The following is a 121,896-nucleotide window of genomic DNA, read 5'->3' as shown; positions in this document are numbered from 1 at the left end:
TGTCCACAGGCTCCTTCTCCCTCCCTCTGTGTACATTTGCACTTGGGAAGGAAGCATGTCCCATCTGTCTCACACGTTAGGCTCCTTTTGCTCCCTCTGGAGTGAAGGATGGAGAAGGGCAGGGGCATGTGCTTCGGCCTATCCTGAGTGCCCGCTGTGTAATTAGTGTATGTGATCTCATTTCTTTTTTCCCAGTAGCTCCAGGGGTGGGACTGAATGGCTGTACAGGTTGGATCAGAAGGCTAAGCCCCACACGAGTGAGAAGTCTTGTTTGACATCACCTGACCAGCTGGAGGCTGAGCTGGGGTTGATCCCAGATCTGCCTGGCCCTGCAATTTAGGCTATTTCTCCACCAACTACCCTGTTTCCTTCCTGGTCCTTCCTGATACAGGGTGGCCATTGGGGTTCTCAGTACGTGTCAACCTGGTGACACCAGATCCGTCACCTCAGTGAGGAGTGAAGGGAGTACCTGGGATCGGCTTACTAATTCAAGGGCCCGATGAATTATTCACACGGCCGTTTCCTTAGAGGCCCTCCACCCTCACCTCTCTCTCCCCTCACAGACCCTTGGATCCTGACCCCTGAATTCAGCCTTGGTGAGGGACCCCCAGTGAGGAGATGCTAGCTGAGCTGGGGGCCTATCTATCGCTGGCAATGGGACTGCTGTGCTCAGGTCCCGGGACCCAAGCCATGGAAGGTAGGTGATGCAGCAACCACAACAGGGAGGATGAGGGGGGTGCAGAGGAACCAGGGGCTCAAGAAGCCCAAGCCGGGGAGTCGAGTGTGTGCTTGCTCCTGAGAAGCAGAGGACAGCATTGAGTGAGCGCCTGCTGTTTGCTTCACATACATAAGAGCATTTCTTCTTTAGAACAAGGTCCGAGGTGAGGGCTGGCCCTTTCTTCCTGATGAAGGGCTGGGGGCTTAGGTACAGAGCTGTGCATGAAGGCAATGGCTCAGAAGTGTGAAGGCTCATGGTGGGAGGGTCCCTTTGTTCTGATGGCCTTCGGCACTTCCCACAGCAGCCCGTGGTGCCAAATCCCTCACTGTGCCATTCAGTGTCCCTGGTGTGCTGGCTCCAATGTGTCTGTGTTCTGCCTGGGAACCACACTCTTTCTGAGAATGCCTTGCCCTGGGGATCTTAAGCCCCTGCTGTCCCCCTGCCTGGGAAGAAGTTCTTCCTGGAATCTAGTAGAAGAGTCCTGTTTTCCGTCAAAATATATTTTTTTCAATGGCATGTGTTGTGTGTGTAGAGGGTGAGTTTTCGTGGGTGCGCCGTGTCACACGTGGAGGCCAGAGGACAGGCTGTGGGAATCGGTTCCCTCCTTTGTATTGGGATCACGTTCAGGTGGTCAGGGTTGGTGGCAAGTGCCCTTATCACCGAACCATGTAGCCCTTCTCCTTTTCTCTGGTGCTCACCGTTAAAGTTTAAGTCAGTCACTTCCTCCATGAAGCCCTCCTCATCCTCTGTTGGTCTCAGATGCCCCCTCCCCAGGCTCCCAGAACTCCTCCAGCCCAGGCTGCGGTCTAATAGATTTGGGTCACTCTGTCTCCCCAGTTGTTGTGTGTGTGTGTGTGTGTGAAGCTTGGTAACAATGTCACCATTCTGCAATGGGTGCACCCACTAGGGCTCCTCAAGCTCACCTAGGGACCAAGAGGGAAGGGGTGGCTTGTCAGTCACTTCATTGCTGGCAGAAATGGGCTGGGCACCTCAGGGTCTCAGCCCATGCCTGTGTGGTACAAGTGTGTTGCTATTTACTGACCTCTAGGGCTTGGACAGTCTCGGCGTAACCCTGAGGGTTGGTGTGCCTGGCTGGATCCTGATGGGCAAGATTTCCATTGAAGCTGGTACTGGGGGCCACCTAGGCCACAGGAGTTCCACTCTGACAGTCTTGTGGTTTTCTCAACACTGGGAGAAGGACAAGAGTTGACACAGGAAGAAAGGTCCCTCCATCTTATTGCCATAAGGCTATGAACCAGATACCACCTCCAGCACCAGCCTGCCCAGGCAGGGAGCAAATCATATGACCTGTACCTTGCATGGCCTTTGCAATGCCTCTGTCTCCCAAGAACTTGTAGCACTCAGTAAAGATGAGGGTAGCTCCCCACTTTGCAGGTGCATGGCTGAGGTCCACAGAGGCTGAGTGATGGAGTCCCTTATCTTCATCTGAACGTATCACCTCCTCTGTGGATCTCATCCGTCCCTTAATACTGCTATCCCATAACCCCGTGCGATGCAGGATACAGCATGCCACACAGAGTGGCTTCACCTGGTTTGCCCGACTCTCCTCAGCCCCATCCCCTCTGTGAGCTTCCCTGGGGGGGGGGGCTCAGTTCCAATCAGCAAAGACCCACAGTGTGGTATGTCCTTCTCTCAGGGACTTCATTCAAGTGTATACTTGAGGATTCCTGTGACTGCAAGGGACAGGACCCAAGCTGTATGCACATAGGCAAGAAGGCATCTTGGGCTCTATAACAGGGTGGCAGGGATGGAGCCTGCCAGCAGCCAGGGCCTTTTGGCTCAGGGCCATTTTTTTCGTATGGCTCTTGCTATCTGTGGACATGTTTCCATAACACCGAACATGGACCCCCAGGACTCCCATTCCCTATCCAAGGAGGAAGACACCACCCCCAGACATTCTGAGAAGAGCTGGATCTGCCTGGAACACTTACCCTCCCCACAGGTCAGGATTACCACAAGGAGCCAGAGCAGTGTCTGAACCAGGCGGCCCAGGTTCCACAAGTTGGAAGAGAGGGTGCTAAGAAATAGGTGTCAGTTACGGTAACTTCCCCTTCTGGGGCTCAGTCTTCTCGACTGCAAAGTGAAGTCAGTAACACAAACAGAATCAGAGAAAGATCCATGCCTTATGTTTGGCTGAGACTTGATTCCTAATACAACAATTGTGCCCCCTTGACACTCATTGTTGACGTTTATCTCATATAAGTTCTTCATCTTGGCTTGGCCAAATGGAGCCTTGTGGTTTTATTAAAATGTTCCTGGGACTGGCAAGAAGGCTCAGCACTTAAGAGCACTGGTTGCTCTCCCAAGGGAGTCAAGTTCTGTTCCCAGCACCCTTGTCACTGGGTGGTTCACAATGTATTACTGTAGTTCCAGGGAGATCTGTCACCTCTGGTCTCTGTGGGCACCTATGCTCATGCACATGCTTCCATACAGACACGTGAATACACATAATGTAAAACAAAAATAAATCTTAAAAAACAAGAAGAATATTCCTTTGTGGAGCTCAGCAAGTAAAAACATTTGTCTCTGAAGTCTGATGACCTGAGTTTGATCCCTAGGACCCATATAAAGTTGTCCTAAATTTCTACATGAATGCTATGGCATCTCCCCCAATCCTTATGATGCTCACACATGTACAAACACATAGTAATAAACAAAAATCTATATTTTGAAGATTGGCTTATTTTCATTTTATGTGTATGAGCATTTTGCCTGCATATTTGTCTGTGCACCCCTTGCAGGCCTGTGGAGGCCAGAAGAGGACATCAGATCTTCTGGAACTGGAGTTACAGACTGTTGTGAGTGGCCATGTAGGGGCTAGGAATCAAACCAAGGACCTCTGTAAGAGAAGCAAATGTTCTTAACCACTGAGCCACCTCTCCAGCCTCAAAACTTATTTTTTTAAAAATTTCATTAAAGAGTGTTCTTTTATAAGCTGGGACAATAGCTCAGTAGGTAAAGTGCTTGCCAGCCAGCAGGAGGACCTGAATGAGTTCAAGATCCAGAAGTTATGTTAGTAATCCCAGGACTGGGAAAGTGGGAGCCAGCAGATCCCCGGGCCACGGACCAGGCAGCCTAGCCTACTTAGTGAGCTCCAGGCCAACAAGAGAACTTGTCTCAAAACACAAGATGGATAGCATCTGATGGACAACATCTGAAGTTAAGCTCTGGTCTCCACATGCATACAAGTGCACAGAACTCCCCTCCCCTCCACATGTTCTTTGAGCTGCACGCAGGGGTACATGCTTGCAATCCTAACACTCAGGAGCCAATGCAAGAGGATCCAAGGAAGTTTGGGGCCAGACTGAACTACTAGTGAGTTCCAGGCCAGCCAGAGCCACATAGAAAGACCCTGGCAGGAAACAAACAAACAAACAGGTATAACGTGGGGTACATGCTACATGTCTATAGTCTGGACACTGGAGAGGACACTGAGGCAGAAGGATCACTTGAGTCCAGGAGTACACACACACACACACACACACACACACACACACACACACACACACACTTTTCATCTTAGCACCTGGAAGGCTGAGGCAAGATTTGCAATTCAAGACTAGCCTGGGCTATATAGCTAAGACCTTACCTTTAAAAAAAAAAAAAACAGCCGGGCGGTGGTGCCGCACGCCTCGGGAGGCAGAGGCAGGCGGATCTCTGTGAGTTCGAGGCCGGGCTAGACCAATAGCCTCAGAAACAATACAGAGAAAACCTGTCTTGTAAAAAACAAACAAAAAAACAAAACAAAAACACAACAAAAAAGACTCTAAGTGGCGGTATGTATGCATTTCAAAATGTGTAGCACTCTACTATGAAAGTTCCCTCCTGGCTTACTTTTTATTTATTAAATCTGTTCTTTGGCGTTTTCACACACTTTTACAGTATATCCTGATTACTCCCGCTTCCCCCCAGCCTCTGTCAACCCTCTTGCTGCTGCTGTAGTGGTGGGGTTGTCATTATTACTGAATCACGGTCTTGCTGTGTAGCCCAGGCTTGCCTGAAACTTACAACCCTCAGCCCCCAGAGCACTTCTCTTACAGGTGTGTGCTAGTATACCAGGTTGTGTCTTCTTATGCTTTTCAAACACTTGAATCAGACGTGCTGGCACTCATCTGTAATCTCAGCATTTGAGAGCCCGAGGCAACAGGATTACACGTTTGAGGCTGGGCTGAGGCTACCCTTACCTCCTCCTCCTCCTCGTCCTCCTCATCTTCCTCCTCCTCCTCCTCTTCGTCCTCCTCCTGGTCCTCGTCCTCCTCATCCCCCTCCTCTTCATCCCCCTCCTCCTCCTCCTTGTCCTCCTCATCCCCCTCCTCCTCATCCCCCTCCTCCCTGTCCTCCTCCTTCCCCTCCTCCTCCTCCCCCTCCTCCTCCCCTCCTCCTCCCCCTCCTCCTCCTCTTCGACGCCTCCTCCTTGTCCTCCTCCTCCTTTTTTCAAGAGCTTGGCAACACTGAACTTTGCCGAGAATGGCCTGTGTGGAAGACCACCTGGGTTTCCACTCTTATTAACCGTTTCCTTGGTGACTGCTCAGACATTACAGAAGCTTCCAGCCTGGTATTCCATTAAAGGTTGCCAAATTCTGGTTTTCTGATTTCCCATTGTTTCCTTTTAAATTATTTATAATTTTCTATTTATTTACCTTTTTAATTTTTTTTCAAGACAAGGTTTCTCTGTGTAGTCTTGACTGCCCTGAAATTTGCTTTGTAGATCAGGCTGGCCTCCAACTCACAGAGATCCATTGGTCTAACTGTCTGTGCCTCCTGAGTGCTGGGATTAAAGGTGTGCACCACCCCTGCCCAGCTCTATTTATTTATTTGCTTATTTATTTAATGTTTATATGTATTATCAAGACAGGGTCTCTCTATATAGCCCTGACTGGCCTGGAATTTACTGTGTAGACCAGTGTCTCAGTTAGGGTTTACTGTTGCTGTGAAGAGACACCATGACCTCGGCAATGCTTGTGAAGAAAACATGTAATTGGGTGGCTCACTTACAGCTCAGAGGTTTTGTGGCGGGGAGCATGGCGGCCTGCAGGCAGACGTGGCACTGGAGCTGAGAGTGCTGCATCTTGACCAGAAGGCAGCAGGAAGTCAACTGACTGTCACACCGAGTGAGCCTTGAGAAAAAGACCTTAAAGCCTGCCCCCAAAGTGACACAGCCCCAACAGAAAGTGTGACACAGCCTCCAGCCTCAAGGCCATCCAGCCTCCTCCAACAAAATCATACTTCCTCCAACAAAGCCGCATCTCCGAATGGTGCCGCGCCCTCAGAGTTTGTGGGGGCCAGTTGCATTCAAGCTACACAACCAGCTGTTCTTGAGCTGGAAGAGATCTGATTGCCTCGTCTTTCCTTTCTTTCTTTCTTTCTTTTTTTTTCAAGACAGGGTTTCTCTGTAGCTTTGGAGGCTGTCCTGGAACACACTCTGTAGACCACTGCCTCCCAAGTGCTGGGATTAAAGGCGTGCGCCACCATGCCTGGCTTCACTTGCTTTCTCGTTCTCCCCAGAGCTCACCACTCTCTTGTCTGTGCCACATTTCGTGTTTCTTGTCTTCCCACCAGAACATGTATGCCCTGGGAGCAAGATCAAACAGTATTTGATTGAGTGACTGGAAGAGTGCTTCCCCAGGATCTGAAAGAAGTGTGAATGCATGAGTGAGCTCAGGCACACATCTAGAGTGACTTCGGACCCTGTCCTGCTTTCTTTCCACCCTGGAGGCCCCAGACTTGCCTGTGTGTCCGAGACCCCAGAGCTGACTCTAACCCATCCTTTTCTCTTGCCTCAGGAGTCAAGTGCGGGGGAGTGCTCTCGGCACCAGCTGGGAACTTCTCCAGCCCAAACTTCCCAAGTCTGTATCCCTACGACACAGAGTGCAGCTGGCTGATCGTGGTGGCCGAGGGGTCCTCGGTGCTGCTCACCTTCTACACCTTCGACCTGGAGTACCACGACACCTGTGGCTTTGACTTCCTGGAGATCTACAACGGGGCCTCTGGAGACAAGGGCAATCTTCTGGGCAGGTTCTGTGGCCAGGTGCCCCCGCCCCCCTTCACCTCCTCCTGGCACGTGATGTCTGTTGTCTTCCACTCAGACAAGCATGTGGCCAGCCGAGGCTTTTCTGCAGGCTACCAAAAAGGTGAGGAGGACTTGGCAGGAAGGCTGGCCCTAGCTGCAGGAGGAGGGGGCAGGGCACAGGGAGGTGAGCAGGCAGTGTCTCAGTGTAGGGTGACCCGGCATTAGCGCCGCCTACAGGGACAAAGGCTTTTTCACACTCGTGATCTCCCTGGAAACCACCATCTGCTACCCTTGTGATACTTCCCTGCTTCCTCCGTGACTGCCGGGGTCCCTCAGACAGCTTGCTGTTCCCTGAAAGGAGGCCTGCAGCCCTCCTCTGACGACATCAGGCCGAGGGAGGATCCAGGCTGTTCCTGCTGTTGAAGTCCTGCGGCTCCTGCCTCCTTTCCCTGCCTGGGCCCAGGGTGTCAGGGGCCAGAGCTTTTAGAGCCTGTTTCCTCCTCTCTCGGGGCCTTCCCTGCATTCATCTCTTACCAGCGTATGCATGGGTGGGTGCGTGCGTACGTGCGTGCGTGAGTGGGTACGTGTGTGTGTAAGTCAGAAAACGACCTCACGTACTGTTCCTTCAGGAGCCACCTTGCTGAGACCTGGTGCTCTCCAATTGACTAGAATGCCTGTTGGCAGGTGAGCTCTAGAGATCCACCTGCCTCCACCTCCCCTGTCCTAAGATGACAAGTGTGAGCTACCATGTCCCACTTTTGTGGGAATGTTGAGGATAAAACTCAGTCCTTATGCTTGCTCGGCAAACACTTTCATAGCTGAGCCCTGGCCCCAAGCTCACATTTCTAGCATTGATTTGTGAAAAGCCAATCACTGAAAAACAGTGGCTATTGATGGACTCCACTGGGCTAAATTATGTATGTGTAACTTTGGGTCCTGTCTTTTGTTATACTAAAAGATACTAGGCTGGGGAGATTGCTCCGTGGGTAAGAGGACCCCCAGCATCCACATGAGATACCAGGCGTGGCTGTGTGCACCTGTGACCCTGGTGCTGGAGCGCGTTGACCATCCACCTAACCTAGCTGAAAATTAGCAAGCTTCTGGTTCAGAGACACTGTCTCCAAGAGACAGAGCCGAAAGTGACAGAGTAGGATATCTGTCATCCTCTGACATCCAAGCTTAACGCACCTGTATGGGCATGAACATCCACACATATATGCAAACACACACACACACACACACACACACACACACACTCGCCCATTGGAAATGCAGCATAAGAATGCGATTTGAAGCATCTGTCTGCTCAGGTTGTTGATATTAATTGATGGGATATCACAGACTATCTCTACCTACTGTCTCATTTCTCAGTAAAACTGATGGCCAGAGAGGGAATGCGACTGCCTAAGGTCATCCAGCTGAGAAGGCAGTCCTGGGACAGGAAGCCACGTCCTTAGCTGAGAAGGCAGTCCTGTGACAGGAAGCCACGTCCTTAGCTGAGAAGGCAGTCCTGGGACAGGAAGCCACGTCCTTAGCTGAGAAGGCAGTCCTGGGACAGAACCACGTCCTTAGCTGCCCAGTGCCATGCCCTGGCCACACAACTTCAGCTAACCCTGTGGGTTCTGGTTATGCTTGCTAGCTGGGGGACCTGCCCATACTCTTGGCTTGTCATTTTGGCGTTGTCCTGCCAGTCTTCACGTCTCTTTTTGAGGGCTTTGTTGGTGTCTGTGGTCTCCCACTGAGACTCTCCATAGTTTTCCTAGACACTTTCCTATTGCTGTGACAAACACCATGACCAAGACGACTTATAAGGAAGATGTTTATTTAGGACTCAGGGTTGCAGAGGGTGAGTCCATGACCGTCATGGGGGATCATGGCAGCAGGCAGCACACATGGCGCTGGAGCAGTAGCTGAGAGCTTACCTCTGAAGTCACCGAGTTAGTGGGAATGGCATGGGCTTTTGAAACCTCAAAGTGACACCCCCTCCAACAAGGCCACACCTCCTAATCCTTCCCAACAGTTCCGCCACCTGGAGACAGAGTATTCAAACATATGAGCCTACTGAGGGCATTCTCCTTTGAACCACCACACAGTGTATAGCTCCCTACCCCCCTCGCTCCTGGAATGACATAACTCAGGTGTATGTGTTACTAGAATTCCCTAGTGGGGTTCAGCAACTCCCTTTAGCACACTCACCATCTCATCTTGCTCTTATGCCCACCTGGGGATCCATGACCTCCAAATAAACCTCTTGCACACAGGCCTTTATCTCTGGGCCTACCTGGGTGAACTCAGGCCTAGACAGATTAAGTTACTTGACCTCACTGTAAAAGGTGGGTGCTACAAGAGTCTGAGTACAGATATGTGCCTGCCAAGCCTGGGTGTTGGTGGAGCAACATTTTGGGTGTCTGGTTCCCCAGAGAAGACGTCAGCTCAAATGGGCTCCCTTGCAGATGTGTGCGGTGGTGTCCTGACTGGCCTGTCGGGGGTCCTCAGCAGCCCCGAGTACCCCAACAACTATCCCAACAATGTGGAGTGCCACTGGCTGATCCGTGCCTCGGGGCCTGCTGCTGTCAAGCTGGTGTTCGTGGACTTCCAGGTGGAGGGCAGCGATGAATGCATGTACGACTACGTGGCTGTGCTTGGAGCCCCTGGCCCTGCCCGTGGGCATCACTACTGTGGCCGCACCAGGCCCCCCACCCTTGTCTCCCTGGGCCATGAGTTGCAGGTGATCTTCAAGTCTGACTTCAACATTGGAGGCCGGGGCTTCAAGGCCCACTACTTCTCAGGTAGGAGAGGCCAAGCCATGCCAGTGCCTGTGCCTGTGGACCGCCTTGTTTGGGAATTCAATTAAGGCTTGCTCTGTTCTTGGGGCTTGACTTTTCTACACTATCTAGAAGGGTCTAGCACACCCTTCTGGGCCAACACCAAGGCCCAACCTGATCACATCCTCTGGGAGACTTTCTACCTTGTTCAGATGTGGGGAGGGTCAGTCCCTTCTAAACTCCTTAGGGCCGTGGTTCTCAATCTGTGGGTTGTGACCCCCAATGGGGCTGAATGATGCTTTCATAGGAGTTGCATATCAGATATCCTACACATCAGATATTTCTATTACAATTCATAACAGAGCAAAATTGCAGTTATGAAGTAGCAATGAAAATAATGTTATGGTTGGGGTTCACCACAGCATGAGGGACTGTGCTAAAGGATCACAGCATTAGGAATTGCCATAGAGAATTCCTTCACACTCTTCTCCAGCGCCTGTCACTTTTGTCCACCTCCCTGCCTGACGGTGAGCTGCTCTTCTTGGGCCTGGCATGTACTACGTGCTCACGTAATGTGCTCACAGAAGAGCTGGTGTGCTCCAGAGAATGCAGAGTCCCCTGAAGGAATGGGCAGCACAATGACGAGCCACTCTCATGGGTGCTAGCAGAGCCTTGACAAAGTCACCAAGAGGCGTGAACAGTGTGTGTGCACAGGTGCAGGGGCCTGGCAGCTGACAGTACTGAGCAAGGCTGGTGTGTGGACAGGGTGTTAGCTTTCTGTGCCTGAGCTAGACAAGGCTGTGTGAGCCATAGAGGAAAGCTCGCTCTGACTCACACTCCCAGAGGCCTGTGGTGAGCAGGACATCGAGGCAGGGACAAAAGCCGCTTCTGTGTGGCAGCCAAAAGCAGAGCCAGAAAGAGGAAGGGGCCGGGGCTCCAGCGCCCACTTTGAGAGCCAAACTTCTTCCAGTAGGCCCACCTCCTGAAGGTTCTACGGCCTCCCAGTGGCACCTCAGGCCACAGACCCGGACTTCTTGCTATATGGCACTTTTTGTGTGAGAGTGAATCTTGCTTCCTCCTCCCCAGGAGAATGCCAGGAGGTGTTCACGGCTGTGCGTGGAAACTTCTCCAGCCCACAGTACCCTGGCTTCTACCCCAACAATATCCGGTGCCACTGGACCATCCGCCTGCCCCCCGGCTACCGGGTCAAGGTCTTCATCCTGGACCTGGGCTTGGAGGAACCCAACAGTCTGACCAGCACCTGTGACTTTGACCACCTGGCAGCCTTTGATGGGGCCAGCGAGGAGGCACAGCTGCTGGGAAAGTGGTGTGGTCATCACCTGCCACCACCCGTCACCTCCCGTCACAACCAGCTCCTGCTTCTGCTGCACACGGACCGCAGCACCTCTGGCAGGGGCTTCTCTGTGGCCTACATTGGAGGTCAGCTGAGTTGGGAGTGCGGGGACTGGGGAACTCTGCGGCCTCCTTCCTGTGTGTGCACTGTGACGAGCCCCTCTATGGTGTCCCCCAGGCCCTGCTCAGTTGCCTACTCTGAGGACCCTTGAGGGAGGCCACTCTGGTGCGGCCCTCACTTATTTCCTCTGCCACAGGACCCTCTTTTCATGGCTTCTGACTCTATGATTCCTAACTCTTCCCCCACTAGGCTCCTTTTCCTGTGGGTTAGATGTCTCTCAGATGTTTGATCCAGTTTCCGGGATTAGTACACAAAATATGTCGAGTTATCAATGGCAAGCACTAGGTCAAACACAGCGATGCCAGCCCTGCCTGCGTCATTCAGAACTGCTGACTAGACAAAGGGCGCGTGTGTGTCCTCACCCAGCAGTGTGCCAGCCAGTCAACTATTGCATGGGCCCAGGGACTCGGAATTTCCTAATGGTACCTCTGAGATTGTCACACTTGTGTTTGCAACATGACTACAGCAAAACTCAGGCATCATGTCTATCTTCACAGCTGGAAGAGGAGAGGTGCCAACCAGGAAAATCCCATTATCCAGAAAGCCAAGGCACTTGATGGGGAGGGGTAAAGGTTTCAAGACAAGATTTCTCTGTATAGCCTTGGCTGTCCTGGAATTCGTTCCATAGACCAGGCTGGCCTCAAGCTCAGAGATTTGCCTGCCTCTGCCTCCCAAGTGCTGGGGTTAAGGTGCCCACCACCGCTGCCTGGCTTGCCAAAGCATTTTCAAAGCTCTCTCAATGCTTTGTCTTAGGTCATTTTGTTTTCAAATCAGATGCGGGGCCATGCTTTTGCAGCAGAGGTAACTGAGCAAGCTGCTATCGAGGTGTCTATCTTTTCTAACCTTTGTAACGTGGACTTAGTTGTACAAGACAGGTGAGTTCCTGGGTCAGGTGACAAGTGAGGGCTACAGGGTATGCCTGGCTCTGAGGACATCTTTCCCTCACATGCCCCTCAGCAGTGAAAGGGTCCTTTTTTCTCACCCCCAACAGCAGAAGGGGTTGGGGGACGGATGGCAGCGGAGCAGGGAACAGCTGTTGTAGGCTGGTGGCCTGTAGTGACTTGCACAAAGCCACTCTTCTGGACCTACACAGGGCCCCATCCCCGTGGGAAGGACAGTTGTGACTCCTTTGATTCTTCATGGACAAGGAGAATACTGTGAGACCGTGCACCACCTAGGTTCTGTCCAGTGACTTGGAGCACCCCTTTTTTTGGTCTCCAGATCCTGGTTTTCCCACCTGTACAGCAGGGACCGCATTGAAGGGTCTTCAGGGTCCAGCTTGCCCCTGAGAACCTGACTCTCAGGCCCAGTTTGGGCAAGGATAAGTGATCATGACTGCCTCTTCTTGCAGCATCTCCGGGGAGGAGGGCGGGGTGGCTGTCATCCTGGTTCCTGTTCCAGGGCCTTCTGTGCTCCCCACACCGGTCCCTGTGGGAGCCTAGGGTCAGACAGGGTACTCACACTGGACCAGCACCAGATGGGGCCCAGGCTGTAGGCAGCCTCTCCGCAGGGAGGGCAGCCTCGGCATCAATCAGGGGTGACACACAGTTCAGCGCCACCGAGATCATCGTGGGAGACAGCGGACCCATAAATCCCCGCCTGCCCAGACACCCGAGGTTGAAATATGTTTGAGACATTTCCCGGAGAAGGATCCAGGCCTCTGCCTGCCAGGTCTCCTTTTTCTTCCAGCTAGCCACCGACCCCCACCTGCCTCTTCCTTGCACACACCCCTGCAAGCACTCTTGTCCCTGAAGTTCCAGACACTGAGAATCGCATTCTTGCCAGCACAGAGCATGCTGGGAGCTGACAGATAGTAAAGGACAGACTGATAACTAGGGAATCCTGTCCCCCAAGTCTGAAATCCCAACTCAGCCACAACACACAACACACAACACCGAAGTGGCTTGGGGTTATGCCCACCTTCTCGGGCCATCGCGGGGTAGGGACAACAGGGTGTCACCCCCTCCAGCCTTCTTCAGAGCTACCTGCTTCTTCTGTCTTTGCTTGATGGTCCTTTGTAGCACTCCCGTGCGTTTCACGCATTCATTGTCCTGCATAAGCAATGGCGTGGCTGCCGTTTTCATGTCCGTATCTGTGTGTGCACAGATCAGGCCATCAGTAATGTATTAACTGAACGATGGGATGGACTGCTGGGCATCTGGCTGTGATGAGCAATCACTTTTAATGTGGGGAAGAATTAGCCTCCACCCCCTTGCATGCTCATCCATTCATTCATTCATTTAGCATTGCCTTGGCCTGCCGAGCACTATGCCGGCCTCAGGGGACGCAGAGGCACAGGCACACCAGTGTCCTAAGAACGTGGCACAATGGAGCAATGTGCGTGCATATCCCAGCTCAGTCCTGTAGGATGTCACGAGCACCTTTGTTCCACGTCTGCTGTCCCTCAGGAAGGCTCAGGCATGATGGGTCTGACGCAGCCTGAGGTCTCAGGCTCCTTCCTCCTTGTTCCAGTGGTACCCATGAATGTGAGCTGTTCCCGCACGGACTTCCAGATCCTGATCTCTGCCCAGGCACTGGCCCCACTGGAGCGGACCAAGGTCTACCTGGGCAGCCGGAGCTGTGCTGCCCAGGAAGTTGGTAGCAACTTCCGGATCCAGGCCCGCTTTGACACCTGCGGTACCGAGTCTCAGGTAGGGAGGGGAGGGGAGGTCTGAGAGGTGGGCTCTGAGCCTTACTGAAGAGCACCTGCTGCCCTCAGTTTCTCTCCTGGCTTTGGTCGTGCACTCAGGTCTGCATGCAGACTTACTGGCACCCTTTCGAAAGACCCCAGAGGTGAACAACCCTAAATGTCCTCCCTGCTCCTCCCTTTGTCTGAGAGCTCCCCAGGAGAAAGGAAATCCTGATCCTTTAATATACACAGCCCATGCCCCACCCCTTCCTGCTCATCCTCCACAACCTGGTGACCCCATACAGCTCCGAGCCCCACAAACAAATGAGCCTTTCAAGTCAGGATCCACCTCCCTCCAAAGACTGTGCTTACAAATGAGATTTTCCACTAGCCTTAGATGCGGGAGGCTGTGAACCTAGGCCAGGGTGGGTGTGCAGATGGGAGGGGCCTGAGAGAGTCCCTGAATTGTGTCCTTAGGAGGTTGTATGAGGGGACTGCGGAGGGAAGGAATGGTGAGCTGCCCTGGAGGTTTGCTGTCTGGTTGACCAGATGCCTGTGCCCTGCTACTTGCTTCTGGCCCCTGCAGTCCTAGCTTCCCGGCAGCCACTGTCCTTTAAACACTAGAAGGAAGCTGAGGGCCATCTGGCTGCCAAGATAGTCGGTACTCACATCTGCTTCATACCCGGAGGCCCCTAGTGACTTTCTTGACAGAACCACACTCAGTGTCGTGGAATGAAGGAGAGAGTTCCAGAAGGTTGGGGAGATGGCTCAGTCAGTAATGTGCCAGCCAATGTAAGCGTGAGGACATGAGCTCCATCCCCATGTTTATGAAATAACAAACAAACAAGCAACAAAAACAGATGAGTGTGGTCACACACACACACACACACGCACACACACACACTTTTATTTATTTGTATACATTTTTTTAATGTATGAGTGCTCTGTATGAATGCCAGAAGAGGGCACCAGAGCTCATTACAGATGGTTGTGAGTTGCCATGTGCTAGCTGGGAATTGAACTCAGGACCTCCAGAAGAACATGCTCTTAACCACTGAGCCATCTTTCCAGCCTGGCATACACCTTTAACCCCAGTACTTTGGAGTTGGAGGCAGGTGGATCTCTGATTCTGAAGTCAGCTTGGTCTACATAGCGAGTTCTAGGCCAGGCCAAGCCGACCAGAGCATATAAGCTAGGTATGGTGGTGTGTACTGGGGAGGTAAAGGCAGGCTTATCTGTGGAGCTCACTGGTCAGTCAATCTAGCCTTAATCCCCAGATCCCAGGGAGAGACATTGTTTGAGAAAACAAGGTGGGTGGCCCTCAGGGAGTGTATCTAGAGTTATCCTGGGGCCTCCAAACACACAAACACACATATGTGTACATGCTCACACACACGCCCATCTTTACCTTCAAACAAAGAATCTCAGAAATTAAATCATGAAGTCCTAGAGCCAAGGACTCATGAATACTCAGTTTCAGAACTCCTCCGTGCCCCAAAACTCAGGGCCAGAGACCATAGAATCAATTTCTTGGAAGGTAAAGACAGAGTACTTTAATGCAAGCCTTGCAAATCTTCAGCCTCAAGGCCCAGCCCCTGCAAGGAGCTGCTGTTACCGAGGCGTGAGTGACCAAGAGCCAAGTAGCATCAAGGCCAGTCTTTCTGTGCCTCTCTGGAAACACTGGGTCTAACCTCCTAATTCTCAGCCTTCCGGTCTCCTGGGCTTTCCCTCCTCTCCAATCCCCCACGCCTCCCGCCTCTAACACATGCTTTCCTCCATTCCTCGTTACACAGACGACCACCCTATCTTTGGTCCTCCTCCACTCAGCCCCTGCTCACATCTGTGTGTCAGAAAGCAAGGCTACAAGCTCCCCTCAGAGAGTGGGGAGCAGGCCGGCCCAGTGCACAGGTGCAGGCGCTTACTTGGGGACATGGGAGCCAGGGCCTTTCAGAAGCCCAAGCTTGGAGGAGACCTAATGTCCCCTTGTCTGTGAAAGTGGCATGACACTCCTTCAGATCTTCCCAAGGGCGGCACTCAGTCCCAACTACTGGCACCTGTTTATTCCCTCAGTTTAGGCAGTTTCATGTTTCAGACACCAATCCCGGAAGTGTCAGCCCTGGGGAGGCAGTCTGGACAGCCGGAGGAATATAGTGTCTGCTATGGAGTGGGCATATGTGTGGCAAGCAGCCTCGGGTCACTGCACGCCCTATAAAAACTGGCTTCTCAGCGCTGTCTATAATGCCCAACCCGCTGAGGGCAACCTGACCTCTGATTCGTTCATCCCTCATGTGAAGAGCTGCAGGGTGCCAGGCCCCTCACACCATGTTTTCCAGGGGCTCTTCACAGACCTAGAGCAGACAGTGCCTCAACAGTAAGGACCCCTGCTTTATACATCACTTGGAGAAAGACTTCCAAGGAAGGTCACACAGTAGGGACATAGCTGACAGAGAGAGGCAGGGACTTGCTAACTGACCAGCTACTCTTTGGCTTGAGTTAAGTGTTGTGACTGATATCCTAGGTAAGAGTTGGGCAGATCAGGGTTGCTTGTGTGCTGTGTGGCCTCAGACAACAGATTTAACCTCTAAGCCCCAGTTTCCTTATCTGTGAAATGGGAATATTAATGACTCCAAGAAGATTATTGTGAGAATTAAATGAATTGATATACTTAACTGGATCCTAAATGGCCCCCGATTTTAGATAGTTTGCTGCTGTTGTTTTGCTTTGCTTTGCTTTTGAAACAGGGTTTCAGGTAGTCTAGGTTGGCTTACTATATAATTAGAAATGACTGTGAACTCTGGGTTCTCCTCTTCTTCTGAAATGCTGGGATTACAGACATGTGCCACCACACCTGGCTTAAATATTGCCAGTGCACTCTCAACTCCATGGTTGCTGGTTTTAGGTTTTTTTTTTTTATTGTTTGTTGGCTTTTGTTTTTGCTGGTCCTGGGGATTGAACCTGGAACCTCACACACACTAGTCAAGTAAGCTACATCTTCCAGCCTAGGTGTTCTCTGTTATGGTCTCTTATCCTCTTTCAGCCCCTTGAAACCTGAGCAAACATTGGTCCATCCAGTCTGATGCCCTTCAAAACAGTCCACTCTTACAGTGCCCCCTTCATAAGTATTTTAAATTGTGTGTGTGTGTGTGTGTGTTACTCAGAGGACAGCTTATGGGAGTTAGTTTTCTCCTTCCACTATTTGGGTTTCAGAGGTTGAATTCAGGTTTTCAGGCTTAGTAGCAAGTTCCTTTATCTGCTGAGCCAACTTGCTGGCCCATCTGCCCCTTTGATAGACGAGGACTCTGAGGCTGAGTGTCGAGGAATCTGTGTCTAAGCAATGGGCTCAGGCCTATGTCTAGTTAGAGGAGCCAGGAGTGCTGGAGCCTCCTTGGGAGTGAACAGGTACCTGTGACCCCACAGAGAAGAAACAACACCTCCATGATTGTCAGCGTGCTGTACATCGACTTCTCTGACGCCGGGCATGAGGACATCCATGAGTACGAGGTGCGCTGTGAGCCCAGGCGCAAGGAGGCGTCCGCCCACTTGCTGTCAGGTTCTCACTGGCTCGGGCCCTATGCTGCCACTGCTGAGCATCTGCAGGAAGCGCCATCCGGGGATGGGGCAGAGGTCCTGGAGGGCTCAGGGACTGCGGTGGCCCAGGACACCAGTGACATCGTCTTCCTGGGCCTTTGCATCCTGGCTGGAGTCCTTATGATCATTGCCATTGTGGTCCTGATGCTGCTGTAAGCAGGAAGAGAGCAGCTTGGGGACCTACAGCAGGGCAGGACGGGAGAGGGGGAAGGCTGTGGACATGTTCGTGACCATGGGCACATCACGTTCCTCTTTGAGCCCCTGTTTCCTATGGGTCACTGCTCTGCCCTGATCATCACAGGGCTCTGAGAAAAGTCTGTGTGGGCAAGGGCTCTGGAGACTGTCACAACTGCTGTTATGTTATTAATTTTGAGGGTATATTCTGCTACAGGAAAGCATGCTCCCATACGTGTTTCTTGTGAGCTTGGATAGTTGGTGCCACTAGTGGCAGTGTGACTACAACAGACTCATTCTGTTCTTCACCGACTCAGGGTACAAACGAGCAGCTCTCGGTTTCTCAGACAGGCCTTCATTAGCAGGGTGTCCAGTATCGGTTCAGGGCTTCATCCTCCTGAATCGACTTGTGAGATGACTCTATCTAAGGAACTCCAACTCAGCCTCTAGGAACCGGGAAGAGAGCAGAGGCTCCGGCTAGTACTGCTGTTTCAGCCCCTGCCACACCATGTGTGAAGACCGGTCTGTGCATCCTAGTGGATGCTTGCCCATAGAGGTGGAAATGCCTCCTGGGTCCGGTTCCTATAGACACCAGGTAGGCTGGGCAGCATGCCCTGAGGGGAAGCTCTAGATGAGGGGGTGTTGCTTTTATGTTGGGACTTTTACTTGAATGTCTTGGGCTCTTTGGCCACTGAAGTCCCACGTGTCTCCATCCTGGCTCTGATGTTCATGACAGCAGCTTTTCCTCACTCATCTGGTGAGCTCTCTCTGGAGCCCTCTGTACCTTTTCCTACTCTAGTCCCTTAGAGTTCCAGTCTCTCAGCTGCTCCAGTCACTCAGCTGCTCCAATCACTCAGCTGCTCCAGTCACTCAGCTGCTCCAGTCTCTCAGCTGCTCCAGTCTCTCAGCTACTCCAGTCACTCAGCTGCTCCAGTCACTCAGCTGCTCCACTTCCCCAGAACTGCTCCAGTCCACCCACAAGATGTTTCTATGTTTCCATCAGATTAAAGGTGACTTCCTGTCCTTCCCTGTGGGGACCTCTAGGATTATTATGGAAATTAGCACACCCTTCTCCCTTCTCCAGAGCTCTACTTGGTAGCAAGAAGTGGAATAATCTTGTTAATGAAAAATAAACAAACAATGCATTTATAGTCTACTCTTTGTCCCTGCTCACCTTTATACTGCATAACGATCACTCAAGGAGTTCTTGCACAATAACCAGGATCTCCAAGCTCATGCTGCTGACCACTGGGATCCTGTTAAGAAGATGGAAGCCCCCATTACAGCATGGTTCATTCGGCAACCTATCGAGCATGCACTTGGTCCGAGACTCCACTATCTGTGAGAGGCTGCGTACAGCAGCACACAGGCCAATGTGAGTCTTGCCCTTGAGATGAGTCTAGGGTGGCCAAGCAGAACTGGGGAGAAAGGGGCAGACTAGCTGGGACCTTGAAGAGAAGATGGAGAGTGAAGAACCCTTGAAGGAGGAAGTGAATTAAGCAGAGGACACAGAGTAGCCTGGGCACTGAGGGTCACATGAGGAGACCACACAGAAATATACAAGGATTGTCCTCTCACCTCAGGGACAAGGACAATCCAAGTGAGCAGATTCAACTTGCCTAAGTGCTCAAGGCGTTCAGAGGGAGGACTTGGGCTTCGAGGAGAGACCCTCAGGCACAGGAGAGGGAACAGCACATGCCAATGCGAGGAAGCTTGAGATCAATGTGTCGGGGAGCTGGGAAGAGGGCTGGGTGAAGAGCCTCAGAGGTATACTCAGTGATGTCAAAAGGGCAAAGGAAGCTGGAAGAAATGCTCCCTGGGTCATGGGCTTCCAAAGAAGGTGACTATGGACCAAGACGAATAACACAACCACCATGTTGGATGTTCTCCATTGGGTGGCCCCCACACATGCTTCTTTTGAGTAAATCAGTTGTCCCAGAGATCTGAGCCTCCCACAAGCTGCTTCAGTCACCATGTGACTTACCTTGGTTTATCCATCCACCCCCAAGAGGCCCTTTCTAGCACCCCCAGGAACTGGGCCGGGCTGGCTGGGCACAAGGATCCAGTCACAGGGATCTAGGCCAGAAGAGGCAAGCATTAGGAGGTGGCCCCGTAACTGGTCTGTGGCTCAGTATCTGAGGAAGCTCTCCCAGCCTCCACTTCCACATCTGAGAGTTGCAAACAATAGCAGGGACATTTGCTGAAATAAGCTGCACAGCAGACAGGTTCCTAGATACTTTTCCTTTCACTTACTCGTTTTAATTTTCTAACCAATAGCTATTCCTATTCTTTCTTTAAAAACAAATCCAGATAGGGCCAGGAAGGTGGTGGGTTAGTGAGAAAAGGCCGATGAGATGGATCAATGCTACCCAATCTGACAACGACCAATTTCATCTCCAGAACACACAGGGTGGAAGAAAAGAACCACCTCCCAAGAGTGGGCCTCTGACTTCCACACCTGTACTGTGACATGTGCATGCATGCCCGTATGCGCGTGAGCACACACACACACACACACACACACACACACAGAGAGAGAGAGAGAGAGAGAGAGAGAGAGAGAGAGAGAGAGAGAGAGAGAGAGAGAGAGAGAGAGAGATTAAAAACGGGTAGAAACATCCAGGTGGTAAGCCAGTCAGCAGAGCCCAGACCTCAGCAAGGGAGGAAGCCGAAGGGACAGTGAATCCGGGCTGTAACTCACACACACTTCATGCCTGGCACTCTCGGACTTGAAGGGTTCTCTACACATTAGTACAGTTTATTTACTCTTCTTGATAACACTGTGAGGTGAACTGAACACTGTGGCGTTCCATTTCTCCAGTGAGAAAACAAGACACTAAGTTGAGTAACTTGCTTCGGGTCACAGGTAACAGCTCCCACAGGTGAAGGTGAGCACTGAGACCCAGGGGCCTTCCGCACATCTCCCTGGTTTACTTTTTCTTTGAGACAGGGTTTCCCTATGTAGCCTTCCCTGACCTGGAGCTTGGAATATAGACCAGGCTGGCCTTGAACTCAGAGATCTGCCTGTCTCTGCCTCCCGAGTGCTGGCATTTAATGTGTGAACCACCATGCCCAGCTTAGGCACTTTGCATATATTAACTGGTTAAGCCTCGCTGCAGAGGGACTATGGGCCAGAGAGGTAGGGGCTCGCCCACATCAGAAGCAGGGGAGTATCTCGGCCTCCCTCATGCACATTTTGTGTCCAAGCCACATTAAGCCTTGCTCAGACTTGAAAGCTTTGTCTTGGCACAGCGCTCTGTGCAGACTGTAGTGTTGCCCTGTCTTTTACAGACCCACTCAGAGGCTGAGGGATGGATCTGGCTCCCAAGCTTCTAGGGGAGCCTTAACAAATGTCCCTGGTCACTTGTCAGAGCTCAAGGCTGTTTCCAAGAACTCAGGGTGCTCTGGGCTGCCTGGTTCCCATGCAGGCCACCCGAATACCTGGGCCTGCCAGGTCACCCGTGCCCTTTCCTCAGCCTGTGATGCTCGTGGGCCTCCCTCCTGGAAAACACCCCAGCAGGCTTCCTCCCCGGGTCTGGGGGTAGTGGCTCTATCTTCCCAGCACACTTCCCCACCGTGTCCCTGTGTCCCTGGCCACAGCTTCCCAGAGTGCATCAGCAAAATCCCTGAGTCGGACTGCTGACAGCCCTGGAGATGTCCTGCTGGTTCTACACTGGGACACACAAGCAGTTTACCCCTGAGTCCTCATAGCCACCATGCTATGAGATTTATAAGGTCAATGGAGACCACCCGGTTGATCATGGGGTTAATGGAGACCACCCGGTTGATCATGGGGTTAATGGAGACCACCGGGCTGATCATGGAAGGGAGGATGGGGCAGGGACTCAAGTCGGCATTCTTTTTTTTTTTTTAGATTTATCATATTTAATCTCATATAAAGCCAAGATATATTTGAAATAAAGAGTAAGAAGGAATGCTGAAGCCGGGCGTTGGTGGCGCACGCCTTTAATCCCAGCACTCGGGAGGCAGAGGCAGGTGGATCTCTGTGAGTTCGAGGCCAGCCTGGTCTACAGAGCGAGTTCCAGGACAGCCTCCAAAGCCACAAAGAAACCCTGTCTCGAAAAACAAAAACAAAAAAACAAAAAAACAAAAAAGAAGGAATGCTGAAATACCAAAAATCAAGCAGAGAAAAATTATAAAGTGATTGAAATACAAAGTTGTTTCTTCCATACGTGGTGGTGCAAGCCTTTAATTCCTGCACACAGAAGGCAGAGTCAGGCGGTTCTGTTTGAGTTTGAGACCAGTTTGGTCAACATAGAAAATTCTGGGACAACCAGGACTACATAGAGAAACCCTGACTCAAAAGAAATGTTGCTTGCGAATTCTCACACATTCATTCAGAAGCAGAAACTGTGGGTATGGGTTAAAATGTGTAGCCCAGGCTGGCCTGGAACTCGTGATCCTCCTGCCTCTGCCTTCTTCAGCAAATCCTACCGGCGCGTGCCACCACAACCGGCTCAAGTCGGCATTCTAATGGGGGCTCCATTGGAATCTCCTCACTGCCATCTCCCACTCACTGAAGGCTACGTCAGTGATATTACTCCTGCTTGGGGTGGGCCAGGCCCCGGACCCAGAGGAGATTCAGTAGGCAGTGACACGTGTAAGTGCTTTGGGGGGACCTACCTATAGCAGTGCCACAAAGAAAATAAGCAATGTGACCCCAAGAGGAGGGGATGCGTATGCGGGATCCTGGGAGAGAGGAGGAAGGAAAGGTATCCTAGGTAGGATGTGTAAGAGACTGGAGGCGGGAGACCGGAAAGTTCTGGAACTCCAAGTTTTGCTGGTGGCTCAGTGTAGGACAGGAGAGAACAGAGGCACTGATGCCAGAAAGGCTCATGGGGCAGGGATTGGCCGGAGGGAGACTTCCCTAAGAGACCTGGGGTGCTCCTGCCAGCCCTTGATCTCCATGTGACAACCCCTGAGACATAGGGACCCCTAAGTCATAGACCGTGGACCCAGGCTTACAGCGGTTGCCAGGAGGCGCTGGGCTCTTACTCAGGTCACCTGGCTGCCAGAGTCACCCTGTCCTTGAGGCAATGTCTACTTTCTCCTTGCTGGGAGTGAATGTGCACCTGAGCACTGTGGGGGGTGATCAGGCCCCCCAGCCCTTGGGATTCCCCTGGCAACTGTTGACTAGGCTCCGCCCACCTCACCTGGCCCAGGGAGTTTCCCTGCCTATGAAGTCAAACACAAACAAACCCCAAACAGAAACTGGCCCACCCCTGAGCCCGTGGGGCCTGTGTACCTTTTGGTTGGCCTCCAGGATGCAGAAGGAGGCTGTTTGAACAAGAGCCCCTCTAACTGGCAAATGTGCAAGGCCTGGAAGTTTGCGACTGACGAAAGTTTGCTTCACAGGTGTCCTCCCCTTTGGATCTCTCAGAGGCCTTGAGAAGGGGGCTGCGGAGACTGGAGAAGTGACGTCACGGGCTTGCGGTCACACAGCAGTCGGTTATGGATTTAGGGTCAGAAGCACGAGGCCTCAGGGGAGACCGGGCACTGGCTGTGCGTTGGTTAGACGTCTCCATCTGAGCAGTGTCGTGGTCAAAGCTGAAGAGCCACAGGTCTGAGTGAAGAAGGCGCTGGCGAAGGTGGCCTCAGAGGCAGACAGCAGACACAGGCAGGCAAGGGTGCCCTCTGGGCAGAGGAGCGGCGTACACAGAGGTCCGCAGGTGGACAGAGGTGTGCACAGAGGGCCGCAGGTGGACAGCCAGGGACAGGGAGGCTTCACTGGGGCTGGAACATCACCCTTCTTCACCTTCGTTTCATCTCCCAGCAGCCTCTGCTTCATTGTCAGTGCTCAGTTCCGTCTCCCCCATCACCTACGGAAAGCGAAGGGCCGTGTGAGTTCACGTCATGTCTTTAGGCCCCAGCACAGGGCTGGGAGACAGCACGTGAATGAATGGAGCCAGGGAGATGGCTCAGCTGGCAACGTGCCTGCCGCATAAGCTGAGTTTGATCCCCTAGAACCCATCTTAAAAAGCCGACTATGGCAGTGCGTTCCGGTAATCCCTGTGCTGAGAAGGCAGAGACAGGATGATCCCTGGGATTTGCTGGGGAGCTACTCTGGCTGAATGGGTGAGCTCTGGGTTCATCAGGAGCCCCTGTCTGGAAAAATGCAGGGGAGAGATTGAGAGAGATTGTCAACCTCTACACACACACACACACACACACACACACACACACACACACGCACACACGCACACACGCATGCATGCACATGCTCACACATACATAAAGATGAATGAGTGCATGAGGGTGTGGGGCCAATGGGATACACAGAACAACAGTTGAAGATCCATCAGGATACTCAGATGTCAGTGTCGGGAAGGGAGTTCTGAGTTAAAAGTGGCCTTCCCAGCATTCCCCTCACTGCCCCTGTGAAGCGGTAGGAGCAGGAGAAGCTAGCTTAGGGAGCAGACACAGCAAGGCTTGCCCTTGGACCCAGGGATGGGGTTTCAGCGGGTTCAAGAGCACACTCGCAGCCCTAGTGGAGCCTGGAGCTGCCGGGTGCCTGTGTGGCAGTTTGAGGGTCCCTACTTAGAACTGACCCTCCTCCCTAGCTTGGCCCACTGGGTGGCAGGTGTCCAGATCAGCCTCGTGGTCCTAAATAGACGTGTGGATATGTGCCTCTCTCCTGATGTTCACTAGCATGGCCAGGCAGTGTGGGCATAGGTGTCAGGGCCCAGTGTTTGTTAGGCTGTGTTTGCATGTGTTCATGTGTCCAATGTTATTCTCAATGCTCCCTCCTGCAGATTGAACTGTTTCTGTCTAGGAAAGTCCATCTCCCACATGCCTCGTTTGAGGCCCCCATGGAAGTGCAGCAGAAGCAGAGAGAAAGGGAGGTTACACAGGTGTGTGCATGTGTAGTTATATGTAAGGTTTAGCTATGCATGTGTGTGTGTTGTATGTGGAGTGTGCATGCATGTGTGTGTGCGTGTGTGTGTGTATTTGCTTTTTCTAGAAAGGGAGGTTGCACACAGGTGTGTGCATGTGTAGTTAGTTATATGTAGGGTTTAGCTGTGTGTGTGTGTGTGTGTGTGTGTGTATTTGCTTTTTCTAGAAAGGGAGGTTGCACACAGGTGTGTGCATGTGTAGTTAGTTATATGTAGGGTTTAGCTGTGTGTGTGTGTATGTGTACTTGCTTTTTCTAGAAAGGGAGGTTGCACACAGGTGGGTGCATGTGTAGTTATATGTAGAGTTTAGCTGTGTGTGTGTGTGTGTATGTGTACTTGCCTTTTCTAGAAAGGGAGGTTGCACACAGGTGTGTGCATGTGTAGTTATATGTAGAGTTTAGCTGTGCGTGTGTGTGTGTTGTATGTGGCGTGTGCGTGTACTTGCTTTTTCTAGATGGCCCCCTGGCCCCTCTAGCCCTGTCCAGCATGCTGTCGGGGCACCTGGGGTCTGGGAGGAAGGAGACTGGGTCTGAGAGAGAAAAGTCAAGCATGTCCTTAACTGGGTTCCTGTGCCCATGAGACAGACGGAGGGTCAAGCTCCAAAGACTGAACAGCACGCTCCAATCCCACCTGGCAGAGGCCTGGGCTAGGGGTGGGCACAGTGCCACCTTGTGGGCCACAAGGAGAGGTAAATAGCACCCCTGGGAAGCTGATGGCTGCCCTCTGGAGAAGGGATGGGAGGATGGTTCAAGGGACCCCAGAGTGCCAACCCTGCCACCCATGTGTCACTGTCTTTGCTCCTTTCCCTCCATCTCCGCTCCACAAGTGTGAGGACTGGAGAGTGGATCCCCAGAACGTGTGTAAAGCCAGGTGGGCGTGGCCCCTAGATCTAATTCTGGTGCTCTGAAGGTGGAGAAGGAATCTCCCCAGCAAGCTGGCTAGCCGGACTAGTGTATAGGCAAGCTCTGGCTTCAACCGAGAGACCCTGCATCAATGAACAAGATGGAGGATGGCTGAGAAACACTCCCCATGTCAACCTCAGGTCTCCACACACATGTGCACACACATGCAAACATACATGCACAAAACACACATGCATGGGAAAGAAAAAATTTAAAAGTCCTTGTTATGAATGAGTGATACTGATGTTCAGTAACGTGATGGGGTTGTATCCAGATAAATCAATGTCAGTTGAACACGCAGCACATCAGACACACCTGATTTACCAGACAGCAGAGCTGAGGTTTGCCCTTATGACTGTGGCTGTGTGGGAGCTGTGGCTTGCTGCTGCCACCCAGCATCATGAGACAGCACTGAACTGTATATTTGGCCTAGGAAAGACCAAATTCAAATATCAGAGGACAGTTTCTACTGAACACCACTTACTTTAAGGAGTTGGCGGCGGAGCTCGAGCACAACCACGAGTGGTAGGTACCAAGCAGAATGCTCTGTCCGAGTAACCGCTGAGCCACAGCCAGTGCACCACCTACTTTAAAAGAAAGACTCGATTTTATTTTTGGTTATGTATGCCTCTGGGTGTTTATGTGTGTGAGACTGTGATTGCCCTCGGAAGACAGGAGAGGGCTGCAGATCTCCTGGAGCTGGGGTTTACAGGTAGTTGTGGGTCACCCAGCATGGTCGGCTGGGAACAGACTTGGGTCTCGCACAAGCGCAGTGCTCACTCTTAACTGCTGAGCCATCTCTTGGAGCCCTAGTAGCACTTCTGTATTATTACAACACTGAAAAGCCGGAAGTCAAGCCACTGTTGGGACTATATGAATACATGCATGTGTGTATTGTGCATGTAGATTGCAAATTGCTTATCCATTCACCTAGTGATGAATGTCTGGGCTGTGCAGGCTCACTCTTGATCCCTCCCATGTCCCTGTAGTGGTATTTCATGTTATGGAGGCAAGGTCCTCTGTCAAGGGGTATAGTGGGTGATGGAGGGGCTGGAGCCTTGAGCCATACTGAGGAACTTGGACATGGGTGAGCTGACCAGAGCCAGTGTGGAGGCTGGAGACTGAGAGGCAGAGGTGTGGTACTAACATGCTGTCCCAGATGACTCTAAGAGGGTGGCTCAGGGATAGCAATTAAGTCTGACTCCTACTCCTGCATCCCCAACGTAAGTCTGGAACAGACTAGGAAGCACGGCTTGATATATTGGTCAGATACCCAGAATGGCACAACAGTGGGGTGATTCCAAGAGTGTTACAGAACAGCTCCATGTGAGGGAGAGAGCCGGAAGGCTTTTGAGCAGCTGGGCCGTGGTGGGAGGCCCAGGTACGGCGGTGGGGCTTTGCCTGAGCGCTCTCTCCTCTCCGGCATTTATTTGAGCAGCAGGCTTCTTGGAGGCTGCAACCTCCCCACTGCCCTGAACCGGTCCAGCCTCCTATTTGCTGCTGTGAGCCAGAGCCTGTGGGGTCTGCAGAGGGAAAGCTCCCACCTCAGGAAGTGCTGATGAGAAGCTCCCCCGTAAGTGCCTTTGGGAAGCAGGTAGGTGGACAAGGGATGACTAGGCGCTTCCAGCTGCTCTGCCAGAGCTGTTAGGATTCCAAAATAATTTTCTTTCCCTCTCCTAAGCTGAGATGATTTTTTTTCATAAGCCCCAGATACACCAGATGGGAGGGAGTAGACATGTGAGAGACACTGGAGAATGTGAAATCTAGGGCTGGCCCTGCATCCAGACGGTTCAAAGGATAGTTTGGGAGACATGAGAGAAGACTCGATTCCCACCTGGTCTTGGACCCAAACGCAAGAGATCAGACCTCCCCGCAGGCTCTGCTGAGCACAGAGCCCTGGCCGCGCCCTCAGAGCTTCTGACTTAGTGGGTCTCTGGTGGAAACTAAAGACCCTCTTCTCTGTAAGCACCAAGGGATGTCTTTGACATGGGAGAGACCCACTGGTCCGTTGCTTCTCTCTGGAGCCTGAATACCCTTGGCTCTCAAAGGGAGAAGCACACAGGCTCTGCCCCAGAGATATATGCTTCAAGGCTCAGGCAAAAAAGCCAGGATGTAAGGAACTTCCAACAGCCAGTTGGACTCCCTGCTTGCCAGGAGAGGAAAGTCACCAGAAGTGGCGCCGACCAAGGTCACATGGTCAGTGTGAAGGTAACAGTTTAGGTAGATCCCAAGCAGTCTCTGTACTACTCTATGTCCCTTGGTCCATAGAGATACTCCCAGAATCTCATCTTTCAGGTGACACAGCACTGTTTGGTATTTGGGCCAGAGGTTGGGAGTCCCTGCTGTATCCCTCAGGGTGTGCCATTTCTCAGCGTAGTTATCTGACAGCTTCCAAGTGCCAACACTGCCCCTCTCCCTGAAGACCTTCTAAGGTTCACAGAACACTGTGCACATAGGAAAGATACCAGTGAACTAACATCCATCCTCCTGCAGTAGACCATAAGCAATGACTGGTGGATGCATGGTCCAGCTTCTTCACCCCCTGACAAGGACAGCTTCGAGACACGTCCTGTGCTATGACCCAGAATTCCTCTGTTTTGCTAGCTTCTCACCTCCATGCAGACTCTTCTAGTCACCTCTCACACAAGCCGCTTGTCTCAAAGCCTCACACCACATCGTGGTAATTGCTGACACGGGTAGCTGTGTTCACCAAGCATCTACTATCTGCCATGCATTGTGTTCATATGACCTTGTTTGATCCCCTCGTGGTGGACATCATTACCTCCGCATCACTGTCACATAGGATGCCCCGATTCCGAGAGGGAAGGTGGCCTGACAGTGCTCACTGATAAATTAGGAGTCAGGGAACCCAGCCCAGCTCCCTGTGGCTCCTGGATAGTCCAGCCTGGGGAAGAGGTGGTTTGGGATCCCAGAATATGTCAGAGGTTATCCTGTGACTGGCATAATTGGCGGAGGTGGCAACATGGTGCCACCCACCAGTCTTGTTGAAGGAGGGTCTGGTGGGGATGCCTTAAGATGCCTGCAACTTCAAGGCTGTTTCGAGGCTCCCCTGGAGACTCTCGGGAGACCTCTGAGGAAAAGTTCCTACTTGGGGCAACAGCATGATTCCACTTTGTAATTGCAGACAGCTGAAGCTGTGACTCCGTGTTCAGGCTGTGCCAAAAACATTGCTAATATGTTTGTGGGACAGAGCATGGTCTTTGTCAGTGCAAATGCAGTATTTTATTTTCAACTTCAGTCCCAAAGCACGGTCCGAGGCAAACATTCTTGCCACATAAAGAAGCCTATGTTGGTAATAATCAAGTCATAACTCATGTCTTTGATGGCACAAAAGCCCACATTAGATGCCTGGCTGGGCTTGCTTTCCGGGCAGAGGCTCCAAAAGTGCCTCCCGTTTGACCTTAGTTTCCTCATGTGTGACAAGGAAGACAGCCTGAACCCAGAGTCACAGCCCTGTGGCCCTGTGCCCTCTGGGAGTCCCAGGTTTGACAGGACCTGTGGCTTTCCCTTGGGCCCACTTGGCAAGTCTTGGCAGGTCCCGGCTCCAGATTACAGGTCTGTAATTGAGCCTGCAGGGCTGGGGTGACAGGCTCAGCTGTAAATCCCAGTTGAGATAGATTATTCCGCAGCAGCAGGCTCTTCCTGAGAGATTGGGGACAGTCTGGCTAGAAGGCTCATGTGACAGCAAGGGGAGCTGACAAAGGCATTCCCTGGGGTTGAGACACTCAGCGGACGGCACAAGTGACAATGATTGTCAAGAGGGAGGCTGCATCCGTCCGATCAGCTTGCTGGGCCCAGTGCAGATGTGGGCCGCTGACCCACTGAACACAAGCTATGCCTATTGCATTCCATACTCTGGCTTAGTGTTCTCCATGCTGTTGATCCCTTCTTCTAGAAAGAACTCTCCAGAAAAGGCTGAGAAATACCTCTGCAGACATGTTAGGAAAGAAAATGGCAGAGCTGGGCATGGGGGTGTGCCTGTAACCCCAGCACTCTGGAGGCAGAGGCAGAGGATGGCAAGTTTGAGGTTGGTCTGGGCTACATAAAGGATTTCAGGTTAGCTTGTGGGAGGGACAGAAGTGACAGATGGGAGGAGAGAATGAGGCTAGCTGCTTTAGTAAGGGCTGTGTGATTTACTCTGGGCATTGAAAATAATGTGACACATGCCACCAGCCCTGGGCCTTGCTCACCTCACTCAGTGGGCCCAGAACCTGTTGAGTTAGGTGGAACCATTTCCCTCCACGCTCACACATCTTTGAACCCTTCTCTGCAGCCCCCTGCTGTGTCACCTTGGTCAAGTCACTCTGTTCTGAGCCATCAGGTTTTCTTTTCTCAAATGAAGACAATGCCACTTAATTGCTGGGCTTTGGCCTGGTGTGGGACAGCTGGATAGACAGCGTGTAAGCCGCTCTGGAGGTCAAGGTGGAGAAGAACCCTTCCCACCCTGCGCGGCGCTGTCTCTGCAGCTGCACCTAAGCTGAGAGCTAGGCTAACCAGCCACTGGAGGCTTGCGGATTGTGGCTGAGAGCAAAGTCGAGTGTAACTAAGGGAGCTTTGCCTTATCCACTTGCTCCAGGGTGCTTATGCTAATCCCATTCCCACCAAAGCCACTCAGACTAATGAAGCTTCTTCCACTTGGGCTCCACCATCTGTCAGTGGACCTGCTGGGTCCTGCAGGACTGGCTGTGTCAGCGTCGGGAGCCTCATGAGCCACCTGGAGGCAGGCTCAGCCACCAACGTTTCATCCAAATTTCACTTGGTGCAGTGGGGCCTGCTCAGGCCCGTGGGGCTATCACTGGTGATCTGGGGAAGAGAAATGCTAAAGGTCGCTTGTCTCTCTCTCTCTCTCTCTCTCTCTCTCTCTCTCTCACACACACATACACACACACACACACACGCGCGCGCGCGCACGCACGCACGCACACATGCACGCACGCACGCACACGCACATACCCATAAGTAAGAATAAATAAGTTACAATGAGGAGTTCAAACGGCTTTACAGTCTAGGACAGACAAGGAAGCCAGGGCTGAGGAAGGGTGTCGACAGCCGTACCTGCCTTCCTAATCCATGACATGTGTGTGGCACTCCTGACCTGTACCAGATTCTGCTGCAGTATAGGAGTGAATCAGACAGCCTTGCCTGGGAGAGCTTCACATGTGGGGAAGGCAGGTAAGGGACCCAGGTACTACAATCACCCTGTTTTTGTAGTCAGTCTCTGGTCAGTTACTAGGGGTTTCCTAATTATCTATCTGTCTGTCTGTCTGTCTGTCTGTCTGTCTATCTATCTATCATCTGTTAGTGTATGGATGGATACATGAACCATAAGTATGTGTATAGAGGTCAGAGAAAATCTCTGTGGAGTTGGTTTCACTTTGCCTGTGTCTGAGTCATCTTGTCAACCCAAATGCCATATTTTTTTAGATTTGTTTCATTTTTATGTATATGAGTGTTCTCTCTCTCTCTCTCTCTCTCTCTCTCTCTCTCTCTCTCTCTCTCTCTCTCACACACACACACACACACACACACACACACACACCAGGCAGGTGTCTGCAGAGGCAGAGGTCAGAAGAGAGCATCAGATCCCTTGGAACTGAAGTTACACATGTTTGTAAGCCAAGAATGGGTGCTGGGATTAAAGATATGTGCCAATGGCCTGAGTGCTGCCACCTACCAGCACTCAGGAGGCAGAGGCAGGAGGATCTCTGAGTTTGAGGCCAACCTGGTCTACAGAGTGAGTTCCAGGACAGCCAGGACTACACAGAGAAACAAAAGGGATCAGGGTGCTGGCAGGTCCTTCTCAGGCCTCTCTGCTCTGCGCCTTGCTGTTTCCACGGGGCCTCTGTGCAGTCTGTGTCTCACAGCTGCTTCCTCGCACAGCATCATGTGGGAGGAGGGCATTTGCATAAGACCTCAGTCAGCCTTAGTTATCCCTTCCCAGGCCTTCCTCAAATGCAGTCAGTTCTGAAGCGCAGAAGGTGGGATTTCAACATGTGAATTTAGGGGGACACACACTTCCGGTTTATAGAGGTGTGGTAAGCTAGGCAGTGAAAGGCCCAAGGAGGACACTGAGTAGGGCAGCAGGCACTTGGTCAAGAAAGGTTAGATTCCGCCGGGCGTTGGTGGCGCACGCCTTTAATCCCAGCACTCGGGAGGCAGAGGCAGGCGGATCTCTGTGAGTTCGAGGCTAGCCTGGTCTACAGAGTGAGTTCCAGGACAGCCTCCAAACAATACAGAGAAACCCTGTCTCGAAAAACCAAAAAAAGAAAAAAAAAAAAAAGAAAGGTTAGATTCCACTGGAGAAAAAGATGAGGAAGAAGAGGAAAGCTAACTCCTACTTGGAGAAGGTAGGAGATCAGGGAAGGAATGCTAGCTGAGGTTGTGAGATGAGAAATAAGAGTAGATTGTGTTCATAGGATGTCCTCAGTGGCTAGTAGCTTTAGGTAATTTTCCAGCATAAATAAGGAAGGTAGCCATTAAAGACAGAAGGTGTCTTACAGGCAATGGAAGGCCCAGATATTTAGAAACACATAAATTCCATCCCCTTCTTTACCTCTAGGACATTTCATGAAATTACCTCTTCAGTTGGGGAATCAAGGCCTGAGAGTTGAAATAGCTTGTGTGAGGTTTCTGGGAGAATAGTGGTGAGCTCATGAGCAGTCTTCTCAAGGGGAGTCCCAGGGAGCTGGAGAGAGGCCTGCACAGAACTCGATCTACATGGTTACTGAAGAATACACCGCTGGCTACAGCTAGCGAGCTCACTTGACTGTGAAAAACAAGTAGACTGGATTACAGCCCAGTGTGCAGCATACATAACCACGAGCCCATGCTGATATAAATAGATAAACGGGGGAAAGGGACACAGCTTCCTCAGAGGAGACCCGTTCATAACAAGCAGATGCAGCGCGCTCCAGCAGGTGGGGTTGCACTGGCCTCTGTCCTCCAGCTCAGGATGGCAGTGTGGCTTTAGTGACTTGTCTCTAAGTCAGAGAGGGAAACAGTCACCAGGCAGTGAAGCTCCCACCACCAGGGATATCACATGCTACTGTGTGCCCCCGATGGTCTGTGACAAAAAGGAACTTCATCGTGGTGGCATTCTTGTCCCAAATAATTCCAACCTAGAGAGGAGCAAATCCTCATACAAATGCAAACTGAGGAGCAGTCTGCAAAGTGCCCCACTAATGCTGCTCAAGCCTGCAAAGGCTGCAGGAACAGGAAAAGATGGAAACTGCCCCAGAGCAAAGGAGGCTGCAGAGGCACAAGGACTGAGTGCAGGGGACCCTGATCCAAATCCTGGATTAGAGAAGGAACATTAACAGCAAAGTGATGGCTTCAATTAATACTAATGTACCAACAGTGGACTTTTCATCTTGACAAACGCCACACCATGTAGGATGATGATCGGGAGATGCTCAGTGGGTAAAGGTGCTTGCTACCAAGCCCAATGTCCTGAGCTGATCCCTGGGATCCACATGGTGGAAGGAGAGGGCTGACTACTGAAAGTTGTACTGTGATCTACACACACACACACACACTGCAATTTTACCCATCATCTGTGTGCATTGGTGTTTTGCCTGCATGTTTGTCTTTGTGAGGGTGCCAGATCCACCGTGATTGGAATCACAGACAGTTGTGAGCTGCCATGTGGGTGCTGGGAATTGAACCTGGTCCTCTGGAAGAGCAGCTAGCTTTCTTAATCACTGAGTCATCTCTCCAGACCACAATACACACACACACACACACACACATATATATATATATATATACTTTTTAAAGTTAAATTTTAAGCTAGCATATGAAGTGATGGATTGCTTTTAGGACTTACTATTATTGGGGCTAGAGAGGTGACTCAGTGGTTAGGAGCACTTGCTGTTCTTGCAGAAGACCGGAGTTTGATTCCCAGCACCCACATGGTAGTTGACAACCATTCATAACTCCAGTGTCTTGAGATCCATTGCTCCCTCTGAGTTCTGTGGGCACCAGTCACACACATGTACAGAAACACATGCAAGCAAAACACCCAGAAAATAAAATAAATCTAAAGTAATAAAATTAAAAATAAGATTCATTATTTAAAGATTGTATTTGTTTCTATTTTATGTGTATGGATGTTTTTGCCGGAATGCATACAGTGCTTGTGGGAGTCAGGAGAGGGTGTCAGCTCTGGAATTATAATTTTGGAACTGGAATTACAGACAGTTGTGAACAGTCTGTTTCAAATGCTGGAAACCAAACTTTGGTCCTTTGGAGGAGCAGCTGGTACTGTTAACCACTGAGTCATCGCTCCAGCCCAGCAATGGGTATCTCATTATCAGCTGCATAGTATTCTAAGATTGGATGTTCTGTTACTTAGTCATGCTTTTTCTAGTATATATTCAGATTGCTCCTAACATTTTGCCATTACTGTCTTGCAGTTAAATTCTTTGTTGTTTGTTTGTTTGTTTGATATAGGGTTTTTCTGTGTAGCCCTGACTGTCCTAGAACTCGTTCTGTAGACCAGGCTAGCCTCAAACTCACAGAGATCTCCCAAATGCCACTACCACCCAGCTAAGTTCTTTACAGTGGCTTGTTTTATGCACATGGAGAAATACTTCCTAGAGCAGGGTTTGGCAGAGTAAGGCCTATTCCCCAAATGCAGCCCACCACTTGTTTCTGTAAATAAAGTTGTTGGAACACCACTGCGTACATTTACACATTTTCTATGGCTGTCTTGGTACCTAAGTCTCAGGATACAGTGGGTATGACAGAGTATAAAAGATTTACTATCCGTCCCTTAATAAAGGTTTTCTGAGCCTTTCTCTAGAGTCATTACTAGGTCCAGTTCTTGGGAGAGTGGACTCAGACAGAGGGTAGCATACAGGATTGGTGGAGGGGGGTCCTTGCTCTCAGGATTTGGGAAGGGCTGCTGTTGGGTAGCAATGCAGTAAGGGGGCTCTGGAGCGTGAGCTCTGAAGCGGCAGGGTCCTTCTAAGCCAACCTGAGGGAGGTAGTGGGGCAGGCTGCGCAGGCCTGAGTTACCTGTCTTAGGAAATGGGTGAATCTTTGGGTGAGGTAGCTCCCTGTGCAGAGGGTGTGCCCAGGACAGTTTGGCTGAGGGGGCATTGATGAGACCCTGCTGGTTAGTGACAGCTGTAGCCACATCCCGACTGTGGCGCTCTTGGGGTCAGGAGGGCATAGCAGATCTTGAGTCCTGACCCTCCCAGAGCTACTTGGGCGTGGTGTCTGTGCTGTGGCAGAGGTGTGACTCAGACACGAAGCAATTTTAGAATAAACTTTCTATTAAATGTTTCGAATCCAATCTTGCAAGAATCATCACAGAGCTCCCTGTTCTCTGCGGTGCACACTTGCGATGTCCTTGTGTTTTCCTCACCTGGCTCAGTCTGCTGATGCCTTCCGTCTCCTGGGCCAGCATGTGGTCTAGGTGGAACAGGTCATGAGAGGGCTGCGGCTAGCAACCCAGGGCAAGTTGGTGAATGCTGGCCTTAACTGTTGAGAGTGAATGTGAACCGTTTCTATCTTCCTTTCCAATAGAGGAGGATGAGAAAACCCAGCTCAGTGACTGCATACCTGGTACCCGAGAACACGTCAGTGTGCACATCTGGCCCAGATGCAGATGCAGACAGAACCACTTCTCAGTGGGTTTGTCTATCGTCATCTGGTTTGGGCAGGGGCTGTGGATTAAATAGCAGTGTGGTTACCTCCAGACCTTAGGCCTCTAAGAATGGCGTCCATCATTACTGCCCTGATTGAGGGCAAGGCTGAGCATCTTCTAAAACTTTTATTGCCTGGGTCATGTGAGATGGTTCACCAGGTAAAGGTGCTTGCTGTCAAGGCTGACAACTGAGTTCAACCCCCAGAGAGGGTAGAAGGAGAGAGCCAATTCCCTTAGGCTGTCCCCTGACCTCCGCATATGTGTCATGGCATGCGCACACCCACCCATAAAAACATTTATGTTGGCTAGTTTATTGGCTTTTCTTTTGAATTCCCATGAACTACAATCATTTGCCCTTGAAAGAAGTGGCCTGTTTAGGCCACGGAGACATCTCAGAGTACAGTAAGGGAAGTTGTCCCCAAGCTTGATGACCTGTTTCGTCACTAGTACCTACATAGTAAGAGAGAACCGACTCTTGCAAGTGGTCTTCTGGCCTCCACACACAAACCACACATGCACCACCTACACCCACCTGTAGTATGATACATAAAAGGCCCAGAGACAGATTTGGGGTTCAAACATCAAACTGCAGATCAGAAAAACAAAGCAGCCAGCCACTAGCTCTTACCTCTACCTCAGCTCAGACCAAAGGGGCCATCCTCAAACTGCTCCCGACTTCACTGCTCTTCGTGTTCACTTAGACTGCTATGTGCTCCTCAGTGTGGCTGGAGACTCCCAAGGCTGACTACTGAAGACCCTGCTCCTGTCTTTTATACCTCTCAAATCCTGGGATTAAAGGCGTGAGCTCTGATTCACTCTCCAGTAGCCCAGGGTGGTCTTAGACTCAGAGATTCATCTGCCTTTCTCCTGAGTCCTGGGATTAAAGCTGTGTACCACCACTGCCTGATCTCTATAGCTTGAGGCTGACTTTGCTTTCTGAATCCTCAGGCAAGCTTTAACAAATCATAATTAATATATCACCACACCCACCCACCTTTAACCACCTACACCTCACCTACACTCCACCTACACCCACCTACACCCCAGCTATACCCCAAATCAGTGCGATTTAAACAACTTTCAAAAGAAGGTCTGTTTATCGTCTATCTTCTCCATCAGACCCTGAGCTTGAGGCTAGAGACTGTTGTATTTACCCCATGACCTCTGCACCTGGCTCATAAGAACTCAGCAGCTATGACCAAATGAGTGATTTTTGTTTTGTTTTTGTTGTTTGAGGCAGGGTTTCTCAGTGTAGCTTTGGAGTCTGTCCTGGAACTAGCTTTTGTAGACCACCAGGCTGGTCTTGAACTCACAGACATCTGCCTCTTGAGTGCTGGGATTAAAGTTGTGCACCACCAACAACCGCCCAAATAAGTGATTTTTGACAACATGGAAAAGCAGCATCACTTGGATATCATGGTCCTCTTAGACCTACCCAGCCTATGGATAAGTCCAACCAGATCAACCTACCCAGCCTACGGATAAGTCCAACCCTGACAGCAACTACATGGTCTGGGGAAGTTTAAAAGGAAACACCATGTCACCCAATCAAGCTGTCTTTCTTCTGACACTAAGACTGTATCCCCCGCCCCAGTGGAAGCTCCCAGCCTTGTTCTCCTGGATAGACTGCTACCTTCTGATGGCAATAATGAGCAGTAACAGACTGAGCCCTTGTCCCTGGTGGCTGCAATAAACGCATCGGAAACACGTTGCCCATCTCAGAGTGAAGCTTAGAGGCCGGAGGCGGCCATGGAAGAAAACCAAGGTTGACAGCTCCCAGTTTAAGAACCTGATATTCTATAAATGAAAAAAGGCCAGCTGCCTGTCCCGTCACCACTGAACTCGGTAAATGAATTATCCTGGCCTTCTGTTATTTTTCAAACTGGGAACTCCTAATGATATCTGTTTGGGCAACTCTAAACTTCATTTGTCAAAAAAAAAAATAAGATCTCCAATTTGCTGAATCTGAAGTTTGTTTGTTTGTTTTTTTCTTCTTCTTCTCTAGGCCTTACATTGTTGAGCATTTTTCCAAAGCCTGTTTTCTCTTTATCTGTTTCCATAAGGGCCATTTTATTTTGACTAACTCCTTAAAACCATCTCAGGTCACCCACAGCTGAGGACCAACTGGCTGAGGCCTTCAGGACCCCAGATGCACTTTTGCATAGTTTCCCACGAATCTGATGCTGCCAGTGCCCTCCGCTCTGCCTGCACTGAAATGGGTCAAGCACTTCACACGGCTGGCTGGGCCTTCACACTCTCCAGCCTTGCTGGGAGACGAACTCTTCTGGGACCCTTTCCTTCTCTGAGCGAGTAGCTAATCACCCCCATTCCCACCTCCTCAATATTTCAAACAAATGCCTACGGTAAACAGCCCATATGCCACATTGTAACTATTTGTTTATGTGTCCTCACTGGATCAAGAGCCCCTCAAGTGGAAATTAACATTTCATTCATAGCTGTATCCCTAGTCCTTGGCATACAGAAGACACACATTTGCTTGTTGACTCAGTGAGTGAAAATAAGGAGACTTGGTCCCCACCCAAAGGGCCAGGACTTAAAACTTTGATTTAACCGCTGGGAAAGGATCAACACACCTCTGGAGTGGATCCTAATGGTTCCTCTAGCAACTGAACACATGGGTTAGACCAAGAACATTAGGTTCACAGGTAACTCAGAGGGCCAGGAACGTCCCCATCCATTCCGGGAGCAACCTTTTCATTTTTAACCATCTGGAGCCTGCAAGTGCTGCTCAGCAGGCGGGCGAGCCACCAGGCCTGAGCTCATAGTAGCAGCTCCATTAGTGTCCACCTCAAAGAGAAATCAGCCACCAGTAGCACAGCTGCTTCCCCAATCTGTGAGGCACATCTCTAAAACCATTTTCCTCTCCAGCTATCACCGCTGAAGCCTTTCGGGCAGAGAGCAATTTGTCCTCAACTTACTCTGGGCTCCTCAGTTAGCAGAACTGCTTCCGTGCTCCCCGCTACTCCACTGAGCCGGTTACCACCACCCTGACCAATCCAAGCACTTGAGCCCAGCCCTTGCCGCCTCCTCCCTAGCACGTCATCGCCAGGTCACCTGTCACCCACCAGTTGCTTCTACTTCTGGGACTTTCCATACTCTGCTTTCTCTGCAGGGAACGCGCCTCAACCACCGGGTTAATGACTCTGTCCTTCCGAGTCCCATGCAGGTATCCCTTCCTCCAGGAAGCATTCCCTGATTTCATTAGACGCTGCTCCTGTAGGCCCACCACTAGTCATTCAACTCTACAACCAACAGCTGTGGACACCCAGCTTACATCTGTTCCTAGTGCTGCCGACTCAGCAGGGAGGAAAGCAGAAACACTACTTCCAAGTTCTCCAAGTGGGGAGAGTCCATAAACAAATCAATAGGTAAAACTTAATTAGCAAGCCTTCCAGCATTTAAGGGGCTGGGGCAGGAGGAGCTCAAGTTTGAGGCCTGTGTGGGTGACATGGCGAGGTCACCTCACAGCAGACACATGAAGTAACCGCCGAAAAGTGGTCGGTGAAGAGGAGGCAAGGCGAAAGCTCTGTGTTTTGCTGGGATCAAACGAACTCAGGGCCTTGCACAAGCCAGGCAAGCACCCTACCACTGAGTTATGTCCTTGGCTAGGCTAAAGTATTAAAAAATATTTGAAAGAAAGAGCAATTGCACTTATGGGCATCAGTGAAGGCATTTCTAATAGAGAAACGGAGACTTGAGTCCATTGGGGTGGGAGCACTGAGGGTCAGAACGGTGCGTGCAAAGGCCCTGAGGCAGAGGCACACTTGCTATATGTATAGACAAAGTGGGACTGAGCCAGTGGAACCGGGCACACAGTATACACAGTAAGAGCTTGTGTATCATTCTAACCAGTGAAGTCTGAGAACAGGAACATGGGAAGCGAGGCCAAGGAGTCATCCAGGAGCAAGGTCCTGTAACAAACACAGGGGAGTGGGTTAGGATTTTACACCAAATAAAACGGAAGCCACTGGGTTTTGAGCATGGAGGAGAGACAATTTGCTTTACCTCTTTAAAGGTCTGTTCCGGCTGCTGGGGGACAACAGACTATAGGGGCATCTCGAAAGGCTGACATCTGAACATATATCTGTTCCACAAATATTGACTGAGGGCAAGTTTTGTTTTTTTTTTTTTTTTTTTGGTTTTTCGACAGGGTTTCTCTGTATTGTTTTGGAGGCTGTCCTGGAACTCGCTCTGTAGACCAGGCTGGCCTCGAACTCACAGAGATCCGCCTGCCTCTGCCTCCCGAGTGCTGGGATTAAAGGCGTGCACCACCAACGCCCGGCTTCGGCAAGTCTTATTCTAGGCGCTGCAGACACCTAGTAAAACAGGACCTCTAGCAGCAAGGAAGACTCAGTGCAGTGCGAGACAGAATCGTAGGCTTAACCACAGGACGCATGTCTAGGCCAGAACACAACACAGAAAGCCAGGAAAGGAAGCGGGCAGAGAAGCATCCCAGAAGGGAAGAGAGCCCGTGTGGGAGAGCAGGAGCTCACAAATGGACCACAGTCAGCCCTGCCAACAGTTCCAAGATGCTTGGGGTTTTTATCCTGCAGGTGACAGTGATCCTGATGGGCATCACTGGGGGATGGCTGCTGCGATTCCCAGATTTGATATATCCTTTTGTTTATAGCAGAAAGGCAAATTTGGAAAGGGTAAGACAGGAGGCTATATAGTAATCTGGGCAAAAAGAGGACAAGGTCTAAATACATTCAGGAAGTAAAACCATCAGGACTGCAGGAGGGAGCTGTGGGGACGGGCTCGTCCCCAGGTTTGTAGCTGGGATGGGTGGCTTGCCACAATGCCAACTGAGAGAAGGTGTGCTATATCATAGATGTCCATGGGTCATTGAGAGGTATCTGAAACTTGGGGAAGAGTTCAAGGTCAGCCTGGTCTACATAGCAAGTGGCTGAAGATACGATCTGGGAATGCCCCCAGCAGATAGGTGATGCTTGAAACTGACTTGATATAATCAAGACACCGTGCAGGTCAACAGGTGTGGGCTCTGCCTCAGAGCAGTCATTCCTATCTGCAATCCTGAGTAAGTCGGGGCACTTCTCTGAGTCTTTTCTCACCTTTTGTTGGCAATCTTTTTGTAAAATGTTGCCAGAGCTCTGGGCACATGGTACGCGCTTGGCTATTAAGTACCAGCAGCAGTCACTGGCTGTGGGGAAACTGAACAAGATGCTTCTGCTGTGTGAGCCCAGGTCTCACCTGGAGCCAGAGCTGGCTATCTCCTGGGACTCCTGGCCTAGTGCTCAGTGAATGTGTGTCAAACGTGACTAAATCTGGACCACTGAGCAAACAATACTTGACAGCATAGGCAAGAGGACTGAAGAATTCTAAGGCCCCAGCTATCATCTCAGACGGAGCAACATTTGCAAGGCAGACGCCATCAGCCCTTGCCTTCCGTCCAATCCCCTTTCCTTTGAAGGCTCACCTCTCCCTTCCCCTCATACTGCAAATGTAGTTTACAGCCTTCCTTGGGCCTTGTTACCTCCCTCAGATTCTACATATATGTGTATGTGTGTGTATTTATGTCTCATTATGTATTCCTGGCTGTCCTGGAACTCACTGTGTAGACCAGACTTGCCTGAATCACAGATCCTCCTGCCTCTGCCTCCAAAGTGCTGGAATGAAAGGTGTGCACTACCACACTCAGCCTGTCCCCCATTAACTTTACTCCCCTTTCCAACTCAGAGTGCCATTTGCTTTGCCCACCCTGCCTTCCTGCCTTTCTTCTTCTTCTTCTTTTTTTTTTTTTTGGAGACAGAGTCTTGCTATGTAGTCCTGGCTGGCTTGGTACTCACTACATAGCCCAAAGAGGCCTCAAAATAATGGCAATCCTTCTGCCTCAGACTCCTAGTGCTGGGATTACAGGCACCAGCCACTACACTCAGCTCTGTAGTGCTCTTGAATGAGGCAACTCTACTTGTTTTAGTATATCTGTTTATTATCACTTTTTAAAGAGCAAGTACAATTTACATAATCACCCAAGCAGGCTTGTATAGACATATTTCATTGAAAATCTTCACATATGCATCTTTTCATACTGCAGTAAGTCTGCAAGAGAAATTTCATTATGCATCTTCTACAGAGCCTGTATTCAAATAAACCCGGAGGTGCGGGAAGCTTCAGGCCAGCTCATTAGAAGCCTCAGCATGGGGGCTCAGGAGCCCATCCCCTAAGGTCTTCCAGGGAGAGCTGAAAGGCTCAGATAAGTGAGCGCTGGCAAGCAGGGCTGGTCTCAGGCTCCAGTGGGCTCACCCCTGGGGTTGAGCAAAGAGAACAGACAGGGGAGTTCTGAGAGGCTTCGGAGCTGTCTAAACTCAGGGGGATGGAACCGAGTGAGCAGCAGCGGTAATTGAGTTTCAGTTACCTGCAGGGTGGCGAAATAAAGTGGTAACTTCATCTGCCTGACATGGGGGAGTTTAGAGGTGTCCTTGGCAAGCTCACAGTGAAACCTGTCACCCTTCCATTGTGTTGGGTGATGGCAACTGGGTGGCGCTTCCTAGTGACAGCCGTGGTGTCCCGTCAGGCAGCGCCAGCGCAAGGCAGCTAATGAAGCCGCTCCCACAGGCCCGTCTCCCGGGGTTCCCCATATTCTGTCTGAAGGAATGGCACCATGGGAATATCCAGCACAGCAGACACGCGCATCACCCAAACTCAAAAGAGTCTTTGAATGGCGGAGTGGGGAGCGAGGCCCAGCGCTGGGCCCGTCCTCGGGTCACTTTTTGTGGGTCTGTACAAACGTGCCGACCGGCAGCGCCCCGCTCTTCACCTGCTCCCGGATCTCAGCTCGATGCTTTAATGTGAAAACCAGAGCTCGCACGGTCCTCCGGTACGGCCCGTTAATGAGCCGGGAGCAGAGATGAAACGTTTCCCGCTCAATATTTTCAACCAGTAGGTGATCCATCTGAAAAACAGCAAAATTATCAAATTAAGGGCTTGCGTTGCATAAGGATTAAAAGCAAGAGAGGCTGGCGCACTCTGCTCTGGGGCCTCCATTAATCAACTGAAATTCAAGGACATCTACTTCCTGTCACAAGAGAAACAGGAAGAGCAAATTAATTCCACCCTGGCAATTAAGGAACAAGGCCATGTGCTTTGTGACAGGGACCTCATTCACAACCCCTGCCGGGTGGTAATATTTGCCATTATAACAGGAAACCGGCCTGAACTAAGCAACGGGCACCAGGCCCTGTGCTTCACCAACCAGGAAGCGGGTTCCAAGGATAATAAATCAGAGAACCGGTGCGTACTTCTTTGTTTTAAAAGTGCCTTTCAACTTTGTGTAACATTTTAGGAATGCTGGTCTGGACCCTGAGATGCACACAGTGCAGTTTAAAATCATGGTCACATTTAATATTCATAACTGACTATCACGTTTTACACGGGATACGAGGTAAAAGGGGTCAAGGTCTCACAACTGAAGAGGCCGGCCCAGACCCAGACCCACTTTCAGAGCCATCCCCAGGCGGCTGAGTCAGGAGCTGGACAGGGTCCGTAGCAGTGCTGGGGTGATCTGCCTCAGACCTAAGCTAGACTGAGGCCCCAGGCTAATCAAAGCAGGACAGGGCTGTGTCCACATATGGATCCAGGACAGCCTGGCTGGCTGGTCAGGAACTTCGAGCAGTTACCTCTTTTCCAGGCCCACCTTCTAGTAGCAAGGATTGCTTTTCCCTAGGAATCACACTGTGCTGGCTGGTTTATGTGAACTTGACACAAACTAGTCACCTGAGAAGAAGGAACCTCTGCTGAGAAGAACGCCTCCATAAAACCAGGCTGCATGCAAACCTGTGGGCTCTGTCTCTCTCTCTTTTGTTTTCCAAAACAGGGTTTCTCTGTGTAGCCCTGGCTGGCCTCAAACTCAGAAACCCATCTGTTTCTGCCTCCCGAGTGCTGGGATTAAAGGCATGTGCCACTATGCTTGGCTGCAGGGCATTTTCTTATTTTGTGATTATTGTGGGAGGGCCCAGCTTACTGTGGGTGGTGCCATTCCTGTGCTGGTGGTCCTGGGTTCTATAAGACAGCAGGCTGAGCAAGTCATGAGGATCAAGCCAGTAAGCAGCACCCTCCATGGCCTCTGCATTAGCTCCTGCCTCAGTGTTCCTGCCCTGCTTACGTTCCTGCCTTGATTTCCCTCAATGACTATGACTCAGGATATATAAACCAAACAAGCCCTTTCCTCCCCAAGTTGCTTTTAGTCATGGTGTTTCACGACAGCAACAGTACCCTAAGACACACTGCTATGCTGGTATGTCAAGCTTAGGTACCCACTCCCAACCCCCACACATATGGAAAGAAAACCTTAGTGCAAAGGACTGAGAGTTCTTCAGGCTGCAACAATGTCCTCCGTCATAATATATGACAGTTCCCTTGGTAATACGTTCTTTAAAATAGGAATACTTTCTATTTGTTTACTTATCTAGCTTGGGGGGGGGGGGGGGCTGCTGGAAATATGCTCTAGCACCAAGCTATGTTCACAGCCTAGAACACATTTTTATTTCTCACTTCCTCTCCCCTCTTGAGCCCTTCCCAGCCACTACGCCCGGGTAGGTTAGGGTATCTACTGTTGTGATAAACACCATGAAACTGAAGCAACTGGAGGGGAGGAAAGGGCTTGTTTGGCTTACGCTTCCACATCAGCATCCAACATGGAAGGAGCTGGGGTCCTGGAGGCAGAAGCTGATCCAGAGACCGTGGAGGAGTGCTGTGTACTGGCTCGCTCAGCCAGCTTCCTTGTATCACTCAGGACCACAAGCCCAGGGCTGGAAGCAGCTTTAGTGAACCAGATCCCCCCCACATCAATGACTAATGAAGAAAATGCTCTACAGGCTTGTCCATACATCAATCAGGTGGGAGCATGTTAGCTAGCACAGATGGGCACTCTGCTACCTGAAACAAACGTCAAGCAGAGAATGGAGGTTCGTGTCTCCAATTTCAGCACTCAGGAGGCTGGAGCAGGAAGGCTGCTCGTTCAGGAGGCGGAGTTGGTAAGGTTGCAAGTTTGGGAGCAAAAAAAACCAACCAACCAACAAACCAACCAACCAACCAACCAAACAAACAAACAAACAAAACTCAATAAAAACATAAATACACAAGGCAGGGCAAGATATGTATTTGATCCTAGGACTTGGAAGTCAGAGGCAGGCAGATCTCGGAGGCTAGCCTGGTCTACATAACAAATTCTAAGCTAGCCAGGGCTACATAGTAGCAACCTGTCTCAAAAAAAAATAAAGATAAATAAATGGAAACACACTATGGGGTTGGAAAGATTCGTTAAGAACTGCAAGCCAGGTGGTGGCACATACTTTACTCCTATCACTCGGGAGACAAAAAGCAGGTGAATCTCTGTGAGTTCGAGACCAGCCTGGTCTACAGAGCTGCACAGAGAAACCCTGTCTTGAAAAGCCAAGGTGGGGGAGGCATGTGACACAGGGGCAGCAAGAGCCAGGCACTGTGGTCTATATCCTAACACTTAGGAGGCTGAGGCAGGAGGAGCTCAAGTTCGAGTCTAGCCTGAGCTTCATGGAAAGATCAGGTCAAAATATAAGCACACGGCAAAACAAACCCCAGACTACGCCAGGGGAATGATGGAAAACAGGGAGCATCTAGTAACCATCATGCCTCTTGCTAAATTCAGGCTAATCAGAGTGAAGAAGCAAAGACAAAAGTCCCTGCCATTTATGAAGCACACCCTGCTCAGTACAATTCACTGCAGGAAACGAGGGAGACTCTTGACTGGTCCAGACCCTCTGATGCTGACCTAGTCCAGTGGGTCCTAACTTGGTGCTTTGGGTGCAAGATGAGTGCTTCTGGGTGAATGATTCAGAGTCTCTCTAGGACTCCGAGAAAAAAGATTTTGCTGTGAGGCGTCTCTGCTGAATGGAACAGGATCAAGAACACTGGGGAAAATGAGGCAGTTACTGTATGTAGCTGCCAGATCTCGCTTTTTATTGTTCATGGTCTGTGTGCTGAGTCCAGGAAGAGGGAGCCGCAGCTGAGGGAGCACCTTCATCAAACTGACCTACAGGCAAATCTGGGGGGCATTTTCTTGATTAATGACTGATGTGGGAGGGTCCAGCCCACTGTGGGCAGGACCACTCTCGGGCAGACGGCCCTGGGTTGTGGAAGAAAGCAGGCAGAGGGAGCCAAGAAGCAGGGTTCCGCCAAGGTCTCTGCTTCAGTTCCTGCCCTGCTTCCTTTGGTATTGTCTCTTTCCTGCTGGACTCTGTGCCCTCCCCGCACCATGCCCACTACCAACTCTTACTGCTCGATCCTCTCAATTCCACGTATCTCTCTACACACAACTGCGCTTCTTTGTAACATCCCAAACCTAATCATCGTCTGGGAAGGGGATGGCCCTCAGCACAGACAGCAAGGGCAATGCGGCCAGATGTGGTGGTCACCCCATAACCACCCCCTCTGTCTAACACTTGTGCTGTCTTCTTGGTATTCCTGAGTTCCTGTTTCTCAGTGACAGAGAATCTGATTTGCTGCCCTTATCCATTTGTGCCCATGGGTGGAGTGTGTATTATTCAGTTGTTCAAGTCTGGATGAACTGGCTATAGCTGGGGAAAGATACAAAACAGCCAAGCAGTGCTCTCAGAGGAATGGGCTTGGCAAGCAATGTCATCATAATCAATTGCCATGTCTGTAAACTCTTTAGTTCAAGGTCCTGTTCCTGAGTTTACCCCCAGTGCCAAACCTTCACATGCTGCCGTAACTGTGTTTTTCCCCCAGCAGACTGTGACTGGGACTGACCTCATACACAGGATTCATTTCCTAATTTTCTGTGCCCAGCTCAGGTGTAAGCATGTAGTTAGTAAGAGCTCAACAAATACCCTTTCTCCCCACACACACCTCCCTCCTCTCCTGCTCTTTTAATAGTATCATTCCCATAGCAGATAAAACGTGGATTGGAGTTCTGTTTCATTTGCGTTTTCTAGTTTACAAAATTCTACCCCTCTTATAAGAGTGAGCTCACCTGCCACTTCTTCTGTGAACCGTCTCAAATTCCCAGATCATACTGTTATGTGTGTATACAACTGCTCCCAAGGATCACTACTGTTGTCTTCCTTACAGTTCTATTACTCACTCGCTGGCACTAAGCTAGGGGGAGTGAACTTTCTAGGTTAGGGATGCAATTCTTTCATGTGTGTGTTCTCCCTGGCACCTAACAGATCCCATATTTGTTGAACTGAATAATCAGTGAAGAAAAACCGTATGAGGGTTTTCCCTAGCACAACTGGATTTGTACACATGTTCACCACACTTCTTTTTGACCACTGGATACATTTGTGAGAGAGCTGGTCAAAGCCACGGGTGCAGTCTGAATCCATTAAACAAAGAAAAAAAAAACCCCACCAAAACCCCAACAGTCCTGTGTGAGAACATACCCCTGAGCTGGACCTCATTACCAACATCTGACGACCAACTGGGCCACCAGCCAGTGTCCCAGCTCTTAATGATACTGGCTCACTTTAGAACCACGTTCATTTTTTTTAATGACATAATAGGGAAATGATCAAGGCCGTGGGGTGGGAAGGAGAGTGGATAATGAGGAAGGGGAAGTGAGAGCGAGGCACTACGGGGGACGCTCCCGAGGAAAGATCTAAGGGACAGAAGAACAAAGACCTGGAAGGGAGAAAGGAAAGGGAATGGGGCCTGGGCTTCAACAACAGCCGTTTGATTCATCTGCTCCATTATTCCAGGAACAAGGAAGCAATCCATGAACATGGAACGCAAATTCTGCAGCGTGATAAAGAGGGAGCCTTTAGTGGTGCATATTCGTCACACATAACTTTCACTGTTAAAGCATGAACTGAAACAGAAACGCGGGAGTCTCGGGAGCTGCAAAAACACTTGCTAGGACACTGGAAAAAGTTTCAGTCATCGGGACAGGAACTTCGGTTTACTACTGTATGAGCAAGCACATTTACAGAGTCCTGATGTCTGATGTGGATGCAAACAACACTGTTACTTTCAAAGATTAGGATTAGGTGGGCCATGGATTTACCTCAATAAAGAAATGACACGTATAAGGTTAAATTATATAATTATGTTAAAGGATTTGTGTTTATTTTTTACAAAGATACCATCAAAGGCCGTTCATGCAAGGCAGTCAGGCTGTTTGCTTTTCTTTTTGGGGGCAAGGAAAACAGTAAGATACATACTTTAAATTTTAAAAATTTACTCTTGAGAACAAAACCATTCAGCTATACTGAATCTGCTATTCTTTCCAATTACATCGGAAAGCACTAACGAATGTATCACTTTTTAAACTTCGCTTTGTAACACTTGAGTGCTTACCACTTGATGTGCCATTTAAAGGATAATTAATGGATAAACTAAAAGGATAATTATTATGGAGTTTAATATAGCAGGCAAACTGCTCATTAATCCTTACAAGCATGGCTTCGTTATTATCATTTACTTAAAAAGATACCACAGGGAACTGGTATTTACCACCACATTAACTACGTATTATAGACCACACTGTATGTTTCGGCAGTAATCCTGGTTTATTTAAAAAATAAGCTTTATTTAAAATAGCAAATCTGTTGGCTAATCGATACTCTGGAAAATGACTTAAACTTTCACGTGTGCTCCCTTCGTTACTCACATAGAAGCTTCCTTTAGGAAGAGTTAAGCTGTCTCACAGCACAGCGAGCCTCCCCACTATCAGATAGACAGTAAAAGTCAGACGTGAAAAATAAAGATGTATAGAACGGGATACACTAGTGACACTAATTGAGATTGAGCAAGGTTCATGAGACAACACAAATGTAAATAATTATGTCATTTTCTGGGATGTTATTTAAATAATCAATAAAAATATGGACCATTTGGCAAATAATTTGCCCTAAATAAATCCTGGGAAACCATAGTTTGTCTGACCACATTTCTTTAAAAAACTGTAATAATTCACCATAAAAGGAAATGCATCAAAACATTAATAACATTATGTCTAGGTGGCATGTACAATGGTGATTTTTTTTCAGGGATACATAATTGATACAGAAAGGAAGTGCAGTAGTAAGCCAGGCGTTGGTGGCGCACACCTTTAATCCCAGCACTTGGGAGGCAGAGGCAGGTGGATCTCTGTGAGTTCGAGACCAGCCTGGTCTACAAGGGCTAGTTCCAGGACAGCCTCCAAAGCCACAGAGAAACCCTGTCTCAAAAAACCAAAAAAAAAAAAAAAAAAAAAAAAAAGTTGGTTTCTTCAAATTTCTTTCTCTTCCACTGAAATAAAAAATTTGAAATGTAAAATGTCAGTGGCAATGGCAATAAAGAGGAGAGACTCTCCTCACTCATTATTTGCCAAGACCTGTACTTTCAGATCTGAGGCATAAAATCACCTGATGGGCATATTCTGTTACCCCCACAGCCAGAAGCCCAGGTGATAGTAGTGGCTGGAGGTATACATGCTGGAAAAAAATTTTGCTCATTAATAATAATATTGATCATGGGCCAGGCATGGTTAAAGCTAGCATCCCTTTAATCCCAGCACTGGGGAGATAGAGGCAGGCAGATCTGTAGGTCCATGTGGGCTACATGAGACTCTGTCTTGAAAAATAAAAAGACACTAATATTATTAAAAACCAATGATATAGCCTCCAGATTTTTCCTATTGTAATTTATCCTTATTGAAATATCCTTAGAGATTAAATTAAGAAATACAGGAGTCTGGGGCTGGCAAGATGGCTCCCTGGGCGACAGCACTGGCAGCACAAGGCTGGCACCTGGAATTGGGTCCCTGAAATGGACTAAAAGGTGGAGGGAGACCTGACTGCATAGCATTGTTCCCTGACCTCGGCACGTGCCTGCCACGTGTCCACACCTCCCACACCCCCTCCATGCAGGCAAATGACAACAAGAAACCTTTAAAGGAAGGAATTGAGAAGTCAGATCCAAGTGCTAGATCTGTACTGCACTTCCTTTCTTTTCTTTTTTTCCTCTCTTTTGGTGATGCTCTTAACTGCTGACATCTCCAGCCCCAAGAACAACTTTGCAGAATACATCTGCAGGAAGATGGGGAGGGTTCATCGTGGGAATACAGACTCATTTAATCAGGGACCCCCACAATCACACTTCAAGCCTTACCTTCAATTCCAAGGCTTCTGAGAGTAATTTCTGGGCATTTTTTCTAAATGACTCCGTTTTTGGATCACTTCGTACTTCAATAGAAGGTCTATCCCAATGTTTTTCAAAGAAAGTCTTCCACTCGGTGTGAACTTCTTTGGCAAGACACGCCACCTCTGGGTCTGAGTGCCTGCGCATCTTGTTCACAATGTGACCTAGAGCAGGGAGAATCAGAAGGAAATGCAGTTCTGTCCTCCGGAAAGCACTGAGGGGCACTCACATATGTAACAATGCAAAGAGGTCTGTGCAAGCATCCGCCAGCCGGCCCGCCCGCCCGCCCGCCCGCCCGCGTGAAATGGATGTAGGCGGGTGAAAGGAGACAATCCTGGGGAGAACTGAACTGGCCGATGCAGCAAGCCGTAAAGTAGACTCAGAAAGAACAAAGAAGGCCGAGTGTAGTGGAACACACCTTTAATCCCAGCAGCACTCAGGAGGCAGAGACAGAGCAGACCTTGATGAGTTCAAGGCCAGCATGGTCTATAGCGAGTTTCAGGCCAGCCAAGACTACCCTGTCTCAAACAACAAAAACAAGGGGGGGGGGATTCCAAAGGTGCAATAAAAGAGAATGAATTAAGCATTCATTGGAATCTTACTATATTTTAAGTAAAAACTTAGTTGAATTTATTAAAAGGATATTCTTGAGTGGGTATGGGTGTCGCATCCATATGTGTATGTCTGTGTAGGTGCTTAATTGTATATTGGGCTGGAAGCTGACATGTTGGTGTCAGGATGTCTTTCTCAACTGCTTCTCGTCACTAATTTCTTTATATTATATGTATATATGTACCATGTACCATGTGGATATATGTACCATGTGTGTATCTGGTGCCTGTGACAGTCAGGAGAAGGAGTCCGGGCCTTTGGAACTGCAGTTACAGGTGGCTGTGAGCTGCTGTGTGGATGCTGGGAACCAAAGTGAGCTTCTTGAGGAGTGCATTCTTCTTTGGGGCTCCAGCAGCAAGCACAGGCTGGCGGAGACCTCAGGATCAGCCTTACACATTTGACTAAAGCACTTAACAGAGCCCCTAATAAAGGGGGCGACATCACACAACGAGATGGGAAGGTACACAAAAACTCCAGTAGAGAAACTGACTTGTAAACTGAATGTGCAGCACAAGCCTGTGATACTAACACTCAAGACTGGTGGCAGCACACCGGAAGTTCAAGGGATCCTCGGTTACATCTCAAGTCTGAGACCAGCCCGTGCTACAGCAGACCTTATCTAAAACAACAACAACAAATAAACCAACAAAAATGCCCAAACCAAAAAGAAGAGCCTATAGATTTAACAGGATCTAAATAAAAAAACAAACAAACAAACAAAAAAACTCAGTAGGTAGTTTTTATTAGAACACAACCAAAACTTTCTAGACTTAACTTTACAAGTTAAGTCTAGACTTAACTCTTGCTGCACAAGAGTATAAAATAGTATTTTGAAACAGAGGTGTTAACCTGCTACAAATAGCCTTCTAAGGTATCAGAACACATTATAAAGCAACATTACTTAAAATTACATAGACCAACACTAAAATGAATGGATGAATCTATGAAATAAAAATCAAGGCCCAGAAACATATACTTAAGAATCTAATATAAAGTTGGGTGCAGTGGCACATGCCTGTAGTACTAACTACTCGGGAAGCTGAGGCAGGGGGGTAATCACATAAGCCCATTGAGTCTGAGGTCTGCTTAGGTAACACAGTCAGATCCTATCTGAAAGAGAGAGAGAGGGAAGGATGGACTTACCATGTAATAAGAGTTATCGCTGAACAAAGTAAAACATTTAAATTAGGGAAACAGTCAAACCATTTCCCCAATTATGCCAAATGACAGCCCAACACTGCTGTACAAAGGCCATTTGTACTCAGTTCTAGGCTAGGCACTAGTCATGCAGGGCTCAAAAGAAACTCTCCTCACTTTAAAAGGCTCTCCTGGAGATGAAAATAAAGTGATGCCGGAGAGACAACAACCGCAACGTAACGGCGAGTCTAACTTCCCACTCTAACCAGTCTCTGTCTTCCTGCTGACCAGGGAGAAGGCAGCAGACCATCACTCATACGGGGAGAAGAACACATCCCCACTGGCCATGTCTGAAGGTGTTTTCCGGCTAACACACGCTCAGGAAGTGCTTTTGAAACTCATCACTTAAAAGCAGAGCTCACCCCCGGGGCACTTGCTTCCTACAGGCAGAATCGCGATGTCCCGGAGATTATCCTCTCAGCCCACAGTTCTTTCTGCTGCTGGTCAGGGTTGTGAGTGCTAAAGACACAAAGATGGTGACTAAGTGGGAGTCATGTGCCTAGAATATTCCAGACTATGGCTGTAATTTCCAGCACCAAAGTGAGAAATATATAAAAATGCAAAGAGAGAGAAGACATTGCAGGCCTCAGGCATCTTAACTGAAGGCACTGTGGCAGCTACAGAGCATCCTTATGTCCAGCCCCGGGGGCAGAGCTGAACAGGTGACAATCCTCGAGGTTAGCCTACACTCACCCTGTCAAAGTGAACAGCAACATTCACCTTAGTGCTGTTTGAAGCCAGGAAAAGCTAGGAACAATCTATGGGCTCATCATCAAGGGTCCAACTTACTAAACATTACAGTACATTCCAACAGAAACAAGTGTACAGCTACAAACTGGAATAAATAAACGGCACAAGCGAGTACACACTGCAACCCAGGAGGTGGAGGCAGGTCAGGGCTACACACTGAGACACTGTCTCAAAAAAAAAAAAAAAAAGCCACACTACAAACCTCCTAAACAAACACAAAGAGTAAACATGCAAGCCGAGCAGTGGTGGCGCACGCCTTTAATGCCAGCACTCGGGAGGCAGAGGCAGGCGGATCTGAGTTTGAGACCAGCCTGGTCTACAAGAGCGAGTTCCAAGACAGCATCCAAAACAATACAGAGAAACCCTGCCTCAAAAAGCCATAAAAAAAAAAGTAAACACACAGATAGCTCTGCATGTAGGGCCATGAAAGATGATCAATTCTCCCAATCAAGTGAAAATTGCCAAAGAGTATGTTCAGTTCGAGCCAATATTTTAAAAATTACTTATTCAGGTACATATAAACACCATATTGGTTTATTATTAACAGAGGCTTTCTTTTGAGTGACAGGTCTCTGTCTCTGCAGTTCAGCTCATGCACCAAGAGGCTGCACATCACAATCCTAACAGCAGCAGTGTGTGGGGACGGGCCCTTCCACCACCTGGTCCTCACTGTATTCTCTGTTCTCCAGCTATGAGAGAGAAGATGCGGTCCTGTGTCAAATCCAGGGGTTGTCTCTATCCTGGCACCGCTTAGCCACTCTGTGGCACCTGAGACTGGGACCTTCTCCTTCTGAACTATTTTCTCCCAGTCCTTCTCGGACACTACCTGTCTCGTGCGGGGCATGTGCTCCACCCCAGACACTGACTAACACTCACTTGAGGACCCCAGCCTTCTTTCCCTACCTGCCTGTCCCAGGTCCTCTCACCTGCAAGCAGATGTCTCCCAAGTGTGCGTCTCTAGCCAAAGGCCCCCGGGCACGGGACTGTATCTCCAGGGTCTTTCTGGACACCTCCTCACTTAAAGTACCCACAGACAGCACCCATCATCATTTATGCCCCCTTTCTCTCACTCCAAGACACGGGTCCACTGCTTTAACTCTTCATCCCCTCCTTTTCCTCCATGCCCCTCTCCACCCCTATTGCCCTGACTCACATTCCTATCACCTCTCCCTGGGTCCACGGAAACAGTTAAAATTAACATGTTTATAATTCAGAGGAGAAAGTAGCTGTTTAAATATTCCAGGCAGGGCTGGCGATGTAGCTCAGTGTGTGTAAGAACTGGGCAACTTCTGTCTCAAATCTGGCCCTTTACAATTCATCTTCTACCCTGAAGCCATAATACTGTTTTAAGGTAATTTGATGGGGATAGGGTGGAGCTAAGTGGTAACACACTTGCCCAGTAACAGGGAGAGAAAGACTTAGAGGGGAGGGAAAAAAGTGAGGGAGAGTACGAATCACAAAACACCTTCTATATATAGCATTAAAGCTCTGGACATCCGGGACCACTCTGGCCTTACTCTCCTCTGTGTCGCCCTCCCCTATTTCCATTCCCAGCTCTTCTACAGAAATTAAAACTGCATGTCTGCTTTGGGGTCATGCTGACTGCCCTTATCATACTTCTGAGTGAGTCTTAGCTCACATGGCTCCTTCTGCCCAAAATATTTCATCCATCCATCCATCCATCCATCCATCCATCCATCCATCATCGTTGTTGTTGTTGTTATTTGGTAGTGCTAGATATCAAACTCAGGTCCTAGCATTTGCTGGGCAAATGTTCTACCACAGACCTACATCCCCAGACCTGCCTACTATAACCAAACACCCACTTTCTCCTCTAAATTGTAAACATCATTACCTTACTCTAGTAATAGTCCCAGTCCTCAGCACAGGGCTACCGCAAGAGACAGTTAAGTGTTGGCTGAACAGAATCAAACCATAACCGTTTTTGTTCTGGCTGTCCTGGAACTCACTCAGTAGACCAGGCTGCCCTGGAACTCACACTCCTCCTGCCTCTTCCTCCTGAGTGCTGGGATTGCGGGTGGGAGCTTGCACACCTGGCTTCCAAATTAGTTTTGTGCTAACCCTTAGACATGGACGCAGCTGACTGAGAAAGGCACGCACTGCAGAGAAAAGCCCTGCTGTAATAAAGTGAATTCTAAGGTACTGAGAAGATGATGTTTTTGATTCTGCTCTGGCTCCTGCTCAGAATTTCTTCTACCCATCACACCAGGCTTTATGCGGATTAGTCCATTTACTTTACAATAAATCAGACCTCTCTACTGTATCCTTTTATAAATGGTAAGCTGAAGCTCAGTAGAATAATTTGTCAAGGTCTCCCAGCTAGAAAGTCCTGAGGCCAGGATTTGAACTGTGTAGGGACCAACTCTCCGAACCTCTAACGTCCTGTACTGCTCCTTCATTAGGGCCTGGCACAGTGCTCATCGAGCCTCTGCTGAGGTAATGCGATGCACCTTCTTAGTGTTCTCCAGCCAGAAGAGGACACACCCCGGGAAATAACTAACGGGCACCAGGCTTGATAATCATGCCAGGACAATGAAGTCACGGCCATTAGCCTTCAGGGGCCAGTATATCCTACAGAGCTCCCACAAAGGCCATGCTCAGAGAGGCAGGGAGGACCTGCAGGCATCCAGGACAACTGAGGGCGTGCAGGACTAAAAGGGAGGTTAGGGGAGGCCAAATGTTTCCCATGGCTCCCCAGCTGGTGGCACTTCTGGGAAGTGGTGGAAACTTTGGAAGGTGGGGCTGACAGGAAGATCACTGGTGATTCACCTCTGAGGGGACATGTTCCTCCTGGTGTCTGCTTTCACACCACATGAGGTGAACAGCTTCCCTCCACCATGATGCCCTGCCACACCATGGCTTGGAGACAATGGGGCCAAGGGAACATGGCTGAGACTGACCATGCCAGCATTAGTCTTTCCTCCTTCGAACTGACATTCTTAGGTATTGTCATGGCCATGGAGAGCTGACCAACCCAGTACCTAACTTAACTCCTGCAGCCCCAGAACAACCTTAAGTAGATGCTGGGCAACTCCCTATCTTACAGGAAAAGAGCCTGAGGTACTGAGGGCTAAGTATCTTAGGAAGAAGCAAGGGCAAAGCAGGGCTGGTCACCAAGACCATACATTCGCAGCCCAGCTTCTGCCCTAGTCTGGAGATCAAACAGTCCTACCTTCTCTAATTTCAATCAAACAGTCCTACCTTCTCTAATTTCAATCAAACAGTCCTACCTTCTCTAATTTCAATCAAACAGTCCTACCTTCTCTAATTTCAATCAAACAGTCCTACCTTCTCTAATTTCAATCAAACAGTCCTACCTTCTCTAATTTCAATCAAAAAGTCCTACCTTCTCTAATTTCAAACAGTCCTACCTTCTCTAATTTCAATCAAACAGTCCTACCTTCTCTAATTTCAATGAAACAATCCTACCTTCTCTAATTTCAATCAAACAGTCCTACCTTCTCTAATTTCAATCAAACAGTCCTACCTTCTCTAATTTCAAACAGTCCTACCTTCTCTAATTTCAATCAAACAGTCCTACCTTCTCTAATTTCAATGAAACAGTCCTACCTTCTCTAATTTCAATCAAACAGTCCTACCTTCTCTAATTTCAATCAAACAGTCCTACCTTCTCTAATTTCAAACAGTCCTACCTTCTCTAATTTCAATCAAACAGTCCTACCTTCTCTAATTTCAATGAAACAATCCTACCTTCTCTAATTTCAATCAAACAGTCCTACCTTCTCTAATTTCAATCAAACAGTCCTACCTTCTCTAATTTCAATCAAACAATCCTACCTTCTCTAATTTCAATCAAACAGTCCTACCTTCTCTAATTTCAATGAAACAGTCCTACCTTCTCTAATTTCAATCAAACAGTCCTACCTTCTCTAATTTCAATCAAACAGTCCTACCTTCTCTAATTTCAATGAAACAGTCCTACCTTCTCTAATTTCAATGAAACAGTCCTACCTTCTCTAATTTCAATCAAACAGTCCTACCTTCTCTAATTTCAATCAAACAGTCCTGCCTTCTCTAATTTCAATGAAACAGTCCTACCTTCTCTAATTTCAATCAAACAGTCCTACCTTCTCTAATTTCAATCAAACAGTCCTACCTTCTCTAATTTCAATCAAACAGTCCTACCTTCTCTAATTTCAATGAAACAGTCCTACCTTCTCTAATTTCAGTGAAACAGTCCTACCTTCTCTAATTTCAATGAAACAGTCCTACCTTCTCTAATTTCAATGAAACAGTCCTACCTTCTCTAATTTCAATGAAAAAAAAAGAAAGAAAAAGAGGTTCCACGACCTTTCCCCAAGGTTACAAGTTGGTCAGTAGCTACATCAAGGAAGTTAATGATCTGCAAAAAGTCATTATTTGCTCCATGAAGTTTATGTTTTAAAGTAAGCAGTGTCACTGCTGGTCTTATGACCTAGGTCAGGTCCTCTGGGCTTAAGGTTAAGGGTTTCTGCATCCTAACACATTGTTAAAACAAATTGCCTACAGGAAGCAACTGTTTGGTCATTTAGCAAACATTACCAAATACCAGGTATATCCCAGGCCCAGGCTGGGGCACTGGGCAGAATGTGGAGCAAGACACAGCTCTGCACTAAGAATCTCCAGGCAGAGCCAACACAGCGAACACACTGATGCATGATGCTATTCCAGGCCGTAGGCTATCACTGAAGAGCATCCCCAAGGGTCCTAAAGAACAACTGAGTCATTTCAACTAGCCAGGGACTCCAGAAAACAGGCAGTGTTTCTCCCAAGTCTCTGTAATTCCCTAAGGAGGTAGGACATATAAGAAGGAAGCAAAAACATGGAGGCCTGAGACAGTATGGTATAAATAAGGATGATGGGTAAACAAAATGAGGTCCCAAGAGATGCCACATCACCTCTGTGACTACACTACCTTACATGGCAAAAGGGACTTTACAGGTATGACTAAGGTTAGGGGCCATGAGATGAGATGAGCCTTGACTTTCCAGACTGGGTCCAATGGAATCACATGGGTTGCACAATCCCTTGAACTGGGAAAGGCGGGGTGTATGGAAGGGCGGAAGGGTGGGTCAGAGAGACAGCTGCGAGGAGAGCGATACGTCACAGTGCTAGTTTTGAAGATGGAGAAAGGGGACAAAAGCTAAGAAAGGCAGGTAGCTTTCAAAAGGGAACTGAACTGTCCTTTCCAGCCTTCAGAGGGAATGTGACCCGCCAACTTCTTCCCTTCACGGGAGTTCAGGTGACAGGAAGTGGCAGGACACGGTGTAAGAACATCTTACAACTGCTGCTCATCACATGGTGTCGACTGGCAGTGAGTTACTCTAAACCCACAAAGCTTCAATTTTCCCATTTTCAAAACGGAGAAAATAATTATAATGACTTTACAGGATTGTTACATGGGTCAAATGGGTCATGGATGTGACAGCACTTTATAAATATGAGGAGCTATTTACTGTAGTTAACCAACCATGAGTTAAGGCAGTGAGGCTTCTCTGGAATCAGGTCAGCAAACGGACAAAAACCTTCCCCTGCACTCTCATGCAGAGTCACAGTGACGCACCCCTGCACTCTCTCATGCAGAGTCACAGTGACGCACCCCTGCACTCTCACATGCAGAGTCACAGTGACGCACCCCTGCACTCTCACATGCAATGACACACCCCTGCACTCTCTCATGCAGAGTCACAGTGGCGCACCCCTGCACTCTCACATGCAGTCACAGTGACGCACCCCTGCACTCTCACATGCAATGACACACCCCTGCACTCTCTTATGCAGTCACAGTGAGGCACCCCTGCACTCTCACATGCAGAGTCACAGTGACCCACCCCTGCACTCTCACATGCAGTCAGTGACCCACCCCTGCACTCTCTCATGCAGTCACAGTGACGCACCCCTGCACTCTCACATGCAGAGTCACAGTGACGCACCCCTGCACTCTCACATGCAGTCACAGTGAGGCACCCCTGCACTCTCACATGCAGAGTCACAGTGACGTACCCCTGCATTCTCACATGCAGTCACAGTGAGGCACCCCTGAACTCTCACATACAGAGTCACAGTGACCCACCCCTGCACTCTCACATGCAGTCACAGTGACGCACCCCTGCACTCTCACATGCAGTCAGTGACCCACCCCTGCACTCTCTCATGCAGTCACAGTGACGCACCCCTGCACTCTCACATGCAGAGTCACAGTGACCCACCCCTGCACTCTCACATGCAGTCACAGTGATGCACCCCTGCACTCTCACATGCAGTCAGTGACCCACCCCTGCACTCTCTCATGCAGTCACAGTGATGCACCCCTGCACTCTCACATGCAGTCAGTGACCCACCCCTGCACTCTCTCATGCAGTCACAGTGACGCACCCCTGCACTCTCACATGCGGCTGCAGTGAGGCATGCCTGCTTGCTGGCCTTCATCATTGCCTTGTCTCCTGTATGCTCGACGACCTTTGCCCCTGGTTTACGAAAAAGGAATCCACTCACAGAGGCCCAATAACTGCAAGGCTCAAAGGTCTTCTCACAGCTGGCCTCGGCTTCCCCCACCACTTGAGCGCCTGAGGGCCACTCGTTTCCAATGCCTCTGAGGACACTCGTCCCTGGCCCGATGTCATTTACTGCCCTGGCTTTCTCCTTCTCCTTCCATTCCCTTAGCCTCCCCACTTCCTTATGAAGTTTCTTCCAGGTTCAATCCTTCTAGTATTCCTTTAGCTCAGAGAATTCATTCACTTATATGACTCTAAACAGATATTTTCTAGAAAATTACTTCCAAATATGTATTTCTAGTCTAACAGTCTCACTTGAGCTGGGCATTTCCATGAAAAGAGTTTATGTAATAATTCAAAATGCAGTCCTATGGTTGTGGTGCATGGCTTTAATCCCAGTACTTGGGAGGCAGAGACAGGAGGATCTCTGTGACTTCGAGGCCAATGTGGTCTACAGAGTGAGTTCTAGGACAGCCAGGGCAACACAGAGAAACAACTGTCTTGGAAAGAAAAAAATTCAAAATGTTAGTAAAACTGACTAAATAGAAATAGCAGCAGGAAGCTCCCACATGAGGCACAAAAGAAAACTCTCCACTCTGATTTTAAAAACCCTAAGTCTGAGAAGATGGCAGAACCCACAGAGAAGGGCCATGTGGCCAGCGTCCAGGGCGCAGTGAGCTAACCTGGAAGAATGCTGGCTTCTCCATTACCTTTCTGAGGTCCACTCACTCTGTGACCTTGGATAAGTCATGTCAGCTCTGTGGGTTTCCCTGTTTATAAACTGAAGCAGCTAAATGGATTTCATGGAAATCAGGAGGAAAAGTGTGGGTTGGCAAGACAGCTTGGTGGGTAAAGCGAGGCACTTGTCACCAAGCCTGCTGACCTGAATTTGCTGTCCAGGACCCCTACGGTGGAAAGAGAGAACAGACTTCCAAAAGCCGTCCTTTGCTCCACAGACACACACTGTGAAATGTGTGTACCCCACAGGTAAACACATACATCACTACTAAAGACACACACTTTAAAAGAAAGATGATACTCTTATCAGTAAATGAACAAAGGACACTATTTACAAAAAGAAAGAGAAAAGAAAAGGTGGCTTATAAATCTATTACGCTTATTCTACTCAGTAAATGAAAATAGCATCTATTTCTCTGACCTATCTATTTTTTTTTGGTTTTTCGAGACAGGGTTTCTCTGTAGCTTTGGAGGCTGTCCTGGAACTCACTCTGTAGACCAGGCTGGCCTCGAACTCACCGCCTGCCTCTGCCTCCCGAGTGCTGGGATTAAAGGCATGCGCCACCAACGCCCGGCTTGACCTATCTATTTTTTTGATCTGTTGGATTAATGACATTTTAAGGAGGTATACAAATGAGGAAAAGCTTCCTAGATCTACGATTCCCAAACAGACCAAGACAGGAGGTGCACAGGGCAGTCTAGATGAAGGCCTTGGGTAAGTTGGAGCCTCGAGCACCGGTTACAAGTGCTGGAACACCAGCTAAAGATTGAGCTGTTCTTTCTAAAGAAGCACCCTTGCTTGTGGGGAGAAAGTCAGACTGAATCACGAAACAGAGATGGGCAGGGTGGTCGGTGGTGGAGCACGCCTTTCATCCCAGCACTCCAGAAGCAGAGGCAGGCGAGTCTCTGTGAGTTCAAGGCCAGCCTGGTCTACAGAGTGAGTTCCAGAACAGGCTCCAAAGCTACAGCTCAGAGAGAGAGAGAGAGAGAGAGAGAGAGAGAGAGAGAGAGAGAGAGAGAGAGAGAGAGAGAGAGAGAGACAGAAGGTGAGCAGAGCCGTGAAGAACCCCTGTTCAACCCTGTCGCTTTCCACTTAGGAACCAGACTACTCTGCACTCCTGTTCTGTAGCAGTAAGGCTTGAGACACACTGGTACATACTATAGCATGGTCTTGCTGGCATGGAGTTACTGCCTAGCAAACAGAAAATAAAGAAGTAAATAATTAAATAATTACAAACTGAGATAAGAGCCAGGAGGGAAACCGTTTGCCAAGAGAAAGGAAAATAATCAATGGTTTCAAATCACAGGCCTGGGAAGATGAGAACTGACAAGACCACTGAATCTGAACAGAACAAAATCACTGTGTCCTCAGAGAGAAGTGTGAGAGGCCAAAGAAGGGCACTCTGAGTGGTGATGGCTTTGAAGGAAATTTGGCTATAAAGGGAAAAAGAGAAACAACGTGTCTGGGAAGGATGGCAAAGGCAGCTAACAGGGAAGATTTGTGCCTGTGTGCAGGCAGGAGAGACAGTAAGCGTGACGACAGAGGAGAGGCGATGGGCTATCACACGTCCCCACTTCCACAGCTGGTCCTGGTGAAGTCCAGCTAAGGGCTCTGAGGAGCCCCGGCTCCTCCCTCCCAGTCCTTCGTGCTTCCGTCGTGTCCCACCCTGGGGACCAGTGCCACACTGTGTTCCCGGGGCTCACTCCCTCACATCTTTTGCATGTTGGCTCAGATGCCACTCTCTATGACACGCTTTCTGCGCCAACACACTCATTGCTGGACCCTTGCATCTGCCCTACTGTCCCATGAACTGCCATCATCCATCACTGCACAAACGATCTGTTTCTTCTCTGGTGCTTTGCTTCCTTTCGCTACTGTTACTTTGAGGCAAGGTCTCTGTAGCCAGGAACTCACTACATAGTCCAGGATAGCCTCAAACCAATGGCGATCCTCTGCCTTAGTCTCCTGAGCACTAGGACTATAGGTATGATCCACCATGCCCAGCTAGGGCAGAGGTCTTCATCAGTGTCGATCACAGGCACCCATTATAGTGCCTGGTGCATGCAGGTGCTCTAGTTTCATCTGTTGAGGTAATAGCGTGACAAAAGGTAACTTAGGGAAGAAGGGTTTACGTGGCTGACGGTCCCAGGTTAGCCCATTACTGCCAGGATGTCAAGGGAGGAACTTAAAGCCTCACAGGCACAGTCAAGCAAAGAGAGCAGGAATGCCGGATTCCTGGATTGCCGGAGCGCGGCTAGCTTTCTCTGTCACATATCTAAGGCCTCAAACCAGGGAGTGGTGCCTCCCACAGTAGGCTGGGTCTTCCTCTACCGATTATCAGTTAAGAGAAATGCCCACAAGACAACTAGATCTAGATGATTCCTCCTCAAGGTCTCTTTCCAGGATGCTAGGTTGGGATGACAGTTTAAAAGCAGCTAGCACAGCAGGCACTGAACAGAATGTCTCAAGGCCCCTGATGAGGCCCCTCCCCCAGTATCCCTCACCGTTATCTTCGTCCCTTAGTCAGCAGAAGCTCCAGCCATACATCCCATAGCTTGAAGCATCAAATGGTGATAACAGTGTATTTTTTAACCTAATAAACTGCTAATAAGATATTCTACTAAACACTCACGAGTAACCTCAAGTTAAAAACAAAACCAACAGGCTTGATTGTCTGTCTATCATCTTGACAGTGCAGTAGACTGAATCCAGGGCCTTGTGCAAACTCGACAGGTACTCTACCACCAAATACATTCCCAGCCCAGTTTTCTTTCTTACTGGATTTCTCTTAGCCTATCACGTGAGAAATTATGCTGAAATCTCCAAAAGAGGAGACAGTGATGCAGCATTTTCAAAGCTTACCTGACCCCAGCACCCTTTCTTCAGGAGACACATTACTGGACCAGAGTTCTAGAAAATATACACTAGAAAACACGGCGCTGGGGATAAAGCCCGGACTTGGCTGGCTGCCCAGTTTCTTTTCAGGCAGGCCCATGTAGAAGTGGGTCCCTCACCAGGTACCCACGTTCTATTGTGCCATTTCAGGACTTTAGGCTTCTTTTCCTTCCTCATGCCTCTGCCTGCAATGAACAGGAGCTCATTCTGACCTAGAAAAGCCACATTTCTACAGAAACCCTTCCCAATTCATTGGGAGGAGAGTGCCACTGCACCTTCACAGACTCTAGTACATGCCCGACTCTCGTATTTTCAAAAGTCAATCACAATTATACACCTACGTGCTTGTTTTCTAAGCAAGAACGAAGAGGAGGCACACACAGACCAGGCATCATTCTCTGGCACTCAGCATAAGGCATGGCATATCAAGGTCCTTGATATGTGTCAAGTGTATGAATTCTTCCAGATTGAAACTAAAATACAGATCAAATGATGCAAGGCTCTCGCTGATCTTCACATTGCTCATTAGTTTTAACACAGAGACCTTGCCCTGGAAGCTTTTCCAATGCTAACTCCTCTCACTCTACTGGATCCTTCTCATTAGTGTTCAACATGTTATGATTCTCTCCTATCTTAACACCTTGTACTTATTCAGTCTATCTCCCTTCCCTTCCTCATCCCATCACCTCTCTTTAATACCAAACTTTCAAGGCATCTTTTTTCAGTGTCATTTCCGCAACCCTTTTGCTCCTCTAGCTCCTGCCCCCAACCTTGCCTTTGAGACTGTCCTAAAATTACTAATGACTTTATTTCATAAACCAATGCCATTTTTAGACTAAGTTTATTTGGTCCTGTGACAACCATGGATACACAGCTGACTACGCCTTCTCCAAACCCTGACTCTCTCATTCCAGTGACAATATTCTCTTCTGTCCCTCTGGTCAACACTCTCAGTGTGGTCCTAAACACCCCTTAAGTGTTCATCTGCTTCAGGGTTTTGGACTTGGCTCTTTGCCCTCCTTAGAGTCTTCCTACAAAGCTTATCTAGTTTTGTCTCTTCAACTCCTTGCTACATGTTGATGACAAAGTATTCCCACTGAAATGGTTACAATCTTTCTTTCTTTTTCAGCTTTATGCATCCAACAACATCGTGGTTTTTATTTTGATTTGGTTTTGTTTTTTAAGATAGGGTTTCTTGTGTATGCCTGGCTGTCCTTGAACTCAGAGATTCACCTGCCTCTGCCTCTGCCTTCTAATTGCTGGAATTAAATACTGCATCCAATACCTTCTTAGACATTTCCTCTGGGATATTCTATTATTCTAGAGACAATAGGAAATGTGAAAAAATGAAAACAGTTTTGAAATGAAGAACTTAAGAATGAGCTAAGAGTCAGCAGAAGAGAGAATTAGTAGTTTGGAAGACATATCTGAAGAAGTTATCTAGACTGCTGAGAGAGACGAGACAAGGGGATAAAGGATATGACATAAAAATATGAAGAACAGGTTTAACATAGTTCTACCTGTAGAATCTCAGGAGGGAATAGAAAGGAAAAACACATTGGGAGAAAGAATTGTTGTAAATTTTCAACAAATAAACATGCACTTGTAGGTCTGGGAAATATATGTGAGATAAATAAAAAGGGATACATGCTGTGGTAGCCGACACACATGACAGCCCTTAGTGAGTCTCATACCCTGGTAACCACACCGTGTGTAGTGCAATTCAAAACATACCAGGGTTGGTCAAATGCAGCCATATGCAGAGTACAATGAAAATGATAGTGTGTTACTTCTAAGGTTAAGCTATAAAAGAAATGATGGAAATCAGGCATGGTGGCTCACACCTGTTATCCCATAATTTAAGAGCTGAGACAAGATAATTACAAGTTTGAGGCTAGCTTGCGTACACAATGAGTTTCAGGCCAACCTGGGCTACACAATGAAGCTGTTTCAAAAAAACCAACCAAAGAAACAAACAGCAAATTGTGGCTTCTTTATTGATTGTTGTTTCAATTCTTGTCCTTTTGGGGTCACTGGCTCTGGGGAAGTTGGTTGCTGTGAGGAGCAGCCATGAGGACAGGCCCATGCGATGAGGAACTAAGTAAGGGCCTTCTTCAGGCAATCCTCTAACACCTGCTATCTTGGAAGCCCATCAGAAGTCAGCAGCTCTAACCAACAGCCTGATGACAAGCTCTTAAAAGACAGTGAACAGCCAGGAAGAGTGGTGTACACCTCTAATCACACTATTTAGGAGATGGAGATAAGAAAATCAGGAGTTTAAACTGGTTGTAAGAGCCCCAATCAAACCACACCAAACTAAACCAAAATAAGCATACCCCAAGCCAAAACCATTCAGATAAACTGGCTCCTGGTTTGCCCAATCTCAGAGAAACTATGTGAAATAATACTTTCTTAAGCAGCTAAATTTTAGGACAATTTTATGCAGTCACAGATAACTAATATATTGCCAAAACCAAACAGTTCTGAATCGCTTACAAAAAGCCTTCCCCATCTGGTCCAGACTGTCTCTCAGCCTCATTTCCTGCCACGCTCTCTCTGGCATGTTACATTTTAAACACACCTCACAACTCGAGCTTCTGGGACAGGCCCGTGTTCTCTCTCCCACCTCCACCCCCTCTGCAGCTTCCACGATGCACCCTCTGCCAGACGCATTCTTTAGCGCTCTCTCCTACTTCCACATTGGCGAACATCTCCCCGTCGCCAGAGCACCGTACTACACGACATACAAAAGTCTTACTACACTGCCCATCTTTCCACCAGATTCAAACTCCAAGAAGGGAGCAGTTCCTGCCTCCTTTATACCCACAGTGCCCAGCACACTCTGTAGATATTTGTTGCTTACACCCAACAAGGTAGAGCCAGGCAGGAAGGCTAAAAGTTGAAGCATAAACATTCTCAGGAAATGATCCGAGTAAGATCTTCACCTGATGTAACTGTAAAGGAATCAACCCTCCCACCCCTTCATTCCATACAATTTCAAGTTTAGGGAAGGCTGAATAAGGTCAAGATTCAAGGGTTGGATGGATTCCAGTTCCTGCTAAGCCAAATCTCATGGTAGTTCTATTATGGACCTTGAGCTGTAATGTCTGAACATCCGACACACCCATTCTGGAAAGCACTCACAACTATACTCAAAGGTCAACAGAAAGGGTTTTGAAAATGATCACCTGTCCTGCCTTTTAGGATAATCCTAGCTTATTATGTCGAGATTTAAGATCTGATTATGTATGGTATCTGTGGTATGTGTCTAAACAGGATCATATATATACATATATATGTGCATAAATAAACAGGTCATAAAATATTAAACACTAGTACCCTCTACTGGTGGAAAGGCCTTACAGGCTCATGTGAATGGTCTTATCGCCCTCTAGCGACCACAACCTATAAAGACAGCAAATCCTGCCACAGATGGGCGCATCTTCTTGGCTATAATGATAGGGTTTTATGTTCTTTAAGCATCTAATTTCCTCAGATGCTGGTTTATATTACAGGGGTGCAACTCTAGGCCTCTTGGGAGCTCCCCGGGGACTCTGCACAGCTCTTCCCAGCTGTTAGTGACAGTATGACGCTGCTCTCTCCTGCTTCTCAGGAACAAGAGGTCAAGGGGAGGCAGAGGAGGCGATGGCTGCTCTGCGGAGGGCAGAAGCAGCAGCTGTGAAAGACTACCCTGGGCTCTCCGGGGAGCAGAGAGCAGCTTGAGGAACACATGTTGTTCCTCCCTTGCATATTACTAAAACGGCAATTCAACGTGGTCCTCACTTACCTCTGAAACATTTCCAAAGCTACAATAAATGACACAGCGGCAAATGTTGCTTTCATTTTGTTTTACAAACCAGGCTTTGCCAGTTATTGCCACCGATGACAGATTAGGCTGAGTTTCTTTCAAGATTTAGCTTAAATGCCACCTCCTCTGTGAAATCTTTCTGAAGTACTGAAATTGTAGCTCTATCCTTGCTGACCACGTACAGACTCTGGATCAGAACAGTGGACAGTGTCGTGTGGCACTGTTCCCGTTTGTCTACACCATCGCCTCTCTACCAAACCCTCAGCTCCTCCAGGTCACAATCAAGTCTCGATCATTTTTGCACAGTCAGCGTCGGGCACACACAAAATGTTACCTATATGTCACTGTCACCAGTACTATATATACGATAAGTACAGAAATTGAACACAGGCTTTTAAAACCTTATATAATAACTGAGCAGAGGAATTCTGTTCACTTTAATCAAAAATTGGGGGGAGGTGTGACAAGATGGCTCAGTGGGTAAGGGTGCTTGCCACCAAACCTTGCCACTCCTTGGAGGGAGCAAACCAATGTCCACTAAGTTGTCCCCTGACCTCCATACGTACACTGTGGTAAACACACACCGGACCCCCCTTCCCAACACATAATAAAATGAAAACAAAAATTTAAAAGATCGAGGACTGTGTTTTGTGTGTTTTCACTTCATTTTTTTCTTGAAATTTTACTATATATTATAAAATTATTAGCCTGAGGCTAGTAAAATGTTCTAAACAAAGGTCCCATCCAGGGACAGTGTGAAAAGCTCGGATGGGTCAAATGAGTTGTGATGTACAGGAAGAAGGGAGATACCGTAGAAGTATTATTCACAGAGTGCAGGAGCCTACCTATCCTTGTCGATTGCAACACCTCCTTGGAGGGTATTTTCTTCTTTAATTCTTGTAAGGCTGCAACTAGGTTGTCTTTGGTTTGATCAGGAAGCTCCAACATAGTTTTCCATCTTTTTATGTCTTCTACAACCACAACTCTCTGTGAAAAATAAAAGTCATTTGGAAAATGGAACATTTTCATTAGAAAGACATCTGCTTCACCTGAGCTAATGGCTCTCCTATTGACATATGAATTATTGATTATGACCTGAACCAAAGCACAGTGTGTCTGATGGCCCCCAACGATGGGTAATTGCTTAAAAGCAGGTCCTGCTTACTGCAAATCAGGAGGAGAGTTCCATCTATTAGGAAAAGTGCAACTTTTAATCTCACCATGCCAGACACCACTGGGCACTTAGCAGTTAGGGAAATGATGCCTAGGTGAATCAACCTCATAGTCCGTTTAAGTGTCTTACTTTGTATTCACGGAACAGTCATAAAACCATGTTTACTTCAACAATAAAAATCACACAAACAGTTCACCACTTCCCAGAGGAGAAAACCCAAATTTTCTTTTTGAAAGAATTTTTTTTAACTTCAAACACACTGAAAGGTTCAAGGAGCAACCCATCACTTAAAAAGGTTGTTATTATAAAATTTAAGTCCTTTCCTCCCTCCCCTCACCAAACTCATTTCCCATCTTCCTTTCCAGAAGAAGCTAACACCTTATGGCTGACTCTCATGCTTCCGTTAAGTATAAAACACTAGAAATTAGGAATTCGGGGAAGGAGATAGGAAAGCTTTTGTACTGTCATGCATTTTTTTTCTGTAGTTTTGAAATCATTTAAGCTAAGAAATGTTTAGTAAACTAAAAATGGCAGACAAGAAGTAGCTTTCATAATTGAAAAAGTATATATCTCATCTTGGATCACTATTACCCCGGGCAGGTGGGCAGGTGGGCAGTTAGGGGCAAAGAAGGGCCTTAGGAGGCTTTGGGGTCCTGGTAATGTTTATCTTCATGTGTTCACATCAGATACTTAGCACGTGTGCACTTTCCTACATGAAGTTTCAATACAGCCATGAGATACTGGGATATATTCCTTCCCTTAGAGGGAGAACATGTGGTCTGCTTCCAGCCTAGAAGCCAAGGGTGAAGGAAGGGTCCATCAGTTTCTCTATTTCCCAGCTCCCTGCCTGCTTGCTTTGGTTTTGCCTTCTAGGTTCAAAGCCAAGAGAGCAAGGAAGGGATTTGACCCTGATCAGGTGGTTTTGGTGTTCTCTGAACTGGCAGGCATTTAAAGGTCTTAAAGGTCACCCTCCCCAACAGGATGCCTTCTGCAGTTCCTTGGAGACTTCCCTGCTGAGAACTCACCTGAAGCACCTACTATACTGGTAATGATTCTTACAGCTCTCTCTCTCTCTCTCTCTCTCTCTCTCTCTCTCTCTCTCTCTCTCTCTCTCTCTCTCTCTGTCTTTCAGTCTCTCTCTGTCTGTCTTTCACACAGAGAGAGAGAGAGAGACAGAGAGAAAGAGAGAGAGAGTGACAGACAGACAGAGAAGTACAGAGAGAACCTCTAAAGGGAGGGGAACAAGAGTGAGTGATGGAATGTTTGTGACATGAAAGCAGGAGGGGGACTGTTAGGGAGAAGAGGGCCAGTTAATGGGGAAAGGCGGTGGGAATTAAGAACATAAAATGAAACATGTATGAAAATGCCATAATAAGAGCTGGTAAGATGGCATTGTCAAACCTGAAGACCTGAGTTTAATTCACCAGAACCCACATAGTAGAATTGTAAGTTGTCCTCTGATCGCCACACACCCACAATAAATAAATGTAAAAATGAAGAATGCCATAATGAAACCCAGTGCTTTGTACGCTTCTTGAATGCAGACTTTCTCTGTAGGTGCCCCACAGTCCTTCTAAGGAGCTTGGGGACCCAGCCACTCTATTTGAACCCAAGCCATGCAGCACCCGCTCCTATGACTGCTCCCATCTTTGCCCTAAAAGATCCCAAAGATAGCTGGCATTGGTGGCGCACGCCTTTAATCCCAGCACTCAGGAGGCAGAGGCAGGCGGATCTCTGTGAGTTCGAGGTCAGCCTGGTCTACAGAGCAAGTTCCAGGACAGCCTCCAAAACAATACAGAGAAACCCGGTCTCGAAAAACAAAAACAAACAAACAAAAAAAGACTCCCAAAGATAACAGCCTGGCAAGGTATCTGCTTCTCCCTCTGCCATCAGCCAGCAACTGTCTTTGGACTTCCCAAGCTCAGGTCTGGTCTGGGTGTTGACCAACTCCAGGAACGGAGTTCAGTTCTCCAATGGAAATTGTCACAGTGGAGCTCTCCCTCTCCACTGAGGAACACATTCCCCCTCTCCCTCTAACCTGGACCTATGGAAGATGATGGGTTTCTTCATGTATTTCCTGCATAAGTTCCAGAGAGATGCACTAGATCCTCATTTGAGAATATCATTTTATATCTACCCCTTGTTCCCAGTGCTTAGGAGACTCAATCAAAACTGAGAGAAAAAGCTTTTCCTATGTGCTGTTGCAGTATAAACTAGTTAGCGCTAAACGGTTAAAAAAAAAACCAAAACAACAGACCCTGAGCCACATAGGAGCAGTTTTCTATCGAAAGGTATAAATATCAAGCTTTTCTTGCCCAGGGTGTTTTCTTGGGGTATTCATGTTAATACAGTCAGAGCTGGCCCATGCTAGCAGTACTGAATAGCAATCATATTATTCTACACACATCTTAGAGGGAGCTTCCTCCCCACATATTTCCATTGTAAATACTGCTCCAGCGCACTCCTGGCTTTTTTGCCTACCATCTCCTACCTGTTCACTATCAATTCTAGATCTTCATGCGCAGTGGGTGCTGCTGTTTTGCTCTCCCACCCCGCTGCCCAGTGTAATGTAAAGATCTTCTTTTCCAATACCCTATTTAGTTCATCTGCCTTTGTTACTTACTAGAAATATTGTCCCTTTACTTTTTGTCTCCTTTCTTTTCTTTTTAAAAAAAAATTTATTAAGTAAAGTGTTCTGCCTGCATGTATGCCTGCAGGCCAGAAGAGAGCACCAGATCTCCTTACAGATGGTTGTGAACTACCGTGTGGTTGCTGGGAATTGAACTCAGAACCTCTGGAAGAGCAGCCAGTGCTCTCAACCTCTGAGCCTTCTCTCCAGCCCTTGTCTCCTTTCTTATCATCTGTTAAACAGACCAAATTTGTTTTGTTTTGAGACAGGTTGTGCATATCCTAGGCTGGCCTCAAGTTCTCCCATCTTCTTAACTTTTGGAATGTTGGAACTATTGGTATGCACCATCACCCTTGACTCTGAGTTTTCTTTAACCTTGTTTTTATTCATAGCTTAAGAATGATTGTATTTCTTGTCTTTAATCCCAGCACTCACGAGGCAGGTGGATCTCTGTGAGTTCAAGGCCAGCCTGGTCTATAGAGTGAATTTCAGGACAGACTCCAAAACTACAAAGAAACCCTATCTTGAAAAACAAAAACAAAACAAAAGAATTGTGTTTCTGTCATTTAAATACTACCATTTTTAGGACACACATTCAAAGAAATATTTGTGCCAATTTTCTTACAAGTTTCTTTAAAAACTCCTGTTTTTTCATGTTCTTTTATTTCTGTTTAATGTATTCTAAATGATTTCTTCATTATCAAGTTTCCAATTCACCATTTTTCTTTTTAGCTACATCTCGTCTACTTTTAACTTGTTCAGTATTGTTTCTGCTCAACAAACATGTACTTTTCATTGGATAAGTTGTTTCTTTTTTATTCTTATTTCTATTCCTTTCCTTTTTAAAATCTTTGTGAACATTGGAAACATATTTAAGATTTCAGATTATTCTCTTGTCCCCATTTCTTGGGACAGAGAATTTGTTATTTGCTTTCCTCGTGGTTTACTATCTCATGGGGTTTGACTGTGAACTCTTCTTTAAGGAGGATTGCTTTCCTTCAGTCTTGTGTGTTCTAGGAGTGAAAGGTTTCAACAGTAAACTACATTCACCTCTGCAAGGTTTTGGAGTTTCCTGGTTTTACACTAGACTTCATGCTAACTTTTCAGTTTTTTTTTTTTTTTTTTTTTTTTTTTGGTTTTTTTTGAGACAGGGTTTCTGTGTGGCTTTGGAGGCTGTCCTGGAACTCGCTTGGTAGTCCAGGCTGGTCTCGAACTCACAGAGATCCGCCTGCCTCTGCCTCCCGAGTGCTGGGATTAAAGGCGTGCGCCACCAACGCCCGGCTTAACTTTTCAGTTTTTAATGCATAGTAACAGGCATGTGGTTCTAATGTATTATAGTGGACTCTTTTTCTTGTCTAAGACCCCAAGAATACGGCACTGTTTACACTGTCTTCTTCAACTGGTAGGTGGAATTTTTCTCTCACTTTTCACAAACATGGTAGACCTATTTTAGTTACAAATTCCACTGGGGGCAATAGGTGCCAGCTCCAGCTTCCAACATATGAGGCTCAGTAGACCTTGAGGTCTACCTTCTAAGCATTACAGCTGCTTTCAATACCCCCCAAAATTCAGCTTCATCTTCTTTTAAGGTCCAGGTTTCAATTTCCTGTCTCTTCTTGGTACCTTAGGATTTCCCTTTCTTGTAGTCCTGGCTGCCCTGGGACCCACTGTAGACCAGGGCCTTGATCTGCCTACTTCTGACTCCACAGTGATAGGATTAAAGGTGTGAGCCACCATGTTTGGTTATTTAAACAGTTGGAAACAGGTTAGAAATCCCAAATCAGATCGTTTTGACCTACGGAATAAATAAGTCCAAACTCTTTTGTTTGTTTGTTTTTGTTTTTTGGAGACAGGGTTTCTCTGTGTAGTCCTGGCTGTCCTGGAACTCTCTCTTTAGAACAGGCTGTCCTCGAGAGATCCATCTGTTTCTGCCTTCCAAGTGCTGGGATTAGAGGCGTGTGCTACCACTGCCTGGCTTGGTATGAGAGCTCTTCCATGGCCTGAGGTCCTCTGAGTGTCATTATATGCTCAGGATATATCAGCAGCTGCTAAGTCAGTATCTCACACCCACTTCCTTTGCACGACAACCACTTGTCTTTTAAAGACTCTCTTGAGTATCAACTCTTCTGTGAAGCCTCCCTTCCACTGCCATTGACCACATTCCTCTTAGTGGACCATTTACTGCATCTATGCTTCTGCACGCACTCGTGAACAGGACTACCTTTCCTACCAGACTACAACTTGAGGGTCTAGACAATTTATTCTTATTTTATCTCCCCATCCTCAATGTACAGGAGGTTAAATGAAACAAAGCTAGATACAACAGTTTCAGGCCTGAAGAGTAAGAGCAGAAACCAGAGTGGGGAAAAAAAGAATTCTAAAGATATCAAAGAAGGGTGTTGGTGGCTCACGCCTTTAATCCCAGCACTCAGGAGGCAGAGGCAGGTGGATCTCTGTGAGTTCAAGGCCAGCCTGGTCTACAGATCGAGTTCCAGGACAGCCTCCAAACAATACAGAGAAAATCTGTTTCAAAAAACAAAAAATAAAACAAAACAAAAAAAGATATCAAAGAAATACTTGTTTATAACAATTTTCACTTTTTTGGAGGGCAGAGTACGGTGGCATGCAGCCCAGGCTCATAGCCTTGAACTTCATAGGTAGCCAAGGATGACCTTCAACTTCAACTTCTACCTTCTCAGTGCTGGGATTAAAGAACTGTAAGCATACACCTCCATCCCGTACCAGCATTACTAGAACACAGATAGACACAAGAGAAATGGCTGCAGACTACAGCTGGGAAAGCTAGTCTGAATACTGAACCATTATCACTGGTCTTACAGCCAGGGATGGCTACAATGCAGGTTGACAAAATAACTACAGAAGACAATCACTCATAAGCGGTAATGTGTGCATCATCCCTACAAGGGGAAGATTCATAAAGCATTCTGATGTGCTAAACCTGAAAGAACTGGTATATTCTCTATCTTTTAATAATAGTTTTTTTTAAAAAGTGTTCTTGGAACTAATCACTTCCTAAAGGAGTAAGATGAGATTAACCAAATTAACCTTTGCCATTTAAATGTGCACTACATGAGTTCCACTGAGTCTCCCTTTTATTGAATGAGATAAGACTATGGTGAAATTACTTGTAATATGCTGATAACAGAAGTAAAATGGTCCTAAGATTTTTATACCTCCCAGCTTGGCATTCAGAAACTTCTATTTCTCTCCGGTTTTAGTGGCAGACTGTATGGATTCAGACTACATAGTTCAAAGCCCCGTTCTTCCACTCAGTGCTGGCCTTAGGCAACTGTCTCATCTCTCTATGTACTGGCTTCTTCCTTCCTTCCTTCCTTCCTTCCTTCCTTCCTTCCTTCCTTCCTTCCTTCCTTCCTTCCTGTCTTTCTTTTTTTTTGGGGGGGTGGGGGGTTTTTTTTCGAGACAGGGTTTCTCTGTGGCTTTGGAGGCTGTCCTGGAACTCCCTTGGAAGGCTAGGCTGGTCTCGAACTTACAGAGATCCGCCTGCCTCTGCCTCCTGAGTGCTGGGATTAAAGGCGTGCGCCACCAACGCCCAGCTTCTTTTTTTCTTTCTTATGTGGATGGGTTTTTGCCTACATGCATGTCTGTTCACTAAGTATATGCCTGGTGCTCTCAGAGGCCAGAAGAGGGCACTAGATATCCTGGAGGTGGAGTTACAGACAGTTGTGACCTGTCATGAGTGTTGTGAATAGAATCCAGGTCCTCTGGAAGAACAGACAGTGCTCTTAGACAGTAAACTATGTCTCCAGCCTCTGGATTCTTCATCTGTAAATGACAACACACCTTTACTGAGACTTAAGACTTAATATCTGTAAAGCATCATATAATGTCCTGTCTATAAAAACAGGCTCAGCAAATGCCATCATTATCATCACCACAATAACCTTATCTGGAGCTTTAGTCTTACTGTGCAAGCCTTTAAATCCGACTTTTATATTTTCATTCGTTTGTGTATGCATAGATCATAGGGTGCATGTGTTGGTTCTAAGTTGGTTTTCTCCTTCCACCATTTAGGTCGTGGGTCATCAAACCCAGGTCCTTAGTTAGGCTTGGCAGCAAGTGCCTTTACCCATGGAGTTATCCTGATGCTGCCTTTTTCTTTTGCACAGGAGGAAAACAAAAAGCTATGGATCTTTATTACATGCCAGGCACAAAGCTCTGTCAGCGCTCTCACCCAGCACTGGCCTGTGAGTTCTACGACAGTTCTGCAGGTTGAGTCATCCTGACACTCACGAGAAAAGCAAGGCTTCAACCTTCAGCAGATTCTCGCATTAAACCAGAATGCAAGTCAGCCACAGTGGCACATACTGTCGTGGAATATTTTTTTTGTACACTCTGAGGATGTGTCACTCAGATTGGTTTAATAAAAAGCTAAATGGCCAATAGCTAGGCAGGATTTTCGGTGCAGAAAGGACACTGGGAAGAAGGGGAGAAGTCAGCCAGATAAGGAATGAATCAGACACAGAAAATGTAGACTCATAAAAATATGGGCTAATTTAAGTTATAAGAGCTAGCTGGAAGCAAGTGGTGGTGGCAAACACCTTTAATTCCAGCACATGGGAAGCTGAGGCCAGCAGATCTCAGTGAGTAGAAGGACAGCCTGGTCTATGAAGCAAGTTCCAGGACAGCCAGAACTGTTACACAGAGAAACCCTGTCGTAAAAAAATAAAAATAAAAAAGGCATAGACTGTCATAAAAAATAATAGTTTAAAAATAATAAAGTTTTTAAAGAGAGAAGTAACTAAAAAAAAAACAAGAAGAGAGAGTAAGCCATGTAGAGAAGGGAAATACACAGGGGATCTGGATCCTATATGGAGTTGTACTGACTTTAAACCTTTGTTTGTTTGTTTGTTTGTTTGAGACAGGGTTTCTCTGTGGCTTTGGAGATCCGCCTGCCTCTGTCTCCCGAGTGCTGGGATTAAAGGCATGTGCCACCATCACCTAGCCCTGACTTTAAATCTTTTGACTGCTAAAGATAAAACAACAACAAAAGAAAAAAAAAAACAGGAAAAAAATCTTTTGACTGCGGATGAGCAAACAATAGCTGTTATAAAAACTACTAAATTAAGCCGACCTATATATTTTTTAAATGTCTTAACTTGGAAGTCAAAAAATGTTACATTGGGCAAGAGGTTATGCTTTTGTTTCCATAGAAAATGAAAGACTGTGGATTCATTCAAGGTTGACAGAGATCATATTTGATGGGGGGAGACCCCCTGCAAATCCTGGCTACAGACATAAGGAAATAAACCTGAAAAAAACTACAATACAGGTAACACATATTTTACCCATTCAAACATAAAGCAAAAAATCATTTTAACTGACTTATGCATACTGCACATTCCATACTTGTGTTAATGCAGATACATATGCTAACTTTGAAAGCTTGTGTGTTTTCAGAAGAGGACCAGACACCAATGAAAATGGGTAGCCCAGGTGATCCAGCCTCTCAGAGTGCCTCTGTTATTGTTTCCTCAAAGTTGTGCATCTAGAACAGCTTCAAGGCTGCTGACTGAGATGGTCCAGCATCACAGACTACTCTAGCCAGAACCTTAGATAATCCTTACATTATCCCATTACACCGAGACTGGACAACAGCTAGCTCCACCCAGGACTTGACCATTACCTTAATTTTTTCAGGGTCCCTTAAAGATGCCAGTGCCCCCAGACAACAGGAAGCAGTCTAGAGAACACAATGCTCACATTCCCAAGAGATGGGGTGGGTGTGGTTTTTGGTCATTTGATGGATTACGGATATTTGTCATTGTTTAGAGGAGTTGGTTACAAATTGTTTTTGGTCATGGTCAGGGAAAAAGTACTAAACAAAGGAGATTAGATTCAGGAATTTCTTTGTGAAGAGAAAGAAGAGGGATATAATATAGAAATGTGGATTGTTGAGTCTACTTTTGAACAACCACTAGTTGAAAACATATTAGTTAGAAACAAGCCTAAACTATCAGCTGATCGATCGTTTCTAACGAATAGTAAGTCTCCATGTCGTGATTTGGGAGCTGGCTGGTAGGACAGAGAAAGACTAGCTACAGCAAGCCTTGAATCCCAACACAGGGTGGTCAGGCAGCAAGATCACAAGTCCGCTTGGTCTATATTGTGATGCTGTCTCAAGGCAAGTAAAAACTAAAGCTAAAACATGATGCTGGAGTGTGGGAATAAGTGACTTGGCATAAAGTGGACCTAGCAAATCCTTTAATTGTGTACAATTTAACACAGCACAATTTTATATTGTTATTATGCTCTCATGCCCTTACTGAGAGTCTCATGAGGACCCATATTTTGATCCCAGATTTCTCTTATGCTTCCTGTAGTACCCAGCAGAGTGCTGGGCACAATGTTTCTTTTTCCTATCAAAACCGTTCTAAGCGGGGCTGGAGAGATAGCTCAGCAGTTCAGAGCACTGTCAGGTCTTCTGGAGAACCCATGTTTAGTTTGCAGCACCCACAGGGCAGCTGACAATAGTCTGTAACTCCAGATCCCAAATGATCTGATGCCCTCTTCTTATTTCCACAGGTACCGGATGCACATGGTGTGTATACATACATACATGCACTCATACACATTTTTAAAAAATGAATAAAATTTTAAAGAGACAGCAAGAGAACTGAAAACAGGAGGATCAATGCCTTTAAAGGAGGCAGAAAATATTTGGACATTCAATTTTAACAAAAATTTAATGACTACTTAATATATACCAGACACTAATGTATTCCAAGGGTACACAGGTGATTATTTTAGAGTCCCTGTACTCATGTAACTTATAAGCTAGGTTTCACAAAGAAAGTAGCTCTTGATAGAGTAGATACACAAATAGAAATTACTTCTGTAAAAACAAAGAGAAAGATTTTACAGGAAAAGGGACCACATCAAAAGAGAGCCCTATCAGCTTAGAGGAGACAACCATAAGAGAAAAAAGTGAAAAAGTAAGAAGGGGAGGGTAGCTGGAATGTCCTCACATAAATGGAGAGCCACAACGTAAAGTCATGCTGGAGCCAAATAGGAAAGGTCTCATGTGTCACGCCAAAACTTTAGAGTTCTAGATGGCTGGCTGTTTAAAAAAGTAAACTATATGTCAAGTCCCGTACCAGGCAGTAGAGACACAAAACCATCAGGACACAGGCTCAAGAAGCTCGGAGTGTAGCAGGATGCAGACATGCAAAGCAGCAGCGTGGGGAAAGCTTGAGTAAGTGCAGTAAGAGGAACTTACTTGAGCTACAAGAATGGCACAAAGACCATCCTCCTCCGCTCAGAGTGGTTTTGTACCTGGCAGACGGACAGCAAGATCACATGGCAGTTAGCTCTCTCCTGATACCATGTGGCTCCTAGATTGAACTCAAATCTTCAGGCTTAGCAGTAAGCGCCTTTTACCTGCTGAGCCATCTCGCCTGCCTGGTTCCATCATTACACTATACTGATTCCAAGACAATGGCATAAGAGCATTGCTGGCAAAGGGATTGTAGATGCGAAAGGACAGAGAGGTACGGAGGCTGTGATCTGGATACAGTTTGGTGGTAGAGCCGGTACTCAGCAGTCAAGAGGCCTGGAGTTTGACCCCCAGCACTGTCCCCAACCCCCAAACCATCTTGGCAGCCCCTCTTCAATGCTTTCAATACAGGCCTGCTAAGCCTATGGGGGCACCCAGGAAAAGAATACAACTAGTATCTAAACCAAGTTCTCAGAACGCTGCCTTACCACCACTGTTCCTAGTCCCAGATCCTCTCTCACCTTTAGAAATGTAGACTGGAGGTGCAGGTGTGTCAGTTACACAGACAGCCATGGGATAGATATGGTCATACAAATAAACATACAAACCAAGGCAGAACTCTAGGGAGCACAAGTATTGGGAATCTCATGTATAGAGAAACCAACCAGGAAATAGAAATGCAGAAGAGGTACAAGGTGACCAAAGGGATTCACTGCAACCACAATCACAGTTAACTCAGCATTTATATGATTATTGCTTTTTAACTATTTCTTGGCGAGGTTATGGAGTCTGGAGGGCTTCACACACATGGCAAGCAAGCACTCTAACACTGAGGTACACCCCTAATACATTTCATTTTTCCCTCAAGACAGAGTCTTGCTGTGCAACGCGGTATGTTCTTGAACACCCCATCTTTCGGCACTAGCCTTCTAAGTGAAAGATCTACAAATGTGCACTAGCACACTTAGCTTCACTGCTTATTTGTAAATACTCGTTGCTTCTTCCTAACTAGTTGGAATCAAACTTAGCTCCAGGGAGCAAACAGAACATTTAAGCCCCTATGGTCCTGGTGGAGTGGCGGAGCCATATGCCAATAAGATGCCAAAGCACTATAACTTACTCTTCACTAGGTTTGGCTCTAGAACATATGGAATCCTACTTGAAACTTTAATACTCCTGGGGAAAACCTTGGGCTGGAGGGATGATGGCTCAGGGGTGGCTGAGAGCATACTCTGCTCTTGCACAGGACCCTAGTTCAGTTTCCAGCAATCACTCACAACCACTGCTACCCTAGCTCCAAAGAGACCCAAAGCTTCTAGCCAACACACCCACCATAGACACAGACACACATTACAAGAATACATTTTACCCAGGCATGGCGGTGCAGTGCAGGGGAGGCAGAGGCAGGCGGATCTCTGAGTTTGAGGCCAGCCTGGTCTACAGAGAGAGTTCCAGGACAGCCAGGCCTATACTGAGAAACCCTGTCTTGAAAGGCAAAACAAACAAACAAACAAACAAACAAACACAAAAACCCTTTTAACCAAGGGGGGGTGGTGATCCTTTCGGCTAGCAACCATACCCTAACGCCAGAGTAACTGTATTACTACAGGGTGGCAGAGGTACAGGAATTGATCAAAGTTTGTACAGGGTATGTGAGAAAGAGGGAAAAAAAAATGGTCCCTGAAATGTGCTCGGTAAGAAATCCCCATGATCCCCCAAACGGAACCCTTTGGCAGTGTCTCTTTATCCCCGTCCTCCGCACGTTTTCTGTGGGCCCAGAACCCTTCTCACCTTCAAAGATTCGATCGTGGCTTGCTTGTAAACCTTTCCTCCGAGCTGTTTCTTCTGCGGGCTATTCTGGGTCCTAGGCGTTCGGATGACAAACTTATCCATTTTGGGGGCTCCAGCTACCTTCAGATGACTGAGGTGTGTTCTGATCAAGAGACAGGGCGAAACTTTATTAAGTCGGAGATGTGCATTCCCAGACGTGATACGACTGGATTTTCTAGAAACACTCCCGAATTATGGGTACTCTTAGGTGGTACTTACAGGAAGCTTTCCTCTTGAGAGAGGAACTCTCTTCTCAAAAAGTGAAACAACACGCTAAGTTCACTTCCTGGCTTAGTTTCTTACTTCCAGAAGGAAGGGAGGCAACAGGATTCTAATGCCTGGGGTAGTGTGGTGACTTGAGTTGTGCCAGAGTTAGGGTTCTACTGAGCTGAGTGAAGCCCTCTATACAACCACTCCACCGCAGCCTCATACCAAGAGTTACTCTAAGACCAACAACAACCATCTCCAGACCTTGGCACAACGCAGCAGCAGAACCAGAAACCACTGCTCAGTGATCAGAGGAGCCCAACCGGATCCAGGAACAAGAACCCCATCCTTCCCTTACCCCCAGCTCTCGGGAGGCCTGGAAGGGGGTTATCAAGTTACAGCTCAACGTGAGATCCACCGGGAAAATCGGCCCGCCTACTGCTTGGTCTCTTGACCTCCGAGAGTCCCCAGTCTAACCACGCTTCTCAATTATTAGTACAGTTCTTCCCGGGCCCAGGTCCTCGGCGGTGACTCGCGAGAACTACACTTCCCAGGACGCCCTGCGAGGGCTCGCGGCGGTCGTGGCTGCAGAAGGCGACACCCGGCGGGCCGGGAGGCAGCAGCCTGGGCGGGCCGGGGCGGTCCTGGGCGGAGCCGAGGAGCTCGCGGAGTCGGAAGCGCTGGCCGGAGGGGCGGGGAAAGGGGCTGGCCCGGAAGAAGGAGAAACCCTGAAAAGAAAACAGCAACAAGCCGAGCGGCTGTGACAGAGGGGAACAAGATGGCGGCGCCGAAGGGGAAGCTTTGGGTCCAGGCCCAGCTGGGGCTCCCGCCGCTGCTGCTGCTGACCATGGCGCTGGCCGGAGGTTCGGGGACTGCAGCGGCCGAAGCGTTTGACTCGGTCCTGGGGGACACGGCGTCCTGTCACCGGGCCTGTCAGCTGACCTACCCCCTGCACACCTACCCCAAGGTAGGTTGGCCCATCGATCCCGGGTTTCTCTCACCCCTCGATGCCCATCTCCAGGCTTCCCACACCAGTGTCAGCTCGGGGACCCTAGTGGTGAATCTGCGCTCCAGCTGCCCCCTACCCCCACCCCACCCCCTCGGTGTAGCTGCAGTTTTCCTCCCGGGTCCTGCCTGCACCCAGCTCCTGCTGTAATTGCCGGAAGTTTGTGCTGCAGGACGCGGTGATAGGCCGGGGGCCTCAGAGAAGAGAAAACGGCGAGCCCTGGGAGCCTGCGCGGCCACAGGGGAGTGTGTCGCTTGATGGGGTGGCTTGAAGATGAATGCGGGGTGCTGACCTCCTAGCAGCGCGGGGGTGGGGGTAGGGGATGCGCGAGTGCACGCGTGCACGCTATGTTGCTGTCCCGAGTTTGCTGCGAGCCTTTCTGGGTCGGGAGCGCTTTGTGTTCCGGGAGCGGGACAAGCTGACAATCCTCTGCGCTCTGAAGTGTGAAGTCAGCCTCGGGAGTTGTGAGACGCACTGGAAGGGAGGACTTCCTGTCTGTGTTGAGCGACTGTGTGAGAGACTCTGCCGCAGGGGACTGGATGTGTTCGTTTGGCAGCGGTTAGTTCTATTTCTGCCTTCAGAAGAAATATAAAGTAAAATAAACCTCGTCACTCAGTGCAGAAAATGAGGAATCCATGGAATGGATACAAAACAAAACAAAACGCGACTGTCCTGTGGAAGATGTATACTCTGTAGCTAGAAGGGGAACCGAGTCCTACCCCTGGCTCCTCCCCGTAGCCGCTGCCTAGCCTTTAATTCTACCTCCTTAAGTTGTTTTTCAGCTTCTTATGAACTGTGCTTATTCAACATTCTAAATTGCTTGGTGACTCTCCCACCCTTTCCCATGTATAATTAGGGCATACCCCTCCCCACCTTGCCTTGTAAGCACTTTCGCTGATGCTGGTATTTTTTTTATCCTTGTTTTCTTTCGTCTTCTGTGTGCTATTTGCTTAACCATTGTGGCTATCCCTCTTTGCCTCCTTTAGCTACAGAGTGGCCAGGATGACAGTTTCAGGGACTTAATGTTCCATAATGACAAGTGCTTTTGGGTTTCTGATATGAAAAATTGTAAATTCCGTGCCTTCCAGCATTTTATTTACCTTACATACCTGAGGGTCATCAGCTACAAACAAAATAGACTTCACAGAATTCTAGGAGATGGGATTAGCCTTAAATTTACTGTCCGAAATTAATAAATACTTGCCGGGCATTGGTGGTCCAAGCCTTTAATCCCAGCACTCAGGAGGCAGAGGCAGGTGGATCTCTGAGTTCGAGGCCAGCCTGGTCTACCAAGTAAGTTCCAGGACAGGCTCCAAAACAATATAGAGAAACCCTGTTTCGAAAAAACAAAACAAAACAAAAAAGAAATTAATAAATACTTAAGAGAAGCTAAGAGCTGGGCATGGTAATGGACACCCATAATTACAGCTTGCAGGGGGCTGAGGTCAGAGGGTCATGAGTTCGAGGCCTGCCATGGGCCAACCTTAGGGAGTGAGAAGGACCTTGACTTTCAGACTTCAGTCAGTAAACCTCACATCTACAAGAAAGTTCATCAGTGCTGACTGCTATGCTAGTGTTTGGTTCCCTCTTTTAAGATTTTCCTAGCAAATTTGAAGTGTAAGCCAGAATGCTGGGAACATAAATAATTTGAAAAGACATGTATACCAGGAATCTCTGGATATTTCTTGGATGTGTTTGTTTTTATCGTTGTTTGAGACAGGATTTCCCTGTGTGGTCCAGGCTGGTCGTTTAGTCTCAGTCTTCCTGCCTCGGGTTCCCCAGTGCTACTGGGATTACAGACATATATCACCCCATCAGATGCCTTAGGTATTGTTATGACATTCACTAGTCTCTAATAGTTGATGTGATATCAATAAGTCATTTTCACCTATTTATTAATGCTGGGGTTTTTGTTTGTTTTTGTTAAAGACAGGGTTTCTCTGTGTAACAGCCCTGGCTGTCCTGGAACTCACTTTGTAGACCAGGCTGGTCTCAAACTCAGAGGTCTGCCTGCCTCTGCCTCCCTAGTGCTGGGACTAAAGGCCTGAACCACCACCTCCCAGCTCAAAACTGACTCTTACTGGGCAGTGGTGGCACACACCTTAATCCCAGCATTTGGGAGGCAGAAACAAGTGGATCTCTGAGTTCCAGGCCAGCCTGGTCTATAGAGTGAGTTCCAGGACAGTCACAGCTACCTATAAAACCCTGTCTAGAAGATAAGACAAGACAAAACAAACAAAAAGGGAAATTAAAAGCTAAGCCTCTTGCTCAACTAAGAAATAGTGGAGTAGAAATTGAGTCTTCAAGCTGGCTACTGTATGATGCTGCCATCTCATAATGAAGTTGCGTTACAAATAGTTCTGAGTTATTGTGCATTGCAGTACAGGGAAAAAGCAGGGTGTGCTATAAAAAGGAAATGAATTCAAAATTTCACATCGCCTCTCTTGATCTGATACTGTAACTGGAAGATAGAAATTTCATTTTAATGACTTTATAATTATTTATTGTAAGAACATAGAGTCAGGGTTTCTCTGTGGTTTTGGAGGCTGTCTTGGAACTAGCTTTCGTAGACCAGGCTGGTCTCCAACTCCACCTACCTCTGCCTCCCCAATACTGGAACTAAAGGTGTACGTTACCACAGCCTGGCCATAACTAGATATTTTAAAATTAATACATTTTGCCCTTTGTTCTCAAAGATTCAGTTGTGTGAAATCTGGGTTCAAATGTAAAGAACATAAGACATATTAATAACAAACCTAGAGTCAGTGTGGTATTTTACAGGGTATGGTCTTCAGAATCAAGCAAGACTGTGTGTATAGTCCATTCCCGGATTCCTGTTAACTGTATTTAACTTAATCATTTAATTTCTTAGAATTTCATTTTGTAAACTGTAGAAAAACCACGTATTTGCAGAGCCAATTGAAGACTGAAGCTAATCTGATGCTTTTAAAACAGTGCCTAACAACCATAGGTAGCCATTTGCTTTACTGTGCAGTCAGGTTTGCACACATTTGCATTTGTAGTATTGAGTAAGAGAATACTTAAAACCAGGCATATAGCTCATGCCAATAAGCCAGCATGAGGAGGTTGAGGCAGGAGGATTGCTGTGAGTTTTAGGCCAGCCTGGGCTCCAGAGCATGACCAGTCACAAAGTAAGCCAAAAGCAAGGGAGAATAGATAGCCTGGCTTAGCTAAGTTAACTGAGGGTAAGAAAATATATGTGGAAGCTATACAGGTAGCATTGTCGTTAATGACCTTTATTACTGAGCTAATATTCATTATGATGGGAAGCACTCTTTCCTGTGCTCTGTATTAGATTATACTTTCTATAAGCTTGCCAGTCACTTGGGATACATAAAGCATGAAATATTTACCATATTTGGATTTATATTCTGTAGAATACAAAATACTTGAAATAAAGATGTGATTCTTGCTTTTAAGAAAGAATATTTTTATCTTATGTGTTTGGGTGTTTAGCCTGCATGTCTGTCTGTCCAACATGTGAATGCAAGGCTGATAAAACACCAGCAGAGGGCATGGATCCCTTGGAATTAGTTACAGACCCTTGTGAGCTGCCATGTGAGTGCTAGGGGTTGAGCCTGGATCCTCTGCCATGTGAGTGCTAGGGGCTGAGCCTGGATCCTCTGGAAGAGCAACCAGTGCTCCTCACCACTGAGCCATCTCTCCAGCCTACTCTTTATGGGTGATGTATAATACATTGTGTTAACACAGCGCCTGGCATGTTGTGGGTGTTTATTGACTTTATTATTAATGTTATATCTATCAGTAGCAAGGTAGTGTGAATGTTTAACCCCTCCTAGTGTGCAAGATTAGTATGAAAGTCTCTTCGTTCACAACCTAGAGAACAGTGAGAATTCGAGAGGTTAGTAGCTTGCCCCAGGTTGTGCAGAATAAGTGGTAAGGCTGATCTCAGGGCTGAATCCCAATCCACTAGACATCAGCATCAGTTTTCTGATGTTGTTTCTAGATGACTTTGGAGTTGGTTTAACAAAAGAAAGACCATTTGAGCTGAGCATATTGTCACATGTGAGCAATCTCAATACTCAGGAGCTGAGTGAGACAGGAGATTAAGAGTTCCAGGCCAGTTGGGACACAGAGTAAATGTATCTGAGAATAAAATGTCATCTGGGATAGAGCTCTTACTTCCTGCTTCTTGTGTGCAATATAAGGAAATATGTGGTGCTTCAAAAACACAATTCTTTGGCTGTTTACTAGGCCTGTAAATGCAGTTAGAACCAAGGTCACAAAATGTGCCACTCCAAAGTTGTATAATACAACTTATTTCATGTGAGGCTTGCAGCCATCTTTCCATCTGGTTGCTGCTGCTGCATGAGCTTTATTAATTCTTCTGGGGAAAGAGTGCGCACTGCCGTAGTCCACGGTTGCTAGCTGGAATATGCATGTTTTCTCAGTAGGTGCCTGCCAGTTTTTACACAGTGGATCACACAGAAAGTTGCAAGAGCTCCCTCATATACACTAGTTTGTTTAAAGTACTGTATTCATCAAAGAAAAGAAATGTTTGTTGATCTCATTATACAGTTACTATTTTCTAAGCATAAAGAGCCATCCAAAGGGAGAAAAAAAAAGAACCATTCTATTTTGATTTTTCACACATACCTCTCAATGCTTGAACTTGTTATTTTCTACACTTAAACCATTTATTATCAAAATAAAAAACATTTTGATAATTAATGTTAATAATATTTATTTATTAAGCACCTCATATATCTCATACTCTGTAATAAGATTAGCAGTCTCAGCCGGGCGTTGGTGACACACGCCTTTAATCTCAGCACTCGGGAGGCAAAGGCAGGCGGATCTCTGTGAGTTCGAGGCCAGCCTGGTCTACCAAGCGAGTTCCAGGACAGCCTCCAAGACAATACAGAGAAACCCTGTCTCGAAAAACAAACAAACAAACAAACAAACAAAAAAAAAAAGATTAGCAGTCTCCCAGAATTGTATTTTGGAGATAATAGTGTTGTCTTATTTCATGATGAGAAAACTTGAGATTACAACAAAGTAACTTTTTTTTTTTTAACCAGAAAAATTTAATTCTGGTCTAGCTGATTGCAGTAACTGTTCCTGTATGTCACCCTGTTGCTCTTGTTTACATTCTCAGTTCAAGTAAGCCATTTTAAAAAATAAATAAAAGGCCAGGCAGTGGTGGCACATGCCCTTAATCCCAGTACTTGGGAGGCAGAGGCAGGTGGATCTCATTGAGTTCAAGGCCAGCCTGGTCTACAAAGTGAGTTCCAGGACATCTAGGACTGTTAAACAGAGAAACTCTGTCTTGAAAAACCAAAATAAGATAAAATAAAACTCTTTGGGGCTGGAGGATGGCTCAACTGTTAGACACACTAGAACACTTATTGCTCTTGCAAAAGACCCTCCTTCTGTTCCCTTCAACTGTGTGGCAGCTCACAAACTCCTCTTCACCCTGGCACTGGGGTTCTGTCCTCCTGCACATGTACATATGGTACACATACACACACCCATTTAAAACAATAGTCTGTTTTAAACATATAAAAACCCTTCCATATGAATATTCGTATGAATAGATATATCACCTCATCTTTGTTCTGGCCTTTGTTTTGCCATTTGCTATAGGAAACTGGTCCTGATATTTTTGCTAATGAGTTGGTAGTTATGCATTTGGATGTAGCTGAACATGCCCATGACCCTTAGGTACTTACTAATTCCTTTCTATCTTGTTCAGGGTTCTAATTGTCATTGCTATTTCTTTTTTGTTGTTGTTTGTTTGTTTGTTTTTGTTTATCTTGACAGGGTTTCTCTGTAGCTTTGAAGCCTGTCCTGGAACTCATCTGTAGACCAGGCTGGCTTCAGACTCACAGAGATCCGACTGTCTCTGCCTCCTGAGTGCCGGGATTAAAAGTGTGGGCACCACTGCCCAGCTGTCATTATTGTTTCTATTTCCAATTTTCCTACCTACATTGTAGCCACCGAATATACAAAAAAAGTGGTATTTTTAGCTACTTGGCTTTTTTCTTAGTACCATTTTAAAATAAGGAAATAGGGACTTACTTGTTAAAGTGCTTGCCTAGCATACACAAGACTCTGAGATCTTAGTCTCTAGCATCATCTCTAGGTAGAGACAGGAAGATCAAAAATACAAGATCAGGAGCTGGAGAGATGGCTCAGCAGCAATTAAGAACACTAGCTGCTTTTCCAGGGCACTTGGATTTAATTCGCAGCGCCCACATGGCAGCTCACAACTCTTGTATAACTCTGGTTCCAGGGGGATCTGATGTCCTCTTGTGGCTTCCCTAGGCACTGCATGTAGGTGGTAAATGGACATAACTTGCCAGCAAAACATTGATATACATAAAATAAAAAGAAAATACTTTAAAAATAAACAAGCATAAGGAGTTAGAAACTAATCTGGTGTATGTGAGAGATTCTGTCTATAACCAAATAATTCAAGTTAGGAACTAAAACCATATTTTTTTCTCTTTTACTACAAAATTTACTGAATAGTTTAAAATAAACACTTATCTTTGCTTACTTCTTGACCTCTTTTCCCAGCTGAAAGAAAAATCTTATTTTTTGGTAATCATCTTTGTTTTTTAACTTCCCAGGAAGAGGAGTTATATGCATGTCAGAGAGGTTGCAGGCTGTTTTCAATTTGCCAGTTTGTGGATGATGGAATTGATTTAAATCGGACCAAATTGGAATGTGAATCTGGTAAGATACTATGCTAATGACATCAGCTGTGCATAACATTGGGGCTTGCTTTGTGTTGAGTTATGCTTTTTATGTATTTTTCCTAGAAAATGGCAGACATCCTGTCACCCACCATATTGTAATTATAAAATTAGAGTTTTAATAGATGCTGCTAAAAATGTCATGGGCTTTAATCCATCTGTGTTGAGACAATGTTTATTTTGTGCTATGGATAGGGCTCCTTTGTTTAAGCAAGCATTCTCTTTAGACAAATGTAGAGGTAATTATCCAACTCATAATTCACCACTACCTTTTCATGGATAGGATAATTTCCCAAAACCTTTCAGTCAGTTAGTTCACATAGCTCCAATGTTTTTACTGAATCAGACCTTTCATTTTGAAGTGTTTAATAGAGTATTCTTTATCAGTCATGCCAGTAAAAATAACCAGAGGCTTTGTCACCAGGTAACCACTATTCTTACATTTTGGTGAAAGAGATATGTTTGATAAAAGAAACCTACAATCAGGATACAATGAACATTTAACTTTGTAAAGAACTGTAATGGAATCTTGTCCATTTTTTTGTTGTTGTTGTTTTGTTTTGTTTTTGCAGTGTGTGGTCAGTGTGGCAAGGCACAGCTTTCCCCTGATATGGTTCTTAGTATTTTGTGATAATGTGACCTTAGTTTTATGACTGTCTCCTCACTGGTCATCTTTGTATATCCATAGTGCCTGTTCATGTAATGAGTCTTTTTCTGTCCTCCAGTCAGCTCCCAAATAATGACATGGATGGAGGCTTCTTAATTATGAAAGCTCAGCCTATAGCTTAGGCTTGTTCCTAACTAGCTCTTATAACTTAAATTAACCCACTTATATTAATCTATGTTCCACCATGTGCCGTTTCTTCTCTTCCATCTTGCACCTCCTGATTCCTCTCTCTGTCTCTGGGAGTAACCCACGAGCTTAGACCCCTCCTCCTCTTCCTTTCTAGGCCTGGAAATGCCACCTATCCTTCCTGCCTAGCTATTGGCTGTTCAGCTTTTTATTACACCAATATTAGCAATACACCTCACACAGTGTACAAATATCCCACAACATGTTCAATTTATCTAGAGCCCCTTAAGAAGTATTTAACATGTACTTATGTGAGTTGAGAAGAAAAATAAAATTGCTCTAGTGGTGAAATAATATAACACAAGAAAGAAATGGCCTAAAGGAAGTGAGTGATCTGAAAGAGCCCATTTCAGCTTTTTCTTGTCTTTTCAGCGTTGGGGATCAAACCCAGGACTTAGTGTATGCCAGGCAACTGAGCTATGGCCCCAGCCCTATTTTAGTCTTTAAAATTGCCTATTATAGAACATTTTCTAGTTCCATTTTCTTAGAATTTAGAATATTAGAGTGATTGCTTTGTTCCCCCACTCCTTGTGATGATAGCTTTGTTTCTCAACTGAGCCATCACAATATTTATACAAATAACTAACATACCTTATTGTTCAATCTCTTGTATTAGGTAGTGTTTTTTCCATTTTAGACTTATAGAAATCCAGCTGGACCTAGAGGCACAGGCTTGTAATCCAATTATTTGGGAGACTGAGGCTGGAAGGTTCAAGACTTATCTGGACTACAGAGTGAGTTCAGAGTCAGTCTGGGCAATTTGGGAAGACTTTGTCTCAAAATAAAAAAATAAAAGAGAACTAGAAATGTAGCTCAGTGGTTGAATACTTACCTAGCTCATACAAGGCCTAGAAAAAAGAAAGAGAAGCCTAGAAAAATAAGTAGTCAGGGGTTTAGTCCCTCAGCCCGGGTTGAGGGCTACCACCAACAAATGATGGTTTTAAACTTTCAGTGGCAACTTCAGGACACCAGTACTTCACACTCCACAAACTTTAGCTGTGAGGACCCCTTATGTGAATGTCATCATATAGCCAGGGCCCAGGTATGAAATTAATAGACTTGTACAGGAGACATTGGACTTGTAGGAGAGAGATAAAAGAGTTCCATTAAAGTATTTCCTGCTATTGCTAAGTTTGGCAGCTCAAAGATATGAAAAATTAAGAATGTCTTTGTATCTTTACACGGTGTAGTATGCTAGATCCCCGCAGCCTTTGTCTTTGCCACCCTTCTCCTCTTTCTAAGAATTTGCCTCTTCCTCTTTCAGCATGCACAGAAGCATATTCCCAACCTGATGAGCAATATGCTTGCCATCTTGGCTGCCAGGATCAGTTGCCATTTGCTGAATTGAGACAAGAACAAGTAAGAGACAATACTGCCTCTCCAAGCTGCCTGCTTACATGCTTCAACTTGTGTTACATGCATGGTCGTTGCCAGTGTAGTCTTATTTTACTGTTAGATTTTGTACTTAGTTCTCACCAATTAAAATTACATTTGCAGATGGAAAAGCTAATATAATACTTCCTTTTTAAAAATATTTATTTACTTATTTTTAATTATGGGTATATGTATGTCAGGGGTTATGCACATAAGTGCAGTATTTAAAGAGGCCAGAGGCTAGAGTTATAGGTGGTTGTGAGCCACCTGACATGGGTGCTGTGAATCTGACGCAGGACCTCTGGAAGAGCAGTAGATGCTCCTAACCACTGAGCCGTCTCTCCAGCCCCCTGGAATACTTTCTTAAAGTGATTTTCTGTTAAAATAATATATTTGTCCCCATAATCTCACAGTCCATGGCTAAGAGAAATCGATATTTGAGTCCCTTTCTCCATCCCCTTTGCCACTGCCTCGAGTCAGACCAGCATCATTTGTCATCTGTATTGTTCAATTAACTTCCAGACTGTTTTTCCATTTTAACCCTGTCTAGTTCTCCCTTTATCCTGGGCCTAGATATCTTTCTTTCTAAATGGAAGTCATGTCATCCTTCTATAATATGTAATTTAGTAGTTCCCAGTTACATAAAGGGTTGACTGTCATAGTGTAGTTCCCGAGAACCTCTGTACTGTCATCTCTGAAAGTTCCTTACACCTCGTGAACTTTATCCCAGGGAAAAGACCTCAATTTTTGGAAAATGTTTTTAATTAATTAATTTTTGGATAGTAATTTTTCAGTGCTGTGCATAAGAAATACAGTCTGTTAGTAAGAGGCTCAAGAGACAGTATATACATTCCTGAAGAGTCTGTCTCTGTTTTTGTACTCTCCATCTGTGGAAATGCTCCTCTGTGACTGTTGGCTTTGTTCCACTGTGCAGCCAAGTTTACTCAGCTGAAGTATTGTATACTCATACAAGGATATCAGCTAAAGTAACTTATATACATACAAGATAACAGCCAGGGTTACTAAGCTGAAGTATTTTATACACATACAAGGATATTAGCCAGGGTTACTCAGCGGAAGTATTTTATACACATGCAAGGGTATGTCATTGAATTTGTTAATATAAGCATGTAAAGAACTTCACTTTGTTCACCAAACAACATTCCATATCAATAGCTCCTTGGTGTATAGCTGAGGGGGACTTGAAACTTCTGATCCTTCACTCTTGATTTTAGGATTACAGACTTGAGCCATCACACCCAACCAAAGTCGTCAGTTGTTTTTGAACGTGAAGTAATGATGGCAGCCGATGCTATAGGGGATACAAATGGATGCATTTCACTTCCCAGAATTTGGCAGTTTGAAATATGTACGCTATACCATAGACACGTTCTCAGGTTTCCAATGGGCTACTGCCCTCAGCTCTTTCTAATAGTTTTCTTTTATGTTATATATTTTATACATTTGTGAGTATGCCTATAAAATAAGAACGTAAGACTAGAATTGCTGAAATTTGTGAAGTTTTAATTTTAAGGAATAAAACAAAGTTGTCCTCCATGGAATTCATACAAACTTTTTATTTTTTAAATCTGGCATGATACTTTTCTGTTTCTGCTCCTGTTCCCTTGTGTCTAGGTTACCTCTGGCTCTGGGGAAGTGTTATTTTCTTTGTGAAATCTTAACTACCTTTACCCCCCATTTGCAGTAGATTGCCATTCTTACATACACACACTGCCCTGCGTTAATCATTTTCCTGTATAAAATATTCTGATTAAACATAGGGGTACATTGATGATTAAAATAGACATGAGGTGTAGACAAGACATGCTTATAGCCTCAGCTTTCAGGATGCTAAGCCTGGAGGGTTGCAAGTGTGAGGTTAGCCCAGGCTACGTAGCAATATCCTATCTCAAAAAATAAAAACAGAAATATTTGGTCTCTGATCTCTGTAAGTTTGTAACCTCAGTAAATACTTGGTTGAGTGAATTTGTGATAGGCCTCATAGCCATTACTTGGAAAACTGGATCCTGAATACAGATCTTCTCATTCTGAAAGCTGTTCTTTGCACTGTAACAGCTCATGATGATGTCTCTCCTGATGTAAGATGAACCAGAGCTGTCCCTGGAGCGCAGCAGTCTGCATTCTGAACTTGTCCTCTGGGGTCAATGTTTGCTAATAAGTTAAGGAGTCAGAATTGGAGGTAGATTGAGATGATGCCAGTCGATATTAAAATCTTGGCAGTAGCACCTGTTACATATATTAATACCATAAAATACCCCCTCAGCATTCACTGTAATCAAGTCTCATTATCTACATACATTTTTTTCCTTTGATGTTCATTAAGACTTGATTTCTCCTACATGGGAACATTAAGGATAAGAATGATATCATTTGTCCTTTCCCATTCAAACCTGTCATTTGGTGGTCCTTATTTAATGAGATCTTAAGAGTCTCCAAGTTTGGGGCTTACCCTGATAGGGGTCACAGTGAGCTGTGTATAAAGGTGTTTGTTGGTAAATTTAAGTATGCTGGGATGTTAAGCTTTACCATAGTTCACATGCATCAGCAACAGTGTTTAGTATAATGCTGGTGATTGTGATGTTACTGTAATTATCTATCTGTAACCTTTCCCAGGAAGATTTGGATCATCTCTATTATGTTGTTCTCTTGCATATACTTATTATAAATAATACATTTCTTATTACTTAAACATTTCTGTTTGTTTAGCTCATGTCCCTGATGCCAAGAATGCATCTCCTTTTCCCTCTAACTCTGGTGAGGTCGTTCTGGAGTGACATGATGGACTCTGCACAGAGCTTCATAACCTCGTCATGGACTTTTTATCTTCAGGCTGATGATGGAAAAATAGTTATATTCCAGGTGATAACTGTTCCTCACAAATTGACCTAAATACAGCAGTAGTCAATGGAAATGTGTTACATGAGTGTCTTGGCATAGAACCGTATAACTGATCGCTTAAATATTTTTGTCAAATAGTGCTGCTTAATTGGCCTCCCTGGAAACATTGAGCAATGGGACACAATGTAATTATCTTTCCTTCTGTCCCTTGAATGCCTGACCTCAAGCTCAGTGGTTCTAAATTGATCTTCTCAGTTTTATAGTGACTAAATTTATTAAATGAAAACTCTAGATAGGAAGGTGATCATATACTTTGAACATAAATAGTGACATAAAAAACACAGACACTGGAAAAAAGCATTATGACATGATAACATAATACTTAGTTTATAATACTTCTAACCTCCTGTAAGAGAACTTGTATAGATGTATTTTGCCTTTTAGAGAGGTAATTTTTCTCTTGTCTAATAATTTACTGTGTGATAGGATGTTGATAGGTACTAATCTAGAAAGTTATTTCAGTTGCCTTAGCATACCTATGAAGGATTGTTCCAGCATTCTGAGGATGCTAATATTTGGGGATGCTAATTCTCTGATATAAAATAACATTGCATTTACATATAACCTACAAACTCCCTCCCTATATAGTTATGGGTCATTTAACAATTCAGTTTTCTTAAACTGAGATGGCTACAATATTGCTAGGTGATAATATTATTACAGCATTACTGTTGAATATCCAGTCAGTTAACTGAAAAGACACGCAGCACACGATTGCACCTTAATTCATCTGATTATAATACCTAACACAGTGTGAAATCTGCACAAATAATTGTTACGTTGCATTGTTTAATAACAGAGGAGACATCTATGCATACTCAATACAGATTTTCCCCCATGATTGGTTTAATCAAAGATATAAAATGCAGTGACACAGAACCCACAGATACAGAGAGCTGACTGTTATCTGAAATCTTTAAATAGTTTCATGAAGTTGTATTACCCCTGCTTATTGATGAGGAAGCTGAGCATCCAGTTCCTTAAAGTCACACTGCCAGTCGCTAATCAGATTCGGGGCACTTTAGTTTCTAAACCCATATACCACCCTAACACCCTATTCCCTTTAAATTCAGTAAGTTCCTTGTTTATCAGTCAACAGATTGTGTTGTAACACTATCTTCCTCTCAAGCTTTTTTAAAAAATTATTTATTTTTATTTCATGTGCATTGGTTTTTGACCTGCATATATGTCTATGAGGATGTCAGATCCCCTGGAGTTGGAGTTACAGTTGTGAGCTACCATGCTGGGAATTGAACATGGGTCCTGTGGAAGAACAGCCAGTGCTCTTAACCACTGAGCTGTCACTCCATCCCCAAGTCACAGGTTTTAATTATTATTGCCAGTTGAGTAGTTTACTGAGTACTTTGTGATTTTTAGCATTATGCTGAGTTTGGGTTCTCTGTACTTAATTTGATGGTAAGAAAATACAAGAAGCTCTGGCCGGGCATTGGTGGCGCACACCTTTAATCCCAGGGCTTGGGAGGCAGAGGCAGGTGGATCTCTGAGTTCAAAGCCAGCCTGGTCTACAGAGCAAGTTCCAGGACAGGCTCCAAAACAATAAATAGAAAAAATTATCAAGAAGTTCTGTGTCCCAAAGCTGGTTTAACATAAAACCTAAGTTAATACTCAAAAGTGGAGCCCTTACTGATTCTTCAGAGGATGAGAGATTGTCTCTTTCTCTCAAGTCTTTGTCAACTCTAATATAAACTGGATGGAAAGAGTCTCCTTGCAGAGGCGCAGAGATGTAAAATGTAGAATGTTTGTTTGCCTGTAGTGCATCAGCTGTAGAGTTAGAGAACAGCAGAACATTTCAGGTAAGAAAAGATAATATATAGAATATATACTGTTAAAAATTTAGTCAGGTTACTGACCAAATGAAATTGGAATTCATATTTACAAGATAATAGTATTAAAGTATTGTGGTAAATGTGTTTTATTCTTTTTCTGGGTGTACTTCTGTTAGTGTTTTTTCTGTTTAAATGTTGGTAGTATAGATGGTGTGTTCTAGAACTTCTTTCTAAAAACACCTTCTAAGATACAAATGACTTAATTGATTTCATTATCATTTTAGTCTAAACCAGAAATTCAGTATGCACCACAGTTGGAGCAGGAACCTACAAACTTGAGAGAACCATCTTTAAGCAAAATGTCCTGTAAGTTTTATTCTAAACAGATAGATAAACCGTAGCTGTCAGATCTGTTGTAATAGTCCATTCTGACTTCTAATGCACAGGATCTGGGAATCCTTCTGGGGGTTTGCAGTTCTAACAAATTCCACATCCTGGTGATGCTGCTAGATGGGGACCACCTAAAGAAGTACTATTCTAAATACTGTTTCAAAGCATGCTTTGAGTATGAGCTAACCAAGCAATGGTTTTTCCTAATAAACTGAAGAGTGATACTACCTTGAAAGTATGAATTCCCTATTCTCTTTTTATTTCCATGCTAGATGTGAATTTTAAGTCATAGGAACATCAGACATCAGGCTAAAGCAGAGTTTTCCTTTGAAAATGTACTACCTTATTTTACATATTGATATAACTAACTTCCTGATTTTATCATTGAGTGGGAATGAGTAGATACTGCTAACATAGACTGTTTTAATTAGAATAAAACAGATTCTGTTGGTTAAGTCCACATGTAATTAACAGACAATATCAGTATCAAAAACATTTGGATCAACCATGGTTGGTAATCACATCTTTAATTCCAGCATTCAAAAGGCAGAGGCAGGCAGATGGCTGTGAGTCTGAGGCCACTCTGGGCTACATAACAAACAACATTTGAAAGTAAGGCAGAAAATTCATAATATGGTAGAATACCCATTTGGTTTTTGAGGTGCCAAAGGAATTTTAACACATAGAATGTGTCAGGTTACACTCACAAAAATTACCTATAGGTTGTACATATCTAGAAGAAGTCAGTGAAACTAGCATTTAGGATATATATTTCATATACCTGTGCCTTATTATTTCAGATCTGCAAATGAGAAATTCACAAGTACACAGGAACTACCTTGAAGATGAAGAAAGTGATAGCTTTTTAAGATGCCTATCTCTGTATGTATTTCTTCTTAATATATACACAAAAGATAAAGTCTTTTATATCAGTCATCCTGTTTTTGTTACTTTTAAATTAAATTTTAAAATAAATATAAATTATATATCACATGTACATAAAATAAAAATAAATTCTAATTTTAAATTTGAAGGCTAATAGTTTTAAAATTCTAATTTTAAATTTGAAGCTTAATAGTTAAAAAAAAAGATAATTTTTTTCAACTTCCTTTCCAAACTTGTACTTTTGAATGATTAGCACCATTAGAAGGTATTAAATGTACTATTTTTAAAATTGACACAAACTGCTGGTCAGTGGTGGCACATACCTTTAATCCCAGCATGTGGGAGGCAGAGGCAGGTGGATCTCTTTGAGTTTGAGTCCATCCTGGTCTACAAAGTGAGTTCCAGGACAGCCAGGGCTATATAGAAAAATCCTGTCTCAAGAAACAAAACAAAACAAATAACCAAAAAAACAGTGGGCCAGAAATGGCTCAGTGGTTAAAGGTACTTGCTGCCAAGCCAAACCCTGAGTTCAGTTCCTGGGACCCACATGGTAGAAGGGGAGAGCCAACTCTCACACGTTGTCCTCTGATGACCACATGTATACCACTGTATGCAAGTGTTCACTCCCCACATGATCAGACAGGATAATTATACACATCACCCTATACATCTACATGTGTGTCTTTGAAAAATCCTTTCTTGCAGCCGTTTTGAAGCAATACATTACTGTTAACTGTGGTCACACTGTTGTTCGGTAGGAAAGAAATCACTCTCCTCACTGTAGTTTTATCTGTTGACCAGCCTCTTCTTTTACCTCCCCTTGTAGTAAAAACCCAAACAGAACAGATCGTTTTTCCACAGTACAAGGGAGTTCTTGTTAGAATTCCTTGATTTGTGTTAAGAAATGTCTTTTCCAGATAGTTAAATTAAGCTGCCCTGGGACCTGGAGATGACTTAGTGGTAACCCCAAGCCTGAAAATCTAAGTTCCATCATGGGACCCACATGATGGACGGAGAGAATCAGCACCCACAAGGTGTTCTTGACCCCACACACACCAGGTTCAAAATAAATAAATTAATCTCGACTTTAAAGTATGTCCGAATGACTTAGGGATTGGATTTTTATCTACATGGACAGATAAGCAGTTTGAAGAGATAGGTAAGGACTACAGAGTAGGAAGAGCTAGGGGATGTCAACTCTGTGCCAGGAATTCTTGGAGAATAGGAAAACAGGGAGGTGGGAGTGATGGCTGTCTTATGCCCTCCCTCCAAGGAAAGACTGTCAGGCATTCTGATGGAGTGAAGTGGGTTTTATCAAAGTGGACATGCTTCTACTCATAGGCATGCTGATTGAGCCCTCCTTCTCTCTTTATCCCACAGAAAAAGGAAAGGAATAAAAGAAAGGCAATGCATTTTGTTTTCTACTGTATTATGTACCAGACCAAGCATTTTATTTTATTTATTTATTTATTTATTTATTTATTTATTTATTTTTTGGTTTTTCGAGACAGGGTTTCTCTGTGGCTTTGGAGGCTGTCCTGGAACTCACTTGGTAGTCCAGGCTGGTCTCGAACTCACAGAGATCCGCCTGCCTCTGCCTCCCGAGTGCTGGGATTAAAGGCGTGCGCCACCAACGCCCGGCCAGACCAAGCATTTTAATAAAGCTGCAAGCCATTCTGTTTCACAATGCATTGTTTGGGGAGTAATTCTGGTCAAATATGACATTAGAGTGAAATTCTAAAATTATATGTGTGTTTATACATATATATACATATATAAATATACATACATACACATATAAATATACATACATATATATATATATATAGTGTGTGTGTGTGTGTGTGTGTATTTACAGCTTGTGGGAGTTGGTTTTCTTCCACTGTGTGGATTCCAGGGATCTAACTCAATCCATCAGAGCTTGGCAGCAAACATGGTTACCAGCTGAGCCATCTCACTGGCCCTAACTTAACAATTTAAAAGTAATCTTTTAAATGTCTTACTCAGAAAACAACTAACTTTTAACTAGAAGTTTATTCTTTAGAAGTTTCTGTGTATAAACATGAATTATTATAATATATCCTACATTTGAATAAAGTGTCAGAAAGAATTGTGTATATGATAGATAGATAGGGACCAAGCTGGAGAGCTGTGAGCAGGAAATTATAAGGCTGGATGTAGGGCAGTGGGCAGGGAGATCAGGAGGTCGTGGAGATGGCTGAGCATCTACAGGATCTACTTTGCTTTGCTGTGGAGGCTGAGAAAAAGATGCATTTGAAGATGAGCCCCAGCTTTCTGTCTCTATTAGTTGCTACAATGCAGATAGCAGATATGTCCTCACTCATAGTAGTGAGCTCTAGTTCTAGGACAGGACTGGACCATGCAAAGGAGAGTGCATGATCTTCCACTAACATTTCTTACTGCTACCTTTTAAAAATTGGAATGTTTGAAACATAGCATCAAAGGGGAATTGCATGCTTTCTGAAAGTCTGCTTCTTTGAAAGTAAATTTAAAATTTTTTTTATCTATTTGAGTATGGGTGTGTATGCCACAGCACATGTGTGGAGATCAGAAGACAATTCTCTTTCCAGCAGGTTAGAGTCCTCAGCTCCCTCTCCAACAGCCACTGTTGCGCTTTTGTTGGGAGACAAACAGTGACTAGCATGCCATTCCTTAGGGTGTTACAAAAAGTGATGGTGTCAGTGGTGATCCAAAACTATAGGTCCTTTGCCGTGAATGAACACGTTAGGACTAGGGGTTGTCACAGGTTTTGAGAGTCCTAAATGCCCTCCTTCCTTGATTTGTTTCTATCATAAGGAAAATATAATGGTCTACGTGTTTGAAATGTTATAGGAAAACTGACTTCTGGAAATTTGTTTTGAATTCTTTCATAAAACAAATGATCATTTCGTAATTTACCTTAACTTTTAGGGGTATTTTCTTAAATTAATATCATTGCAATAACCTGTAAATTAAGAAACAGTGTGTTCAGTTTTTTGGGTACTTTGCTTGCTTTGTCTAATTCAGTAATTAGAATGAATGTATTCTTCAGGTTTATGGTCCAAACTTGTAATCCTAGTGAGGTAGGAAGATGGCAGCCTCAAGTCAGCCTCATCACACACTGAGCTTGAGGCCTGGGCTACATGAAACCTATCTCAAAAGGAAATAAAAATGACCAGGCAGTGGTGGTGCATGCCTTTAATCCCAGCATTGAGGAGGCAGAAGCAGGCAGATCTCTGTAAGTTCAAGACCAGCCTGGTCTACAAGAACGAGTTCCAGGACAGCCTCCAAAGCCACAGAAAACCCTGTCTTGGGGGGGAAAAAAAAGGATGGAACTATATAGCCCTGACTGTACTAGAATTCACTGTGTAACCCTGACTGTTCTGGAATTCAGAGATCTGTCTGTCTCTGCCTCAGGAGTGCTGGGATCAAAGGTGTGGTGTGTGCCACCACACCCAACAATGTGAGGTAATTTTATATATGTAGTAGGAAATATGTATGTCTGATTTCATCATTATTAATTATTATTGTAAGAGCTATGTAGCAAGGCTACAGAAATTTTAGAAATAGAAGAAAGAACATCAGATCATCCTAAATAAACTAGATACAATATTTCCTTGCAATAAATATGTTTTGTTAAATAATTGCAGACAGTGCACAGTTTTGTGTTCTGAGTGTGTGAGGCTTGTGACTAACTGTTGTTGTTTTTGCAGTAACTCTGGGTGGATTTTAACCACAACTCTTGTCCTCTCGGTGATGGTGTTGCTTTGGATCTGTTGTGCAGCTGTTGCTACAGCCGTGGAGCAATATGTTCCCCCTGAGGTAAATCTAATTTAACCCTTGGGCTACTTGAAGATGGAGCCACGTAAATGACCATTTTAAGTGCCTTTGACTAGAAAAACAAGACCCTGTTAATAGAATTAGAGATTTTATGGTTTTACTGAAGTGAGGTTGGCACACATGAAAACCACAAGTTTATACCCCGTTCATAGTGCTCCCACATTGCATTGACATATATGTTGATTCTTGCACACATTGCCCCTCTCTGTTCTCTGAATCTAAAGAGAACTGCTGGCACGGCTCGCTAGGCTGGGATGTGAGAGAAGACTTCGGAGCCACTTAAAATTAAGGAATTAATGTCTGTTGACATCAAATCTAACTGAAACAAGAGAGTTCTGTATGTCTAAAATACCACAGGGAAAAAGCAGAGAGGAAGATGAAAATAGAATCTGCACTAAGTCATTGGCATGATATAGCAGGTAAAGGTACCTAGAACCTGGGACAGGGGCTAACTAGTATCAACTTTGTCTTTAAGATTTGCAGAATATTTTCTTGTTGCTGGGCGTTGGTGGCGCACACCTTTAATCCCAGCACTCGGGAGGTAGAGGTAGGCGGATCTCTGTGAGTTTGAGGCCATCCTGGTCTACAAAGCGAGTTCCAGGAAAGCCTCCAAAACAATGCAGAGAAACCCTGCCTCGAAAAACCAAAAAAAAAAAAAAAAAAAAAAAAAAAATTGCAGAATATTTTCTTGTGTGTCAACCCCAATGTCCAGCAAAATTCTATTGCATGATTTTCCTACTTGTTTGCTTTTTCTTTAATGGTTTTTAAAAAGATTTTTGTGTATGAATGTTTTGCCTGCCTGAACCCCACGTGTATGGGCCTGGTGCAGGCATCAGATCCCCTGAAACTGGAGTTACAGGAAGTTGTGAGCCTCCATGAGAGTACTGGGAATTGAACCCATGTCCTCTGGAAGAGCAAGCAGTCAATGTTCTTCACTATTGAGCCATCTCTCCAGGCCTTGTTTTCTCTTTGAGACAAGATCCAAGGCTGGGATCACAGGCCAGCACTACCATCTCTGACTTTTTTTTTCTTCATTTTATGTGTGTGGGTGTTTTGCCTGTGTGTGCAGTATATACAGAGGCCAGAAAAAAGTTTGGATTCCCTGGAACAGGAGTTAACAGATGCTGTGAGCCTCTATGTGGGTGCTGGGAATCCAACCTTGGTCCTCTGGGAGAGCAAGCTGTATTCTTAACCACTGCACCAACTTTCCAGTCCTGTGCCTGATGTATGAACAAGTGGCCTTAGAAAGTCTAAGTGTGTTTCTGTGATTACTTAGCTATGAAGGCATTGAGGCTGGAGTGAAGTTCATGTTCAATGTTTGTTTTGATGCCAGGATTTCATGTAGCCCAGGTTGGCCTTAAACCCACTCCGTAGTCCAGGATGACCTGAACTGCTGATCCTCCTGCCTCCATTTCCTGAGTGTTGGCATCTTGAGCATGTGTCACCAGGTCCAAATTGTACCTATGGCTTGACCAACTGTGCTACATTCCCCCCCTGAAGGGTTTCGGTGGTTTTTGTTTGGGGGAGTTTTTTTGTTGGTTGGTTGGTTCTGGTTTTGCCTTTGAAGTTCTAGCTATCCTGGAATTCAACACAAAGATCCACCTTCCTCTGTATTTTGAGTGCTGGGGCTAAAAGTGTGGTGGCCACAGCACCTGGCATGTGCTTTTATTGTTAAGTCAGCACACACAGAAGGTTTCATCATGACACATCTGTCATTAGCTTTTCCTGCTGTTCTCCCTCCAGCTGTTTCCCTTTCCTCTCCCAGTTAGTGCTCTGCTTTTAGTACGTGTCTCATCATTTCTCTATTTCCCGCCTCCTTTAAGCACTCCACCTCCCCTTCTAGTTGTTTTTTGTTTTTTGTTTTTGTTTTTTTTTTTTGAGGTAGGATCTTGCTTGGTAGCCTGTGCTGGCCTAGAATTGACTATGTAGTCCAGGCTGGCCTTGTTCTTATCATAGCAAGTCTCTTGAGTGCTGGGATTGCACTGGTAAAGTGAGTAAGAGGTGCAAATAGTAGTTGTACAAAATGTAATGGGAAGCACTGTGCTGGGATTGTCAAATAAGGCTTTTAAATGGGGGGGGGTCTTGACCTGAACTTTGAAGAATAGATAGTCTGATATGGATTGGCAGAGTGGAAATAGACAGTTTTACCCAGGTACAGAAAGAGTACATTCACTATTGGAGGATTAGGTAAGTTAAGAGTTGGTAAATTTCAATAGAACTAGCCTATTTACTTTAACATTTTTTGTTCCGTTTATATATGTATGTATTGTGGGGGGGTGCCAAAATGTGTAGAAGTCAGAAGACAAGATGTGGGAGAAATTTTTCTCCTTCTATATGTGAGCCCCAGGATTTGAACTCAGTTAGTTAGACTTAGCAGACAGCCTGAACTCATTTATTTACCAGTGTGTTGATGATGACTTTTTGTTACTTTTCTTACTTGGTTCCCAGGTGTGTATGTTTAAATATTTATTTAATATTTTTACTTGACAGTTTGGGGGTCAAATTCAGGGGTTTGCATAGTCTAGTCAAGTCCTCAATCACTGAACTGTATTCCCAGACACTTAGATTTTAGCCATCTTATTTTTCCTGGTAAAGTTGGAATTCAGTATCTTGCATAGAGTCACCTTTGCCCACTACTCCCTTTTGAGCCTCTTCATGTACTCGAAATCTTCATGGCAAGAAATCAATAACCTGTAGTAATAAATCCTTAATTAACCTACTCTTGGGAAGCCCTAGTCCATTCCTTCTTGATCCGTATTTGTTCTTCATACCCTGGCAGGCGCACTGTAAAATGAAGATACACATGGACGTTGGTCTGCCTCTTGCCGAGACTAAATTGCAGTCTTAAAGTGGAATTTACCTTGATAAACACACCACAGCCTATAATCTGCTCACCAAACTTGACAACTCTTGAACCCTTTCTTTTGAGCATTGTTCTAAGAGTTTCCATGTGTTTGCTCCTTAAATCCTCACTGCAACCTTGTGATCCTGCTGCTGTTGTCATCCCTACTTGCCAGATAGGAAATCTGCAACAAATTTTGAAACTGTTTCACATCCCAGTAAATAGTAGAACCACACAGGGCACTCAGCCTGACTCCAAACCATTGATCTCTTTGTCTGGTCTGGAGCCACAAACCAGATATCAGGAGCTGCTGTCCTCAATGCCCGCTTTGACACTGGGAAAGCAGACATCTTTGGTTCTGGTGCCCCATGCTTTGTCCTCCTACTCCTCACATGACTGGGAAATACTTGTAGAGTTGATCTCACACAATCCCTCCCTTTCAGATACCTCTTGTAAAGATGTAGTGTGTGTGAGTTTATGTGAAGAGCCCATAGAGGCCAGAAGAAGGCATTGGACTCCTGGAATTGGATGACAGGTGGTTGCGAGTGGGTGTGTGACTCCTGGGAACTGAACCCATGTCCTGTAGGGTAGCATTCTCTCAACTGCTGAGTCATCTCTCCAGCCTCTCAGATGACTTGACTTTCTTGTGACAGGATATCACTGCTCTGATGGGTTTTGTTTGGATTATTGTAATTCTGTGAGACAATTTCTTATTTTCTTCTAAGTTCTTTGGGGGAACACCTCACTTTTCTGCTTTTATCCTTTTAGTTTTTTACTTACATGTACATGTGTGCTTGTCTGTATGTGCACCACATGTGTGCAGGGCCTAAAGTGGTCAGAAGAGAACATCAGATCTCCTGGGGGAGTTCAAAGCATTTATGCTGCCCAGTGTGGGTGCTGAGAACAGAACCCAAGTGCTCTTCAAGAGCTGCAAATGCTCTTAATCACTGAACCATCTCTTCAGACCCTGCTTTATTATCTTATTGAAAGTAACACTATGAGAAATTGTATATATTTATGAAGATCATTTTACTAGTGTTGGAATGTTTCATTTATAGTGTGTACTCTTAGAGACATTTAAAGCAGTACATGTCATTTTCCTTGTATGACAAGTTAGATAGCTGCAGCAAATCATTTCCTTACTGAACAGGAGACTTAAGGTCATAGGGGACTTGGTCACTTGAGGCATCCATCAAAACTCCAGAATGAAATCTCTTGATGTGGCCATATTAGCTTCATTTAAACCACGTTTACTGGTACTCATTTGTTATCCCTCTAAAGATCTAAGTTAGGACGTGTGGGAAACTTCCTTGGGGCATCTACAGGGGACTTACTCTCATCCATAAAACATGCTCCATTCTTGCTGGATAGTGGTGGCGCACATCTTTAGACCCAGCTCTTGGGAGGCAGAGGCAGGTGGATCTCTGAGTTCGAGGCCAGCCTGGTCTACAAGAGCTAATTCCAGGACAGCCAGGGCTACACAGAGAAATCTTGTCTCGAAAAACAAACAAAACAAAGCAGTCCCCCCAAAAAACATGCTTTGTTCTCAAAGATACAGATAGAATTTTTCAAACCAAATACCCATAGACTTGCATATTGCTCTTGTTTATTTTGTGTTTTGTGTTTTAAGACTATCTTACTGTGTGGCTGTGGCTGGCCTGAAACTTGTAAGGAGCCTCCTTCCTCTGCCTCTCAAACACTGGGAGTGTGCACCATTATGCAGCTCTAAAGATGGAAATGTTATTTGGTAATGTATTTGGAGAGATCCCCAGCATCCAAATTAATGATGTGTTGATTTTTCTTTTCCAGAAGCTGAGCATCTATGGTGACTTGGAATTTATGAATGAACAAAAGCTGAGCAGATACCCAGCTTCTTCTCTTGTGGTTGTTAGATCTCAAGCTGAAGATCACGAGGAGGCAGGGCCTCTACCCACCAAGGTGAATCTTGCTCATTCAGAAATCTAAGATTTTTAAGAAGTGTCATCGACACATAAACTTCCATTCCTCATAGAGCTTTTTTAAATGGTCTCATTGGATATAGGCCTTAAGAAATCACTATGAAGTGCAAATAAAGTTGCCCAACTCTGTGAAGACTTTATTTGCTGTGACTTTTCCTGTATTTTTCTAGTCATTTAAGACACGGACATGGGTTTTATTTTTATTTTACTAATATTAGTAGCTATTTTGTTAGTTGCATTAGTTTCGGTTTTCTCCTGTCTTAGCCAAATTCTATGAGCTGATCATTGTCTTCCCCACCTCCTGCCATGACCCTGCCGTCATCTTACTTAATAAGCCGAATGCTTAGGATGTGATGCCTCTGCCTAGAAATGGCCTCCAATGTGTACCCTGAATATAGCAGAAAATGATATTTAATGACACTACATTTTCAGTTGTATTGAATTGAAATCATTAAACTTTATTTGAATAATTATGTATTGAAACTTGAGTATCAGACTTTCTTGTTCTTTACCCTTCCCAGCCCAGAGAGTCCTGAGGTGCTGTGTGTCTGCTGCTCTGTGGCAGGTTAACAGCTGGGGTTGAGCAAAAATGACATCCTCAGAAGTGGCATTTGATGTGATTTTTTGTTGTTGTTGTTGTTGTTGTTTTGTTTTTGTTTTTGTTTTTTCGAGACAGGGTTTCTCTGTATTGTCTTGGAGGCTGTCCTGGAACTCCCTTTGTAGACCAGGCTGGCCTCGAACTCACAGAGATCCACCTGCCTCTGCCTCCCGAGTGCTGGGATTAAAGGTGTGCACCACCAACACCCAGCTTTGATGTGATTTTTAAAGTGTGTGTGTGTGGTGGGCATGGGGGACATTTGCGTGCCACAGGACAGCGTTCGGGAGTCAGTTCTCTTCCTTATCGGGTTGAGGCCGGTGCGCTCCTTGTATTTCTGCTGTTGCACTGTGTACCCAAACAGGCTAGCTTGAGAGCTTCCAGCCTGTTCAGCTTTTCTGTGTAAGCCCTAGGAACTCACAGGACACACAGTTGTTGGACTTGCACCGCTAGTACTATGGCCGCCTCAGCAGTCTCTTCTGAGGTTCCATTTGATGTGGGATTTGCACAGGTTAGAGTTGAAAAAATTTTTTTCAAAGGAATTGTTTGTCTTCTTTAAAATAGCATCAAGATATTTTTAGAGAAAATGACATTTTAACAGTAAAAAGTATTCTCTTGTGATATAGGATTAAGTATATATTGGCTTGGTAGAATCTTAACATTATTACCCTTCCTTTACCAACAGTGATGGAGATTTTTTACTTTTTTAGATATTGATTTTATGTAGATAGGTGTTTTGCCTGTATATATGTGCAGACATCTGTGTCTGCTGGCCACAGAAGTGAGAGGAGAATATCAGGTCCCTCAGAACTGGATTTACAGATGTGCCGTGTGAGCTACCATGTGGGCGCTGGGACAAAATCTCCAGTCCTCTAGCAGAGCAGCCAGTGCTCCTAACTGCTGAGTCCGCTCTCCAGTCCCTAGTAATGGAGATTGAAAATAAGGGCACTATCAGATACCATCATACACCAAATCTTAGTGTGGCTCTGTGTCATCACACCAGGAAGTGTTAGACGCCTTGGCTAACCAGAGTCCCTGATCTCAGAGCTGGGGTGGAGGCTGCAGTAGTGCCATCTTTCTCTAGGGGGCCTCACTCTCACTCTGGCTGAATTGTCAGGGTCTCTAAATCAAAAGAAAATACGGTTGACAGCTAAGCAGGTAAGACTTTGGTCACAGAATGTAGCTTTATATTTTTAAGACAATCTGTCTAGATTTGGAAGTCAGGAGGCCGTGAGCCAGGTCCCATTACATGAGCTTTTTGTGGGGGCATGTCATGTCTGAACCTGGATAAGTCTGGAGAACTGTGAGAGCACATGGGGGAATCCCTAATCCTGGGAGGAAGTGGTGGCCCAGCTCAACCTGCAGGGAAATGGGGAGGCTAGGAAAGATACTGGGAACAGTGTTCCAAGCAGTGGGTTCGATGTGCTTAAGCTGGGAGACAAGAAGCCGAGAGTGCAGGTTCTTCATGCATGCCGTAGCTGTGAATAATGAAAGACCTCCTTAAGCCTTCCTCCCGAGCATAGTGGAGAGTCATTGCAGAGAGGTAAGCCACAGGGTCTCAATGAAGAACGGTTCACAGAATGAGACAGCTGTGTGGAGTAGCCTGGGGATAGGAGCAAATGCAGAGGCATCGATACCTTAGCCCCTTGTTGGTTTGTACAGTGGACAACCCAGGGCCTTGCTCATATTAGGTGGGTGTTCTACCTCAGAACTATATCCTAGCCCTTGGTTTTCTGAGGCAGTCTCACGATGCAGCTCAGTTTAGTCTTGAGCCTGATCTCTCTTGCCTCAGCCTCTGGCTATGTACCTTATTCCACACTTCTTTTTATTAATTGGCTGACCTATAATCCTGTTCTCTTACATTTTTTAGCCATTGTTCCCCTTGATGTTGTTGGAAGCCTAGGACCCTGTATGGTGGTCACAGTCTAAGTCAGTGGTTCTCAGTCTGTGGGTGGAGACCCCTTTGGGAGTAAATATCAGATATCCTGCATATCAGATACTTATACTATGATTCATAACAGTAACGAAGTTACAGTTACAAAGTAGCAGTGAGATAATGTTACGGTTGGGGTCACCACAAGGAACTGTACTGGAGGGTGACAGCAGCGGGAAGGGTGAGAGCCACTGCTCCAGGTGGTGCCAGACAAACAGAAGACTGAAGCACAGCCAGCCGTGAAACGGCTTCCTGCTGGGCTGAGTTTCCCAGCCACAGAGCCGGCTGCCCTCAGCTGTCCCTCCTCCAGGCTTCTGGTTGCTAAGTGTCCTGTTGTCCTATTTGAGTATCATCAGCTCCGATTACTTTTTAATCTTTCCTTGACTATTTGTTCTACATTAGTCTGGGCTGAGGTATGGCCTGTGATAAAGGCTGAGGCACTGGGAACTGTGTGTCGTCTGTGGAAAGCTGACCTGTAGTTAGTATGGCTTCTGACACTGTGTAATAGTGACTTCTGAGGCATAGTTCCTACCTTACTTGAAATTCCTAATTATCAAAGCCATTTTCATGTGTTTCTCTGCTAAGTGCCCTTCCTGTGCTGTTAGTGACTGACTTGTTTAGAACAGGGATTGTTTGTTTGTTTGTTTGTTTGTTTGTTTGGGAGTGCATATGTATGTGTGTATGTACTCCCCCACTTATCCATGTGTGGAGGGCAGAGGTTACAGGGTCTCTCGGTGAAACCGGAGCACAATAACTTGGCTAAACTGGCTGGCCAAGTCCCTGAAATCTTCCTCTCTTTGCCTCCCAGCACGGTAACTACAGGCACCACTCACTGCAGATCCTCATGCACGTTACCTGCTGAGCCATCTGCCCAGTCCCCCGGAACAGGCGTTCCTAACCTTCTTCTGTGCCACAGACCTTTTTGGAGATCTTATGAAGTCTATGGAAACCCCTCTCAGAATTATGTTTTCAGATGCATAAAACCAAATAGGAAGGATTACAAGGAAACTTAAATGCTTATCAAAATATTTTCAAGACTTTGATGTGGTAATGTGTATACTTCCATTCATACAGAATAACATCAAAAGGTAGCTGTAACACTTCTGTGATCTCAAAGTGTTTTGTTTTGTTTTTCTAAGTAATGTTTAAAATATCTACAGCACTGCCGGCTCTACTGGTGATGATGTCACAGGCCTGCTAGTCTTCAGTTTAAATCTAGTGAACACTGAGTTAGCTTTTCCCCAACTAAGTTCACCTAACCCCTGATTGAGGCCTGCTAGTCTTCAGTTTAAATCTAGTGAACACTGAGTTAGCTTTCCCCCAACTAAGTTCACCTAACCCCTGATTGAGGGGTTGTCTGAGTTTTCTTTGACATGTTAAGAGTAAGTTGTTTCTGTTTGCTTGCTCAGTTCAGATTATTGGGTCGACTTACTGCTTCTGTGTGTGCTTTCTGGATCTGGACAGTTTGCAGTGTTAGCAGTAACTGAGGATGGGTAGACCGGAATCAGCAACTGATTGGAGAGGATTTTCCTGGAGCACCATGCCTCCTGAGTTCATAATCTCGGATGTATGGACTTTAAGAAAATTTGCAACATCTGAATTAAGCAAGTATCTAATTAGGTGATTCACAGGAGGGTTTGTTTGTTGACATCCCTTATAGCCATCTAGTACCTACCTACGGGAACCCATAGCCCTCCCAGCCGAGCTGTTTGGCAGCTGAGGAAGCCTTCCGACATCCCTGTAAGGAAAGCAGATGGACGAGATGAACCTCTCTGTCTTACACTTGACAGTGCAGTCTCAGGAGAGACGAACTGCTGCAATCCAGGGTGTGAAAGCATCCCGGGGAACAGGGAATGCTGACATAGGGCTTGGGCCATTTTCCCAGACAGCCCCAGCTCTCAAGCACATCTCTCTGTGACTGGAAACAGATGGAGATGCTCAGAACCCAGAAGATAGATTTAAAAAGGTAGAGGGAGCCTGGAACCTGGAGAATGCTTCAAGCAAGCGACCAGGTATAGGCTGTTTAGATCAGGCTTGGTGACTCATGTGTGTTACTCCACCTTAAGGGAGCTGACGCAGGTGATCACTGTGAGTTCAAGGTGATTCCCCCACCTCCAAAAAAGAACCCTCTTCTGGCCTTTGCCGGCACCAGGCATACACATGGTACACAGGCAAACATACATGCAGACAAAACACTCATGCACATATGATAATAAATAATAAAAAAGAACAAAGGGGCTGGAGAGATGGTCGTTGGTTAAAAGCACCTGTTGCTATTGCGGAGGACATTCAGTTCCCAACACCCATGTTAGGCGTTTCATGGCAACCTGTACTTCCAAGGCAAGTGCGGCGCACGCACGCACGCGCGCGCGCGCACACACACACACACACACACACACACACACACACACACACACACACACACACACACACACACAAGTAAGTCAAAAAGGAGGAGGGAGGGGAGTGGTGGGGGAATCCACAGCCAGAGCAGTAGCTGCCTGGTTGCCATAGGACCAGCAGATTGGCAGCAGTTCTAAGATTATCACGTTACAGAAGATCATCCATCTACCTGTACACCGGCCCCTGCCCTAACCACTGCAGCAGCATGGGTATCCATGTTACCCTCCTGGCCTCCCCAGGGGCCAATAGCAACAGTGTGGAGGTCTTCAGCAACTATTTCTATGATGTCTCTGAACTGGGCCTAGGGTTCAGCTTTCATAGTTTTCCCTGGCCGTGGATGAGCTGCTCTTTGGGACCAGCTATCTGAGATAGCCTGCTTGCCCTGGGGTAAAGCAGGGCGTCTCATTCTACTGGCCCTTTTCGACTCAACCTGCTTGAGTCACTTTTCCAGGCTGGCAGCCAGCCCATCCCAACAGACCTGTGACAAGACTGCACGCCACTGCCTCTGGACCCCAGCTGTGGGCAGAGCCTGCCTTTTACTTCCTGTGTAATCATGCTGTTGTCAAATGATGCTGTCATCATGTATGGTAGAGCCTCCAATAAATGTATGTTCCACAAAATAGACCCGTAAGTCAATAAGAAAAAAAAATCACTTATGAGCAGCCTGCATAAACAAGCTATCCACCAGAGCAGAAAATCCTCACGACACTGCATGTTTAATAGGGTCAACGGTGGAGGTAGGACCAGCAGTCTGTGAGCTGAAGTGAGTTGGGTCTGCAGGTTGCAATCCTAGCTCTGCCCTTGCAGATGAGAGCCTTGGGCAAATCGCATAATGCTTCTAGACCTCAGTTTTCTAATCCGAAAAATGGAGATGGATGGCCTGTCTCCTATGATGGAGAAGACAAGATGGGTACACTTAAAGCGTGCTGCACGGCAGGTGGTGAAAGTAAATGATACCATTGGAGCAGTGAGAAGAATAGTAAAACCATTATAGTGTCACACGAACCAGACCTGCATGCAGATGTTGGAAGACCTGGAGATTTCAAGGGCTGAGGAAAGGGTCTCTTACATACTGTTTGCCCAGTGCAGACTGGCACGGCACCTTGAAGAGCAGCTTGACAGTGCTCAAGATGTCGTAACTGCCAACAGTGGGACTCTAGGGGCATGTGTACATGAATGTATACTGAAATGATGTGTAGGACCCCTGCTGCCCTTCTGTCAAGGGTTCCTGGTCCCAGCAGAGCCCTGGAGAGATGTGATTCTTCCAGCCTAGCATGGTCATACCTGCACTGAAGAAGGAGTCCCAAGGAAGACGCATTGAACAACATGAGGAGTGTTCCTACAAAGGAACACCAAAGCTGATGTGATAATTCATGCCTGTCACCAAGTATGGGAGGCTGAGGCAGGAGGATTACCATGAATTTGAAACCATCCTGGGCTATACTAAAAAAACAAGAGTAGCAGCAATAAATAAATATAAAGGCACTCTGAAGAATCAGGAGTCCATGGAAGCCAGAGACTAAAGGGCATGTGTTGGTCCAGGAATGTACTCTATTCTCCACTGTGACATCCATGGCAGACATTACTAACCAATCACAGAACCTGACTCAACATCCTTCTGAAATCATGTTCCACATAGCCTCTACTAGTTGACTCCAGGTGGCAGGAAAAAATAAATAAATCTAGGTGAGTATCTTGTGCTTATTTCCATCCCCTTCAGCCTTTTCCCTTTCATGGCTTATCAGCCTGGCTCACAGCTGCCATTGGCTTCCATTTGCCTAACGCAGGCCAGTGGAGCCAGGGATAGACAGTTGGCAACAGCTTCAGTCAGTGGCTGGCAGGATGGGGTAAGTGTCCTGTTCCCTCAGGTGAGTGAGCCTTAGAGGTGCATTGTCACCAGCGTCCCTGAATGCCTCACAGAATCCAGATGCTGGCCCATGACAGTGGGCGGAGCTTTCCCCACTCTCCAGCCGCATGGTCAGGGTCCTTCCCACTGAAACCCACTCTCTGTTCTTGTCAGAGGACCCAACTCTGAGGAACACCCTCTCCAGCACCCCTGCATTTCCATGGGTGTGAAAGGAGGAGACTTTCCCACATCATTGGCAAGGCCCTTGTGAGAACCCATGCCTAGCCCCCCCAGTCTCCTGCTTTGACATTTATTTTCCACTGCAAGAGAAGCAGCCCAGTTCAGGAAACTCCTGAACATCCGGAGGTGGGTAACACCCTTTGTGTGGACCCCAGAGCAGTCCCTCCTGCTTCCAGGGTCTTAGTCTCCTCTGTGGACTAGATTGCTGAGGAATCTGCCCCCTGCTGGGGTGGAAGACAGTCTGGAAAACAGCTAGCTCCCACCCAGGCACAAGCATCCAGAAAGTTAAAAATGTGTATCTCCATGCTTTTAGCAATCCACGAGTCTAGTTACATTTTAGCTTTAGTGGGAAATGAATAATTTTTTGTTGATTAATGTGTGCATGTATGTGCTAGTCTGCTTAGCACATGTGGGGAGGTCAGGAAAGTTTGTGGAGTCGGTTGTCTCCTTGCACCCTCGCGTTCATTCTGGGACTTGAACCAAGTGTTTGCACGGCAAACGCCTTTACCCAGCAAGCCATCCTGCTGGCCTTCAGAAATGCACATTCCGATCTAGACCACCTAGGTGTTGAACAGATCATCGGTGAGAAAAGGGACTCTGTCTTCTGGCCACCAGACCTAGACTCATGGCACTTGTGCCCGTGGCTTCCTGTAGCTGGGGCCTGCACTCCTGCAGTCTGTTGGTACAGAGATGAAAAATGGGCTAGGCCTGGCTGGTGTCTCCCACTTACAGTAAGGCACTTTCTCCCTTTCAGAAACGCCAGCTAGTCATCTGTGGAAAGGGATGAGGATTCCAATCCCAGGTTGTCACTGACCAACTGCAACCTAGGGAAAGGCTTGGTAGGGGAAGGTACCCCCGCCGCTTCCTTTGCCACCATGGAGGCAGCTGGGATGGGAGTGTCACAGGGGAGGGAACAGCCTTGGCAAAGCCTTTTGCTGTCCCTCCCTCCCCCAGGCTGCCCTTGGTGACAAGGCAGAGGACCCACACTGAGCTCTCTTTACTCTTCCCCAGCTTCTGGACATGAGTTGGGAGCCATGAACAAGATCTTCCCCCAGGTAAAAGCTGCCTGAGCCTGAACTGGTTCATGACCTGGGGGGGCAGCCTTGGGTGGAAAGGGCTCTGGGGAGGGGGCACCCTAGCACCTATGGCCACAATCATCTGCCCTGGGGACTCACTCCAAGTGAGGGTAATAGGCATAAGGGCATTGTCACTAGGAGGCCCTGCCTGGGTCAATAGAAGGACAAAGGAGGAGCAGGTGCCGGGAAGAAGCCACCCACTAAACAGGTGAAGAGTGTGGGAACAGGATGAGTCCGGGTGGTGCGGGATCAGCCGTTTGCCCGGTCTGCTTCTGGTCTCTTGGGCAGGGAGATGCGGAGAGCAACACTGCTGCTGGAGGGAGAGCCCGCCCTGGAGGGGAAGGTAAGAACTACCCTGAAGCCCGGCACAGAGAGTCCAAGGCTACTGCTATGGCCCCTCTGTCCCAATGCACATGGTGATGTTGTCTGCCCAGCTTCCTGCCCAGCCATACAGACAGCCACTTGCTGGATAGAACTGTTCATTCTCTCCAGCTACCAGCATCTTCTGAGAGGCTACTATGTGCTTTTTACCTTGTAGGTCACCACCCTGAGCCTGTAACGCCAAGGACCTCCGAATCAACTTCTAGACCCCAGGCTTGATCTGGGTGGTTCTGTAGATCTTAGGGTAGAGTGAGTTAGGACCACACACTTGTACATATTGTGTTTCCCCTACTTCTGTGCGGCCGGGACCTTCATGAGACAAGGAAGGAGTTCATACATACTGAATGTCTCCCTGGGCCCCATCTTGGTCCTCTGCTGAGCAAGGAGGAAAAGGGTAGCTGCCAAGAATGACTGAAGGATCTGCCTCAGATGCCTGGAATTGCAGACCTTAGTTTCAGGACAGCCCTGGATGAGTTGGGTACTAGAGGCAACGAAACTAAGAAGTTAGGTAATTAGGTCAAGGTAATTCAGCATTGAAAAGGAAGCTGCTAAGCCTTGGGGCTGTCCTTGCTCCATGCTGGTGGCTATTTCCAAGCTGTCATTCGGTGTGGGTGGCAGTAGGTGTGACTTTTCTTCCTTTGTCCCGGGTGGGCAGCAGCTAAGGAGTTTCTGGCTGTAAAGTGGGCATCTCCACCTGGGCAAGAGCTCTGCCTGTGCCCCAGTGTTCTGCAGCCCCGCCTCGAACACAAATATTTGAGGAGCACCACTTGGCTGGCCAGAAGTCTCTCCTGCCCAGTTTCAACACAGTCTCCCTGGTGACCCAAGTTTACCCTGTCCTTGCTGACCACAAAGGAGCCACCAACTAGGGCTGGGGGTTGTAGGCTTTGGATGACCAGCGTGCTTCCCACCGGCCTGCTGTTGTCTCCTTTACGGACTCACTCCCTCATGCCTTTATCCTCGCTAGCCACCCAGCATGCCTCTCCTCCCATACCCTCTGCCTGGAAAGCCTGTTCTTTGAGGCCGCTGCCCTGCCCCACCTTATAAACCAGCTGGTTTTCCTGAGACTGCTGCATCGCCTGAAGCTCCTCGGCCCTCCCCGTCCACACTTCCTCAGTCACCCTTTCATTTGACACCACAGGCTCAGATCTTGCTGGCAGGTGACCCAAATCAGGATCCTTGCCTTGTCTTCTGTGTCTCTGGTTTGCACACACACAGCACCAGTGAGAGCTGGCCTAGCACAGGGGACGGAGTCTCCACCCTCCTTCCTATGGTGTCTGGCTCTCCAGGTGTAGCCGCGAGCTCTCTGACAGCAAGGAAAGCCACGTTCATGCCTTTTACAGAGCAAGGCATCCAGAAGGTCCCTAATAAAGCTGCTTTAGGGGAGTGAAGCCAGGCATAGTGGTGTACGTCATTAATTCCAGCTCTTGAGAGGTGAAGGCAGACAGATATCCAAGTTCGAGGCTAGCCTGGTCTACATAGTAAGTTCCAAGACAACTAGAGCTATATAGTGAGACCATGTCTTGAAAAAAAAAAGGGAATTAGGGAAGAAACCAAGCACAATTCTAGAGTATGGTGGCATCTGCCAGCTACTCCCATTACTGCTGTTCCTACAATGCCTAGACAAGAGCTTGACACATGCTAGATGCATAGCGAATACTTAGCTCAAAGTAGCACCTGCTGTTTAGAGTAAGCATTCAACAAACCAGCCCCCAGCAAACCGCGCTAACCATCACGGCACCGCTGAAGCACAGAGAAGTGAAGTGTCTCACTGTGCGGCCCAGCTAGGAACTGACAGAGCTGGACTCCAGGCAGCATTCCGGAGGGCACTAAAACAGATTTTAGGTTGGCATTGAGGGTAAGGTCTGGGTTGGACGTCAAACGGTTGTCATGACTCAGCCCTGTACAGGGTGACTGGGGCATTTGATTCTTTGACTCCCAGTTTGTCATCCACAGAAATAAAGGACTTTTTGTGAAAAATAGGGATAATGGTCCTTTCTTGGTACAGGCTGGGTACATAGATGTCTACTGTCCTACTCTCATGAGGATAGACCAGGAAGGACAGGAAGGGTAGACAGCCTCTGCGGAGCAAAGGCTAGCCAGCAATGGCGCTTGGTGATGGTGGCGGACAGGCAGGACCAGAGAGTTTGTCACGGGCTTAGGAGTGCTTATTCTAGCCCCTAGTGCTCTCTGAGAAGGGAGGGCTGCCTGCAGGGCTGGGTGGGATCCAGGGGATCCCTGCACCTATCATTATCTCCCCTCCACAGGCTGTGGCCCCTTCTGCTACTCACGCAGGGGGGCCTGCCTCTCGGCCTTCCTGCTGCTGCTGCTGGCCATCCTTGCCGCCTTGCTTGCCGTGGCCACCATCCTCGGACGTCCACCCCGTATACCAGGTCAGGGTGGTAAGAGGGAGGCCTGGTGGCTCGGGGAGATGGGAGCCCTAGCATTGCCGGGCTTCTCTCTGAAGTGGCTTGAGTGGGTCCTCATGGTGCAAACACAGATCCCTGTGCGTGTATGGACACGAGACTGGGAGGCCGTCAGCACATCCTTGACATGCATCATTTTAAAATTTTTCTTTTAAAGTTTATTTTTATGTATACTGGTGTTCTTTTTTAATATGTTTGTTTTTAAGATTTATTTATTTATTACATATACACTGTTGAATTGTAGATGGTTGTGAGCGACTATGTGGTTGCTGGGAATCGAACTCAGGACCCCTGGAAGAGCAGTCAGTGCTCTTAACCTCTGAGCCATCTCTCCAGCTCGTATACTGGTGTTCTGTCTGCATATATGTCTGCACCACATGTGTACCTGGTGGCCAGGGAGCACAGAAGACGATGTCAGACACCTGGCATTGTAGTTACAGATGGTTGTGAACCTCAGGTGGGTGCTGGGAATTGAACCCAGGTTCTCTGGAAGAGCAACAAGTGCTCTTAACCACCGAACCATCTCCGCAGCCCCAACATGCACTCCTGAGAGGTCATGGTTTTGCTGTTACTTCGTCTAAGAAATTCTCTCTGACCCTGAGGGGGGCCAGGAGCTTCCTCAGCCTCCCCAACCAGCTAGTGCACTTCAATTTCCTCACCTGACCACCTGGGTGGTACTCTCAACCACAGACCAGGCTGTGTCCAGAACGTCCCTGTGGTCTGGCTGCAGTGGTGAACCCCCCAAGCAGCCCCCACCCTCAGGGGGTAGTTCAGAGAACCACATGGGCTTGATCCAATAAACACTCAAGGGCACGTCTAATGGGGCATCAGGAGTCCGGAACCGAGGCTCTCATCGGATCAGTGCGGGGTAGTCAGGGAGGCAGCACCTTGTGGAGTGAAAGAGACGTGAGGTGGGAAGGGAAAGTGGAGATTAGTTACGAGAGAGTGTCAGGGACAGCATCCCAGGCACAGGGAACAGCATGTGTGGAGTCCTGCGGTGGAAAACGTGAGAGAAGAAGCCAGGTGGATGTGAGTGGACGGGGCCAGGTGCCCAGGACCTGAAAAGCTGCACTTGGGAGGTGGCCGTGTCCCAAGAGCCAAGGGAAGGGACTGTCCCACCCTTCTTCCTTGCTTTGTGAGAGATGGCTCCACAGTCAGGCAGGGCCACTGTAAGGGATGAGGAGGAAGGATGAAATCACAGTATTCCACCCTGACAGTGTGGAACTGTAGCCATGGGCCTGTATGTGCAAGCGTGTGTGCATGCCCGTGTGCACATGTGTGCCAGTGCCTGTGTGCATGCAGATGCCTGACTGTTCATTTGTGTGCAAGTACCCGTGGACAGCCAGATACCTGGATGCCTGTGTGCATGTGTGTGTGAATGTCTGTATTATGCAGGTGCCTGCCTGCTTGTGTGCATGTGTGTGTGAATGTCTGTATGTGTACAGGTGCCTGCCTGCTTGTGTGCATGTGTGTGTGAATGTCTGTATGTATGCAGGTGCCTGCCTCCATGCATGTGTGTGTGAATGTCTGTATGTGTGCAGGTGCCTGCCTGCTTGTGTGCATGTGTGTGTGTGAATGTCTGTATGTATGTGTACAGGTGCCTGCCTGCTTGTGTGCATGTGTGTGTGAGTGTCTGTATGTGTGCAGGTGCCTGCCTGCTTGCCTGTGTGCATGTGTGTGTGAATGTCTGTATGTGTGCAGGTGCCTGCCTCCATGCATGTGTGTGTGAATGTCTGTATGTGTGCAGGTGCCTGCCTGCTTGTGTGCATGTGTGTGCGAATGTCTGTATGTGTGCAGGTGCCTGCCTGCTTGTGTGCATGTGTGTGCGAATGTCTGTATGTGTGCAGGTGCCTGCCTGCTTGTGTACATGTGTGTGTGAATGTCTGTATGTGTGCAGGTGCCTGCCTGCCTGCCTCCATGCATGTGTGTGTGAATGTCTGTATGTGTACAGGTACCTGCCTGCTTGTGTGCATGTGTGTGTGAATGTCTGTATGTGTACAGGTGCCTGCCTCCATGCATGTGTGTGTGAATGTCTGTATGTATGTGTACAGGTGCCTGCCTCCATGCATGTGTGTGCGAATGTCTGTATGTGTGCAGGTGCCTGCCTGCTTGTGTGCATGTGTGTGTGAATGTCTGTATGTGTGCAGGTGCCTGCCTGCCTGCCTCCATGCATGTGTGTGTGAATGTCTGTATGTGTGCAGGTGCCTGCCTGCCTGCCTCCATGCATGTGTGTGTGAATGTCTGTATGTGTACAGGTGCCTGCCTGCCTGTGTGCATGTGTGTGTGAATGTCTGTATGTGTGCAGGTGCCTGCCTGCCTGCCTGCTTGCCTGTGTGCACGTGTGCGTGTGAATGCCCATATGTTGTTGGGGTTTTGTTGTTGTTGTTTTTTTCTCTTTAGGGGCCTGCCACCCAGCTCCCAAATAAATACATGGAGAATTATTCTTTGTTATGAGTGCCCAGCCTTAGTTTGACTTGTTTCTAACCAATTTTTTCTTAAATTATCCCATCTACCTTTTGCCTCTGGGCTTTTATCTTTCTCTATTCTATACTCTTTCTTTACTTCTTACTCTGTAGCTGGCTGTGTGACTGGATGACTGGCCCCTGGCATGCTATCTCCTCCTTTTCTTGATCCTCCCTCTTCCTTCTCCTCCTATTTATTCTCTCTGCCTGCCAGCCCCACCTGTTTCTCTCTCCTGCCTAGCTGTTGACCATTCAGCTCTTTATTAGACCAATCAAGTGTTTTAGAAAGGCAAAGTTCCACAGCTTCACAGAGTTAAACAAATGCAACATAAAAGAATACAACACATCTTTGCATCATTAAACAAATATTTCTCAGCATAAACAAACGTAACACATCTTCAATATTCCACAACACCCGTATGTGTGCAGGTTCCTGCTGCCTATGCGCACATTAGTGTGCATGTCAGTGTATCTGTGTATGTGTGTCAGTGTGTGTGTACATGTCTGTCTGCGCATCTGTTGTCTTTATGCATGGGCATGAAGGTGCAGGTGTGTGCATGTGAATGTGTTCACTTTCCTGTCTACATCTGTGACCGTGTGTGTCCCTGAGGGTGCTTCCTATGACTAGCGGAGGTGGCTCTGGGAACTGAGACGTGACTCATGCTGGCACAGATGTGCCGACAGGCCTGCTGTTTCCTGTCCCACATTCATACATGTGCCCACAGGCATAGCCTATGACTTCCATCTCCTGAGTTTCTCCTTTAAATCTTGGGGCTACCTCTAGCGGTGGCTGTCTCTCTTCCTCTGGCAGGGTTTAAGCATACCATTTCTCAGGAGTACTTGGAGAAACAATAAAAACATGGAAGTTTGCAGACTCTTAAGGTATACCCAGATGGAAGGGATTGTGACATTCTGTCCCCAGACAGCACAAATGTACAATTTGCAACAAGCTAAACTGGTTCCAGGAGATCCATCATTAAAGCCATGCGAATGATGGCACACTGCCCTCAATGCTTCCTGTGTGACCAAACCAGTGACCTACTCTGCACACCTTATGATCCACAGTGTCTGGAACTATCATGCTGTCCCTGACATTCCACATACCCCTGGGGCTAGGCACTGACCTCTATTTCATAGACAAAGGACCTAGGCTGGAGGGGCCAGGTTACCTGTGTCTGCTATGAAGTAGCAGTGGCAGCTTCAACCCCACAGATGCCATGGAGTTTAGGGCCTCACCGCTGCCCCAGGCCCTCCAGGGGGACCCTGTGTGTCCACCTTGCACATCTCAAGGCCATCTTTATGAGTACCACCTTCATTCTGGGGCCTGTCTTGCTCCTACAGGGACTCAGTCCTGTGTGACAATGACCAACAGGACAGGCTTCTTATGCCATGACCGAAGGCACTGCATCCCAGCGCACGGGGTGTGTGATGGCGTTCGCGCCTGTCCCCATGGTGAGGATGAGGATGAACACTTGTGCCGTGAGTACCTGCTCAGTTCCATGTCCCTGTTCATCCCCCACAGCCACCTTAACTCTCCACACAGCCCTGCGGAACATTCTTAGGCACCGCCTCAATGTCCCCATGCCTATGGTGACATGGTGCCTTAGCCAAGACCTTCTGCTATGCACTGGGGGATCTTTCATTGTTATCTCTACTCCTCAGAATCTGTGGCCACCCTTCAAGGCAAAGTTCGCATGCTACCTCTTCCTGGAAGCCTTCCCTGACTTCTGCTGGAGGTCAACAGTTCTTTAGGCTCCTACAGACCCTTGCCTCCATGTGTCTTGTCCCTAGTCACACTGGCATCACATCTGCCACCCCCATCAGCCTGTGAATGCCTTGGTGGCAGTCTGCTCTGGTTCTGGGATAAGGGTATGCAGAATGACTTGCTGAATCAATGAGCAAGTGAATGAATGAATTGGAAGGCCCCATGCCGTAAACACCTGTTTTTAGGAGAGGAGCCTTGCTGCGTGGATACACATGAAAACGTGAATGAGTGGGGAGACCGGCGGCAGGCAGAGAGCTATGACCTGGAGGCAGGGGTTGGAACTTTAGAGAATCATTTAGCACAAATCCAAGAGTGGTGGTGCACACTGTAATCTCATCACTTGGAAGGTGGATGAAGAAGGATCAGGAGTTCAAGGTCATCCTTGGCTACACTGCAAGTTTTAGGGCAGCCTGGGCCACATGTGACCCTGTCTCAATGACAACAAAAAGCTCACCTGGTCCACACTCCAGCTCCTGTTCCAAATGCCGCTCCAACAAGCCCAACAGAGACTCCCCGGCCTCTGCTTAAATACTAGGATGGGGTGTTCACTACATGAGACTGGCCTGGGTTTGTGTGAATTTGGGTCACCCTGTACACTACCTGACATGGAAGCTACTTTAGAACACAGGGGCCTACGTGTAAGGAATCTGGGTTCTACCTGCTGCGTCCTGATGAGAGAGGCTGGTGGAACAGAACTTGACCCTGGATTGAAGGTGGGAGGACTAGCAGGGGTGGCAGGAGGACTTCTGCATGGTGGTACACGCAGTGCTGAGGGTGGGAACTCACAGGGCTGGGTAGGGAATGAAGGTGCTCTCGGGGCTCTTGCCACCCAGCGAGAGGTGCACAGAGCAAGACACCCCACTCCTTGGACCTGACCTCCCTCCTGGAAGACCAGATGGGGAGACCTAAGTGCACTGACTGCCAGGTTGGACAGCTGCAGGTGGCCCAGGTACTGTGGTCACAGGTGAATTTTGTCCTGCCCATTTGTCTGTCTCTAGGAGATGTGCCCCGGAGCCTTCCCGGCTTCCTCCTGGCCTACTGTGGAGACCCAGCCTTCTGGATCTACTCGGACCAGAAATGTGATGGCACCAACAACTGTGGGGACTGCTCGGATGAACTGAGCCCAGGTGGGGGTCTGGGCACAGATGAGCAGGAACAGGCAGTGGCCAGGGCCAGAAGCTGAGCAGGATGCTCTGAGTCCCCTGCACGCTTTCCCCGCACCTGGGAAGAGGTTTTCCACTCCCACTTGAACACCTCTGGGTGCCTCCGGGGTGCTGACCGGACACCAGGGCACAGAGGGGAGACTGAGCAAAGACACCCTAGTTTCCTGGATCTGAGCCTTCTGTGAGGAGGGCAGGGCAGGACTGGAGGCCACAGTTCATATGTGGGCAGAAGGGAGGGGCAGAGCCGTCAGGGCGGGTGTGTAAACGGGAATGCTGGAGCCATGAGCACAGGACAGGGGACAGGAGATGAGACACCCCAGCACATGTGAGGGACGCCTATGGCAGGAGTCAGAGCGAAGCAGGAGGCTGAGCTGGGTGAGTTGGTGTTTACACATTCATTAATGTCCAAGCTCACAATTCATTAATGTCCAAGCTCACACATTCATTAATGTCCAAGCTCTGCCTGGTTTAGTTTTGTTTTTGTTTTTGAGACAGGGTTTCTCTGTGTAGCTTTGGAGCCTATCCTGGAACTCGCTCTTGTAGACCAGGCTGGCTTAGAACTCACAGAGATCCACCTGCCTCTGCCTCCCAAGTGCTGGGGTTAAAGGCTTAAAGGCATGCGCCACTACCGCACGGCTTCTGCCTTGTTTCTTTTACTCAACAATTGAGCAGATGGAAACCGAGGCTTAGATGGGTGAATTGTGGGGTTCAATTCTCCCTGCTGCAGGGAAACCAGGAGCATAGTCACCCTATACCACAGGAGGTATGGCATGTTGCAGAGCTAGAGTGCCCAGGACCAGTCATTGCTTCTTCCCCTGGCTCTGTCTCCCCAGTGACTGCGTGCCCGCCTTGTGGCCCCGGGTGGTGGCCCTGCACTCCAACTGTCTTCAAGTACTGCAGCTGTATCCCGAGGGTGCTGTGCCGGGACCATGTGCAGCACTGCTCTGATTGGTCAGATGAGTACGCCTGTCCTGGACCCTGAGTGAGCCTCCCTCCGCAGCCTGGAAGCTGCCACCAGGCCCTTCATCAGAGCATCAAACCCTAGACCACAAGGGCAGGAAGGAACCTTCGACATCCTCCAGCAACTTCTCCCCATTGTCTCTAAATAGGAATTACCTTTCCTCTAATCCAGTGTCTCAGCTCCAATGACAAGGAGCTCGCTGTCACGTTAGACAGCTTCTAACAGAGATGAGATGAGTCTGCCTCCATCATTTTAGGCCCATCAATGGAACCACACAGAGGAAATATGCTCCTTGGCTCCAGGGCAGGCCCGAAGGTTCCAATCTTGTCACATTTGGAGAGACAGATAAATAAACGTGTGGCTTAAATGCCAAGCAGAGGAGTTTGGCGCCCACGGATGGAAGACAAAGTGCACATTTTTACCATCCATTTGGTGCCTAAGGCAGAACTGCTGAGCTCAAAGGCCGTAGCGTTCTGCTCAACTCACCAGCAGCCCCAGCTGATCACATGGGACCTTCTAGTTCCCCCGTCTCCTGGAGGCTTGTGGTCCACAATGCGGGGCCTTCATCCTTGGCCTGCTTCACCCCACGCTCACCTGTGGCTTATATTTTGATCCTGAAGCCGGAGTGAACCATCTCCCTGCATACCTTGTAGCTTCACAGCACCTAGGCAGGCGGGGATGGGTGCACTCGTCAGTAGACAGATGAGGAAACTGAGGCCCAGGGGAAGACTTGCCCAGGATCAGCAGTGGAACAGGGACCCAAAGCCAGTCTGTGGACCCCCGACCTGGGCTCCCCCTATTAAAGTGACGGGGTCTGAGTGCAGGGGCGAGTATAAAGAGGTAGTTTGAGGGACCAAAAGTAACTTGTCCTTATCCTGAAAGAGACTTGGGATCTGGCTGTGGAGGGCCCCTCTCGGAGGACACAGAGACAGCCCACTAGAAGTGACTAAAGCTGGCTTTCCATGTTACCGTGAGCTCTGGCCATTCGTTTGTTCTTGCACTAATTTGTGCACTCATTCAGCCATTTCTGAAGCAAACTGGAAACTGGGAGCCGGGGCCCCAGAGAAGAGGCCTGGGCTGGGTCCCAGCACATGAGCAGTATGAGGCCTTGTGGGGAGCCCCTGTCACACCATGCAGGGATGCTTGAGGGAGGGTCAGCCTCAGCGTGACCCTTCAGCTGGGTTTCTCTGCAGAAGGCAGGGGCTGTCTTCAGGAGGAGGGGCATTCCATGCTTAGTCTGTGGGAGCCATGTGACAGTTCTCCTCAACCATGGACAGTCCAACAGGCTGGAACCGCCAAAGCATGAGCATATGTGAAAAACAAAGGATGTCACTTCATAGTAAGAGTACTGCAAACTCAGAACAGCAAAAGCAAATCAATTTATTTGATGACCTTACAAGGCATCAGCCCAGAAT

At 46.9% G+C, this 121,896-nt stretch overlaps 4 protein-coding genes across 8 annotated transcripts in view; 3 read left to right on the top strand and 1 right to left on the bottom strand.

Moving 5' to 3' along the window:
• Positions 1-368: 368 nt before the first annotated feature.
• On the top strand, positions 369-18,508 carry Cdcp2 (CUB domain containing protein 2). The gene is made up of 6 exons (XM_040757029.1): positions 369-697; positions 6,523-6,870; positions 9,203-9,538; positions 10,601-10,954; positions 13,461-13,639; positions 17,035-18,508. The coding sequence occupies exons 1-6, from the start codon at positions 619-621 to the stop codon at positions 17,359-17,361; spliced, it is 1,623 nt and encodes a 540-aa protein (XP_040612963.1). The 5' UTR covers positions 369-618; the 3' UTR covers positions 17,362-18,508.
• Positions 18,509-40,818: 22,310 nt separating this feature from the next.
• On the bottom strand, positions 40,819-79,243 carry Tceanc2 (transcription elongation factor A N-terminal and central domain containing 2). Of its 3 annotated transcripts, none has more exons than XM_013114845.3 (5): positions 78,649-79,243; positions 78,391-78,532; positions 66,387-66,528; positions 48,996-49,189; positions 40,819-41,802 (listed from the first exon to the last, which is right to left on the bottom strand). In XM_013114845.3, exons 2-5 carry the CDS (start codon positions 78,490-78,492, stop codon positions 41,614-41,616), a joined length of 627 nt encoding a protein of 208 aa, XP_012970299.1. In that variant the 5' UTR covers positions 78,493-78,532; positions 78,649-79,243; the 3' UTR covers positions 40,819-41,613. The 3 variants fall into 3 exon arrangements, with proteins under 3 accessions (XP_012970299.1, XP_012970301.1, XP_012970300.1); XM_013114847.3 differs by having other exon boundaries at positions 78,901-79,243; XM_013114846.3 differs by having other exon boundaries at positions 78,995-79,243.
• A 108-nt stretch (positions 79,244-79,351) lies between these two features.
• On the top strand, positions 79,352-103,716 carry Tmem59 (transmembrane protein 59). Its single transcript, XM_005072163.4, has 8 exons — positions 79,352-79,603; positions 86,260-86,365; positions 88,503-88,597; positions 91,340-91,492; positions 93,603-93,684; positions 94,509-94,590; positions 98,307-98,415; positions 103,085-103,716. Exons 1-8 carry the CDS (start codon positions 79,415-79,417, stop codon positions 103,238-103,240), a joined length of 972 nt encoding a protein of 323 aa, XP_005072220.1. The 5' UTR covers positions 79,352-79,414; the 3' UTR covers positions 103,241-103,716.
• A 4,585-nt stretch (positions 103,717-108,301) lies between these two features.
• Ldlrad1 (low density lipoprotein receptor class A domain containing 1) overlaps positions 108,302-121,896 on the top strand; it is a 13,749-nt gene continuing 154 nt past the window's right edge. Inside the window, exons 1-6 of one of the 3 annotated variants that reach the window (XM_040757026.1) lie at positions 108,302-111,305; positions 111,465-111,669; positions 113,972-114,097; positions 117,934-118,071; positions 119,356-119,484; positions 120,354-121,896. The exon at positions 120,354-121,896 is cut by the window's right edge and continues 154 nt beyond it. In XM_040757026.1, coding sequence (XP_040612960.1) covers positions 111,555-111,669; positions 113,972-114,097; positions 117,934-118,071; positions 119,356-119,484; positions 120,354-120,502 — 657 coding nt within the window. In that variant the 5' untranslated portion in view covers positions 108,302-111,305; positions 111,465-111,554 and the 3' untranslated portion in view covers positions 120,503-121,896. The other 2 variants (XM_040757027.1, XM_021228407.2) reach the window with 2 other exon arrangements.

The sequence above is a fragment of the Mesocricetus auratus genome, unplaced genomic scaffold, assembly GCF_017639785.1.
Source record: "Mesocricetus auratus isolate SY011 unplaced genomic scaffold, BCM_Maur_2.0 Super-Scaffold_100014, whole genome shotgun sequence".
Classification (NCBI taxonomy): Eukaryota; Metazoa; Chordata; class Mammalia; order Rodentia; family Cricetidae; genus Mesocricetus; species Mesocricetus auratus.
This window is presented reverse-complemented; position numbering and strand designations above follow the sequence as displayed.

What these genes read in the sequence shown, in the direction of transcription:
- Cdcp2 (XM_040757029.1), top strand. Translation starts at nt 619, where the DNA reads ATGCTAGCTGAGCTGGGGGCCTATCTATCGCTGGCAATGGGACTGCTG. An exon ending in CTCTGTGGCCTACATTGGAG is followed by an intron (nt 10,955 to 13,460) that starts GTCAGCTGAGTT and finishes TCCTTGTTCCAG; the next exon opens with TGGTACCCATGAATGTGAGC. An exon ending in CCTGCGGTACCGAGTCTCAG is followed by an intron (nt 13,640 to 17,034) that starts GTAGGGAGGGGA and finishes GTGACCCCACAG; the next exon opens with AGAAGAAACAACACCTCCAT.
- Tceanc2 (XM_013114845.3), bottom strand. Translation starts at nt 78,492, where the DNA reads ATGGATAAGTTTGTCATCCGAACGCCTAGGACCCAGAATAGCCCGCAG. An exon ending in CCACGATCGAATCTTTGAAG is followed by an intron (nt 66,529 to 78,390) that starts GTGAGAAGGGTT and finishes TATTTTTCACAG; the next exon opens with AGAGTTGTGGTTGTAGAAGA. An exon ending in CAGAAGCCTTGGAATTGAAG is followed by an intron (nt 41,803 to 48,995) that starts GTAAGGCTTGAA and finishes GCTGTTTTTCAG; the next exon opens with ATGGATCACCTACTGGTTGA.
- Tmem59 (XM_005072163.4), top strand. Translation starts at nt 79,415, where the DNA reads ATGGCGGCGCCGAAGGGGAAGCTTTGGGTCCAGGCCCAGCTGGGGCTC. An exon ending in CAAATTGGAATGTGAATCTG is followed by an intron (nt 86,366 to 88,502) that starts GTAAGATACTAT and finishes TTCCTCTTTCAG; the next exon opens with CATGCACAGAAGCATATTCC. An exon ending in AGCAATATGTTCCCCCTGAG is followed by an intron (nt 98,416 to 103,084) that starts GTAAATCTAATT and finishes TTTCTTTTCCAG; the next exon opens with AAGCTGAGCATCTATGGTGA.